At 39.5% G+C, this 144,179-nt stretch overlaps 4 protein-coding genes across 4 annotated transcripts; 3 read left to right on the top strand and 1 right to left on the bottom strand.

The window, feature by feature from the left end:
• Positions 1 to 3,706: 3,706 nt before the first annotated feature.
• Positions 3,707 to 5,188, top strand: LOC128738153 (dipeptidase 1-like). Its single transcript, XM_053833048.1, has 4 exons — positions 3,707 to 3,725; positions 3,807 to 3,951; positions 4,004 to 4,767; positions 4,830 to 5,188. The coding sequence occupies exons 1-4, from the start codon at positions 3,707 to 3,709 to the stop codon at positions 5,186 to 5,188; spliced, it is 1,287 nt and encodes a 428-aa protein (XP_053689023.1).
• Positions 5,189 to 21,295: 16,107 nt separating this feature from the next.
• LOC128737337 (ribosome biogenesis protein SPATA5L1) lies at positions 21,296 to 23,668 on the top strand. Its single transcript, XM_053831954.1, has 3 exons — positions 21,296 to 21,614; positions 21,676 to 23,442; positions 23,519 to 23,668. The coding sequence occupies exons 1-3, from the start codon at positions 21,312 to 21,314 to the stop codon at positions 23,666 to 23,668; spliced, it is 2,220 nt and encodes a 739-aa protein (XP_053687929.1). The 5' UTR covers positions 21,296 to 21,311.
• A 28,552-nt stretch (positions 23,669 to 52,220) lies between these two features.
• On the top strand, positions 52,221 to 85,965 carry LOC128735357 (phosphatidylinositol phosphatase PTPRQ). The gene is made up of 11 exons (XM_053829846.1): positions 52,221 to 52,296; positions 52,355 to 53,593; positions 66,993 to 68,198; positions 68,257 to 68,423; positions 68,488 to 68,647; positions 68,716 to 69,072; positions 69,132 to 69,473; positions 69,540 to 70,693; positions 85,325 to 85,473; positions 85,535 to 85,731; positions 85,796 to 85,965. Exons 1-11 carry the CDS (start codon positions 52,221 to 52,223, stop codon positions 85,963 to 85,965), a joined length of 5,217 nt encoding a protein of 1,738 aa, XP_053685821.1.
• A 217-nt stretch (positions 85,966 to 86,182) lies between these two features.
• LOC128734520 (tyrosine kinase receptor Cad96Ca) lies at positions 86,183 to 143,797 on the bottom strand. Its single transcript, XM_053828763.1, has 7 exons — positions 142,973 to 143,797; positions 104,978 to 105,900; positions 88,368 to 88,591; positions 87,509 to 88,306; positions 87,058 to 87,446; positions 86,895 to 87,000; positions 86,183 to 86,844 (listed from the first exon to the last, which is right to left on the bottom strand). The coding sequence occupies exons 2-7, from the start codon at positions 105,075 to 105,077 to the stop codon at positions 86,338 to 86,340; spliced, it is 2,124 nt and encodes a 707-aa protein (XP_053684738.1). The 5' UTR covers positions 105,078 to 105,900; positions 142,973 to 143,797; the 3' UTR covers positions 86,183 to 86,337.
• Between the last annotated feature and the right edge of the window lie 382 nt (positions 143,798 to 144,179).

Here is a 144,179-nt window from a genome sequence, read left to right as displayed (position 1 = left end):
TTTCGACCAACCGGCGTAATAGGTCCACACACGTCGGAGTGAACGACTTCTAACACTCGCGACGACCGTTTGCCTTCAAATTTCGAAAAAGGTTGACGCGTTTGTTTACCGACGATACAAGGTTCGCACACAATTACACTTTTGTCTTTCGCGGACTGGATTCCATCGACCAGCTGCTTGTTCAACATCAACTCTAGCTGCCGATTGTTCACATGACCCAGCCTACGGTGCCACAATTCAAGGCCCTTGGCGATTCGACCACAAGCTATCATCGACTTACTTTCACATTCTGCTTCAGTGTAAAAGTCAAGTGCATATAGCTTTCCACTACGCAAACCGGTTGCTACCAATCTCGAACCGTTCCAAATGTTTACTTTACCGTCGCTGAATACCACTTTCATGCCCTTACTCTCGACGTTCAACACGGAGAATAAATTGAAACGTAATCCAGGAACATAAAGAACATTATTTACAGAACAAGGAATACACTCACCGTTTACGATAGAAAACAGCTTTACCGTTCCACAGTGACTAGCCTCGATAGACTCGCCGTCCTTGGCAACCGATATTTTAATAGGCGTCTTCAGTGGTTCAAGCTTCTCGAAAAGATCTTTGTCGTTGACTAAATGGTCTGAACAACCAGAATCCACGAACCACAAAACTCGTCGTCGCTCGGATATTTCACCACCATCGATCAAAGTGACAAACGATACAGTTTCATCATTAGCTAGGTTCGCTTTTGTCCGCTGTTTTCCCTGGTTAGTATTCCGATTCTGCTGATGACTCTTCGGACACTCCGAAATTTTGTGCCCTTCTTGCTGGCAACCGTAGCACTTCAGCACCTTCTTTTTCTTTGGAGGCTTCTTTGATCCGACGAAAGCTGATAGATTTGCATCGGGGGGGACCAATTCGATACCTCTTCCGCGCTGTTTGATTTCCTCATCCAATAATCGACATTTCACGAAATCCATGTTCAGATTTTCTTCGGGCATCGTCTCCAGTGTTGTGACAACCGTTGCATAAGCCGTCCCCAGAGTAAGAAGAAGATGACAAATCACATCTAAATCATCCATGACCGCTCTCGTTCCACGATATTCCCGTACCAAACGATCGAACTTGAGAAAATGATCTTGAAGATTACCGGACTCGAATCGAAGTGACAACATTTGCCGCTTTATGTACATCCGGCTGGCAATACTCTTGCGCTCGAAAACACGGACTAAAGAATCCCAAATCGCTTTTGGAGTGGCTCGATCCTGCACGTATTCTAACTGGGAATCGTGGATCCGTGACACCAACAAGCATTTGCACCTTCTATCCTGCTTCACTCGCTTTTCACGGCTGGCCTTTTTCTGCCTGGTGACCTCCGCTGTATCACCCTCTTCCTCCTTCAGAGCATCCACATCATCGACGTCGTTCTCGATGCAATCTAGAAGCTCCCGTTCCTCCAGCAGTACACGCATTCGAAACTTCCACGCATTGAAGTTCGATCCGTCGAACAGAGGCAACATGAACCGATCATTTTTATCGTCTTCCATATTCGTGACACTTTTCAAAAACACGACGCGTTAACTGGGCACCGTAACCTAAAGTGTTGCTGCGATTCGGATAAACGTTTGCGGGAATAAAAGCACGAGAATACGGAACAATATATAACAACGTGTTTATTCGTTAAAGTTACAGTAGGTTTTGGAAAAACAAATTAGCGGGAACTGTCACCCGGTGCAAAAACAATAATCAAAGGCGCAGTCAAAGTACTGCAGAAGGAAGGTATGTAGTACGCAGTGGTTGCACTCTTAACAAGATGGCCTCAAGGTATGAGGTACGACGCTGACTGGTCTAACAAGCCGGTCGTCGTATGTTCGAATCTCGGCTGGAAAAGGTTGTTAAAGTCAGTAGGGTCGTATCACTATCCCCGCAATTTTCTTATACTCTAACAGCTGGGTGCGAAGTCTGTCGTATAAAAAACAGAAGGTCTAATTTCGGAAATGGAATGTAGCACCTAGGCTTTGCTTTGCTTTTTTCAACTTGCCGAAAGGTGAAGATGTTGTGGGCTATTTTTAGCGGAGTACAAACGGATAGCGGATCCGTTCTCTTCAAGCATCCCACTGGCATTTGATACAGAGGATTACAACGTGCTAGAAGGCTCGACCAGGTTGAAGTCGTGTGTTTCGTGCTCAACTGGCGCTCAATCGGCGACGAGTAGCCGAGAATCAAGTATAGAGGAGAGAAATTTTTGATACGTCGAAAGCCACCGCGGCTTTATGCTTGTTTAGTTTAATGGTTAAGTTTGTCTGTACAGTCGATCAGAAATTAGCCAGCTTTATCCTTGAACTGAGAATGTCGCTCGGTGCTAACACTACTATAAGGCGGCAAAAAAATTTCTATAAGTGAATCTGTCTATTAACAGGGGTCATTTCTCTCCCCTCTCTCTCTCTCCCCATTTCTCTCTTTGTTACGTTTACAAAACTTTAACAGTCCTCTCCAGTTGGTTCATGTACGATCAATCCTAATTTTTGTCGTGTTTGGAATCAGGCAATGATTGTTTTTATTGCAATTGACGGAGGCTGCTATCTGATCAAAACTAATTTATACTCGCGAACCACTCACTCACGAGCCGAGCATGATAGCCACCTGAACCAACCTACATCAAAGTCAACACCAGACAAATGCTAGGACAGGAATACTACCTCTAGATTTCATCATTCAGCACAATGCAAAATGATCTCGTGAGCCACTTCCTGTACAGCGAGTGCTTGTGCGAGTGTTGACCACCGTGCTCTGTTTGTCATTCCGGTTTGGTGCCTTCCGAACTTCATATTTATGTAGTCCAGAGGTATGTATAATTGTTTTTTACACAATGCAACCTTTTTTGGTAGGCATACCGTGAATCGAAATTTTGGATTAGTGCTTGAATTGGTTAACTGCCGAATCTATCGGTTGACGAAAAATTTGCTCCGAACTGGTGCAAGCTTCCATTAAGATCACTTGATCGATGTGACAAACAACTCCTTCCATCCACTCCTCCGATAGCGTCTTCTATTCTAACATCTTGGAAATTACCCTGTATAGTGCCGTTGCCAATGTCTATTACTCTGCCGTGTCGATTTGCAGGCTATGGGGCCCTATCACCGGTTATGCACTGCTTCTCTACCGACCTGGGCGTTCATATCCTCCATGACGATCTCGATGTCCCGTGGTAAATTGCTATCGTTTGGTTCTATCGGCGCCGCGATAGCCTACAATTGTCGAAGGAAATGATAAAAAAATACTGAAATTAAAGGCGTGAATAGTATCCCTAGGGTAGGACAAGACGTGAAGCGAAAAGTGCGCAAAAATAAGATGATAGCAGAATCATTTGTAGCACGCTGTAGATCGTTATATTTTGTCAAGCTAGGAGATCCGCTGGTTAGAAATGAAAGAACAATATTCCATAGGCCAACCATTGCAATGCGGTAGTCATTTGGTACGACGTCCATCATTATCAGCTTAGCTAAAAACAGACAACAGCCGTTTACACTAAGTGATTTGATTTATCGCCACAACGTCAGACTGTTTTATCTGAAATTCAATCAGTTATTATTGGTTGGATTACGACCGTCAAAGCAACAGCAATAAACTGTCGCTTATCGTATCGAAGGAACAAACCTTTCAAATGGGTAATCAATCATAACTCACACATTATAGATCTACCAAACAACATAAGATGACCGTCTTTCAATCCTGTAAGTTCGTTGAATGGTTCGAACAAAAAAAACACGCGTTTGTTCAAATTCGATTTTACATTCCTCCGTGATGTTCTTCAGTTTTAGGCAACAAAAAGTTAGTGATAGCATGTGCAGCCGCTGCTGTGATTACGATTTGTGCAATTGCGATTCCATTGATTGTGGTGTCATCCTATGATGAATTCGCTGGTCGGGATGTTTTAGACGAAGTTCCACTAATTGATGGGTAATTTTAAATGTAAAAGTTTACATTCTGTAATTAATACAGACATTTTCAGCCACAACGATCTTCCCTTCAACATCTACAAATATGAACGAAATCGATTAGCGAACTTCAATTTAGATTCAAACCTAAAACTGCATCCGGTGTGGGGTGAAGCGAACACCAGCCACACGGATCTTCCTCGCTTACGGCAGGGTAAGTTGAGCGCCCAGTTCTGGGTAGCGTACGTCCGGTGCAATGACACTCAATATCTGGACGCTGTCGCCAGAACTTTGGAACAGATCGATGTGGCAAAGCGACTGATCGCCAAATACCCAAACGATCTGAAATACGTTACCTCAGCCGATGGAATCATGGAAGCTTTTGAGGAGAAAAAGATTGCATCTTTGTTGGTGGTTGAGGGAGGACACTCGATCGATTCCAGACTGGCCGTGCTTCGAGTGTTCTACGAACTGGGTGTTCGCTATCTAACGTTGACACATTCGTGCAACACACCGTGGGCTGATGCTTCGCCTATCGACGAGATGACGGAACCGCAGCTGAATAATCTGTCCCCCTGGGGACGCAACGTAGTTTGGGAGATGAACCGTCTCGGAATGATGATCGATGTTTCGCACGTCAGTCACGGGGTAATGCGTGATGCCATCAAGTATAGTAAAGCTCCGGTAATTTTCAGCCATTCGTCTTCGCATGCCGTTTTTCAACACCATCGGAACGTACAGGACGATGTATTGCGAGAGCTGGTAGAGAATGAAGGCATTGTAATGGTTAATTTCTATCCAGCTTTTGTGGGTGGAAATTCTATAGATGATGTCGTTAGTAAGTAAATAGTAGTGGTTGGTATTAGTTTGACCTAAACTAATGAGTGTAACTTTTTATAGAGCATTTCAATCACATCAAATCGATTACGGGACCCGATTACATAGGAATTGGTGGAGATTATGATGGGGTTTCTGCAACTCCGCAGGGTTTGGAAGACGTATCTAAGTATCCAGATCTGTTTGATATGTTAGCAGCCGGTCGACTGAAATCTGGCGAATGGTTTAGACCGTGGACTAGGGAAGAGTTACGCAAACTGGCTGGTCTTAATTTATTACGTGTGTTTAGAGCCGTCGAGCAAGTTCGTGACAGTATGGCAGATGTTGCACCGTACGAAAATATCATACCATTTGAGGAATTTGAAAAGGCAGGTGTTGGCAATCAACCGTGCATGTCAAATATGGGAATACATAAGGAATGATGTCGAATTCGCTAATCGCCAATATAATCGTTCTTAAGTTCTTGAGCGGATTACAATGCTTTACACTTATATCGTTTTGCTTAGAATAGATTTTTCACAGCACGAAATTGTCCATGTGGCAGAAAATGAAACTTCTTAGTTCCACTTCCAAACGAACGTAGTAACGAGAATCATGAAGCATTACTACGGGTACTGCAAGTTTCATCTTTCTTGAGAATTCCGAAAATATTCAGAAAATTTATTTACTTGCTTATTGCTCCATGTGCACCGATTCACCAGAGCAAAGGGATGAACAGCCTTCAGTTCACAAATATAAACAAAATGTGGGGAACCCGAGCTTTTAGACGAATATTTTGGCCTAGAAAATCAAGTAATCATATTATTATTATTAATTATCACAAAAACCGGCCGATTATATTGAAAACTCCGGACTCTTGGGTGCAATTGGATTTACAATCAAAGTTAATATTGACTAGAAATTAGACCTGCAACTGGACTAGATATAAGAGTTGTAACTGGACTAGAAATCGAACTTGACACTAGGCATTAAATTAGACTTGAATTTAGACGAATTTGGGTTTGAAGCTTTACTTCAAATTAAACTGGCAATTGGACCTAAAATTGTGGTGATTTGGACTGGAAGTTTTACTTTGAATTAGATATCAAATCGGACTTACATAAAATAAAATTATAAGTTTTTACTTGAAACTGGACTTGAATTAGACATGAAATCGACTTGAAATATTTGACGCAAATTGGATTTAAATGGTATTTGAGGTTAGACTTGGCATTACATTTCAAATTAGACCTGAAATTGGAATTCAATTTGTGCTAGAAATTGGATTTGAAATCAGAGTTTAAATTTGATTTAAAATTGAATTTAAAATTGGAATTAAATTAGACTTTTTCTTCAAATTAGGGTTGGAGTCTATCGTCTTTTTCTCTTCTACATTTTATTTGTTTTTTTAGTTTCTTCTCTTTTTCAATCCCATTTTCCCACTTTTTTCCCTTTTTTCCTTTTCTGTATCGTTTTTTTTTCTTATTTTTGCTCTCACTTTTCTTCCTTTTCTTTCCGTTTTCCCCTTTTCTTTTCTTTATCGTTTGACTATTCCATATTTCCTATTTCATTGTTCCATTTTTCATCGTTTTGTGCCCAGTTTTTCTTCTTTTCAATCCTGTTTTTTACTCGCTTTCCATTATTCGTCTTTTTGTTTCCCTTTTCTCGTTTCTAGTGTTCGCTTTTTTCTAACTCTTTATCTCCTTTCTTTCTCGTTTTTCTTCTTTGTCTGTTTGTTTTTCCTCCTTTGGATCTCCCATTTTTCCTTCTTTGTCATCAGGCTTATTCTCTTTTTGGCTCCCTTTTTCCCTTTGCTTTCCGATTTTAATTTTGCTTTTTCTCTCCTGTTTTACCCTTTTCTTAGATTCTTTGAAATATTATTGTTTTTTCTTTTTCTTTCCTGTTCTGTATTATCCAACGTTTTGTTCCACCTTTCTCTTTTCAAATCTCGTTTGATCTCTTTTTCCTCAATCGGGTTTTTTCTCTTTTGGTTTCACTTGTTTTCTATTGACAAAGGAGAGAGTGCTGGTAGCACTGAAAGTTGACCTAGCTGTTCATCAGAGTTATGTGCTTTTAAAGGTGTTTTGGTGGGTTTTTTTTACCGAAGTAGAGTGTTAGTTACTGTGATTATTGAAGAATATTAAGTGTTTTTCCGGAGAGAAGTGAAGAACGCGCAGATAATTGAAAGGAAATGGCAGAAGATTCAGTTATATTTCTGTTCTCCTACAGGAGATAGTTTGACAGGCCGGCGAAAAATGCTATGATGCAACGAGGGATAAGTATCATTTCATTCCATTGCGTAATTGCGCAATACGCTCAATAAGATAATATTAATATCTCTTAAACAAATATCATTTGTCTATCACTAATGCCTTATATTTTATAATCTTACTTAGTTGATCTTATATCCTAAATGCTCTTGAATACCAATCACTGATTACTTGAAGTTGTATCATGCTACACTTTATTGTATTACATGTTTGCAATTTGAAAGTGAGTGCGCCCCTAGTTGTCAGCAGGAAACCGTTTTGCATGAACTTTCTGAAAGATGTTCTCTATTCTCTTGTCTCTTCACTGCTACATGAGAAAAAGATAGCATCACACCATGTATGCAGTACCCCTGAATTTTTTATACGTTGTGTCATTTGACTTTAAAAGATGCAATTTTGAATCAATTAATAGACTGCTGAGATTCGCTGGGAGGAGTTTCTTGTTGGATGCAGTACTGATGAAGCCGTATCATGTTTCTATGAGCGCATTTATAGTACACTTCGTGATGTTGTCCCTATGAAGCAACAATTCTGTCAGCGCGGTAGTAGACAACCGTGGTGGAACAACCAGCTACAGCGTCTGCGTAACCGTCTCCGTAAGGCAAGAAAAAAATATTTTCGCTGGAAAGATGATAGCCATAAAGCTGTGCTGCGTGACATTGAGAGCGAATACAACTCATTGCTTGCTCACTGCTTTCGTTGCTATATTCGTCGCATGGAAGACAACATTAAGCATGATCCTGCATCGTTTTGGACGTACGTGAAAAATCGCAAGCAACAAGGCGGAATCCCTCAACGTGTGCATTACAACGAAAATGTAGCTGAGTCCCCGTCGGAGTCGGCAAACTTGTTCTCATCTTTCTTTCGAAGTGTGCAAAGTAACAACTTACCACTTTCGTCTGAGGAGTATTTGAACAGATTGCCGTTGTTCGATTTGAGCATGCCGCTTTTTCATTTCTCGGATAGTGACGTAATGCGGAAGCTGCAATCAATCGACGAATCGAAAGGCGCCGGACCTGACAGCCTGCCACCGCTCCTCTTCAAAAACTGTGCTGCGACGCTCGCGATTCCTGCAAGGATTATTTTTAATCAATCCATGTCGGAAGGAACTTTCCCGAATGTGTGGAAAACTGCTGCTATTACACCTGTTCATAAAGCAGGTAGCACTCACGACGTTAAGAACTACCGCGGAATTTCGATTCTGAGTTGTTTGCCGAAGGTATTCGAGAGCCTTATCCACGATTCACTTTACCCGAAGGTACATCATGTCATTTCGGAATGGCAGCATGGATTCGTGAAAAAACGTTCGACAGTTACCAACTTGATGGCATATGTTTCTTCACTAACGAGTGCGCTTGAAAAACGTCAGCCAATTGATGCGGTTTATGTGGATTTTGCAAAAGCCTTTGATAGAGTGCCACACTCTTTGATGGTCACGAAACTGGAAAAAATGGGATTTCCTGAATGGTTGACACGGTGGGTACTATCATATCTCACCAGTCGCGTTGCAGTCGTACGTGTTAATGGAACGAAATCCCTACCATTTGAGATTCAATCCGGTCTGCCCCAAGGAAGTCACCTGGGCCCACTGTTGTTCATTCTCTTTGTAAACGACTTGTGCTCCACGATAAAATCGTCCAAGTATATGTTTGCCGACGATCTGAAGTTCTATCGGGTAGTCGCTTCCAGTGTTGACTGCTCTGCCATACAATCCGACATCGATTCGCTGTTAAGTTGGTGCAAACTCAACGGAATGGACGTGAACGTGCAGAAATGTAATGTCATCTCATTCTGCAGAAATAGGCATCTCACCTTGTTTGACTACAAAATGGATTCAGCTAGTATCACCCGAGTCGATTCCGTTAAAGATTTGGGCATTCTTCTAGATAACAAATTATGTTTCACTCAGCACATTACAGCCACTACTGCTAAGGCGTACGCTATTCTGGGCTTCATAAAAAGGAATACGCAGCAGTTTACCGACTCTTATTGCTTGAAGGCTCTCTACTGTGCGATTGTACGCAGTATCCTTGAGTATGGGGCGCTTGTATGGGCACCCTACCACGCTGTCCATATCAACCGGATCGAACGAATCCAGCGTCACTTCGTTCGGTATGCTCTGCGGTTGCTGCCCTGGGATGATCCAATTCGACTGCCTCCTTACGAACATCGATGCGCTTTGATACGTCTGCCAATGTTGGCGAATAGGAGAACTTTGCTGCAACGGCTATTCATCTTTGATCTTCTTGGAGGTAATATCGACAGCCCGGAGCTCCTAAGTCGAGTCCGATTTAACGTTCCACCAAGGCATACTCGACGAGCTGATTTCTTTAGGCTTCCAATGCACCGTACTCAATTCGCTCAAAACAATCCATTTGACGTATGTTGTCGTGTATTTAATACTGTTTCTGACGATTATGATTTTAATGTTACTCGGACCACTTTTAAACTTAGAATAAGTAATTACTAAGAACTGTCTGTACGAAATTTCGAAGACTAGTATAAATAAATAAATAAATAAATAAATAAATTGGTGTGGCGTGTCAGTGTTGGTGTTCATTTGTTTTCTCTTTGAAGCATTTGTAGCATGCGCCAAGGGATTCCAATTGGAAAGTATGAGTGATGGAAGAAGAGTTTTTATTTTTTTGACGTAGAACTACGTCTTACGGCAAGTTTTGAGATAGGGTGTCATTCCAAAAAATCGAAAAATGCGAGCGTCACGAAAAATGAAAGGTATTGAGCGCTAATAGCTCAGCGGTTTTCCGATCGATTTTCAATATTCTTACATCAATCGATCGGAAAATCTTCTAAGAATTGACCCAAATGAAGAAAAGTGTGGATTCTTGATGTTGAACTATTGAAAAATAGAAAATAATGAACCTGTGTTTTACCAGAATTCTCGCTTCGTGATTGGTTAGAAGATTCTTTATGATGATCTAAACCTATATCAATTTGATATCTGTGCTTGGGAAGTAATCCAAAACAAGTGACGAAGTTTCCTCATTTCAACAAGATTTCTTATCACCGCGGTTAAACCTAGACCATTTTGATGTCCTTGCTTGGGAAGTACGCCAGAAAGATTGTTAAAGCCCCCTCGTGCCAACAGATTTCTTGCGAACGCGATCAAACCTAGTCCAATTTGATGTCTGTGTTAGGGAAGTATGCCAGAAAAAACGACACAAGTTCACTGCCCCAACAGATTGCAAATTCTTTACTGCGAGACGATTAAACCTAGTCGAATTTGATATCTGTGTTGGAAAAATGTGCTACAGCTGTAGTGTTCGGTTACAATACGACTCTGTATGAATACGCATGCTTGCCGTTTCATTAGAAGTGTAGTGAAAAGATGTCCTGTTGATAAAATAGGAAAAGAGAGAAAGAAAAGAAAATAGGATTGAATTGGTAAAATCCCTTCAACGTGGGGAACCATGGGTAATAAAAACAATCTTTAATTTCAGTAAGTAGCAGGAAAGTAATAGTTTGTGTTCTTGATTTTATTAAGTGGTTTTCAAATGCACAATCTTTTGAGAATTGAACATATGCAATGTTACTACTTTGATAAATGTTACATACAACGTATGTAGCATGTATATATGTCGCATATAGTATGTATACAGGAAGAATCGAATGATTACAAGCATGAATACATGCTACTATCACTACAAAGAGACTTACGTAGTTCTGCGTCACCTATATATGCGGTCGTGTCTTGTACACAACCCCTCTGATTTTTATTTTCAAGCTCTATGATGCTAAATTCATATCAAATGAAATGAAATGTGTTTTTTAATTGATGGTTTTCGGACATGGCTGCCATACATAAACGTGTTATAATCTTATGATTGACTAAGGATTGTCATTAGTGATGTCCGATTACTTCTCGATTAATCGAACTAATCGATTATCCGCTAAAATAATCGATTAATTTTTAATCGATTGCTTTATGTTCCGATTATTAGATAATCGATTAACTGGCCGATCGATTATGCCGGATTATTTAAAATTTTATTGTTTGACAATTTCTAACAAACTTAATTATTACAGTGGCAGGCGCTTACCTTCTAAATTAACCACACGCAATCAGCCAGTTCGTTCGTTTCGAGGTACGATGCTGATCTAAGAAACCAGTAGTCGTATGTTCAAATCTCAGCTAGCCGGTGCTCCTAAATAGAGTCAGTAGGATTGTTGCAATAGCCCCGACAAGACAGTTATCTTGTCTGTCGTTAAAGATGGGTCAAATCTTAGAGAGGATGTTTAACCCCAAGGCTTTATTTTTATTCATCCACTTTGCACGCAGTAGGCCGGTTTAAATACCACGCTGAAGCCTAAAAACCAAACTAAACTTAATCTAGATATTAACCGTGCCACCGTCAAAAGATAATTCGAAATTTGTCTGTCTGTCAGACACGGAATTTTGTAAGGAATTTTTAGAAAACTGGGTACCATGCGGTATCGAAATCCGTACAGCTTCGAAATCCGTACACCTAATACAATTGGCTTGATTATATGTATTAAAAAGTCTAAATGCAAAATATTAATAATAGGCCTAGACCCGTGGTTTATTAGCATTACGTCAATGTCAAAATATAGGTAGTAGGCCATCACATACAAGTAATAAAAATTAAAACGTTAATGCCTATCAGATTTCCCTCTAAATTGGCTGTGTTGTTAGCAATTTGCTAAGAAAATAACTTCCAATAAAATGAAGTGTAAAGTGCACTTGAAGTGATTTTCCTATTTAAAATCCCGAAAATCAATTTGAACTAAAGGTGTTTATCGTTCTACAGCTTAATTTCATTCATTATGGCATTGAAATAATATTTATTCATCATAATTAGTACTGTACGGATTTTGATTCAGTTTTACTAGTTGAATCTAAATCCGTACACCTGTGCAGTATCCTTAGTGATCCAACTCTTTTCAATGTTTTGCCAAACAAAATGGAAATAACTAAAGCTAAATATATGTCGATAAACTGGAAGATGGCAATTACGATAATACATGGTGGATAATCCCTTAATAAAAGCATCGAGATAGTTTAAGTTCCGGTCACTACGATAAGAGCTACTATATTGAATTGGTACTCTCGAAATACCGGAGTCTTTTCTGCAATTTTTCAGCTTTCCATATAATTTGCAACAAAAATCAAGAAAAAATGTTATATATTGTTTATAAGTGAAGTTAATTTACTCTAAAATTTAAAAAAGTTTGTTTCTAAGCCTAATATTTCCTGAGGCATAAGGAAAAGAATGTAAGAACATTTAACACAAACGAGGTTTTGTTACAAGTGGGATGGATAGAGGCAATATTTAATCAGTACCAAACCTGATATTTTAACTTTCCGACCGAAAATGAACAATTACCCATAATTTGGCTTAAAAACAAAAAGATTGATTCCTTGTAGTGTTCCTACTGTGCGTGTGAACGACTCTTAGATGAGCAGGACTAAAATACAATGCGTCAATTATCGAGAAAAGCATATTTTATAAAGCAATTAGTCAAATAAAGAAAAATAATTTAGCCACAAACTTTAAACTCATTTCGATCAAGCTTACACGGATTTAGATTCAAAATTATGCGGACTTTGATTGATTTTTAACATGGTGTACGGATTTTGAGTCACAGGTGTACGGATTTTGAATCAGGCATAAAAAAGTGTACGGATTTTGAATCAAGAGATGCACATTTTGATCTCGTTTTTTTATAACTAGGATTAATTTTAGCTTCCTGTTATTCCATATAACGTTAAAATGAGCATTATACTGTCAAAAGAAAACATGACGAATTGCTTATTACAATATCATAATTTTATATTGACCATTTAAAATTGTCTAGCTCTTAGGTGTACGGATTTCGATACGGCACGGTAATACCCTTCGTCTTTTTCTATACAAAAACCAAAAAATGCGGTGTCCTCAATTTCTATGTAACTAGCCTAAGTCTGACTGCACATTCCAAAACACTAGTGGACAGTACTACGGGACGCAAAGTTATTTTTTGGTGTCGGGGACTGTAACGAGGTTACAAAATAAATAAGGTGACAAACCCTATTGTCCAATCCCACACACAACCTTCACTAAAAGCCTGTTCGCGTATCGCGTTACCTGCCGTTATCCCCGAAAAAAGGTTAGGGTACCGCGACAGTAAACAAACCCTGCTAATGCTCACCGGATGGAACCTGGCGAAATTAGCCGAAGCTGAATCGTCAGTCCCGTCGTAAAGTCATGTGCTTGACAGGCAAATTAGTCTGGGGAATGAGCGATTTTAAAGACAACCACCTAAGAGACGACACGCAAGATTGGAAAGAGCTAGAAGTTAGAAGACGCAAAGTGATACATGAGAAGACGAAAAGTGAAGTAAACTAGTATTCGGAAAAGATACAATAAGGAGAAGTAAAGTGGAAAACTAAACTAAAGCACTAAAGCGCCTAGTGGAACGAAGCAAAAGACCACCAGCGACCTCCTTCAAACGGAGGTCTTCCCTTAGGGCTTGAGAGCGCGACCATCGTCAGTCGGCCTCAACACGTGTCGGCGATGAGTGCGTGATCCGATTCTCCGAGCAACACACCGAGCGAGCAAGCAGTTGCTACCATCCGTACACCATCGATCGCCGAAGAGCCAACCGTATGCTATACCCGCCACATAAGCAATCGTTACTGTCCGTGGATTCACCACCGTTCGTACCGGCTACCGGATGTCGGACCCGGTCGAACTAAAACATTCGATTCACCATTTGCTACCCACCCCGTATCTGGTACGGCCTTTCTGTAAGCGGTCTACGAAGCCGCTAGTCTAGCACAGTCACCTGTTCATCAGAACATCAGAGACCCTTCGTCGACAAGAAGCAGCAGGCCGTAAGAAAAACTAAAGAAAACTAACCACTAGATTAAGCCAAACGTGTAAATGAAGATCTGTTAACCCTCGAAATGGTGTTTGCTACGATATGTGTCCTCGGAAAGTGTGAGTCCTCATATGTGCTCCTCCCCAGATCGGTTCGCGAGTTAGCCCCCGGTAGGTTAGTGTAGGACGCCTAGGGGACACTGCAGTAGCCGATGGTTGCTCTTGTCCCCCTGTTGAGTCGGCCGAACGGATTCAACCGATGTTAGGTTCGTCGGTATTTCGTTCGTAAGTTTATAGTTGAGCGTTCGATGGACCTGCTCTGAGGTATTCTAGCCGGACCGGGATTGTATCGCTAAACACGCTCCTTCACGGCAAGTTAATCCTTGCCTGGCGCTTAAGTGAACGTTGTCACTGCTCCCTGCCCCAAAGCCCATCCCGCCCCGTTGCAGGATGTAAAGGTTATAACCAATCGATTATTTCGATTAATCGATTATGCAGCGCCGATTAATCGATGTCGATTATTGGTCGCCTAAAAAGTAATCGATTATTAACTAATCGATTAACTGAAAAAATCGGACATCACTAATTGTCATCTGTTGGGCATTGGGATGTTACGAAGAATATTGATGTGGCGATCAGGGTGCATAAGGACCTTGATAGCGGTAAATAGATGATGCTGTGATGCATGGGGCCACTCAGATACCACGCAATTTTTATTTTTATTTATTATATGATCAATGGTTTATGCATTAATGATATTGTGCATTTACTTGACCGATGGATTCCGAGGGGAGTTCAGGTACTGTTTCAAACGTTCCAAAGGTAAAAAAATGACTAAATTGGCAACACAGTTCGTAATGTTTTATCGCCATAACTGGCAACACAGGCTCATTGCGTTTCTGTCGCAACCTTAATCGTGACTTCGTGTTAATCATACAAAAGCATTAAACAAATTGTTTTCGAATACGAACGTTATTGCTTTGTTATTGCTTGTTTGGATAATGAAGGATAAACTACGCTTTATTCACTATGAAATTTCGGCAAACCGGCGTTAAAAATACAAATTCATTTCATGCTGAATTTCATTCCGTTTCTTTTGATAGAACGGTAATTCCTAGGTTTATTTACTTTGCTCGATTGGTTCCAATAATGAAACAGCGATGATGACACAATTTGACATTTTATCTGTCAAAAGCTAAAAACGACCCTTTTTACGACCGTTCAGAAACACGACTGTTTCAATCGTCGTGTCCAGTAAGGGAATGCGCGCACAATACAACAGGCACAATTAAAGTTTCTATTTTTTTCATTTGTATACGTTAGAGTGACTATATACAGAGTGGCGACAAGTCATCCCAAATGTATGCAATGCGGGTTTTCCAAGGTTTTTCTTTCTCTTTCCTGCATGCGCGTTGGATAGGTCGTCTGCTCGATTGGAATGACACTGACAGATAATTATCATTCCAATTTTGACATTGTCGCCACTCTGTATATAGTCACTCTAGTATACGTGACCATTCTTTTTGTACTGCCTCCCTCTTTTCGGAAACAAGCGTGGACACTTCTATACCCCCCCACCTCCCTCATCTGAGCTGTCCGCGTGGTATATGGATGACCTTATAGTCTCGAGGCGTGTATCAGAATAAATCGATAACAGACAATACATTTGCAAGACTATTGCAAATTTTATTTTTGTTTCAAGGGAATTTCTTTTCTATCGGCCGGGTTACTGAAGTGATCGCGCCTTTATATTTGAAGGATATGTCGCGTATTAGAAAGTATAATTTTCATTATAGGTATAAAGAGTTAGACGGAAGAGTTATTAAGATTTCGAGTTTTTCTAGGGGCTACGTGACTTGCGAACTAGGTCCTGGTTCTCGACGGGATTGTACTCATTTCCGTTTGTAATCGGATTTTTTATGCAGTAAACAGTATAACTAAATAAACGATTAATGCAGAAACGTACTTTGCGCTCAAAAGAATACGCTATTTACGAAATAAATCAGGTGCGGTTATGAAAATATAGCAACCCTCTTTACGGTCGGCTGTCTGGAGTTCAATTTGCTATTAATAGAAATAATATATTAATCGACATGAAGACTCAACAAAATTTTGATTGCGGGTTTAAACAATACCTAGTTTCACTGTTCGTATATTGTTTTAAATAGGAATTTTTTGTCGGTCGGTTGAATGAGTAATACATGCCTAAAATTCTATTAATTCTAAAATAATACATTAACAACGATCACATCACTTATCAAGGTGAATCCCGATCCTACGAAACCTACACTACTAACAAGACATCTCCTTCCTATAATCTTTGTAAGGATGCAGAGGTTAACACGGTCCCTAAAACAACAAAGATTATACTAGCATTCCTTCCCCAATCCCACCTGATTGCAAGGACGTGGCCGGCGCAGTTATTGATCCTATAAATAAGAGTCACTGAATTTTGCACAGTGAGAATGATCGGTCACTCCCAACCCCATTCATTTGATTCATTGTGCAATTTCACTGACTCGGGTCAATCACTGTATGCAACCATTGATATGTGCAATCAGTCTAAGCTAAGCTAAGCTAAGCTTTTGGTTTCACTTGTTTTCTATTTATATTTCCTTTTCTTGTCTCGTTTTCCCTCTACTTGTCACGTTTATCCTCCTTTTTCTTTCATTTTCTTTTTTTCTGTCCGCCGTCTTCTCTATTTTTCGTTTGTTTTTCAATCCCGGTTTTCCCTTTGTTTTCCTCTTTTCTATGTCGTCATTTTCTGTTTTCCTTTTCCATTCCCTTTTGTGTTTCGTTTTCATTATCTCTCTCTTTTTCTGCTTTCTTTTCTTCTGCTACCGTAATTTATCTTTTTCTGTTCTTGCTTTTCTTTCTCCTTATCTGTCTATTTTCTTTCTCGTTTTCTTCATTGTTTTTCTTTCTTCCCCCTGAGTTCACCTCCTTTTTTCTGCGCAGTCTCCTCTTTTTTCTTCTCTTTTTTTATGTCCCCTTTTAACTCCCATTCTGTCGCGATTTTGCTTTCTTTTCTTTTCATTCCTTCTCTCTCTCTCTCTCTCTCTCTCTCTCTCTCTCTCTCTCTCTCTCTCTAGTTTTCTTCTTTTTATACCCCATTTGTCCAGATTTTGACATGTTTTTCTTCTAGCTCTTTTCCGTTTTTTCTATGTCTGCCTCATTCTGGAGAGTAGCTGATTGGTTCTTGTTGAGATATAAATTTTTGAATAGAGGAAAATCGAATTTCTCGGTCAAAACTCAGAAACAATAAATCAGGGATGGTTCGATGACTTTAACTCAATTTGGATTCATTTGACAGTACCGTCTTAACGGGGCCAAATATGACAAAGTTATATATGGGACATTTGTAGAACAGGTTATTATCTATAATTTTGCGGAATAAAGTTTTGCTGTATCTTGTGTAGTTACTGCGCTATAATGCTAGTATCTTATTAGTGACTAAATGAACGTTCATTTAGTCACTGATGAGTTACTAGCATTGTAGCACCGTAACTACAAAAGATACAGCAAAACTTTGTTCAGAAAAATTGTAGATTAGAACTAGTTCTACGAATGTCTCATACGTAACATTCTTATATTTGGCTCGGCTGTGACGGTACTGTCAAATGAATCAAAATTGAGCCAAAGTGATCGAACCATCCCTGCAATAAATGTTCTTCAAAAGTTAGAAATGTCATAGAGACGACAAGTAAAAACAGCAAAATTACAGCGCGCCGAAGGGCAACGAAAAAGCATCGAAAAGACGCTGTAAAGAGGATAAAAATACAATGAAAATACTCCGAAATGACGTCGCAAGGACGACGAAAAGAGATAATAGCACGAAATACAGGGATATAAGACAACCTCGTTATAAAACGACCTTGATATAAGACAATTCGATTTAAGACAATTTTTACCTCGATATAAGACCAATTCCTTTGACATAGTTGGTAACGACACCAGAGATAATTTTCTATTCCAAAAGTGGCACCATGAAGATTTTCACGGTATCATAAAAGTCCTGAAAATTGTAAAAAACTAATAGCTCCAACAATAATAAATAGCTCAAAAACGCAAACACACAATGCAGAGCAAAATTGGCGACTGCTAATGCATTTTTTTGAAAAAATTATGTTTCGATAGAAGACAATTTCGATGTAAGACAACTTTTTAAATTGAAATTATCTAAAAGTAACCCCCTACGATAAAATTGAACCCTGTCGTGGTGTAGGGCTTTTTAACTAATTAGTAAATGAACAGCGGCCATGTTTACTTCTGAATGTGGGTATATTTCAAAATACTTTTATGATTTCAAGTGGGACTCGGGGTAAAAATTTACCAAATGTGATTGTTGCGTTGTTCAGAAAGTGCTTTTATTCCGTTTAAGAATAAGGCCAGTATGGGGATCTCTGACAATAGATGAAGTTTTCTGGGATTCATCCCTATTTATCACAACTGTCACAAATATCTCCGAAAAATGTCAGATTGATTGTGTTGGTCGGGGGCTTAGGGTTAGTAAGGGATGTAAGCGGGATACCAGATCCGATTGGATGCCGAAGGACCACTCTGTAATGATTACGGGTAATAGCACTTCTTAGGTAGCAGATGGGAAAATTAGGTCAATTCGTGTCGCGTGTTCGAGTTTCGGCTAGGCGGTGCGGCTAGATAGAGTAGGATTTTTGCACTGGCCCCGTGGCTGTCCTGAGCTCTGATGGCCGCCCGCGGGCTCTGTCGATGGGAAGGGGTCGAGTCTTAAAGAGACGTTTAAGCCCAGAGCTTTACAGCACTTTGGTCTCGAGGGTTGGAAGGCGGGCGAGTCTCTATATTTTGAAGCTTCTGTCGACTACCGCGAACGTCCAGCTTGTGCTGCGCTCAATTTACTTTGTATCGTGGGAATGCACTGTGAATGCTAAGGGGATGAAAGATTAAATTTGCCCTGATAAGTTGATATCAGAAATTTGTCTTACCTATCAGGGATGCCACATATAATTCTGTGTTTTTTCTTGGAAAAATCTGACAATCTGTACGGCGAGGAAAGATATCTGTGCAAAAATCTGTCCAATGCAAAACAATGAGAGTGAAAGAGATAGAGGCCTTTTATCTGACTATTTCCGTCTCTTTCACTCTCATGTAAAAGCTCAAAAATCTGTTTAATCTGTGTAATTTGGCGAAAATCTGTATTCTATGCATACAGATTCTGTACAGGCGATTTCTTTCGAATATCTGTTAAACACAGAATAATCTGTGCATGTGGCAACCCTGTTACCTATTGGTTCATTTGTGGTTGTTTGTGTTGGAAAACTGAAAGCGGCCGCGTGGTTGAAGACCGGTGTCAGGCGGGGCTGACGAATCCTCCACTTCTTCACTATACCACATATTGCAACTCGAGTGGTACAAAAAGTCCAAAGCACATTTACAAATTCGATCTATTATTTTTCTTCTCATCATCATTATCATCATCATCGTCATCATCATCATTATATTTCAAATATGACATTCCGGCCTTTGGCAGAGAGATCTTAGAGTCAGTTCGTGGAGTCCGCGCAGGGCCGAAACGCCTCCGGCTGCGGGTATAGGCGTGACGGCTATGCTTGCGGCTCTACCTGTGTTTTAGTGGGCGACAGTGCCTGTCTCGTCAGGTAGAACTGATGTTTGACAGCACAAAAGGGCCTAGCGCAGAGTTTTATACGCTATTAAGCGACCAGTTGGATAACCCGAAAAAAAGGAAAAAAAGGAAATTATCTAAAAGTAACCAAACAAAAACACTTCCAAAGCAGATAAAAATAACAAAAAGAGGCTGAAACGAGATAAAAACAAAGAGTAAAAATGCCGAAAAACAGACTAAATAACGCTTAAAAACAAAAAAAAGCGTTGGAAAAAACAACCCCAAAACAGCAACGAAAAGGCAAAAAAAGACGACAAAAACGTCAGGGCACGCCAAAAAGCGACAAAACACATTAAAAAAATGCAGAAACACGGCGAAAAACCGCCAAAATATGACAGAAACAAACAGAAACAAGGAATAACACTAGAATGATAAGACGAAAAAAAGACACTTGAAAAGAACATCTAAAATGGCAAGAGAAGATGACACCAAAACGCTGTAAAATTAAGTTGAAATGACGACGGGAAAGACGTTCAAAAGTAGACGACAAGAGGTACCTGAAGGCATATCATGATATGATCACAGAACAGAAGTGGAAGTCCGAACGATTCGGCGATCAAAACTGGTAACAGAGTCTTTTTTGTTTTTATTTTTCTTTGGGAAGGTTATCGCATAGAAGCAAATAACAGCAATATAAGCAGAATGCTCGCTGCCAATCGCATAGCAGCTTTCACATGCTTTCGTGTACATTCGTATGCGTTCGTGTGTTTTCGAGGAAAAAAGTGACTCGCTACCGCCAGGTTCGCTAGTATCTGTAGAAAGTAGCATGTACGTGTTTGGATTTCTACTTCCACTTCTGTTTTGTGATATGATCCTTTTATTCTGTCGGACCAGCGGACATTGATCAATAAGACGGACCGGCAGATATTTATTTACATTCTTTAGTTTAGGTTAAGCTGCGAACATAAGTTTGCTTTCTGTTTAGCCTAAGCCTTTTCTAGTTGTTCTAGTCAAAATTACAAAGTGTTACTCGCGGCGATACCATGACGCATAATGTAAATCAGCAAAATCGTGGTCAAAATTAAAAGAAATGTAGCGAAATTGACTGAAAACGTGATAGTTGTAACAGAATCATGGTTAATTTAAATAAATTTTTAATGGTACTTTCGCATATAAGCATTTTAAGTAAAATGGTCATGATTGTATTATGGTTTTCGTTTTCATGTAAAGAATACTATTTTTCCTTAACTTGTGTTCTCTAACCGAGAATCAAAATAACTATTTATCTGCCAAAAATGAAATGGGTCGCAATCTGAATTGAATATGAGTATTTGAAGCAAAGTAACTACCAACTCGTCAAATTTCAATTAATAGTTATAAAAGATCAAATCAAATTTGAATAATAGCTATAGTTATTTTTATTTCTTTAGTATAATATATTGTCAAATGATTCGCTGCTTAAATATGTATATTGAACCAAGTATTGAACGGTAAACGGTGTTGCTAATCAGCCGTATTCTGTATTCCGATTGCGAAATTGGATCTTCAACAGAATTAAGATCCTTCGGAACGAAATATGTGCAGAATGACGATGAATATTTCGCCTGTTGTAAATGTACTTTGGACATTACAGCAACTTTCTGTTATGGATCACCCTGTTATTACTCCGCCACACGTTCTCACACTCACTGCCTGAACTGTCAGATTCACGTGCACTTATTATTGTTTACAATTCCATATTCCACTCGCGCGGTCGCTTGTATCCTTTGCATTGCATTTTATTCTGTAGCAAAAGAAAAGTGCTTCATTGCTTTTAGTATCGTTTTCATCAACCTGGGTGTTCTAATGCCTAAAAACAATGCTTGATTCAATTGCCATCAACCGTCACATTACACCCGACAGTGGCCAGTTATTCCGCGGAGCTCAGATATGTGAAATATCTTCCCATTGCATCGCTGAAACTAACGATGGTAGGCGACTGCGGCCGGGTGCTCCGGTTGTGTGTCGATTTTCCGAAAGCAACCGACGGTTCTTGTGTAGATGGTTTGCTCCTGCAGGTGAACGTTTGGGTAGAAAAGATCCGGTATGCTATGTTGACCGGTGTGTTCAACTGCTATGTGAAGATGCTGTTAGTGACTATCCAGAACATGCCATTCCATTGGTGAGCATTAATGGTTGAGTTAAAAATAGGTATATATTTTAACGCATACCTTTTTATTTAGGTTAGCGAACTACAGATGATTACGGAGGAGCTGTGCTACTTTCAGAAAATAGTTATCAGTGTTAAAGTCGATTGCATGCTGTTAAATTTGAATCTAGTCAAAGATCGTAATCAGCTGACGAGTCTGTTGAAGGATTCGTTACGTACATTTTACTTTTGCAAAGACTGCCTTATACGATTGAACGATGAGCCCGCTTGGAGTTTCGGTATCATTAGTGCATTGATAAGTGACACTTTGGGTTCGGGAAAATATGGTCAAATCAATGACGAGACGGTGGTAGAGTTGGCTTATGTTACGTTCAATTATTCCCTGCTTAGTAAACAACTTGGAGGATTGTCTGCCATAAAAGACAAGATTTATACTCTTTTACAAAGCGAGTCCACCGAACATATTTTGCTTGCGGGACCGCCTGGCTCAGGAAAAACTTCACTTATTAATCAACTAGCACAGGAACTAAATCTTCCGGTATTTTACGTGCGTGGATTAGATTTCATTAAATCATATCCCGGTGAGACGGAGCTAGAATTAAGAAAAATTTTCGATCGTGTTCGGCGGTTTAGAAAAGCATTTGTAAACAAGTCCAAGTCTATCCTACTTATTAAAGATATCGAAAATGTGTGCCCAAAACTAACCGGCAAGAAAGGCGACGATTTATCCAATATAAGCCGAATTTCCAGTCAATTCATTGCTTTGCTGGATAATTTTCAGCATAGCAACGATTTCGTCACGATAGCCACCACTACCCAAATAGAAAGTTTGGATTCAAGAGTTCGTCGTCCCGGCAGGCTTGGAGTTGAGGTTTTCATTCGAATGCCATCCGAACAGCAAAGGATAGATATAATAGAGGCAGTTTCAAAGCACTGTAACTTCCGTTTGGATGCGTCCTCACTGGATGAAATCGTATCACGAACATCTGGCTATGCGGGAGCAGATTTAGAGCTGCTTATCCATTCAATTCATCGATCGTTTTCTGGGAATCCTTTGAAAGGTATCGCATCTAACATAGACGAGGGCTTAAAACGGGTTCGGCCTAATTTATTGAGAGACTCTATTGGTCTAATCAGTGGACTCAGCGAAACATTAGACATCATCGGCGGAATGGATCAGTTGAAAAAATCGCTCAGAACTTCGGTACTGGGACCGTTGCAGCATCCGCAAGCGTTTCGAAGGTTCGGCTTGCACCCACTTAAAGGCATTTTACTTTACGGACCTCCTGGTTGTGCCAAAACAACTATCGCTCGCTGCTTGGCCGCAGAATCTCGGATGACTTTCGTGTCCGTATCCGCCGCAGAGATTTACTCGCCCTACGTAGGTGACGCAGAAAAGTTAATCACTCGCCTGTTCAACCAAGCCCGGTTCAGTGCGCCAGCTGTTATATTTCTAGACGAAATTGATTCCCTAGTTGGCAATCGCAGTTCGCAGGGCATTCGAGCTAATGACGTCCATGTGCGGGTTCTGTCGACGTTGCTTACCGAAATGGATGGCATGGGATTAAGTGTTCAGTCGGCGATCGGTAGCAGTGAGGATTCAAAAAACATTCTCGTTATAGCGGCTACTAACCGGCCGGACATGATCGATGATGCACTGTTGCGGCCGGGTCGCTTGACGAAGCTCATTCACGTTCCAGCACCGGATGAGCAGGGAAGGCTAGCAATATTGGAAAAGGTGACGGAAAAGATTCCTCTGGCGGACGATGTCTGCTTGCGGGAGTTGGCCAAACGGACGGTGCGCTACTCGGGGGCGGATTTACAGAATCTTTGCTCGCAGGTTTGTATTTAAGCTTCATAAAGTCCTGATTTATTAAACTAAAAGTAGAGAATTGTTAACATCACATTTTTTCCAGGCTGCTCTTCACGGTGCGGCATTGGACGAAAAAATACAGCAGGTAACAATGGAACATTTTCAACATGTTCTTCTTGAGAGTCGTCCATCGCTAACGACCGAACAGGTTGAATGGTATTTCCGGTATGAAGCAAGGCATAAAATTATATGAGTTCTTCAGTTCACTGTACGCTGTAATCGAAACTTTCTGAGCGATGACGTTCCATCTAAAGTCTGGGAACATCCATGTAAGAGTTGTCCACTAAAAAGGCGAAAGTTCAAGATCAAATTCTTGAATCTTGTTCTATCTTATCGAACCATGGTGAACACTGGTAGCCCAGAGAATTGCATCGGCGTTTTCAATGATATCATAAGGCTATCTTTAAACTGATAAGAATGGAATTTCATCAGCGATTTTAATTTTACATTTTCAAAGTTGAACGGTCCATTTCAACAATTAGAACTATTTCGAGAGAGTTCAGAAATATGAAAATTGATTATTTCTAAACATTTAGTCTTTTACCATCTGCCTTGACTTTGTTTAGTTTTCTCGGGACTTTAACATTAATGGCCATTAACCATTAAACTTATGAAATTTCAAAAAATCGCTAAGAGTGCGAAATCAACTTTTACAATATACATGAAAAATGCTTGATATTATGAGAAAAAAGAAGTCTGCGCCGAAAGTCAAGCAAAGAGGAATAGCCTGCTGTCCCAAGCATAGTTCTTCCAACCAGCATTTGGAATTTCCGTCGTTACTGGTCCATGACGGAGCCTAAAATTGGAATTAAATTAGACTTGAATTGGACATAAAATCGGACATGTAATCAAACTTAAAATTGAGCTTGACATTATATTGACATTATTCTAGATTTGAATTTGTACTAATTTGACACGAAGTTTTTTCTTAAAATTAAGATTGACATCCCAAGTAACAATTTCAATTTTAAGGTGCACTTGAAGAGGTTTCCAGCATTTGCTGCTTAAAACCAATCTCAAAACTTGTAATTCTACAAAACTGCGATAAAACAGCCATAAAACCCTTATAAGGCGAGGGAGGCCCACACTAAAGAAGGTTCTCAAGAAAATTTCGTAAGATCCTTTTAAAACTTGTAATTCTTATCGATATCTATTTATAAGGACTTCCAAGAGTCGCTTGAAACAAAAAGAAAACCGCCACAAGTGTTGATGATTTTATGGTTGCCTCTTCAAAGAACACTTGCAAGACATTATACACTTTTCACAGCCTTAAATGTTTTAAATTGACCAAGAGCTATAAGCTATAAGCATTCACAGATATTGCTATTTCGAAATGGGTATAAATGAAAATTGAAAATAAAAATGGTGATAAAAGCAGCTGCTTTGTTGCTCATAAATGAGAAATTTTTCATGCCACGCTCGGTTTGTCGATGTTTTGTGGCATAAAAGTTAGAAAATTTTAACGCGCCAGTTATTTTTGCTAGATTATTGAAAAATTAAATTAATAAAAAAAATTAATGATTTCATGAAGAAATTGATAGCTACCAAATTTTTAACTAATTGTGGCAAAAAGGCTTTTATATGTCTAAACATTTAATTAAAAAGATAAGATCACTCACGGTATTGCATAATACCATATTTATAAGCGCCCATATGCAATTGCCTACAATTTCAAAAGTAATCAAAATAGCCTTGTTCGCCATTTTTTCAATGGTTTTATCCAAATCAACCCGAAAGCGCTTATTAGACTCTTGCACAAGACAAAGAAATTTTTTCCAAGAGCGCGATAAGTTCATCAATACTTATTGTATTTTTGAAGAAGACACGTTGCGCTTGAATAAGAATTGTTTGAATTACTTGAGGGCACCAAGTTTTTGCAAGATAACCATTCTAGTATAAACAAAGAAAAGTATCGACGTAACGTGTTGTTTGTGCTGTTTGGACTGCACGTCAGTTCCAAGCGTTTAATTTACAATCGGTACAACTGTTTTTAAAAATAATGCTTCAACTGCTTCAGTGCCTTCAAACATTTTTCATACAAAGACATCTGACTCTATATTTAGTTTAAAAAATACGAAAAGCTCTAGAGGAAACCCGCACCGCCTCTGGCAAATGCATCATTACCGGCACTGTCCTTCCCCAGTTCAGTTAGTCCTGAGATCTTTATTGTTTTGTGACTTCGCTATCTGTTCATATGAAAGAGTTTTCAAAATATTACACAGATTTTCGCTCAATTTTCGTTTAAAAGATCTGTATTCTTCAATTTTCCCCAGGTTCAGACGCCCATTTTGACAGATTAGTTGTTTACGTTAGAATGTTCTTATTCAAGCGTATAATTTCTCTTTCAAGAATATACGATTTTAAGAGAGTTTTATTACAGTATTGTTAAGATAAACGAATCTTGCAGAAGAATGTCATAAGTTTTTGTCAAAACTATTGTTAAGTTTTAAGGAGCGTCGTTTTTAAGCATAAATGAAGTATCCTTTAAAACCCCTTATAAGGTGAATTACACTTATTGATAATTTAGTTTTATGGGTGATTCTTCAAGTCTGCTTCAGTCATACTTCAGAAATGTTAGTCAAATAAGATAAAATTCACTTGAGGAGGAACATTATAAAACCTAACAGACTTTGAAATGCTCTGATAAAACTACTATAAGAAATGAATAAGACCAATTTGCTATTGGATTGTTACTTGGGATATTTTGTCTTATTCTCGCACACGTTTGTCCACTTTTGGTTTCGTTTTTTCTCTTTATGTACCGTTTTCTTGGTTTTCGTTCTCACTTTTTTCCGTTTTTCCTCTCTTTCTCTCGTTTTCCTTTATTTTCTGTCGCATGTTACCTGTTTCATTGTTCCGTTTTGCCTCATTTCATGTCACATTATTTCTTATTATTTTATGTTTTAAATTCGTTTTTAGTTATTTTCTATCCGGGTTTCCGTCTTATCTCTTTTTCCTTTTTTTGCTTCAAGTTCATATCTTTTCCTAACTCTTTTTAACACTTTCCTTCTATTTTCGTCTTCGTTTGTTCCGTTTTTTTTCCTTTTCATGCCTTGTTTTTTCGTCTTTTCTGTGGCGTTTATTCTGTTTCTGGTTCCTTCTTCCCTTTTCATTTCCGGTTTTCCTTTTTAATTTTTCGTTTTACGTCTTTTTTTCTATCGTTTTACCTTTTCTTAGCTCGTTTTCCTTTTCATCTTTTTCTGTCTCAGTTTCCCGTTTTTTGTATTATCTTTCTCCACTTATATTCCGTTTGTCCTTCTTTTTTTTGGTTTCTCTTATTTTCTGTTCCGTATTCGTATTCTTGTCACGTTTGCTCTCTTTTTCTCTTTCTCGTTTTTGCTTTTTTCTGTTCGCTATTTCTTCTTTTTCTGTTTCACTTTCAACTCACGCGTGAGTTTTTCTGTTTTCATAGCAAGAAGCACAACACTCACACATATTTCTTCCCGCATGGTCACATCCTACATTGCTTGAAATGCTACCCGGAGCTATGCACATATACATTAAGAAAATGTCGATTCCCGTGTAGGAAAAATGTAAATTCCGCCAATATGTTTGCCGTCCTAATTCATGAATGTGTGCGGCATTTTTCGCTGCTGATGTTTTCTCTGGCGGTAGATTTTCTTTCGCTCTCTGGGAAGCTGTGGAAGAATTGAGCAAAATGCTCACAGCTGAATTTGGTTCAAACCGCATATCAACAGAGACATCGCGTATAATAGCGAGAGAAATTCATATGTGAGCTTGGCGCTTGTGATCAAGGTTGAAATTCCATGTGCTTGAAATCTCATTGAGTTTTTTGCTGCTATGAATTTATCAACACTGATTATGTCATGCTTTTCCATCCTTTCTGTCATGTTCTGTTTATCGTTTTATCTCTTTTGCCTTCCGTTTTGTTTTTCTTTTTCTGTCCCGTATTTCTCTTTTTCTGTTGTCGTTACTCCATTTCCCTGCTCCAGTATTTTCTTTTGCTTCTTGTCGATCCCGTATTTTGTCCGCTTTTGTTCCGTTTTTTCTCTTTTTCTGTTTATTTTATCCCTATTTTCGTTCTCATTTTCTTCGTTTTATTTATGCTTTTCCATCTTTTCCCGTTCTTTTTACCTTTGTTATACAATATAACAAAGGTTTAGGAATTGGTCGAAAAACACGAAGTCGATCTGAGGCCCGGAGGGCCGTGTCACATATACCAATCGATCAGGTTCGACGAATGAGCAATGTCTGTGTGTGTGTGTGTGTGTGTGTGTGTGTGTGTGTGTGTGTGTGTGTGTGTGTGTGTGTGTGTGTGTGTGTGTGTGTATGTGTGTATGTGTGTGCGCTTCAATTTTCAATCGCCTATTTCTCGGAGATGGCTGAACCGATTCGTCTGCTATAACTTTTATTTGAAAGGTATTTTTACCTAGTATATCACGATTGAATGGTTTCGTGGTCTGACTTTTAGTTTAAAAGTTATAAGCAAAAATGTGAAATTTACGTGACACGATTTTCTCCGGAACCACATAACCGATTTCATCGATCTTAGTACCAAATAAAAGCTCTTACTATTGCTAAACTTCACGCCAATTTTTATTGAAAACAAACAAGTGGTTTGAAAGTTATGCTTAAAAAACCAGTTTTGACAAGGTTCAAATGATCGCCTGTTTCTCAGAGATGGCCAAACCGATTTACGTGCTATTAGTTTCATTTGGCAGGTAATATAGCCGGATAGATCACTATTTAATGGTTTTTTGATTGGATGTTTAATTTGAAAGTTATGAGTAATTCAATACACCACACCAAAATTAACAATAATTTATAATGATTTTAACCAAGAAAAATAACCTAATTTCAATTATTTTAATATCAAACGAGAGGTTTCCACACTACGAATATATATGCAAAATTTCATAAGAATTGGTTTTGCCGGTCAAAAGATATTAACCCTTGAACATACGCGCCAACTTTTGTAACACGGTTACTTGCGCGCACAATAGCCCAAAACCAAAGAAAACGTGCGCACTAGAGTGTTGACTAGGAAAACTTGGTTTTAAGTTTATCGAACCTTTGGAAGAGTTTCTTGAAATTGAATGCTCTATCGTCTGGTAGAATTTGAATATTGATTAATCCCCCTAAAAGTGAAATAAAAAAATTATTTTCCTTCAGTTTCAATATAACACATTGATGTGTTCTGCAAAGTTTTAGAGCATATTATTACAAGAAATTTTGCTGAAGACAGTAACCTTCTATCTCTTCAATGAAGAGATCTTATTTATTGTATATGAATTTGAAAAATCAGTTTTTCTATTTTAGCTCTTTTTGTAATTGTTGTATGACTTTTTCATGTATTACAAAGTTGTATAAATAATAAAAATACACAACTTTGCTGAATATAGTATACCTCTATGTTTCCTTGTTTACAAACTGTAGAACTTTGATTATAAAAAATATCCTGATTTTGACCCCGAATTACTCGACTACCAACAGACGGATACATTTTAAACATTTTACATTTACTGGTAGTTTTGCTGCACACAGACACCATTTTCCATATGAAGAAACGAAAGAAAATTCCAGTTGGGATCAATTGCGGTACACCTCACATGCTACTTGCTTCGTTTCTGTGATGTCGGTTTATGCTAATCTATTTTCCTAACAATTTAAAGTAATAATGCATTGAATAATTCTGACATTTTGCTCATAACAAGTTTATTGAAGAATATACGTTAGTATATACGTAATATACGATTTGTAACTATATAACAATATGGCATTCAAAAACCTGCATATGGTGTACAAAATACAACAACGTGAGTAACCGAAGGTTCATAAAAATTGATGAAATTTATTCAAGAAAACTTTATTGTTGTGAATCAAATAGAATGGCGTTACAGGAAATTATGCATAGTTCAAAAACCTATTAACTAGACCTTTACTACGCAATGTATATGTTAAAGAATAATATTTCAGCTTACAACTTACTTTTACTTGCACTTACCCTCATCAGTAACAACTTCCCAAGGAACAATTTTTGCTTACTAAACGTTTAACCGACAGCTTTTATTCAGCACATGCTGTATAGCTGCTTTTCAAGTATGTCTAAACACCTCTGTTCAATGCTTATACAGTTGGTTTTGGAGAATTTAAACAGCACAGTGCTGAATATGGGCGTGGAAGATGCGTTTGTATGACTGTTATGCAACGTATAATAAAACGTTTATTCAGTACGTGTATATATGTTTATTAAACTTTTGCTGATGACACTTAAGCTACGTTTATTCCACAGCAGTTCAACATTTAGACAAGCAAAAAGAAAAAAAATATGCAGGAACTATTTTTATTTTATTTTGTGGGTTTCGTTATTTTCATGGCCATTTATTTTCGATTATTTTCGTTATTTGTATGCCTTTATTATAATTTATAATAAGAGACTTAGTAGGAAATCATTGGTTGACTCAAAATTCATCAAGCCTGCCATATACTTTTTTAATTCACCTGGGTTCGAACTTACATCCTGTCGGTCGGAAGCCGTCAACGAACACATCTGAGATAATCTGACATATGACAGGCGCCGAGTTTTTAGCCGATGTAGATTTACCAGCTTAAGTTTGTCAAGCGTGGAACAAAAATTGGTTAAAATGTATTTAAGCGCTGAAGAGTAGTTTCTTAAATCATGTTTGGCATCTGCTGTACAAGATTACTTTAGAAGTATTAATTCCGCACATGTTAAACATTTAATAAACTATTTATAATAAAATAAAGCATTTCGCTTGTACCACCAGCAACATAACACAGTCACAACGCAGAAGACTTTTTTCTTTTGAATATTGACGACGGTGAGCGGTGGTACTTAATAAAATCCACTGGAATCCAGAATGTTCGGCTAGTGATTGTTCATTTAGTTAGCAGTGATGTGATTAACAGCAGCAGTGATTCGTGCTAGTACCGCAGAGAACTTTTGTACTTTTGTCACCCCGTCCTTAGTTTACGCAGATAGTCCAGAGCTTATTGCTGCTTTAAGTCGCTCGCTGTCTGTGCACATATATTTGTCATCGGCTCTGATTTAGTTTTTTTCGTCCAAAAAACAAAAAAGAGCAGCGGATGGCACGAGAAGCAGTGGTGTTTTCGCGCACCGGCAGCGGGAGCTGGTCATCGCCACTATGCCACCCGATCATAACAATTCTGGCGGCTTTAGCCCGACGGAATTCATCTCGCTGTGCAAATCCATTATGAGTAACTCGCAAACCGTCAAGCAGCCAGCTGTCTTAGGATATAAGTTTATTTAATTTATCGGTACGACGAGGGATAACGACACGCCGAGGGAAAAGATACACACCGTACAGGCAACAACACATAAAAGGATTTCCACGACCAGCAAAGATTTGCGGCGGCTGTATAAAAAAAAATAAAGTGTTTAAAGCATAAATTATAAAGTGTAAAATATAAAGTGTCATTCAAGTTATTGGTGTTGTTGGCTGCCATCAAGCACCTTTTATTCCACACCTGCTCTTGTTGGTGCTACTGATATGTTTGTACGACGATTATTCGACACATATTCCACAACTCCTCTTAGCAATGCAGCTGATGCGTTTGGGCAACTTTCATTCCACTCTTATTCCACACTCGCTCTCAGCAATGCTGCTGATACGTTTGCGCAACGCTCATTCCACACTTATTCCACTTTTATTCCACACTTTCTCGCAGCAATGCTGCGCAACATTTATTCCACTGTTATTCCACACTTGCTCTCAGCAATTCTGCAAATTCGTTTGTACAACATTTATTCCACTTCTATTCTGCACTTGCTCTCAGCAATGCTGCTGATACGTTTGCGCAACGCTCATTCCACACTTATTCCACTATTATTCCACACTTGATCTTCGTAATGCTGTTGATACGTTTGCGCAATGCTCATTCCTCTCTTATTCCACTTTTACTCCACAATTGTTCTTGACTGACACGTTTGCACAACGTCCATTCGACATGCATTTTCATGGTAGCTTTTATGCGACCATTATTCCACACCTGCTCTTAGCCGTACTGCCGATACGTTTGCATAATGTTTATTCGACTCTTATTCCGCACTTATATAACAACGTATAGATGTTGATTAGAAGCTAGAAAAAATGTAGGGTATGACGTTTAAACAACAGACAATTCAGCAAATTCGCTTGTTCAGCACCGAATGCTACCACACAACTCTTATTCCACACCTGCTTGTTTAGGTGCTGCCGTTTTGTTCCTTGGGTTACTCAGCAATTTCATGAGAAAAGAAACTATCAAAATTTATAAGTGCTTCTATTTGCTTCAAATTTTGTAAACTTATTCAATTTCCAAAAATTTCATGTAAACCAAACGTGTCGATTTCTATCTCTAATTGCAAGTAAGACGGTATAACAAAGGTTCCTTTCACCACTAGGTGGATTAAATCAGGTTTTTCTTTTCTCTTCCGGTTTTCATCTTTTTCTGTCTAGCCTCCTCGTTTTTTGATTCGTTTTCCTCCCGTTTTCTACATTTTCACTTTTTTTATGTTCCGGTTTCGCTCGCATTCTGTTAGGTTTTTTCTTTTGTTTTCCCTTTTTTTCGCGCCAATTTTTCTTGATTTTATACAATGTACCCCCGCTGGAATGACCTTTAATCTGAATATTTTTAAACTGTACCCCGCTGGTATATGAATGCGTTCACATTAAAAATTGCTCAAGCGTCACACATAGTTCGCGACTACGAAAGTAAAAGAGATTTTTAAGCCTGTTCGCTCTTACAACGAAAACCCATGCCGAGCTGTCAGAACTTGCGTGAAAACAAAAGAAAAAATACTTGCTTCTCTTTTTTTCTCACACAAAAACCAAATCAGCAACTTCGTAGTCCCGAACTGACGGTTAATTTGATCGGGAAAATTGAAAAAAAAAAAGGAAAAAAGCTTCATGCGTTTCCTCTTGCTCGGCAACTTTGGCAATATAGTTCATATGCAACTTACCTCTCTTCAGCACCCAAAATAGACCGTTTTTGTTGAAACGGTTGAGCCAGCTTCCTCTGATATAATCCAGACGTTTAGGATTCGCGCACATTTGAAATGTTTTCAAAACGTTTGTTTTCGTCAAATCAAAACAACAAGATAATAGGGTGCGCGCCTTGCGCGTGTGAGAAAATGAATAGTTATTAAATATTCAGATTAAAAATGAATTCGCTTAATCTGAACGAGGTGTTTTTCATATTAGCGGGGGTTGAGTGTACTTGTTTTTTTTCTTTTTTATCCCGTTTGTCTAATTTTTGCTGGTAAGACTGCATACAATTTGAGTGAAGCCAAAACGTTTCGTACAGTAGTCCAAGTTGATATCCCAAGTAACGATTTCAGGCTGATCAAACGCTTTTATAGCTGATTTTATTCAACCTGTGGCTAAACTATGGTTTAGGTTTAGAAGCACAAACCTTTTTTTAGTACTTAAACATCTAAATCTGGTGATTTTATCAAGCTTCGAGCTTGTTAATAGCAGCTTTTAAAGCTACAAGGAAGCTTAATAGAGGATTTTGCGCACTTTTAAACAGCTAGTTTGCACAATGCTGTCAATTCTATTTTTAGAACGAGAAATAGTTATGCAATATGCTTTTCTAGTCGCTTAATCAACGTCTCATCAACCGTTATGCAGCCAAAAAGCAAGTTTTAAATTAAAAAAAAAAAAATGGAGCGCGATATTTTTATTTTACCATAAACATTGTCGAACGCGTTATTTTTACTTTCGGATAACTTTAATTCGTATTAGTAAGCTAATTAAAAATGCATGTGTTTTTTCGGGCATTGAACCCGCCACCCTCCGGTCCGTAATCACTCACCGTATGATCCGTCCCATTTGCATCTGGAGAACATCAGACAGTGGGAATATTTTTACACCTGAAAGCAGTCGATAATGTCGATAACTGACAAACTTTTGCTGTCAGCCGAATTGCGAGATTCTATGATCTGACACTATGTGTGCTGTGAACCGAATGAAAACTTGATAGTACAGTAATCCCCCCAATAAGGACGCTAATAGGGACCGCGTTAATTGAAACTGTGTTAATGAAGTCTACGTAGCATATGGGAATTGACTTAATTGGTTCCAACATGGAATAACTCGTGATCTTGACCGTATATAGCTTTGGTGTCTTCGACAACGTTGTTCAGCAGATAGAGGGCTTTTTGTTGGATTATAATAATTCGGAATTGCCTCACTACGTGGCGCTAGCGTATATGTAATATTTTTTATACATGCTGAATCTTGCGCTGCTGACTACTTAGAAAGTTGCGGTCTTCGGCAAGGTTGCTCAAATGACTGCCCCCTCAAGATAGTATCGAAAATAGTGCAGAACTGACTCACTACGGGGCGCTAGTGTATATGTAATTTGTTTATAGAGGCTGTATCTTGCGCTGCTGACTACTTAGAAAGTTGCGGTCTTCGGCAAGGTTGCTCAAATGACTGCCCCCTCAAGATAGTATCGAAAATAGTGCAGAACTGACTCACTACGGGGCGCTAGTGTATATGTAATTTGTTTATAGAGGCTGTATCTTGCGCTGCTGACTATCTAGAAAGTTGCGGTCTTCGGTCTTGCTCAAAGGACTGCCCCCTTCAAGATGGTATGGAAAATAGCGCAGAACTGACTCACTACGCGGCGCTAGTGTATATGTAATATGCTTAGACAGGCTGTATCTTGCGCTGCTGACTATCTAGAAAGTTGGAGTCTTCGGGAAGGTTACACAAATGACTGCCTCCTTCAAGATGGTATGGAAAATAGCGCAGAACTCACTCGTGGCGCGTATATGTAGTATTCTTAGACAGGCTGCATCTTGCGATGCTGAACGCTCAAAGCTCTATTTTATTCTCTAGCAACATTTACTGCCTGCAAAAAAATTTATCGTGCCATCTTCAAGGTGGTAGTTATTTGAGCAACCTTCCCGAATACCAAAACTTTCTAGATAGTCAGCAGCGCAAGATATAGCCTATATAAGAGTATTACATATACGCTAGCGCCACGTAGTGAGACAATTTCGCAATAATATAATTCAATGAAAACCCGTTGATGTACTGAACAACTTTGTCGAAGACACCTACCTTCTACACGGTCAGGAGCACGAGTTATTCTACGTAGACTCCAATAAGGACGTTCGAGACTGTCCTTATTGGAAACGTTCTTATTTGAAACCGCGTTATTGGGGGGACTGCTGTAGTTTGTAAAGCCACTTTAACACCTTTAAGCAGTCTTAAAGTAGGTAGTTTGAAAGCTGTGAGCCTAATGAAAGCCTCTACTCTACATTTTAACACCTTTAAGCAGCCGTAAAACGGTTTGATGTTTATGTTTGGAAGCGGATTGTTTAGCTGAAAAATCCGCTATTAAGCCTGTTTATTAGCCTTTGAGAGAGAGCTGGTTTGAAGAACTTAAAACAGTTTAAATATCGCTTGTTAAAAGTTCAACCACCATTTAAGTGCTTACTTTATGCAGCTTTGATCGCCTTAAAGCAGCCAGTAAACAGCAATTGCTCTTGCAATTCAGCTACCGTTGTTACTTGGGACACGCGGGCATGAGCGTCCCTTTAAAACTACCGCTCTTATTTTATCATGCAGTGCAACGAGTTTTTGCGCGTATGTGTTTACCTAACATCTACAGTTGTCGCTCGTCGTTCGTCGTTGCAGCCCGATCTACTGACGCCGATTACACGCGAGGGCTCGCGCTCCCGCCCGTGAGTAGAATCGAGGGCGAAGATGAAGAAGAAGAAGAAGAAGAAGAAGAAAAAGTAATGCAAAATTTGTATCCCAGTGCGCCGCATTTTATTCCTTGAGAGTTTTTTGCCTCAGGAATAAGCCATGCAGGAAGACGATGTGAGAATGAGCGTGTGTGAGTGTGTGGGTAACAAAATGTTTCACACAGCACGGACGGTTGTTTCTTTTAAGCCTGCGTGTGTTGAATGCTATTTTTCTCAAATTCTTCTCGCTCGATTCGCAACCCTGACCCTAGTAGGTAAAATAACAAAAAATAATATCAAAATCTTGCTCCTTTAACCCCCCATTACTCGCGCTGTTGTATTTTGTACAACACCTGTGAACCGTTAACTTTATCTCGGTATATCTCGGGATTCCAGCCTTTATACCGAGATAAAGTTAACGGTTCACAGGTGTTGTACAAAATACAATTTCCAGCAATAAAGACCAAGATCTTTCAAACGGTGGAAAAAGTTTCATAAGTTTTTCACCGAGTGTCATTAGAATTCGAGTGAATTCTGTAAGGTTTTATTATGCCTATAAATTGAAGTTGGCGCGTGTTGCGTGCGCAAACAGAATTCAATGCTCTATAGAAATTAATCATTTGTCGTTTTTGATCCACTTTTATCGGCATCGGCTCACCTATATAAGAGGAGCATCCTCACAATCAGTGTTACCATTTACCATATGCTACATGTTGAAGAAAAGTTTATCAATTTTATCAGTGGAAGCGAAATGGCACAAAAAATCGGGAGGTAAAGTTACAAAACCGAAATTACTGCGCATCAAAAATAAAATTCACGAAGCGTATGGATGATATTGAATGAACCATATTCTTCAAAAACATTAAAATGCTAATTTTTCTTCATGGAAGCATAATTATGAATCACAGATTTAGTAACAGATTTTTTTGGATAGTTTTACAGATTTTCACAGATTTTTAAACTATAAACACAGATTTCAAAATGGCAACCCTGCTCACAATTCACACACAGTCGAAATTACAATTTGCTACCGATAAGTCCACTATGATGGAATAAATAGTTTTAGTCGAGACGTATTGTTCCTTATTACACCGAAAAGCCAAGCAGCAGCCAGTGACGAATTGGTTTCTTATACAGTCCACAACCTTCAGTCAGTTTGGTTTATCTGACTATCGAAGAGAGTGTCCAGGCGCGGACAGCGCGAGTAATGAAAGGTTAAGGCCAAAAGAATAACATGACTGTATTCAGAGTTTAGAATAACATATTTTAGTATTATTACGGTCTTGAATAACAAATGCAGTAGCATATGAGATACAGTAATGACCCGATTTTGTCACCCCCATGATGAATTTAGGGGTGACAAAAACGGGACAGTGACAAAATCGGGTATTTTTTCAATTTTATATTTTTTGGCAGATAACTTAGAACGAACTACATATATTTCATTCTGATTACTTTTAGGACCTTTCGCACTTCCTTCTACCTATCTGTGGACATTTGTCACCTGTGCTGTGAGGTCCCACAGGTATGAAAACACGCGTTTATTAATTGCGCCGAAATGGTAGATTATACTGGTTAACTATGTTCATAGAAATTTCATAACGTGAAAAGCTCTTTCTTATGGTATGAACCATTCTTTGATTAATCCTCCTAAAAGTAAGATAGAAAATTTATTTTTCAAGCAGTAAGAGATAGAGCAAAACAATGTTCTACAAATTTTTTGAGAAGATTATTATAAAGAACTTTGCCGAAGAAAGTGACCTTCTAGCTATTATAGTTGTGGAGATAAGAAACAACTTTTGTGAAAACTCCACGATAATCAACACAGCTCTTTTCACAGTGTCTTAACACATTTGACATGTTTCAAAATGATTTTCAAACTAAGCTTTTGATAAACCAAAAGCGTGACAAAATCGGGTAAAAAACGTGACAAAATCGGGTCAAAAACGTGACAAAATCGGGGGTGACAAAATCGGGGAGTGACAAAATCGGGGAGTGACAAAATCGGGTTACCACTGTATTAACAAAAATTTTTATAAAATATTTATAATCTAAAATCTCTTCAATCAATAAAAAAAATATTTATGAAATATATCGAATGTCATTTCAAGGTCAAAATGAAATATAATAACAAAATCAGTTATTGCACTCATCTTACAACCACTGCTTTAAATATCTACTCGATAACAAAATGTGTTATCAATGTATCTCCATATCTATTCAAAATGCTCCATTATTTGCTTTACCCGAATTCGTCAACCTGTGGTACTGAAATGGTAGTGCACTCCAACGTGTCGACTAGATGAAGGATCTTGGCGTTAACTTGGACAATCAGTTATTGTTTAGACGGGACATTTCCTGCATTGTGGACAAAGCATCCAGAACTTCAGGATTCAGCTTCCGCAGCGCTAAGGGTTTCACCAACGTGTATTGACTCAAGGCATTATACTGCTCACTCATCCGTTCGGCTCTCGAATACGGTTCTATTGTCTGGCATCGGTATTACCAAAACGGGATGGTTAGTAATTTTACCATCATTAGGACAAATGCAATCTGTTCATGTTGACTTAATAAATTGATAAATCTAATGCACGAGGACAGTTTTTCGGACAAATCGACGCGGCTGGTCAAAGCTAGCCTGGAGCAAGTGATGTGCTACGTGCGTATTTTGTGGGAACTCTAAAGTCCGTTCGAATCGCGCAGAGGATAGCGGAAGGGAGATGTACTGTCATGTAGGTTATTTAACCTTCTATCTGTACAAAAAAATACTTACGTTGTCTGTACATTGGGGACAATTTGACCCCAAAATTCAAAATGCTATATCTCAGCGAAAAGTAAACGGATTTCCGAATTTTCAAGTGTTTTAGAAAGGCAGTTTAATTAACTAAATGATAAAATTATGAATGGCGACTTGGCGGGAGGACCCTATACAAGGAGGGGTTCTAGTAAAACTAAATCGGAAAATCGGATTTTTTCTGATTTGTGACGTTTATATTACGAAATCCTCACCACCTAGAACGATTAATTCGCAATATAAGCGCTCCTATTCTATAGTTCGAACGAGTTGGTTTTTCGAACGAAAGCGGATGGTAGTCTGCAATCCGCCAGCAAAATCAAATGGGCAAAACAACTCGTTCGAAACAAAGGTCCGTTCGAAATACAGAATATGGGTGAAAATTATTCACATTATTTCGCAATAATACATATCCAAGTAATGTACCGATTCAGGGGGGCTCCGTAGCCGCAAGGTTACCGAGTCTGCTTTGACAAGCGAGTGGTCGTGGGTTCGAATCTTAGTAGAATCAAGTCATTCGATGTCAAGTGAATTTGGCATGGGTTTATTCTCAGGTCCCTCCATTTACCTTTCCTTAATGCTGAATTCTATATATTTACCCACTGAAGCCTCCTGACAGTGCAAATGTCCCTCCTATAGTTAAGTGTACTGGCCAGAGGTACGAATGAGTCCTCGCCAGGGACGGCTATAATATGGCAGCAGGCATAAGTGGATAAAGTAGATCAAGTTTTGAAGGAAGGGTAAACCCCAATACACACAAGCAGGCATAAATTTAATAAGCATATCGCTCACTCAATAGCGATTATAGCAAAAAGAAATGCAGTGCAGGTCATACAGTAAACAGCCGGGCGATATTACAATAGATCAACTATTATACTGGTCGCAGTAATGAGTCCACACATGGAAAAAATGTACCGATTCAATCAGGATGTATGTTAAAACGATCCGCGAAAATTGAGTATAGTAGTACCGGAAGAAAATGAATATGTCACTAGCAGCACTACTTGGCGAGAAAATTCTGCATCAAAATATTTAGTATAGAATGGTCTCAATTAAATAATTATGCCGTAGACAACAAATCTTACATCTAGTCAGTATTCTAAGCTGCGATAAAAAAAATTAAAAACCAGTGGAGTACGATCAAATTCTGAACCACTATTTGCCATAGTTTTTATCTGACACAAGACCATGTTCACTGCAGGTCTTGTCTATCAGTTCAATCTTTCCGACAGCAAGAACGATATACTTGAAGAGAATACATAAATTTAAGACAAATAATGTTGATTAATCTCGCATTAACGCCACCTAGCGAGCAAATCCTGTAAAATACGACACCCAAGTTTGAAAGATCTCGTATTCGCGTATATTTTAGTAGAAGGAATCATCGTTCTAGGTGGTACGGATTTCGTGACAACGTCACAAATCAGAAAAAAATCTATTTTCCCGATTTATTTTTATTAAAGCCCCTCCTTGTAGAAGGTCCTCCTGCTATATCGCCATTCATAATTTCATCATTTAATCCATTAAATTATCTTTCTGAAATATCTAAAAATTCAAAAATCCGTCAAGTTTTCACCGAGCTGTAGCAGTTTGAATTTTGGGGTTAAATTGACTCCAATGTACAGACAACGTAAGTTTTTCAATAAAATGGTTGCAAAACGTAAATTTTCGAAATTCGAAATTGCAAGATCTCCTGTAGATTCACCTAGTCACGAAAGAAGTAGAAATAAAAAAGTTATAGCTTCTCAAAGTGGCCTGGGGTCAAATTGACATCACAAAGGGTTAATGATAAAATTTGTAAGATAACCGTTTTGTTATCTAAAAATGTCGGTCGTTCAGAAAAACTCGTTTTTCCCAATGGACTTTTCTGAAGTCACCACCTCCAAACATAGTATATTTCTATTACGATCTTGTGGGAGCCTAAATAGGTAGAATCTCCGCAATACGTAGCTATCTATTTTTCTCACCAACTTTTGTGTACCTAGAAAAATTCATCTCGTGACACAAATGGATCACATGGATCTTGGTTAGGTGTGACGAAAGGATCGGCAATCCTATGCAAGTGAAGACACTGTGAAAAGATGCAAACATTTCGTCTGTCAATATTCGCCAGCACATCATTTTGCTGGCTAATGACGAATGACTTGAGTTGTACAAGGCTGGTTGAGAGGGATATTTTTTTTAAGTTATCTGACTCGGTTCTGAGAAGCGACATCTCCAATTTCAATCACTTCAAGGTGAAATGAGTCATTGATTTTGTACATTTCAAAAGCAGTTTTTTCGTTTGAAACGAAAATGCTGTTCATGAAAATATATTCGCTGTATTCAGATTGGCAAGAAGAATGCGGTGAATACCTTTTTAAAAATAAAACCCCTATTTTATGCCCAAAAACTGCTTCCGAAATTGGGCTTCCCGACGAAAAGTTAATGACTCCCAATTTCCCATTAAAATGATTTCTGGTAAGATCGGCCAACATCGCTTTCGTTATTCCCTGATAGTCATCAATCGAAGCGTAAAAAAATATGCTGAATATTCTAAAAGATAAACTGGCCTATCGGGGTTTTTTGCTCAGTATACTGGCAATCGTGAAAGCGAGAAGTCGTTTCACGCTCGAGATTCATTCGGTCGACGGTGGTTGAAGTTATCGAAAGAATAGTGATAAGAGTGATTACAAACTTTGAGAGTAGAAAAAAATTGTCAGTTGTCGTACATGGACCCAATGATTGATTGTTTAGTGTTTCGGAGCAGCAGTTGATGTGACAGTAATGATTCATAAACAAAGAGTTTGCTGATGGTTGATTCGGTGGCCATTGATTTTGCAAGTACGCAAATATACCTACATAGTGCCAGAGCCAGGGCATGCTGGCAGCAAAGTGCTTTTCAAGTGCTGGACAAATTGTTCCAGATGCGAGCGAACGAACCGAACCGACCAACCGACCGATCGTCTGTTGTTGTTATCGTGCTGTTGTGAAAGGCTGTTATCAGAGCACGCGGTCGTCGTGGCTGGTCGTTCTCTTGTTGAGTGACATCGTGCGAATGATTACCAATCGATAGCGGGACACAAATTATGGATTAGTTTAATTGGAATAAGTTGGCCCGGACCGAAAAAAAAGAGAGGCACGGGGTGTTTGAGAAGGGAGTTGTTTGTTATACCAATATAATTGTGCTTTAGAAATTCCTTTCTTTCTAGATCTAACGAAATCATTTGATCGTCACATATAATGATGCAACAACAGGCTATTTAAATCAATGACAACTGACAAATTGGACGTTTCATTAAAGGACAAATGATGATACATAAAATGAATCATTTGTAAATTGTTGGAATAACTTGTAGGTATGAGTCGAGGGATTTATTCTGCTTACTGGATGGATGGATGGATGATTGACCTTCTATAATTATTCTTCAACTGTCAATATATCGCACTAGATTAAACCGCAGCTTCTTTTCATTGGAACTATCTTCAGTCTCCATCAGATCGATTTTTTACGTCTCCACAATAGTGAAGGGCTCTATTCATTTGATCCCGACAATCCTGCCCTTGCGATATAAGCTTTTGTATGAACAGGTGACTGAAGGGATCAATCACTGCATGGTTGAGTGATCACATGTTCGTAAAGTACAGTATTTATTTAGCTTATACGATATATTAGCAAAGGATTATTTTTGTGAAGTATCGGTCTGAGACTTTCAATAAACCGATAAAGTAATCATACTTGGTTTTACAGCAAAATTGATGTTTTATAGAGGACTATTGTTTCAGCCTCATTTCTTATCATAACCCATTGCTCGGACTTTCTCCCGAACACAGCCTACCGTCCTTTGGAGCAATTGCTTTCTCAGTGCTTACAGTTCCATCCTTACTCGTTACTGTGCTCTTTACATTCAGCCAGTATTTGTTCAGTTGGCACTTATTGCCAGTAATACCTTCGGGCAGAGTTGCTCTGCTCTTTATGCTCTGATTTTACTTGTTTTACGTTTTCGGTCGCACCACTTTAGCCAAAGCAAGTAACAAAACCTGGATGTTTCAAATGGTTCAAATGTTCATTTGGTTCTGCAATCCACTGCGGCTGGGGGAGAAGTTGGGTTCGAATCCGGTTATTGGCTCCCATTATAATCTGGTTAGATCCGTGGATCCCCCAGCTTAAGTAGGTAAAGAGGAACGTTATACCAACTTAATAAGCATTGCTTAAATAGCCCTACCTTGCCTAATTTTCCCCTCTTTCCCCTTCACGCCTCTTCTGATTCTGACGTAGTATAAAAGACCTTTGTTCCATTACTATCTTCTACCGTTCCCTCCGTCGATTGTTAACGTTATTATTTTTTTTGCTTAGTTAAGTCAACGAATTGGTCATGATTGTTCTTTCAGAACACGGAGGGGAGTAGTGATCGACATCGGACTGGGTAAAGTCCGCAAAGTCCGATCGAAACGAAATTTTAAAGTCCGATTTTTTACCGGACCGGAACCGGAACGAAGCGTTCCGGAACCGGACCGGACCGGGTATTGCTTTGAAAGCCCGGAAAAGTCCGGAACACTTTTGAGGGTAAAACTGGCAACGGTGGAAACGACGACTAGGACTTGCTTTGAATGATTAAAGCTGATTTCTTTTAACTACCTCAGTACCATAAAAAGGAAATAATTTCGCTAAAATAATCCGCTCTTTGTTTGAGAAAAATGAGCAGTCATTAACTTTTCGTCGGAAAGCCCAATTTCGGAAGCAGCTTTTGGGCCGGAAACAGGGTAGCTGTTTTAAAAAATGTATTCACTGCATTGTTCTTGCCAATCTGAACACAGAGAATATGTTTTCATGAGCATAAATTTTGAAATTTACAGAATCAATGACGGCTCATTTCTTCTTAAGTCTTCGAAACCCAAAGTACAGCAAATCAATTTAGTTTTAGAATAAAATTGAATCATTTGATATTTGACTTAAAATCAGAGATTAAATTTGACTGGAAATTGGACCTAAAATTAGACATGAAATTGGATTTAAAATCTGACATGCAATTGAACTTGTATCTGAACTTGACATTGAACAGTAAACTAGAGTTGAATTTGAACTAATTTGGACTTGAAATTTCACCTCAAACTGACCATGAACACGAAATTAGACTGGAATTTTTACTTTACCATTTATCGGCTTATTCTCGCACGTTTTACCAGTTTTCTGTTCCGTTTTCTTGATTTTTACTCTCATTTTTTTTTTGTTTTTCCTCGTTTTTCTTGTTTTCATTTTTTTCTGTCCTTTATTTCCTGTTTTTTCGTTTTTTGGTACCATTTTTTCTTGTCTTTAGTCCCGGTTTTCCCATGCTTTCCGCATGTTTTTTATTATTTTCTATCCCATTTTCAGTCATTCTTTCCCTTTTTCTCGTATCCAGCTTTTTCGTCTTCGTCTGTGCCATTTTCCTTATTTTTTGAAGCCTCGTTCTTCCGTCTTTTCCGTTATTTTATTCGGTTTTTAGCCATGCTTTCTCTTTCCACTCCAGTTTTCCTTTTTACCATCCACTTTCCGTCTTTTGTTCTTCTGTTTTATCTTTTTCCTTAGTCTGTTTTTCATTTTCTTCTTTTTCTGTCTCATCTTCCCGCTTTTTGTCCCATATTTCTCCTTTTATGTCTCGTTTTGCCTATTCCCTTTTTTCTTGTTTCCTATCGGTTTTCTTTTTTCTACTTTTTATGAGGGAGTGAATCTCGGGTACTTTTTCATTTCAACGTATCGGCAAATGGAAAAAATTTCAAAACATTTGGCTAGCCAGTGACTCCGGCAACCGATTTATGCAAAGCTGATGTGTCAAAATGCATTAGTATCGCCGTAAACAGCGGAAGAGACGAGACACGAGGTGAATCTCTCATTTGCAGATACGTCGAAATGAAAAAGTACCCGAGAAATGTGTTTTTTGTGAAGAACAAACATTGGAAGAACTGGGAAATGATATGCAAACCGTGAAAAATAAACTCCCAGTTCTTCCAATGTTTGTTCTCCACCCCTAACACATTTACTCCCTCATAAGAGGCACACCCAAAATTTTTTTTTTCACGGATTTTTTTACACGGACTTTTTTTGTACGACTTTTTTTCACGAGGCACGAGGTTTTTCGAAATAACACGGATTATTTTTGCACGGTTTTTTTTACAAGACCTGTTTCCCTTTTTTTGTCTCGTTATTTGTCATTTTCTTTCCTATTTCGACCTTTGTCTTCTTCTATTTCGGTTTTGTCTATTTTCGCTTTCTAACTCCTTTTCTATCCCCTTTTAGTTCGTTCGTCGTTCATCTGCTCCGTTCCTCCTCTTTTCCTCCTTTTCGGTGATGTTCTGTTTTTCTATTCATTTTCATCCCTTTTGTCTTCTGTTTTTATTTTTTCCCCATTTTATTTTCTTTTTTGTCCCATTTTTCCCCATTTATTGTTTTCGTTACTCAATTGAGCTTGTAGGGCGCTATATCTCTGCATATTAGCGTAAGTGGGAGGAAATGCTTTTGAACTTAAGGACAATAATATTGGCTTGTTTCATTATGCCTGATTTTAGTTTTCAGGTATAATAACTTCAAGTCGTCATACGGTTTTCGAGCCGTAAATCTCACATGTGCATAGTAGTTTTAGATATAAATTAATAAATTATGGTTGTTTATAAGTAGCATTACCATTATATTAGATTTATAAAAAAAGTGTATTTTTGAGCTTAATTTTCGTAACTATACTAGCTTTACAAAAAAAATTTTCGAATATCCAGGTTAGCCTCATACATACTGAGTACTGTTTCGTATGATAATTTAGTATCGTTTGTTTTCGTGTCTCGCTCGTTGTATTTTTCTCCGGCAGCAGATGCTTTTGATGGTCATTTTGAATTCATTTGAGCACATTTAGCAATGGCGCGTTTACAAACCGGAACTTTTTTTGAAGCATTATAAACGTGCATTTGAGTCGTGAAATCGGTTACCTAGGAACATCGCGGTTAACTTCTTTCATATGATAATCGAATATCAAAAACTGAATAGCTTCAACAGCTCCCTAATAAAATAGTAGGAGTTTTCAAGTAAGTTTTATGATTGAAGGATGCGAAAAGGTATCTCGTGCAGTCATATAGCAATAAATCGGCTATTAACTGCCCGCGGGCGATTTCGAAGAACATAATTTTTGATGCGGTAAACTGATTTCTCATAGCTTTTTCTTATATCGGTATGTCGGATCTCCACTACCTGTTTCGCAATGGCCACGTAACCAAAGACTTCCTCAAATCGTACGCGAGCTCGGATGACAGTGATCGCACCACCTGCCTCGGTGGATCCAGTTCAATTCCTTTCTACTAGCATTAACTCCTTCCTGTGATACTTGTGGATGATGCAGAGGATTCCTCGGTCTCTAGTAGCAGCAAGTGTCAGACTAACATTCCTTTCCATACCAAATTGACTTGCATGGGCGTAACCAACTTTGCTATTGATCATCACAAAGAATTAGATCACCAGAAAATGCACACTGAGAATGATCTGCTACTCTCAAGCATCATTCTGATGGTCCTTTGTGCAATCTTAGCTGATCTAGATCAATCGCGGGCAACTCACGGGCAGTCAAAGTATGCTATGCTATGTTATGTTTTTTTTTATCACTTATTTCAAAAGTTTATAACATTTAAACCAAGCATTGCAGAACAAAATTTTAATTTAAATATTTTTATGAAACGCTATGAAATTTTCTCAGCAACCCACGAAAAATATCACTTATAGCAAGTTTTTAACAAAATTTTTATGACCGTGGAGTATTTTAAGGAAATGTCGGAAACCCCATATTCTAACTCTTAGGACAATGATCCTTTTTTGGTATTTTCCATTACGGGTAACTTGCGAAGCACCAGCATTTTTCAATTTTTTTAAATAATCGGTTTCAAGGAACCAGAGACCTTTAAGGGTAGGAGAAGAAGCTTACAATTTATAAGCTACAGATTACTAGTTCCACACATTCAAAACTTTGACGTTGTCCTACTTTTTTTAAAACCGGTAAATAGGGAAAACCGAGCAGACCAAAGCGAAAAACGGAATATAAAAGGAGTTAAAAACTGAAAAAAATCGTAAACCGGGACCGTAAAAAAGAACTCGAAATAAGACAGAAAAAGAGCCAGAGAGAGGGGGGGTACGAAGAAACGAGGAAAACGGGAAAAAAGTCTAACGCGTTATAAAATGAGAACTATAGAACAAAAAGCAGGAAAAACGGACTATAAAAATTTGATTTAATGTATAAATTTGAATTTAATAATTTTAACAAAAGAGAAAAAGGGAAAAATGGGAAACAGAAAAGAAAAACCGGAGAGGAAAGGGAAAAAAGGGAACCAAAACTAGAACCTACCTGACAGAAAAGACGGAAAAACGGGATATCAAAAAGAGGAAAACTGGGAACGAAAAAAGGAAAACAGTGAAGAGAAGACGGAGAACGGGAATGAACATAACAAAAAACGAGTGAATAACATGAGGAAAAACAGGACTGAAAATAGGAAAAAAATGGGACAGTAAACGAAGAAAACGGAGCAATGAAGCAAGAAATACGAGACAGAAAGAAAGAATGCGACAGGAAAAAGGGAAAACGGAAGGAGAGTAGAGCAAACTGAGCGAACTGCTTATTATCCGTGCTTTTGGTGTGTTTTTCACCCCTTTTTCCCTCTACGCTTCTTACTACTTTTCAACCAATCTAGCTCTAGAGCCGGGAAGTGCGGAGACTAGTTATAATTTGTCCTTGGACAAGAGGCTTCATTCGCACCTCGAGCAAGTATCATTCTTATAACCAGCCCCGGCTAAAGGCTTCATGGTCGGTAAAGCAGAGTTCAGCACAGAGTGAGGGTGTGTTTTGTGTGTATGTATGTGTTCCTTACTACTACTTATGCATTACCAATCTCGTTCCTAGAACCAGGAAGTGGAACAAGCTATAATTTGCCCATGAACAAGAGGCTTCATTCGCACCTCAAGCAAGTACCACTCTTATAACTTGCCCTGGCAAGAAGCTTTCATTGTTAGTTAATGCAGAATGCAGTAGGAAGGATGTGGAGGGGCGAGAATAAACCCATGCTAAAGTCACTTGACAGCGAATGGCCTGATTCTACTAAGATTCGAACCCACGACCACTCGCTTGTCAAGGCAGATTCGGTAACCTTGCGGCTACAGGGCCCCCCTGTCTATTTGTATTTATTAACTGTCCGCGGGCGATGTTGAAAGAACATAATTTTCGGTGCGGTAAACTGATTTCTCATAGCTTTTTCTTATATCGGTATGTCGGATCTCCACTACCTGTTTCGCAATGGCCACGTAACCAAAGACGACCTCAAATCGTACGCGAGCTCGGATGACAGTGATTGCACCACCTGCCTCGGTGGATCCAGATTAATTCCTTTTTACAAACATCAACTCCTTCCTGTGATACTTGTGGATAATGCAGAGGATTCCTCGGTCTCTAGTAGCAGCAAGTTTCGGACTAACATTTCTTTCCTTCCCAAATTGGCTTGCATGGGCGTGGCCAACTTTGCTATTGATCATCACAAAGAATTAGATCACCAGAAAATGCACACTGAGAATGATCTGCTACTCTCAAGCATCATTCTGATGGTCCTTGTTATGCCAGTGTTATGCTTTTTCTATCTCTTATTTTAAATGCTTATAACATTTAAACCAAGCATTGTAATACAAAATTTTAATTTAAATATTTTTATGAAACGCTATGAAATTTTCTCAGCAATCCACGAAAAATATCACTTATAGCAAGTTTTTCATAAAATTTTTTATGACGGTGGAGTATTTTAAGGAAATGTCGGAAAACCCATATTCTAACTCTTAGGACAATGATCCTTTTTTGGTATTTTCCATTATGGGTAACTTGCGAAGCACCAGCATTTTTCAATTTTTTTAAATAATCGGTTTCAAGGAGCCAGAGACCTGTAAGTGTAGGAGAAGAAGCTTACAATTTATAAGCTACAGATTACAAGTTCCACACATTCAAAACTTTGACGTTGTCCTACTTTTTTTAAAACCGGTAAATAAGAGCGAAAACCGAGCAGACCAAAGCGAAAAACGGAATATAAAAGGAGTTAAAAACTGAAAAAATTCGTAAACCGGAACCGTAAAAAAGAAGTCGAGAAAAGACAGAAAAAGAGCCAGAGAGAGACGGGTTATGAAATGAGAACTATAGGACAAAAAGCAGGAAAAATGGACTACAAAAATTTGATTTAATATATAAATTTATATTTAATAATTTTTACAAAAGAGAAAAAGGGAACAATGGGAAACAGAAAAGAAAAACCGGAGAGGAAAGGGAAAAAAGGGAACCAAAAATAGAATCTACCTGACAGAAAAGATGGAAAAACGGGGCATCAAAAAGAGGAAATCGGAACAGATGAAGATGAAAAACGAGCAGAAAGGAGATAAAAAGAGTTAGAAAAACCGAAAACTGGGAACGAAAAAAGGGAAAAAGTGAAGAGAAGGCGGAGAACGGGAATGAACTTAACAAAAAACGAGTGAATAACATGAGGAAAAACAGGACTGAAAATAAGAAAAAAATGGGACAGTAAACGAAGAAAACGGAGCAATGAAGCAAGAAATACGAGACAGAAAGAAAGAATGCGACAGGAAAAAGGGAAAACGGAAGGAGAGTAGAGCAAACGCCGACAAAAAGGTGCGCACAGATAGATAAAACGAGCAAAAGGTGGAAAAACGGTGCAAAAAAAAGAATGGAACAGAACAGAGTTAGAACGTGTGAGAGAATAAGAAAACATCGTGTCTAATTTCGTGTCCATGCCCGGTTCAAGTTCAAATTAGTCCAAATTCTAATCTAATTTATTTCCAATGTCAAGTAAAATTTGAATTCCAATTTTAAGTCTAATTTCAAATACAGTACTAACCTCATTCTTAAGTCCAATTTAAATACAATTTAAGTATGTCCTATTTCAAATAAAATTTGAGTTTCAATTTCAATTCAAATTTCAGCTTTAATTTGAAATCCATTTTTAAGTTTAATTCAATTCCAATTTCAAATAAAATTACAAGTCTAATTTCAAATCAAAGATTCAAAATCTGTTTAAGTCCTTCTTCTTCTTATTCAGCCGAGAGCCGGGGTGGCTCTTGCCGTATCAAGAATTCCTCTCCATTGTACTCGGTCCTGAGCTACTCGTCGCCAATTCGTTGCGCGTCTCGACGCACGCAAGTCGGCTTCATCCTGGTAGAGCCATCGTGCACGTTGAGCCCCTCTCTTCCTGGTGCCGGTAGGATTCTTGAAGAGAAAGGATTTCATTACATAGTCGTCCGGCATCCTTGCGACGTGGCCGGCCCACGGTGTACGACGGGAATCTCTCCAAGCAGTGCCTGTAGCTCGTGATTCATACGTCTCCGCCACTCTCCGCAATCGGTTTGTACTCCGCCAAAAATAGTCCGCAACACCTTTCGTTCAAAAACGGCAAGTGCACGTATGTCTTCCGTAAGCAAAGTTACTGTTTCAAGTCCGTAGAGGACTACCGGTCTTATTAGCGTTTTGTACATCGTCAGCTTTGTGCGGCGGCGCACCGTGGGATGAAACCCAAATCTAGGTGGACAAAAGTAATTACGCTTAAACCGTTAGCTCTAGGTATAAAGTATCTTCGGAGAAAATCTGTTATTTCAATTTCCGCATATTTTGCTGTATATGGCATTATGGTGACCATCATAGTAGGCATGTGCGAAATATAAACTTATTTATGGTTGAAGTTAGTTGAATAAAATGTTCTGCAATGTTAAAGAACATTAAATTTTGAGTAACTTTGCTGAAAAAATAAAAGCCCTACCTTTTATGGTTGATGGACTGGGGCAATTTAAAATTTTTTGGTCGGGGTGAACCTAAAAAATCCGTTTTTCCTTAATATCTCCTTTCGTATTCATTTCTCACAAATTATGCCTTCTGAGCACATTCACATCCATAGAAAACGCACATTTTGTTTGAAGGAATCAGGTCGCTATCTCCTTCGGTTCTGAAGCTACAGAGAGTTTTTCTAAAAAAATATGCTTTTTTCAAATGTCAATAACGTAAAAACATTTTATTCAGCCAACTTCAACCATAAATAAGTTTACATTTTGCATTTGCCTACTATGATGGTCACCCTAATGCCATATACAACAAAAAATGCGGAAGTTGAAATAACAAATTTTCTCCGAAGATACTTTATACCTAGAGCTAACGGTTTAAGCGTAATTACTTTTGTCCACCTAGATTTGGGTTTCATCCCACAGTGCGGCGTATGCTCCTAGATCGAAACGTCTTACGGAGGGAAAAGTAGGCTCGATTTCCAGCTTGAATGCGTCGTTGGATCTCCTTACTCGTATTATTGTCGGCGGTGACCAGAGATCCCAAATATACGAACTCATCAACCACTTCCAGTTCATCGCCGTCAATAGTCACTGTCCGTGGGAGGCAAACGTTACTTTCTCGGGAGCCTCTTCCTACCATATATTTGGTTTTCGACGCATTGATTTGTAACCCTATTCTCTTAGCCTCTGTTTTTAGTCTGGCGTAGATTGCCTCCGCCGTCCCACGCCGTCGAAAGGACTTGAGAGTGTCCCCGAAACGCGGCGCACGTAGCACATCACTCGTTCCAGAGTAGCTTTGATCAGCTGCGTCTGTTTCAGTCCGGAAAACTGTACTCGTGCATTATCTGCCATAGCTGTTCGCGTTCAACGGTATCGTATGCTGCTCTGAAATCCACGAAAATATGATGCGTGAGCACGTTGTACTCTCGACATTTCTGGAGGATTTGTCGGAGAGTAAAAAAAGTCCTAAGTTTTAGTCCTATTTCATGTTTAACTCCAAGTAAAACTTCCAGTCCAAGTTACTCTAAATTTAAGTTCAATTTCAAAGCCGATTTTAAGTCCAATTCTCAGTTGAATATTAAGTAAAACTTGAAGCTTAAAATATCCCACATTCGAGTCGAATTTGATGTCCTGTGTTAAGTCCCGTTTCAAGTCCAATTTGAACTCCAATTCCTAGTCCAGTTTGAAGTCTGATTTTTAGTCCAATTTTAACTTTGATTTTAAATCCAATTGCACCCAAAAGTAATTTGGTAATTTAGAACTCTTGAAGTAAGTTAGTAAAATGTATAAAAGTGTATCCGGCTTTTTTCGTATTAAATCTTTATGAGGCTTTATCAATTGAGCATAAGAAAAATCCATTCCGAGGCAGTACCTTGTTAATATAATAGGTACAACGGATCGCTCATTATCAATTCCCCAAGTTCCGACTACCTAATTGTTTTTAAATCGAGCTTTATTGTGTCTTTCTTCCGACGAATTGTACCTGGAGAATACTGTTATTGTTTGGTAAACAACACCTTCCTTATCTATCAGCCAATTGGCTCGATACCAGTAGCTGCTATCAGACTTGGTGCGGCTTTGTCACACAAATTGACTGTTAACTGAATATTTGAACTTTTTGTTTACCTCAATACTGCAGAAAGTGTTCCATTGATAGAATGGTTTCCCACCCATTAGGTGACCATCGGTTACTTCATCTTCATTGGAATGAATTTTTAAATGTAAATTGTTGGAATGACCCGCCCAGCGCCATATGACTATGGACGACCAGGAAAAAGCCACTTAAAAGGGTAGGTACACTGCTGGGTTGTTCGATTTGTGCTTATCTTGATGTCTGCCGATTCGCTGTAAATAATCGGCATTATTATCAGTGCTAATTTTTTGATAGACACACTACCAGACCGGTAACGGAGTGTTTCAACTTGAAATCATAAACGTGAGAGTTTGTTTGTCGAATGTGAAACTGATTGATGGTAAATTGCTTTATGGTCATGAGCGATTTTAAAGGCACACACAGCAGGGCAGCAGTGAAATTATGGTTGCCGTTGTAAAATGAGTTGACACTGTTAAACGTAAAACAAAAGCTATAGACCATTTTATTGCTGGTCTGTGTGCACGCGAGATAATTCGCCTACGGGTTTATTGGGGGGACTTTTTCTATCGATTGGTACGATCAATTACCACCGTTGACTTTGCTGATAACAACTCTGCCACACCGTTGGTTGCGTCGCTCGGTCGGTTATTCACTTTGGACCCGGGCCCTTTTGATAACAGTCGGAAATGAAGAGTGCGAAGCAATTTGACTTGGAAGCAATCATTAGAATAACATAAGAGTGATGCGTTCTGTTGGAAGAAGAAAGTTTCGCCTATTGATATTGGTAGCATTTTTGAAGTTGCTGGTGGTCAAGGGAACTGAAGGCCTCCCTAAAGATGTGACACAGGATTCGTCGCTCTTCTCAACAATGTTCATTGGAACTGTTTCGGATGTCGAAGGAACAACAGTTGCTGGTTTGGACAGATCGAACCGTTGTTCAACAGGTACTAGTTATTAGTCTACAACTTTCAAGTTCGAAAGATAACCTTTTCTCTTTTACAGCCACAGTAGAAAACCTAAGCACGCAGCTGGTGGCCAAGGATTCCGTAGAACTAAATTGGACCGTGCCAGACGACGTTCTGTCATGTGTGAAAATTATCGAAATTTTCGTTGGTCGTCAGAAAATTGCGATCAGTAAAGAGTCAACTTCATATACATTCAAGGATCTCAAGCAGTGCCAACCTTTCGAGTTGGATGTGCGAATCGTATCCGTTGACGGGACCGTAGGTCCCGCAAAGGAAGCTAAGTTTCCTGTCATGAACACAAGTGTTACTTTTTTATCCACAACCGAAGTGAATATCAGTTGGAACTTATTACCGGAAGCGGTTGAGTGTTTGCAAAGTATCACAGTGGTTGGTGAACAGTTCGAACGAACGGTGGAGCTGAATGAAAATGTTACTGTGTATGATTTAAAGACGTGTCATATCTATCATTTTGATGTAATAGCCAAGTTCAAGAACGGCAGATCTTACAAAATAGCTGTTGACGTAGATAATCGAGATCAGTTGAGTGCCAACATGTCAATTTCGTCGGACCTCGTTCTTTGGACGTTCCCACGGGAAGCTTTCGATTGTTTGGAAAGTTTTCTGATTCGACAGGCGATTCCGTTAAAACGGTTGATATCCGAAAATAATTACTTGTTAACAAACGAAAGCACATCCGGAGAATTTTCCTATCAGCTCATCGATCAGGATGAAAAGTGTGCGGCACGTATTATTACTATCACACCTCAGTATCGGTTAGGAATTAGTGGCAGGCCAACGAGGAATACTTTTAAACTAGCAGAAATTGGTCCGTTGAAGTACGAAGATGTGACAGTCGAAAATGTGCAGGGGAGAAAAGTGATGGTATCCTGGAAGAAACCCACCCTAAACGGTGAATGTGCCAAGCAATACAGAATATCCTATTTGGATCAGACAGTTTGGGTGGATGCTAACGAAAGTAATACAACGATTAGTGGCTTAAATGCATGTCAAGCGTATCTGTTTACCGTCGAGCTGTTCGACGTGGAAGGGGAGATAAAGTCGCGAGTGGTGAGAAGCGTAACCATTCAAGAAGAAGTGATTGGCAGTGTAACGAGCTTGCAGATAATCGAAAATAACGCGGGCATCCTGTGGTTGCGATGGGAAGTTCCCGATGAATGGGTGTATTGTGTAGGTTCTTATCACGTGGAAGAGCGATACTATGACGCTACAAAACGAGGGGAGATGTGGAACAGCATTGAACTTACAGAACCGAACGGTAAGGCACATTATTTTTTTTGGATCAATAGTAGTAGTTTGACTTCTCGTAAACTAGGATATATCCTAGGATCCTCCATAATGTCCGCCAATGCCTAGCACTTCAAATCACACCTTTCATGAGAGAGGCCATTTAAGTCATAACAAAATATAACCAAAAGCGATTTTTTACTACATTCTAGACAATTTCAGATGATTTAAAAAAAAAGCGTTGGACATGATGTTTTAAAACAAATCAAATTTAAGATAAGATTCCACTCTGTTAATGGGAGGGGTTTTCAAAATCATATTTTTCCTTTGCCTGAAGGCTTACAATACACATTATGAACACTTTTGGGTAAACCGGTAGGAATTTTCGGTTAATTTATGACAGTAGTTTGATGTTATACATTAAAAAGCGCCACAAAAAAGGCCAACAATACACGGGCGTAGTATCGAATAGCCCCTTCTAGTGCAATGTTGAACAGCAAACTCGATGGCCTGTTACCTTGGCCTGTTTGTTGGAAACCCCCGTTCTTGCATAAACCGCTACTACTCATTTAATTGAATAAATGAGTGAATAAATGGTTAGTCTGCTAGTTCAATTTTCGGAATTTGTCGAAGATCTGTCGCAAGGTGAACATTTGGTCAATTTGAGAGTTCTCTCTCATCGTTATTCGCAAACAAAGGCTTCCTGCAACGGATTTGCTACATTCGAGTTTGTGGATAGGGCATATGAGACCCTCCAACAAATTTCCTGGTAGTTTCTGGTCGGTCCATACGCACAGAGAATAGACGAACAACAGGTACAGGCAAGCCGCCCAGTTAGCTTCGAGGTACGACGCTGGTCTAACAAGCCAGTCGTCGTATGTTCGAATCTCGGCTAGGCGGTGCTTGCTAGTTAGAGTCAGTAGGATTGTTGCACTGGCCCCGTAATTTTCCTGTACTCTAACAGCCGGCTGCGAAGTCTGTCGATAAAGAAGGGTAATGTCTAAAGACGGTATAAACCCATGGCTTTGCTTTTTAGGTACAAAGGAAGTCGCAAATCGCTTTCGACCTGGTCGAGCCATCGTGCACGTTGGGCCCCCTGTTCCTGGTGCCGGTGGGGTTGTTGGAGAGGACTATTTTCGTCGCACTGGCGTCCGGCATCCTTACGATGTGTCCGGCCCACCGTAGCCTGCTAACTTTCGCTAGATGTCATACGCCTACGCCATTCTCCGCTTTCAGTTTGCATATCGTCCGCAGCACTTTCCGCTCGAACACGGCAAGGGCGCGTATGTCCTCCGTGAGCAGCATCACGGCTTCAAGCCCATAAAGAACTACCGGTCTAATAAGGGTTTGGTACATTGTTCGCTTCGTGCGGCGGCGTATGCTTCCTGATCGTAGCGTTTTACGAAGGGCAAAGCAGGCCCGATTTCCCGCTTGGATGCGCCGACATATGGCTTTTATAGAGCTTATTATTGTCTACCAAAATGCTGAGTTAAGTATTGGTCCATCTTTTGTTTTTACGGCGCACTCTTGGTTTACACCCGTTGCTGCACGAAGAGCACCTCATTAGCTGAGGCGATACAATCAAAAGAGTGATACGAATCAAACCGCCAACCCTGAGTCTGAGTCCATTGATCATCCAACAAGGACTGTAGTACATTACTCAACCGTTGCTTTGCTGTGAGTTTTCCATGTACTGAATTCAACTACCTTGACATTGGAAAAAAGCAACAAGGTTTCCCCGTCCAATAGGTGAAGATTTATTCGTTTCGATTAAAGCTAGGGCAAGTTGATGTCCTGAAAGTAGTTAAATAGAGTTATGAAAGTTTAAAACTACCCCTTCTTTTCAGTCAATTTTATAGTTTGAACATTAAAGCTAGACCAAATTGATGTCCTTAACGTAAAATGAGCTCGTACAAATGTACAACCATCCCTTCTCCCCAGCTGATTTTATCGATAATTCTAATTCTATGAATATTCTCGAAACTGACGTCTTGTATGAAAACGGGGTAGGATGCGAGAAATATTCATGCAAGAATCAAAGAATCGCTCAAAGATCTGCGTCAGTTAGTTGCGAATGAAACGTTTAAAACCATTCTCGGATAAGAGAGTCGCTGATTTTCGTCGCTTTGAGAATTGCTGCGTTACGTCATATGCACACATATCCCTTTGGCTCTGTTTCCGTGTAAGACAACAGGAACGTTCAATATCATTCTCGTATAAGAGATTCACTGATTTTCCTCGTGGCGTCCCAGGCAGAGGCTCATCAGCAACGCCGTGTTCACGAAGCACTTCCTGGTCTTGTTGGAACTTTGCAATTCTGCGATTATTTGCTGCTTTCTTAACAAGTTTGCGAAGAGTTCAGTTTGGGAGCTGGTTAATTAACTTTTTTGAAACGGTGGTTTTACAATTGATGAAGGGACATTAGGGGAAAGTAATGAATTTTTGAATGGAGGGGAAAGGTGAGGGGAGGGGGGGGGGGTAGGGAGGGGGGGGGGGGTAGGGATGGGAACTATCATTAAAAATCGTTACTGATAACTATCAGTAGTTTCAGTACGATACTGATAACTATCAGTAAATATCAGTAATTTTACCCATCACGGCATTGTAGCAAAAAAATAGGCAATTGTAATAACTGCATTATTCATTGTAATTTTGCATTGTAATTTATCAGGTGGACTTCGTGGGGGCTCGCGCAACTACCGACCAGTTTTTTTCCATCCGACAGATCTTGCAGAAATGTTGAGGGTACATCGTGTCCTCGGATCACATCTTTATTGATTTCAAAGCAACATACGATACAGTCCATCGCGACCAGCTATGGTACATAATGCACGAAACCGGTTTGCCGGATAAACTGACCCGACTAATCAGAGCTACATTGGAATGAGTGATGTGCTTCGCACGTCCGCGGGACACACTCGAGTCTCTTCGAGACTCGTCGAGGGTTGGGATAAGGTGACAGGTTATCCAGTATGCTGTTCAACATTACTCTTGAGGCGGTGTTCCGATCAGCGAGTATCGAAACGAGAGGCATGTTTTTCATCAAGGGTAGAAGTATATAATCACGACATACTTTCACTGCTTGAGAATCCCAGAGACTCCCATCTACATCTGATGAAAGTCGATAGGCTACGGTGGGCCGGGCACGTCGTAAGGATGCCGAACGACAAAGCAACGACAACAGTTCTTTTCAACAACCCCACCAGCACCGGAAACACGAAGACTCAACATGCAAGATGGCTTGACCAAGTCGAAAGTGATTTGTGACTTTTGAGACGATTGGGAAACTTGCGACGAATTGCCCAAGCTCGAGTTAAATAGAGACGACTGCTTGAAACAGCACGAGCCACCCGGGCTCTAGGCTGCTGACGACAACGACGATATATTGTGTCACTCTCGTCTATCGTACGCAACTACCTACCATTAACTTTAATCCAACTGAATTTTCTAACGGGACGACGTAACTGTATCAGTAAGCATCAATAACTGCGAAACCTTACTGATACTTAGTGATATTATTGCTTGCTGATAACTATCAGTAATTAATGATAGTTTTCCCATCCCTAGGGGGGGTTATTGGTAGCTACGCTTAACAAGTTGTCGTTGTGACTCCTATCTTTTATTCAATGCTGGAAGGTGCATGGGTCGAACCTAGATTATCTGAGATTATAACCGGATTCGAACCCACAAAAGATGGGAAAACTATCATTAACTACTGATAGTTATCAGTAAGCAATAATATCACTAAGTATCAGGAAGGTTTCGCTATTATTGATATTTCCTGATATAGTTACGTTGTCCTTGTTAGAAAAATTAGTTAGATTAAACTTATTGGTCGGTAGTTGCGTACGATAAACGTGGTCGTGGATGACACACACACAATATATCACAGTCAACGTCAGTAGCCTACAGCCGGAGTAGCTTGTGCTGATTCAAGCAGTCGCCTCCATTTAACTCGAACTTTAGCCACTCGTCGCCAATTTTCCAGTCATCTCAAAAGTCACAAATCGCTTTCGACGTGATCGTGCCATCTTGCACGTTAAGCCCCCTGTTCCTGGTGGCAGTGAGGTTGTTGAAGACAACTGTTTCCGTCGCACTAACGTCCGGCATTCTTACGACTTGTCTGACCCACCATAGCCTACTGACTTTCGCCAAATGTACGATGGGATTCTCTCCAAACAATACCTGTAGCTCGTGATTCATACGTCTCCACCACTCTTCGCTTTCAGTTTGTACTCCGCCAAATATCCGCATTGCTGGTCTTGATCGACTGGTTCGTGTGATGCGTAGGCACGATGTGCTCCCAACATATCTGCTGGGTGGTAAAAATCTGGTCCGTAGTTGCGCGAGCCTCCATAAAGCCCGCTTGGTAAATTACAAAGTAAACTTACAATGAAGAACGCAGTTATAATATTACAATTTCCTATTTTTTACTTCAAAGCCCTGATGAGTAAAATTACTGATACTTACTGATAGTTATCCGTAACGTATTGAAATTACTGATACAGGGTGGCAACTACCTGGAAAAACCTGGAAAACCTGGAATTGTCAGGGAATTTGAAATTCCCTGGAAAAACCTAGAATAATCAGGGAATTTTTAACAAAATCAGGGAATTTTTCAAACAACCCCAATGATCGATTCATTGAGTAGTCAAGAACACGTAGAAATAGATAAAGAAGTACGGCACACAAGCGATAGATTGGGTTATCGATAATTAGCTCAGTGTTTTGCAAAGGGCCTTATTCTGCGAGGCAAGTGAAGTGATATAACAAATTTAGTTTGCACTCACTTTGCGCGTTGCGTTTGGAGTTAGTCAAGTCGAATCGAATAAAATTGAAGTTTCAGGACGGACATTTTGCGGCATGTTACACAATTCGCAGAACATCGAAATAAATGCCAGTGGCACCGCAGCGAAATTCGGTTTTCGAGAAAAATGTTGGAGAAATTCCACTGACTCACGGCAGTACATAAACTTGCCATACTGTTGTAACAAATTGAAACCGAAATGCGGGTGTAGCGACCCTACCTTCCACGTTACGAATCCCGATCAATCCAAAGTCCAAATCCAAAGTGAAATAAGCTGCGTTGGTCAGAAAGTAGAACCGCCACCAGTGGTAAAGCGAAATAAATTAGCTCAATTAAACTGCTTTTTTGCATGGCTTATGGCTTGAAGAACGAAAATTAAACATACGAACATTTCCGCGTGGCTGGCAGGAAAAGCACCACGGCGGGTTCGAGAGCTAGCCGCAATGGGCACTAAAACTCCGCTTGCGCCTGAGTTTGCGAATAAACTTCCGCGGAAAAAAGAACAGATGAGGAACTCACGGGAGGAGTGTAATTTACTGGTCGGCAGAATAAGAGAAAGTGATTGGAGAATTCGCCTAGGGAAATAGAGTAGGTGGGGAAATTTTTCTCAATACCTCGTAGATTGATAAACAATTCAAATATCAATGATCGAAACACATTTTCAGTTAAAATTATATCGCAATATGAAACCTAGAATTTTATTAAACACCTGGAAAAATCAGGGAATTTGGTTTTTCGTATCCAGTTGCCACCCTGTGATAGTTATCAGTAACGATTTTTAATGATAGTTCCCATCCCTACACAAAACCCGCTAGGTCACAATGACCAACTTAAACCATTTTGATGTACTTGCTTGGGAAGTACTCCAGAAAGAGTGACAGAGCTTTTTCGTGCCAACAAATTTCTTACGAATGCGATTAAACCTAGTTCAATTTGATGTTTGTGTTAGGGAAGTGCGCCAGAAAAATTACAAAAGTTACTTGCCCCAACAGATCGCAAATTCTTTACGGCGAGACGATTAAACCTAAGTGAATTTTATATCTGTTTCGAAAAAGTACGCTTCAGCTGTAGTGTACGGTTATACACTCAAGGCGCTCTACAGCCTAAAACACTCGAAAAATGAGTGTACGAGTGGAGTTAACGCTTCTAACACGAGACAGAAAAGGAAATTGTGCGATGGAATTTCCGAAAATCGGCAAAAAAAAATTTCTTTCATTTTTTTCTTTCTTTTTATTAGTTTTAATAACTTGTATATAAAAAGAAAGAATTAATTTGGTTTTCACGCTTAAATCTTAAGTAAAAATGCTTAAAACGCATATTTTTTATACTCGATTAAAAAAATCTCGTTTTTTTCGACCTCCCCCCCCTTCAGTGGCCCAACACCGGAAGGACAAAAATAAAGTTACAAAATATTTGTAATGGCCTTATGGTTGAACGAAAAAAAAACGTAGTTCTACGTTAAAACTTCTAAATTCGGCTCAATTCGATAAGTGAATTGTTGCCGAAAAAGTAAAGTAAGTAAGATTCGGAGTTTGTAGGTCAAGTTTTGGTAGTTGACTAGAATAGTCCAGGGAACGGCAAAGTAGTTGACTAAAAATAACTCATCTATGCCAGTAATTGTGGAGACTAGGGACAAAAAAAATCGAATGAAGACCATAGCAATAGAAACGATTAAATGGAGATTCATTGACATCACTGTTTATAAGCGACAAATACCGGCTTTGTCGCTATCTGTCCAGATTATGGAAAATCTGATAACAGATCATGTTCACTGCTAGATCACGTTAAGAAATGTAACAAATACAGATGATTGGTTGTGTGCTGTTTGCGATTCTCAATACAAACAACGTGAGTACCCTTTTTCGCAGCTAGGTAAAATATAACGCTGTGATCGACTATTGATAGTTGTTAAGGGAACAAAATCTTGTGGTTAAAACTAAAGACTCACTGTTTGTTATGAACTGTGCAGGTTTCAAATACAGTCGCAATTGGCTCCCGTTCTAATCTGGTTTATCCCGTGGCTCTCCTAGCGCTGCTATGTGTCAGGTGTATGTGTTGATTCAATAGCCCTCCCTTTGTCAAATTTTTCGCCCTTTTTTCTTCACGGCTTGTCCCACACTAGGGATACTATAAAACGCCTTTATTCATCTGTTGGAAAGACTAACGTTGCAAAAATTATTCGAATAATGCCCAACTCTATGATAAGTCAAGATGAAAATACGAAGTTAATTTGGACTTGGCCTACATTCTATATCTGGACCACATTTTGGTCCACATGTTTTATCAGATTTCGGAACAGATTTTGGACTTCATTTTTGATCAGATTTTTTGGGCCTCAGTCTTTTGATCAGATTTCAAATATACCTTTGTTTCGGATTTTGGAACAGAATAAGGTTAGTTTCTGGATCAAATTTTGAACCACATTTTCGATCAGTTTTTTGATTAGATAGGCCTGGTCTGCACCTGCATCAGACTCTGGGCCAGATTTTGGTCCACATCTTTATGAGATTTGGACCAGATTTTGAATTAGATTGTGGACCCTGGTTCGATTCTGGACCACATTTTAGAGGACCTAAAGCAATCTTGCATCAGATTCTAGATCAAGTTTTGGACCACATTTGTAGCAGATTTAGCAAGATTTTAGATAATATTTCGGACCACGTTTTTAACAAATTTTGAAGCAGATTCTGGACCTGGACCAGATTATGGACCTAGCCTCGATTCTGGACCACATTTTTTATCAGATTTTGGACCAGAATATAAATCAGATTTTGAACCATATTTTTGATCAAATTTTAAACCACCAACATTATTACGGATAAGGATTTTAACCAGATTCTTAGCCTGGATTAGATTGCGAACTACATTTTTGATCAAGTTTGTAACAAATTTAGAAATAGTTTTGAACTAGCTTTTGGACTACATTTTTATTAGATTTCGGGCATATTTTGAACCTGAATCAGGTGCTGAACCTCCATCAGATTCTGGGCCAAATTTTAGACCAGGCTTTGGTTATTTTGAACCACATTTTTTAGATTTTGGATCAGATGTGTTTCCAGATTCTGTACCTGGACTAGATTTTGAGTCAGATATTGGACCATGTTCTGGGGGCTCTGTAGCCGCAAGGTTACCGAGTCTGCTTTGACAAGCGAATGGTCGTGGGTTCGAATTTTAGTAGAATCAGGCCATTCGATGTCAAAGTGACTTTAGCATGGGTTTATTCTCTGGCCCCTCATCACCCTTCCTTCATGCTGAGTTCTACATTATCCCGAAGACGCTTCTTATGGTTAGTATACTGGTATGAGCACCTAATGAGGTAATGGTTTTGAACCTCAGGAGGACTCACCAGTGCTAACTATAACGAGGCGAAACAGGTTTGGTATAGTAGGACATGCATCGAAGCATGGGTAAAACCCTCAACACATAAGCACGCATAAAAAAAATGTAAGCTTATCGTTTACTCAATAACGATAAAGCACAGAAATGCAGTGCAGAATACAGCATACACCCGGGCAACATTACAATAGATCAATAATGTTGTGGTCAAAGTGATAAGCCCATACAAAAAAAAATGTTCTGGAATAAACCAGATTTTGGATCGAGACCAAATTCTAGACCCCATTTTCGATCACATTTTTATTGGATTTCGGACCAGATTTTGGATCAAATTTTGGACCAGATTCTGGAACTGGAGCAGGTTATAAACCAGATTTTGAACTAAACTTTGGTCAAGTTTTGACGTAGGACTACGTCTTACGGCAAGTTTTGACATAGGGTGTCATTCCAAAAAATCGAAAAATGCGAGCGTCACGAAAAATGAAAGGTTTTGAGCGCTAATAGCTCAGCGGTTTTCCGATCGATTTTCAATATTCTTACACCAATCGATCGGAAAATCTTCTAAGAATTGACCCAAATGAAGAAAAGTATGGATTCTTGATGTTGAACTATTGAAAAATTGAAAATAATGATCCCATGTTTTACCAGAATTCTCGCTTCATGATTGGTTGGAAGATTCTTTACGGTTATCTAAACCTATACCAATTTGATATCTGTGCTTGGGAAGTAAGCCAAAACAAGTGACGAAGTTGCCTCATTTCAACAATATTTCTTAACACCGCGGTTAAACCTAGACCATTTTGATGTCCTTGCTTGGGAAATACGCCAGAAAGAGTGACAAAGCCCCCTCGTGCCAACAGATTTCTTACGAACGCGATTAAACCTAGTCCAATTTGATGTCTGTGTTAGGGAAGTGTGCCAGAAAAAATGACACAAGTCCGTTGTCCCAACAGATCGCAAATTCTTTACTGCGAAACGATTAAACCTCGCCGAATTTGATATCTGTGTTGGAAAAATGTGCTACAGCTGTAGTGTACAGTTATAATAAGACTCTGTATGAATACGCATGCTTGCCGTTTCATTAGAAGTGTAGTGAAAAGATGTGCTGTTGATAAAATAGGATTGAATTGGTAAAATCCCTTCAACGCACAATAGTCGGAAAATTGCGATTTTTGGCCAAAATTATTTTTTAGTTTCAAATTGATTCTAGATTATATTTGTAACAAAAGAAATGATTTAAACATATAAGAACTCATATTTAGGGTGATTTGGGGAAAATTGATCAAATGTTACCGATATAAATATTTGCTTGACAAAAAAAATTTGTCTTTCTCGCGGGGATTCTCCCATTTTGTCATTGAAACTCTCTTCAGATACTAAATAAATTTAGTAACAAAGATAATCAAATTTGTTGAAAGAGTACTTAAAATTTCAAAGACTTGCTAAAAATATGACAATTTTAAAATTATTTTTTTTCGGAAAACGTCAAATTATAGCAAACTTTCAATTCATGTTTTGATACAACATACTTCGAGCTTTCAGACGCACTGTTAGAAACTGCGGCGACAAGAGGCGACAAGAGTTGTTTTTTTGATTAAAGTTTGTGAAAATTTCATTTCTATTATAAGTAGCCTATGGCGCACCACATTGAGTTTAAATTTGTTTTCATTTCATTTTTTAATAGGCTAAAATATCAGTTTTAAAATGATATATAACAATAATATTTACATCCGCGATAACTATTTAATTTTTTGACTTTTTCAAAATGACTCATTTTTCAAACTTTTGAAATGGGCAACTTTGACGGCTTATTTCTACATGACATTTTTTTTCTTTCAAAATTTTATTCACGAATCATAAAAATATAGACAATTTACTACAAAACCGCGTTTAAGCATGTGCTAAAATGTGAAATTTTACATTCGGCAATTTTGGCCGCTACTTTATATGGAGCCCTTCTTATGTGCAACGTGGGGAACCATGGGTAATAAAAACAATCTTTAATTTCTGTAAGGTAGCAGGCAAGCAATAGTTTGTGTTCTTGATTTTGTTAAATTGTTTTCAAATGCACAATGTTTTGAGAATTGAACGTATACAATGTTACTACTTTGATAAATGTTACATACAACGCATGTAGCATGTATAATGTTGCATATACCGTGTACCCCCGCTGGAATGACCTTCCTTAATCTGAACATTTTTAATCTGAACCCCGTTGGTATGAATGCGTTCACATTAAAAACTGATCACACGTCATACACAATTGACGGTTAAGTTGACCGGGCAAATTGAAAAAAAAAAGCAAAAAACAAAACACGTTTCCTCTTGCTCAGCAGCTTTGGCAATATAGTTCATTTGCAACTTATTTCTCTCCAGCACTCAAAATAGACTATTTTAGTTGATACTGTCGAGCCAATTTCCACTTCTTCAATCTGGATGTTCAGAATTCGAGCATATTCGACATGTTTTCAAAACGTTTGTTTTCGTCAAATCAAAACAACAAGGTCATAGGGTGAGCGCCTTGCGCGTATGTGAAAATGAATAGAGTTACCCAATATTCAGATTAAAAATGAATTCGCCTGATCTGAACGAGGTGTTTTTCATATGAGCGGGGGTTGAGTGTAGCATGTATACATGAAGAAACGAGTGATTACAAGCATGAATACATGCTACTATCACTACAAAGAGACTTACGTAGTCCTGCGTCACCTATATATGCGGTCGTGTCTTGTACACAACCCCTCTGATTTTTTTGAGCCCCAGTTTTTTTGATAACTTTTTTTCAACTTTTTTTCAGATTTTGAAACAGATTTAGGTTAGATTCTGGACCAAATTTTGAACCCCCTTTTAGACCAGTTTTTGGACCCAGATGCTTAATCTGGTCTGGACCACCTCCTGGATCAGATTCTAGACCACATTTTAGACCACAGTTTTTATTAAATTTTGGACTGGATACTGGATCTAAACCACAGTTTTTATCAGATTTTTTTAGTCCCGGTTTTCAAATTTAAATCAGATTCTGGAATTGAATTTAATTTCTGGGCCAAATTTTGAACCAAATTTTTGACCAGACTTTGAATCACATTTTGGATCAGATTTTGGAATGGACTCAGTTTGAAGACCTGTGTTGGACCATTTTCTGGACCTGAGTCTGGACCCACGGGGTAACAAACTGACAGCTCCCATATATAAAAAACGTACCTCGAAATGCTGGTTCCTGGTTCCGCTACTAACCTTTGAGTGTGGTGAATAACTCGAAATGATAACATTGAATGAATTTGCATGCAATACGCGTGTAAATTTTGTCTTTCAGTATACTATTTAGAAACTATTGCTTCACTCAAGACCGTGAAAAAATGTCGGCATGGACCGACAATTCCAAAATCATCGTCGTAAATGCTTATTGCATCAAAGTTGATCTACCTTTTCATTCTACTTTTTTCGTTGAAACAGAATCCAGAACTTATTTGAATTTTTGAGTCACCGGTCACTTATGTGTGCAATTTAAAATTGATATTTTTCGGTGAAAAATTTTCACCGAAAAATATCAATTTTAAATTGCACACAGAATACAAAACTGCGTAAACAGATACAGAACGTTTTAAGCATGAACCTACAAAAAGGCATTTGTGCAAACGAAAACCAAAACAAGTAAAAGATTGTTTTTCTACATATGCTGGTTGGTACTGCAAAAAATTTCCACTCGGTTTGTTTACGTTTGTATATTTGCCGTGTGATGGATTGAGTAAATCTTATTTGCTTACGACTTTCATCTTAATTACATAATTATAAACAAATACAACCATTGGCGTAACTAGGGGGGGGCTAGGGGGGGCTAAGCCCCCCCTAGGAGACATTTAGCCCCCCCTAGAAAAATTAGGCTAGATTTTTAAATTTAAGAAAAAACTATAGTTAGATAACTTTACATAATAAAAACTTGAGAGTAATTTTTATATGCATCACATTTTAAAGTTCTCATGCATCAATGTGCATTTAATATAAATATGCCAAGGAAATAAAATGGTCGAAAAAATGCCGGGGGCTATAGCCCCCCCTAGAAATGAGCGCTAGTTCCGCCAATGAATACAACAAAGAAGAAAAGCTATCGATTTACAATCAGCAAAATAAATGTGCAATTTTGTAATACGCGCATTTCAAATGTAACGCAAGATGAGCTTTTGCTTCCATAAGTGATGCTACAAAAGTGAATGTTTTCCTATAGAAATAATGCATCACTTATTACGGACGGCCTAAAAATGCGATTGCAGCGCTGCTCACAACACTGGTAACAGTTACGGGAAACATGCTCTGAACTGTCATTATAATAGGGGGTAGGTCTGGACCGAATTTCAGCCCACATTTTTGTCAAATTGTAGTAGTGTAGATAATATTAGGAACCACATTTTTTATCATTTTTTGGAAAAAATGTGTGACAAATTTTTGATCAAATTTTGGACCAGATTGTGAACCTTGCCCCGATTCTGGACCACATTTTTTATCAGTTTTTGGACCAGAGTTTGAGCCAAATTTGGGTCCAGATTCTGGAATTGGACTAGAATATAAACCAGATTTTGAACCACATTCTGGGCCTAGATAAGATTTTGGGTCTGGACTGGATCCTGGACCGCATTTTTTATCAGATTTTGGTCCAGATTATAAACCAGATTTTGGACCACATTTTGGATTAGATCTTGGACTTGGAGCACATACTGGGTCACATTTTTAATCAGATTTTATTCCAGATTTTGGAACAGATTTAGACTAGGCTGTGTACCATATTTTGGTCCACTTTTTTTTTTATAAAATATTGGACCTAGATTCTAGACATGGTCCTAGTAGCGAGACAATGTAGCGGCCCTGGCGAATGTCCGATTGGGTGCCCTTTCTTAAGTCAGTGTTCCTTCGAAGTTAATTATTTTTTTAAATTAGACTGTCATACTCATACATCAGTGGTGCCCAGGCATAGGCAAGGTGCGGGCCAAATCAGATCGCCCATAAATGCTGCGGGCCGCAAAAATCTCTGGCTATTCGTGTGCATAACACAGGCCCGCGGGCCGCATTTTGGCCATCACTGTCATACATTATTCGTACAACTCCCTATAACTAGTATTTCCTTACACTCGAGAGTAACTTACTGAGGTTCAGGTCGTTTTTGGCACCCCTTAAAGCCAGTGCCCTTGGCGGGGGCCAATCTGCCCAACTGTACGTTACGGCGCTGCATAATCGTCACACGCAATTTACTCGATGTACCTATTAGTGATAGTTTTCCTTTCGCATTTTCTTTCAGCAACTGCCATCCAGCTTAAAACCCCTCACATTTGTCTACTAACGAATGTCAGCGTCACACCGGTTTCGAAAACCAACATTTCGGGAGCAACTTCCTACATCGACCTTCGAGGTCCGGTTCAGCGGCTAGAAGTTCGGCAAAATGCTTCCGATTCAGTAACGATCAGCTGGGAACCGCCACAGTTTGTATCGAAATGCATTACCCACTACTTGGTCTTCAGGAATGGCCTTTCGGATCCTATTGTAAATACTACATCCAGTCAAGTTTTAATATCTGATCTGAAATTATGCAAGAAGTATGTGTTTCAAGTTGTGCCCGTTAGTGAGAGTCAAACTACACATTCGAGTTCGGAAGTTGGTGTCCTACTAGAAGAGCATATCTCCGCAGTTCGTTCAGTGTCGACTACATTCAACCTTATTCAATGGGAGCCACCTAGTGAAGGAGCTGGGTGTGTCGCGCAATACTTGATTACCCAAACCGACCCGGATTCCGGCAGGCTGTTGGTTAATCGAACTGTCGATACAAGACTGTACGATTTATCAGAATTGGACACCAGGAAAGCAACTGACACATGTACGGTGCCAACTAACGTTCGTATAACTCCGATATCAAAAAGCGGAATACTGGGTGAATCACGAGAACTGGCGCCAAGGCTAGGTCCAGTCCGAAATGTTACAATCGATGATAGCGTTGAGCGACAGATCGAACTCCGCTGGGAGCCACCGAGATTATGCGCACAATTTGTCAAAGCATATCGGATTACATATCTCGAGAAGGAAATCATAAAGGATTCAACCGAAGAAACTTCCGTAACGGTTTTCGGGTTGGATGCATGTGTAAAATATGATTTTATGATTACCGCGATCAATTGCGATGACGTGGACGGAAAGGAACGGAATGTTTCGGCTACCGTTAAGGAAGAAAAACCGAGCATCGTAGAGGATCTGGAAGCTTACGAGATAGAACCGAGGTCATTGTCTGCCAAATGGAAACCACCATTTGAGAATGGAACACATTGCGTCCTCTACTATCGCGTTGTGGCGTGGGTTGGTGATAATAGGCACGTGTTCGACAACAATACCACCGATTTGCATGTAACACTGGGTGAGGTGATGGCGTGTGCAACCTATACTGTACAAGTGATTCCGGTCTCCAAAACCATGGATGGACTAAATACTGCCGTTGATATCTTAACTAAAGAAAGAGGTGAATGTTTGCGTTTGATCATTGATTGATTTTTTTGATAGAAAATATTTTTTTCCAGTCATCATGAAGTACCACATTCAAGCAGTTCGTTCGACAAATCAAACGGCACGTAGTTTGGAGCTGCAAACCAGTCTGACCAGTGAGAACAATAATCTGTGCACTCTGGTGATGGTACGGTTCATCTGTCGAACTAATGTCGTACCAGAGGGAGAAGAACCCAAAGTGGTAAGTCTTATTACTTATTACTAGATTTGGGTTGAGAACCTAACCTCCAACCCTGCCGTTATAGTTCTGGGGTGACTCGCAGATCTCGGATCCGAATGCGACGTACACAGCTGTCGTGGAATCACTGGAACCATTCACCGAGTATAATTGCACCGCAAGCATCGAAAACAATGCCGGCTATTCGGAGGAATCGACTGCAATTGAGTTTCGAACGGATGAAGATTGTAGGTAGCGCAGTAGGTTTCGAAACGGTTAGGCGGCTTGAAATTGCGTAATTTTTGTTCCGATGTAGTTCCAGAATATCCTCGCATATTGAATTTGATCGGTGGATATCGCCATATGAACGTCAGTTGGGAAGCTCCTTTGGTGAAGAATGGTGTCATCACTCGGTATCGGATCCACATCCGTTCGAGTGGTGCCGACTATCCGAGGCCCAGTTACTGCGCATTGCTGGACGATTTTGATGAAACAATCGATTATCATCTCGATGAAAACATATCCGCAGTCACGGACTCGACCGAGCGGAACTTGATTCATACTGTATTGAACTTGAGGCCCTTTGAAAATTATGTGGTACAGGTAGCGGCGGCAACTAAAGCCGGTCTCGGTCCATACTCAGAAATGGTAGGGCAGCGAACTCTACCAGCGCGTAAGTATAATAGAAAGGTTTATAAAATACGTTAATTATTCTAATTGGTGTTTTTCCAGAACCTGATTCTGTGTATGAGATTTCCGAATACAATGTCACCCTGCCATCGGTGGATGAACCCTACAATTCGTCCGTATTCGTTTCATGGCTTCTACCATGTCACCTAAACGGAAATCTGCGCAGTTTTATTGGTCAGTTTATCGGTTTCAGAGCAGGTTTAGAGCATACGCTTGACTGGAGTCTGACGATAGCGGATGGCGATGTTGTAAGCGAAAAGTACACTTTCGTGGAGCATCGGCTCGAACCGGAGTTTCGCTACAATGTTTCCATTGTGGTGTTCGTCAACGACGTAGCCAATCACAGCGATCCGAAATTCCTTTCGTTTGATTCCCCTGCCGGAAGTAAGTAGGAAATAGGTAATTGTGCAACAGAAGCTTCAAAAAACTGTTTTGTTTTTAATTTTTCAGTACCCGTCATCAAAGACGACGTAAACTGGGGCACTGTCGACGTTATGGAGGCCCCTAATCCGACCCAAACGGCTAAGATAATTTTATCGCACAGCATTTTCGATTCGCACGTCGGAAACATTCGGCATGTTGCCCTCCTGCTGGCGGAGCGCCACTGCCAGGAGGATCCGGTTCCGTGTCGGAATCTGTCCACAGGCTGGCCTGACCTACGGTCCTGGTCCGATGTGGCCGGCATGCGGTGTATTGCTCAGTATCAAACGACTCCGCAGGAATGGAGTCCTGTGCAGGTAGCTGGCGCGGATCTTCAGGGCCGTGAACAAGATCCGGTGGTCTACGTTATTGGTAATGAGACATGCGACGAACGGGTAGGCTACTGTAATGGACCATTGAAACCCGGCACGGAGTATGCATTGATTGTGAGAGTTTTCACTCAGAGCGGGTTTAGCGATTCGCCGATACAATTTTTTCGAACAGACTCATTAATTCAGCTCACCGTTATTGTTAGCATAATTTTCGTTTGCCTGTTGGTGGCGTTTATTCTTGGGATTGTGGTTCTGTGGCGCAGCCACAAACTGGTTGCAGCTGCGCAAGCCGCCGTTCGTTCGCCAAATGACGAACCGTCCGATATTCCTCTGAAGAGTTTCTCCGGAATCTACGAGGAGTTGATACAGTCGAACAGGGAAAAAATTACGAAGGAGTACCAGTCAATCAACTATTTTTCGGACCAATTGCTCAACGAGACGGTTACGTTTTTCGTTGGGAAAGAAAATGAAAAGAAGAATCGATACCTGGGAATTATACCGTACGATGGCAACCGTGTGCTGCTGGACTACGACGACATTGTGGGCGACGAAGATGAGGAGGTGAACGATTACATTAACGCATCGTTTATCGATGGGTACAAGTACCAGCGGGAGTACATTGCGACGCAGGGACCGAAGAAGGAGACGAGTTTCGATTTTTGGCGTATGATTTTGCAGTACGAAGTTGAATCGATAGTGATGCTGACGCAAACGGTGGAAAACGATAAGATTAAATGCTATCAGTATTTTCCGCGCTACAGCCAACAGGCGAGCTTCCGGGATATAACGATCAAGTGCACGCAGGAGATGAATTTGACCTTCTATCAGAAGCGTTTGCTAATGGTTACGAGGGTGAGTAATTGCGTATTTATGTTTTTTGTCATATTTTAAGCTTGAGTTTTGTCAACTTTCGAAACATGTCTTCATGGTATGTTTTTGAACTTAATGTTCTCTCCACGGCCAAAGATTCCACTAATTATTTGTAGGTTATGTCGAATTCGACGATATTTATTTGCCTGGTTTATTTAGGCTTACATAAATGTTGTCAAAGTACTTTTATAACGGGTATCCAGTTCGATTCCTTTTACTCCTTGCCATAACACAATACTCCATTTTCACTACTCTTCCAATAAATTGGCAAACATGCGCATACATAGATATAAACATATAGGATCAGATTCAACCGAACGGAACAGCTGTAGCAGCCCAGTACCCCAACACGGATACCCAATTGGTCTATGTTTAATCGTTGTAAAGAATCTTCAACGTTGGGATGGGGAGATTTTGTCACTTTTTCTGGTGAACTTTTCCAACAAAGACATCAAATTCGTCTAGGTTTAATCGCCGTACAAAAAAAATCGTTAATTTGTTGGAACATGGAGACCTCATCACTTTTTCTGGCATACTTCCCAAGCACAGCTATCAAATTGGTACAGGTTTACGTTTCCTTTCGGAAGGATTAACGGGTCCAAGCAATTGATAATCGATGTCAAGCAAAAAAATATAACACGATATGATTCATTTAATTTTCGAACGCGAAGCATGTCTCGCACGAAACCGTGAATTTACATAAAGTCGCATAAAAACGAGTCGAATTTATATTTATTCCCTACCAGTTGAAACTGAACTTCGTCTCCAAGATGCGGATATTTCTTAAGAAGTTTAACAATATTCCGTTGGTTGCTAAGCCAGTTCTGCCGATCGGGAAAAGTGATTTTCCAATATTCCAAGACACTATTACAGGGTAATCGATTCAACTGAAGAAGCCACGGCAGACCATTCGAAACATCTAAGCAATTTTTCTCCTCGGGAACTGGTGATTTGCGATAGTCTGCTTCCTTGAATCAAATCATCAAAGTTTGTAATGAAAAATCATAACACCGTCGTTCGAAATTGTCGAAAGCAATGTCAGTTTTTGTTTTTTCTTTCATTTCTGATGAAATCAATTTTATAATCATAGAAACGCTAATTTCCGCATCCAGTATGTTATGTCGGTTTATGTGATCACACTTTAATCCATCTTCGATCGGGTAAAGAATATTAGGACAAATTGTCGGCTAAAACATACAAGGGTACGTTTCATACAGTAAGCCTCTGAACAAATGTTTTTTATGTAATCGTTGATATCAATCGGGATGATGATTTTCGTTACCTCCCTGATAAAATCGCTTGGAACAAAATTGATAGCATAATTATCACTAGAAGTTAAATCAAGTTCTTTCACCTTTTCCGGATGCTTCATGATAATATGCCGTTTCAAATATTTGAAAACTTTTTCAGAGTCAACGCACAGTTCACTATGGACGCCATTTTTCTCTACTTTCATCTTCGCAAATCCGCTTTCTCGATGTCGATAAATAAAGGTCAAGTTTTTAGGGACATTTATACTCATGGCCAGCGTTGCCAACCTTCCAGATTTGTCTGGATTTTCCAGACTTTTTGATGCCTAATCAGACAAAAAAAGACGTTTTTCAAACGTTGTCTTCCATTAGGCCAAATGGCAGCCAGATTTTTCCAGACATCTTTATTCTCGTTTTCCAGATTTTCGTAAAAACCGGTTGGTAACGCTGCTCATGGCTTTGCTTTCGGATCGTAAAATTGCAGATATTATGCATCTCATTTCCAAAAATTAAAGAAAAGAAGAACACTTTTTTTAAATTAAATTCTACTATTAATAGTGCAAAAATTACTAGTAGAATTTAATTTGGAAAAAGTTTTCTTCTTTTCTTTAATTTTCTGTTTCGTATTCTACTAAGAAGACGTTCCAAAAACTTCAGTCAACTCGTTTCCAGTCGGCGAGCATCAACTAAATAATTCATTCAAATCAGCTCTTTATAACGTTTTTCTGGAACTTTCTTTAACGAGGTGCGAAAAAATTCGGCGCAAACAAGCGATCATGGCTTGCGAAATTATATCTTTCAAAACCAACACTCCATCTTGATGAAGCTAAACATTTATTTGAAAAAGAATTTAATATTCCTTTATCCGCTACCACGATTTGCCGCATTTTGCATGCCGAAGGATTTTCCTGGATAGCTCTCGAGACCTCAATGGGATTATCATAATCTTATTGCTTGATGAGGTCAGTTTTGATAATCGAAGTATGCTATGAACTCTAGACTTGGGAGTTCGTGGCCAAAAGCTGACCAGTCGTGAAGTTTTTCGGAAGCCGAGAATTTCTCTATTGTGTTTTATTGGTCAAATCGTAATGGAAGACGTTTTTAACGTAGGACTACGTCTTACGGCAAGGTTTGGCTAGATAGAGTGCCATTCCAAAAAATCTTTCTCGAAAAGTGGTCCGGTTTTGAACGCTAACAGCGGTTTCCCGATCAACTTTCAATATTTTTGTACTAATCGATCGGTACATGTTCTACGCGTTGGCCCAAACAAAAAACGCTATTAATTCATAAGTGTACACTATTGAAAAATTTAAAATAATGAAGCATTGTCCAACTAGAAATCCTCGCATTACGGTTGATTGGAAAAGGCGTCCTGACAGTTTGAACGTGTTTTTTGCAAAAAAGTAATAGAAACTCCCCGTCCAAACAAATCTTCGACTTGTTGGGACGGGGAGTTCCTATCACTTTACGACGTTTTATCTTTACGACGTTTAAACCCATACCAATTTGATACCTGTGCTTGGGAAGTACGCCAGAGTGCAAAACCACCCCTCTTGTTTAACTGATTTTATCCTTTGACGTCCTGAAAGTAAACTATTTTGTTAAAGTACCGTCAAACAGGGTAACTTGCAACAGTTCTCAATTATGAGTGCAAGTAAAAACTTATCTGTAGTACATTTGAGGACTTTTAATTAATACAAAGTTATTAGGTCTAGGATAGAACAATTTCACATATTGAGAAAAATACCCGATCAATATTGGCTGTTGTAGAATTTTTTAACTAATTTGTTACTAGTAACCCCTTAAACGGGGTAACTTGCAACAAGCAATATTTTTTGGAAATTGAACGAATTTAATGATTTGTATGATTTTCTTTTGACTTGAATATGCAAATAATTGCTATGCTTTTGCTATGCTATGCTTTTGCTATGAATATACGCATAAATGTCCTATGTCACGCTGCTAAAAATAATTTATAAGCCCTGTAACGGACATTAAGAATTAAACTTTTTATATTATTCATGCAGTTGATATTCCTTGTCTGAATCCGATATAGCTGCCTTTTTTAAGGACCAATCACATATTACGTAACACAATTAGTGGAGCGGGAGTTATGCAACAACGCATTTCACGTTTATGTAAAATCGCGTCACGAAGTGTAGCGCGGGAGTTAAAAATCATCGATATCTTGATTACGTAATATATGAATGTTCACTACGTTTCAGGTGATCGTAATTAAACACTATCATATTACTGGTCGATTTCTTTCACAAAGAATATTTTCTTTTTGGCCTCTTCGATGCCCATTTTCAGTATATCCGGAGAAAAACTGGCATATTTCCGACTTACCGAAAGTATCTTACACTCTTCAGGTGTGCTTTAGTTTTGCTTGATGCAAAATTAAATGAAAACTTGCCTCGTGAAGTTAACGGAACACAGCTTTTTATATCTACCAACTGTTGCAAGTTACCCCGTTGAAGTACTTGTTTTACGAATAATGTAACAAGCAGGATAAACAAAACTAGTCATCATAACTCAATTATTTTGTTTTCTTATTATTCATTTTACTATAAAAAATGTATGGTAGGTTTCTTTTATTTGAAATGCTTGTGGGCGACATAAACGTTTTACAGACGAAAAATTGACGATGAATTTGACACCATCTTGTGGGATTTTTTAAAAATCACCGAAACAGCTAAAAATCAACACAACAGTATCTAAGGCTTCTTTGAACTGTTAACAACAAGATTCAGTGACTGATATAGATTAAAAATTGAAATAACAAATCAAAAAGTACAATAAATAGGATCGATATAGCGTTGTTGCATGTTACCCCGCTGTTGCAAGTTACCCCGTTTGACGGTATAAAACCACCCCTTTTCTTCAACAGATTTTATCTTTAAATATTGAATCTAGTCCAATTTGATGTCCTGAAAGTGAAAGTTCAGCAGTCATGCTTTCCTTTTGGCAGATTGCATCCATATACTATAAGATTATTGCAAGAATTGCAAGAGCAATTCTCAAAGCAACGAAAATCAGCAACTCTCTTATCCCAGGACAGTTTTTGAGCGTTTCAGTTGCAACTATGCGTCAGTTAGTTGCTTGCAATTCTTTACATAGTTTCAATTGTATTTCTGTGAAGTATGCAAATGACTGTAAAGTTGAGTTTTGGAAGGAACTAATAAAATGCAGAGGACGTTCTGCTAATTGTTATTTTAACTGGTTGTCCACATGTTAGTTGTAAGACAATTACTCTTCAAGTCAATCTATCACAATGAAGGGTGCTATCAACAATTTCGTGGAAATTAACGAATGCGAATCAATGTTGTGAGTGGTAAATTAGAAGAGTTTTAGCTCTTAGTGGAACTACAAACTCTAACAAACTGATAAAAATGATTTACAAAATACAGACATTTGGAACATTTAATTTTAACTTCATTTAACAAATGTATATAAATGTTTTAGTGTATTTATTACAATGCAGTAAATTATAAATTTGCGTAACAAACTGCTGAACATTTTCAAATTCTCAAACATTATCGAATTGTACCCGCATTCGTAGTTCTACGTGAACCTTTCGTTCGTTCCCCTAGGCACAGACCTCCATACTATTGTATTCCAGATGTCAGAAGGCTCTAGGATTCCCTTTCCGAGGATATACGCAGTCTGCGTTGTATCGCAGAGTAGGTGTTCCGAAGTCCCACTCTCAAGATTACAGAAGCGGCAAATCTCCTCAATGAGCTTACCTATCTTCGTGAGATGATATTTGCTCGGGCAGTGATACTCAGATGATCGTTTTTGAAATGTAAGTTGAATGCAAAAAGCGTACGCATTCACACAGTCACAGTCAACTTACGATCCCTTTTCAAGCCCTGTCTGGTACCAACCGGATTCGAGGTGAACACCATTTGTGGGGGGTTGCTGTCTGGCATTCTTACAACATGTCCCACCCATTCTAGCTCTCCAGCTTTAGCAACTTTCTGGATATTGGGTTCGCCGAAAAGCCGCGCCAGCTCGTGGTTCATCGTTTTCCTGCAAACACCGTGCTCACATACACCGCCAAAGATTGTCCTGAGCACATGACGTTCATATTGGCCAGTGTTTTCATGTCCCCGTCGAGCATTGTCCACGTTTCGTGTCCGTAGAGGACTACCGGTCTTAGCGTTTGGACATGGTACATTTTTACGGGGATGAAGCTTCTTCTCTTCTTCTCCTCTGTTGGGTACTCTTACCACTGCGTCCATTATTTTGAACTATTGTGGTATGCCCCGTTTTATTATTTTACTATACGCTTTAAGCTTACCTATCACTTATTGAGGAAGTGAGGAAGGCTGGTAGCTGAAGCGAGACATGTGCCAATCAGGGATGACTAGGTTTATGAACCTAGTATCCTGATCGGCGACGCCAACCAGATCTTCCATTTTTGAGATACTGCAGTCCGCATACTATTTGTGCTCCACGATTGCAGAGCAAGTGTTCCGAGGTTAAATATCATCTTGTACGAAACTGAGATTCCGAAGATGATATTTACTCGGACATCGTCCTGTCGCAAGACCGGTAAGCTTGCTCTCTCTTATTGAAACTCAGCAACTTTTGAGTAACCCAGGGGTGGATACTCGACGTTATATATTTTTTTAGATTGTTTGAGCGATTATACAGCCATCCTACCGCCCATAACTGTTCGGCTCTCCTTTTGTTTCAGTCCACCCTTGTTTCGACCTGTGAGTAGAGAGTTGGAGGCACATCTTCGTTTGTTGACTCACAACGAGTCGGCATGTTGAGGATAGACGAGAATCAGGACTGAATCTCTGCTAGCGCATCGTTCAAGTCCTGCTCCTCCCCTACTCTCCTCTCCACCTCATTCGTTTCTTTGTTTTTCGACAGAGAGAGCTCGCACGGTAAGAAATCGTCCACTGCATCAGGACCGGCTTGATGCAGCAAAGAAAAATTGCTGTGGATGGCACCCTGGTACTCCACAGGCTCCGTTGCGGCGAGAGAATTTAATGAACCCCCTCCACCATTCATCCCTCGGCACGGGTCGCGTCACACCTTGGATTAGGGGTTTATCCATTCAAGTTTTTACATAATAGCCATGGGTAACAGCTATCACAACCATCTCCTTTAGGGGCTTTGGACCCTCTTCTTTGGTTCCTGGGAGTCAAGAGAACCGTCCTGCAGGCGGAGAGTTTACACTTCAGCCTTCGCATGAGTGCCCCCTTCTCTGTCCGCATACGACCTTCGTTTCCACCGGTTGTCCGATTTCCACTAAGGAACGTATCGCGGATGGTACCACGAGGAGGTAGAGATAGGAGTTGCTGAATAAGAGGCTGTGGAACCTCCTGGTGGTTCTGGAGCGCATTATTCAACCATTTACCATCCAGGATGAAGCTTAGACATCAGGGTCTTGTAAAGTCCGTAATAAGCACGATTTTTGGCAAGAATACGTCTGCGTCTTTCACAGCTGCAGTTACTTTATCAGCGACCCGCGGTATACGAACTCGTCCCCGTCGGCTACCACACTATTGCTTATGCGAGCTCGATTACGCTGGGTTCGTCCTGCTAACAGGTACTTGGTTTTAGACGTATTTATCACTAATCAAACCTTCTTTTCCTCACGTTTCAGCTTGGTATACTGCTTCTTCCTTCTCCTTCTAGCAACCGCTTGGAACGTCCTTCCGACAATGTCCACGTCGTCAGCGAAACCAATAAAAAAAATCTTTCTCGCGAGATCTTTACACAATACTGTACACCATATGTCGTGGACTTACTCAGTTTTGTCAGCTTCTCGGGAAACCCGTTTTCGCCCATAATTTTCCACAGCTCTTCATGGTCGAATCCCACGTATATACTTGCTAGCGGTGACAGACGGCGAAAGATGATCTGAAAAAACACCTTATAGGCGGCGTTGAGAATGGTGATCGCTCAATGGTTCTCATACTCCAACTTATTAGGGTATATCGGGCAGATTACTCCCTCCTTCCTCTCCTCCGGTAGCCGTTCTGTTTCTTAGATCCTGACTATCGGCCGGTACAGACAGATAGCCAACCTATCCGGGCCCATCCTGTTAAGCTCTACTGCGGTGCCATCTGTGCCAGCTGCCTTGTTGTTTTTGAGCTCACCCATTCTGGGAGTCGGAACATTATCATCATCCGCCGTACTGAAGTAGTCTTTACCCCTGCTGTATTGGAATTTTGTCTCCGTACAATTCATGTGCTCATTGCAGTGCACTGCAGTTGTTCCTCGTTTCAATCAGCTCACGTTCATCCGACAAGATCCCTCCACTTTTATCCTGACATGTGTCGGTCCGTGACACAAAGTGCTTGCGGGATACATTCTTTTGATAACGATACAGCTGTTATATGTCCTCGCACTACAAATCTTTCAGGCGGCGCTTTTTATTTATTCCGGAAAAACTGGATTAGCTACCTTTGTTTCTGTCTATGTCGTTCCAGATTTTGGGGGGTCGCTTGCTGCAGTATCGACGTCCGCGCTGCATTCTTCTTGTCTAACATCCTCTAGCATTCCTCGTGGAAACAGTCGTTTAGTCGACTTCTGCTGCGCTGGTTATAGCTGCTTTAACGCTTTCCTAGGAGTCCTCGAAAGGGGCTTCGTTTAGCTTTCCCTCACCCGGCAGCGCAGCCTCAAGGCACGACGCGTATTTAGTAGCGACTTCAGGTAACTTGAGTCGTTCCAGATTGTACCGCGGCGGGCGACGATACCAAATGTTGGTAACAACGGAAAGTTTATGACGCACTTTAACCATCAAAGGGTAGTGGCCGGAATCGATGTTTGCGCCATGATAGGTTCTAAGAAGTGCCTTCCATCAATCAAAATTCAAAACTTGGTCGATTTGCGAATCCATCTGTTGTGGTGTTCTCTAGGTGTATTAATATGGGAAGCTGTGCCGGAAGTAGGTACTTCGTATGGCAATATTTTTGGAGGCAGCGAAGTCAATGAGTCGTAAGCGGATGTACGGTGAACTTTCCAATAACCGGTCTGAAATCCTTCTGCTGGTCAACCTGAGCATTGGGGTCTCCGAAAATGATTTTGACGTCATGTCTTGGGCAGCTCGCGTGTGTTGCCGTAGCCCTGGTAAACGGTGCATCCCTTTCTATACGAATAGGTTGTCTTAATCAATGTCGATACCACCCAAAAGTGCTCAGTTCTTGCTGTAGACGAATCTCTAAAAGGCCTGAATCCCAGTCACCCAGCCCTCTGTCTCATTGACGTATGATAAACCTTTCCGGTACGAAGAAGCTGACTGCATCAATGAACTTGACTTCAACAGGACAGATTTTGATGCTCGCAATTTTGTACTTGCCAATATCGATTGGAGCCCTCTCGAATGTACAAAACGTCGACGGCGCTGTTGAACTGTTTGTCAGTACTCTCAACCAGTTATTTTGTGACTACGTCCCAGCTCCTCTTCCTCGAAGAAAACCCCCAAGGTCCAATTTCTTTTTACGGATACTGAAACGTCGCAAAGCCAAGGCCTTAAAACACTACGCTAACATGAGGACTCCTATCTTAAAACAAACATTCAACATCGCTAGCCGCAGATACAAGTCGTACAACAAATTGCTCTATGTAAGGTACACAAAGCGTATCGAATCAAATCTCAAGCGATACCCACAAGGTTTTTGGTCATTCATAAATCAGAAGAGAAAGGATAATGGTTTACCAACAACTTTCTTCCTCAGCATGTTTTTCTCCAGGAGTCGATTCCCACTCGCCTGATTGATAATGCTTTGGTGGATGTCCCTCGTGATGGCTTGGACATTGGTAACTTCAGATTCTCGCAACGAGAAATCTTGTCGGCAATCAAGAAAATGAAATCGTCTACTGCTGTAGGTCCAGATGGCATTCCGTCTCTGATCCTAATAAAATGCGCTGAATCACTGAGTGCGCCACTCACCGTTATCTACAATCGTTCTATAGAAGAGTCTACATTCCCTACACAATGGAAAGAATCGTTCATGTTCCGCGTCCATAAAAAAGGAGACAAACGTAACGTGGCCAACTATCGCGGGATCACCTCGCTTTGAGCAGGTTCCAAACTACTCGAAATTCTCGTTGGAGATGTCCTGTTTTGTGCTTCCAAATCATATATAACCACGGATCAACATTGCCTGACAAATATTGAAAACGATAATCAAATAGACACAGTATACACTGATTTAAAGGCAGCTTTCGACCGTGTAGACCATCGAATACTGATTGCGAAAATGAACCAACTAGGTGCTCCACCTTTCCTCACACGTTGGCTGGAGTCATACCTGATAAATCGTCGTCTTTGCGTCAAGCTCGCTATCGTGCAACCTGATTATTTCAAAAACAGTTCGGGAGTTCCTCAAGGGAGTAACCTCGGACCACTATTATTCTCAATATTCTTTAACGACATATACTGTTTGCTTCCATTTGGACTACGCCTGGTGTATGCTGACGATCTGAAGATATACATCACTATACGGAGTATTGAGGACTGCAAGGAACTTCAGCGGATGATTGATTATTTTCAAGACTGGTGCCTGAGAAATGACATGACTATTAGCGCTCAAAAATCTATACCTATAAAGAAGGATTTCTGTCTGTCTGTCTGTCTGTCCGTATGTTCCTTATAGAATCGAAAACTACTGAACCATCTCCTCTTTAAAAGGGGGGGCTTCCATACAAATTTCCTCATAACTCGAGAACTAATCAAGCAAATGGAACCAAATTTGGCATGTGAAGGTTTTCGAGGGCAAGAATATTTTCTATAGTAAATTAGGACCCCTCCCCACTTTAAGAGGGGGGAGCTCCTGTACCAAAGAAACACAATTTTCCTCATAACTCGAGAACTAATCAAGCAAATGGAACCAAATTTGACACGTGGGTGTTTTTGGAGGCAAAATTTTTTTCTATGATGAACTGGGACCCCTCCTCACTTTAGGAAGGGGGGCTCCTATATAAATGAAATACAAATTTCCTCATAACTCGAGAGCTAATCAAGCAAATGGAACCAAATTTGGCATGTGAAAGTTTTCGAGGGCAAGAATATTATCTATGGTGAATTAGGACCCCTCCCAACTTTAAGAGGGGGGGCTCCTATACAAACGAAATACAAATTTCATCATAACTCGAGAACTAATCAAGCAAATGGAACAAAATTTTGCACGTGGGTGTTTTTGGAGACAAAATTTTTTTCTATGATGAATTGTGACCCCTCCCCACTTTAGGAAGGGGGGCTCCTATACAAATGAAATGCAAATTTCCTCATAACTCGAGAATTAATCAAGCAAATGGAACCAAATTTGGCATGTGAAAGTTTTCTAGGGCATGAATATTTTCTATGGTGAATTAGAACCCCTCTCCACTTTAAGAGGGGGGGCTCCTATACAAACGAAATACAAATTTCCTCATAACTCGAGAACTAATCAAGCAAATGGAACCAAATTTGACACGTGCGTGTTTATGGAGACAAACATTTTTTCTATGATGAACTGGGACCCCTCACTTTAGGAGGGGGGGCTCCTATACAAATGAAATACAAATTTCCTCATAACTCGAGAGCTAATCTGCCCATAAATGGAAGACAGTCACATCTGCAAAAACGTGCAACTACGAAAAACGCTGTTGAAGTCACGACAATTTTTCTTTAATATTAAATCGATTTTGGAGACAAATCGTCCAAATCGTCATAAAATCACTTGAGTGTACATAACAGAATACTTTTACAAGCAATTTGTTCACAAGTGATCTCAAATTTGTTCCAAAACTTAGAAAAACTGCCGAAGTTATTGATATGCGTTTATTTGTGCTTGAATAAGCAAGAATAAACGCATAACAGTCACAGGCACAGCATGCCTTGATCCTTGAGTTGTCGGTGATTCTGCAGCATTTTCAAGACCACGTGTCGTTGTTGTTTTAATAATTCACATGCTCGTTCAATTCAATTGTTCAAAATGTCCTTTTTGACTCAAATCTCATCCTGGCATTTTCTCTTTTTTATTGTAATTTGTTATCTTGAGTTTATAGTGAGGTCGCATGATGGGGTTTGTTTGACTCAAAAGCTGGTCCTGTGTACTTTTCTGTGTGTCCGGAACACTCTCAGAACATGTCCGAGTATGACCAATGTGATCCTGGACACTATATGTGACAACAAATGAACTATTTCAAACTAGTTTTGCAATTTCGAGTACCGACTTAGAGATGTCACCTGTTGTATTTTAGTTAAATTCAGAAACTGATCCCCGTAGAGGTATCTGGAACATTCATGGACATGTTTAGATGTGGCCAATGACGTCTTGAACACTTTATACGACTACCAATAGTTTAGATTTGCAAATCCGTGTATTTATAGGTGTCACATGATGAGTTTGTTGTGACTCAAGATGTTTCTATGTTCAAGTCCCATATATTCCGGAACTTGTTTCCACTGTAACTTCGGAATCGTACATCCGATCCAAATTCTCCTTGATAGTGTTCTTCTAGGCCATAAAATCTACCGTTTGGTAGTTGCTGCAGTCGAATCGGTCCAGGCATTTCCAAAAAACAGATGCTTATTGATATAGTTTTACTACTGTGACTGTTTTGCGTTTATTTGTAATATGGGACTGACATAGTTTGATATTTTTTTCAACATCTTGCGAACAAACATAACTTTTTTGTTTGAAATATTGAAAGAACAGTTAATTTAAAGATGATTCCCGGGTTTATCTCAAAAGTGGTGAAAAGTCAGATGGGACTGTTATGCATTTATTTACTGCCCATAAATGCAAGCAAATGAAACCAAATTTGGCATGTGAAAGTTTTCGAGGGCAAGAATATTTTCTATGGTGAATTAGGACCCCTCCCAACTTTAAGAGGGGGGCTCCAATACAAACGAAATACAAATTTACTCATAACTCGAGAACTAATTAAGCAAATGGAACCAAATTTGGCACGTGGGTGTTTTTGGAGACAAAAATTTTTTCTATGATGAATTGGGACCCCTACCCACTTTAGGAGGGGGGGCTCCTATACAAATGAAATACAAATTTCCTCATAACTCGAGAACTAATCAAGCAAATGGAACCAAATTTGACATGTAAGTGGTTTTGGACGCAAGATTTTTTTCTATGGTGAATTGAGACCCCTCTCTTCTTTAGAAAGCGAGTTATGGTTCATCTCCCCTTTAATAGGGTGGGCTTTCATACAAATGAAATGCAAATTTCCTCTTATCTCGAGAACTAATCAATCAAATGGAACCAAATTTGGCATGTGGGAGTTTTAGATGGCAGAATTTTTTTCTATGGTGAATTACGACCCCTTCCCCTTTTAAGAGGGGAGCTCCCATACAAATGAAATTCAAATTTCCTTATAACTTGAGAACTAATCAAGCAAATGGAACCAAATTTGGCATGTGGGAGATTTTGGAGTCTTGAATTCATTTTACGATAGTTAGAGACCTCTCACCCCTGTGGTAGAGGGATATGGACTCTCATACAAATAAAACAGAAATTTTTGCGAAACTCAAAAACTAATCGAACTCGAGAAATTCGAGACTCTTCCATAAAACATTAGTCAATACAAGACCACAAAAACTATCTATAGTAACACTAGATCATTCAGGACGAGACGGTCGCGAGTGTTGCCGGTGACCCGCCGTCGGAAGCGCCGCCCACTGGGGGCTTGCAAAACTCGAGATAGTGACAAAGATCATCCGAGATTCATGATTTATGTACAACACAGGTTAATTTGTGGCAATACGAAGTTTGTCGGGTCAGCTAGTGTTCTAAAAATTCGTTTAGCCGTAAAACCGCAGCGATCATATGGAATTACCACATCTGCGATACTCAGCTAGAGCGTGTAGATACTGTGAAGAATCTGGGAGTCATCTTGGATACGAGTCTCACTTTTCGTTGTATGATTGTAAAAGCAAATCCCAATCTAGGAGTCATCATGCGGACAACGAAAGACTTCACGGATTCACGCAGCTTGCGATCATTATATTTCTCGCTTGTGCGATCATCCCTCTGGAGACTGGATGTCTAATATGGAGTCCCTATATGGACATATAGATTGCCCGAATTGAAGCTGTCCAGAAGAAGTTCACAAGATTCGCCCTCAGATTGCTTCCGTGGAATAATGTAGCTAACATGCCTTCATTCGACTTCCGGTGTAGAGTGCTGGGATTAGTTACTCCACGAAGCAGACGTGACGCCATCAGAGCAATATTTGCCGGAAAACTGTTGTTGGGCGCCATTGCTGCACCTAATATTCTAAACAAATTAAATATCAATGTGCCATCAATCTTTCTGCGCCGGAGAGACCTGCTGAGACTGGAGTTCCGGAGACTGGACTACGGACGCAACAAACCGATTATCTCGATATCTCGGCAATTCAACGAAGTATACGATCTTTTCGATTACACTATCCCGGCATCGGTTTTCAAAAACAAATTGAAACGACGCTTTTTAGAATCTTCAGTTAGGAGTGGATAGCAGCTCAAGATTGAAGGACGCATATTTATTTTATGAACTTTGATGTATATCTGTTATATTAATGTCTTCCGTAAATTTTGTATTGTTATGTGTAAAGATATGGGGTTTTTACGCATTGTATACGAGCCTGTTGCCAGGTTTATATACAAAGGCTTTTCCCCATCGTTCTCTCATCAAGACAGCAATGTCAGATGAGGTCGAAAAAAGAAAGAAATAAAGAAATATAAAGAATGTACCGTAGACCTCTTCAGACATGAAAACATACGTGCACTTGTCGTATTTGAACGAAAGGTGTTGCAGACTATTTTTGGTAGAGTATAAACGGAAAGCGAAGAGTGGCGGAGGCGTACGAACCACGAGCTGTAGGCACTATTTGGAGAGATTCCCAACGTACATTTGGCGATAGTCAGGAGGCTGTGGTGGGCCGGCCTCGTCGCAAAATGCCGGATGACTCTTCCATAACCCCACCAGGAGTAGAGGGGCACAAACGTGCTGGATGGCTCGACCTGGTTGTTGAGACGTTTAACGAATTGGCGACGAGTAGCGCAGAACCGGGCACAGCGGAAAAAATTCTTGGCAACCGGAATTGGAAGTTCAATGAAGCTCAATAATTTTAGTTTGACTTTAATTTTAATTTTAATTTAAATTGTTGTGAAAAAATTTAGCTGACCTATTTTTTGGCCAACCTCTATAGTTTTATAATTTATATTTTTCAACTGGACATCGACCCGAAGCACATTGCAAATAAAACTACTGCTTTTTTAAGGCTGTTTACCCAAGTATGCTCCGCATGATGCTCTGAAGATTAGAATCTGTTCGATCGAGATATTTTGAGCAAAGTTATGAAAATTTAAAAAAATAATTATTTTGATTGAGGTGCATTTTATTTAACTGTTTTTCAGGGAAACATTCGTAGAGCAGTCTTCCATTATCACTTCCTCGTGTGGCCGGACCACGGGTGCCCCGCCAGTCCGACGGATTTGATTAAATTCATAAAAATTGTACGATCAGAGAGAAAGAACCTCGCCCTACCGGTCGTTGTTCACTGCAGGTTTGTCCCCAATCAATCGTCAATTATTAAGTTAGGATACTCATACTTTTTTATTTGACAGTGCCGGAGTGGGTCGAACAGGGACACTGATTGCACTGGACATCATCATCCAGCGGATACAGCAGGAGAAAAAAATCAACATCTACGACACGGTGAAACAGTTGCGCCGGCAGCGGGTGAAAATGGTACAGACTTGTGAACAATATGCATTTTTGTACCAAAGTTGTTTAGAATATACGACAAGAAATGGCAGAAAGAGTAAGTATTTGAATTACAAAATGAAGATAGATCTGATTGAAATATTTTTTTGTCTTTTGGATAGAACCAAAGACCAGTAATGAAGAGATTAGTACCAGAAGCAGTTTGAGCAGCAGCGTACCGAACGGAAGTTTTCGGAAACCAAGGATCAACATTAAATTTCCAAAATATGTTCAGAGCGGAATTGCCAATGTCAAAACCTATGTACCGGACGACATTGAGACCCGTTCCTAGATCATGATCTTAAAAGTGATGATCATTAAAATCTGAATCAGTATGAACCCCGAAAAGTGATAACCGTAAGACTATACTATTGGATTTGATAGGTTTTACTAACTTGATGTCTGTGAATAAATACACTTGCTAGTCATTTGGAAGGAAAAACATAGTGGTAACGCACAATTGAAAATCCAATTTTATTAGCATTCTATGTACAATTTGAAATACGTTTACTAGAAGGAAAACATACAATGTACACACTTTCCAGAAAGTTTTCCAATACCTAGCGGATATGTCAGGTAAATATAAATAGTTCACTAGATGCCAAACTTATCACAATTTTATGATTATTTACATCGTCTCGTTTCGGAAAATAATCTCGGCTGGTTACAGCTTTTCGCCACTCATGTTCAGCATGTTGTAGTAGTTGTGATCGGGAAACCGTTCCAGCTCGATGTAATCCGTCTCAGTCTGCAGCAGTCGGTCCAGCATTTCCACGACCTCCGGGAAATCGGGCCGCTCGTTCGGATCTTTGGCCCAGCAGTAGAACATGATATTGTACAGCTCGCGGCGACAGTGTTCCGGCTTTTCCAGCCGGTATCCGTCGCGCACCTTTCGCATCACATCCGCAGCGGCGATGCCCGGATAGGGCGTGGAACCGAGCGTGACAATCTCCCACATCAGAATACCGAAGCTCCAGATGTCCGACTTGACGGTGAAGATGTTGTCGTACAGCGACTCGGTTGCCATCCACCGTATCGGCAGTCGGCCCTCGCTCTTCCGTTCGTACACCTTCGAGGTGACGATGTCTCGAGCGAAGCCGAAATCGGCCACCTTGCAGGTGTGATCCTCCGTAATTAGGATATTACGTGCCGCCAAGTCACGGTGGATGATCTAAAATGAAAATTTTAGTGAGAATAGGTAACGCCGCTTAAAAAACTTACCCCTCGTGAGGTTAAGAAATCCATTCCTCTCGCAACTTGGTACATAAATGAAGTCAAATCTCCCGACGTTAGGATTTTCGACTTTCCGTGAGTATTTCCGTAGTGTCTAAAATGAGAGAGGGTAAATTTCCATGGAGGTCAAATTTCAAACAAATAAACTCACTTTTCGACACGCGAGTTCCGCAGGAACGTTTGTAGTTTACCCATGTTGACGTATTCCAGTATCACGAAAATCGGATCCTTCTCGGTGCAGCAGCCAAGCAGCCGCACCACGTTGATGTGCGGCTCGAGCGACTTCAGCACCTGGAGCTCCGACAGCAGATCGTTCCGTTCCGCTTCGCTGGCGTTTTCTTTCAGTGTCTTAACGGCTGTAACGGTGATGCCTTCTTTGCCGTCGATGTCAATGGCCTCGCAGCGCCACACCTGACCGAAGGCACCCTCCCCGAGGATGTTGAACACTTTTAACCGGTGCCGAGGGAATTCCCACCGATCCTTCAAGCAACCGTTCATACCGGAGTTGTTCGAACTGGCCGACGAAAGCTGGGAGGTGACCTAGAGAAATACCAGTTTTAAAAAGTTTGTAACTTTGGACACACACCGACAAAAATGCTCACCTGCATATGTGCATTCTGGTCCCGATCCCAGGGTGACGTGTAGCGATTGCTGAACGCTATGGGGCCACTCCAGTGGTTCATGCCGATGGAATTCCGGCTATCCTCTGCCGTCGTGCTCGAGGTGATATTGCTACTGAGATTGCTTTGGTTTGACTTTTTGGCTTTGTCGATTTTGTTCTTTTTCTTCAGTGTTTTACTGATGGCGCACAGATACTTGCGGAAAATGCACATCGCTATCAGACCGGCAGTTAGGAAGATGGCTACAACTGAGATGATCACCGGAACGATCGATGTCAGTTGGTGACTCTCGTTGCCACTGCCCGTGGGTTTACCACGGATTGGATTTACCGTACTACTACTGACTTTGGTGGCTGTCGTAGTTGAATGAGACACCGGCGGTACTAAACTGGGCGAGCCAGTAGACACTGGAGTGAGTTTGGTGATGGTTCCATTGCCGGACACTGCTGACGATGCTTCCGTCGTGGAATCCGGTCTGTCCGGATAGGTCTTTGTTTGTTTGGTTGTCGATGAAAACGACGATTGCTGGTTGACGTCCAACGGTTGCGTTGGCCTTGGTGGAAACGGTGGAGGTGGTGGCGGTGCCTGCGGAATAGAACTAATTCCTGGCAAGTGTATTCCAGGTGGCAGAATCCTCCGGATGCTGTTGATGTCCGGTGTGAAACCGCGTGTGTTGTACACACCGGTGGCATTCTTACTCAGGATGTTCACGTAGACCTCGTTTTTCGATGTGACCAGACCGTCAGTGACCGTTACGTACACGAAAAAGTTTTGTCCAGCCTAAAAAATTGGAAATTATTTTTACAGTTTACTATATTTTTAAGGTAAGCAATCAACTCACTTTTCCCTCAAGACTTTCATTTAAATAAACGTAACCGGTTTGTGGGTCGATCACAAACGGCTGCAGCTGGCCACTGCCCAGTGGGTCGAGGCCAAACTCTAGCTCATCGTTGTCGCTGTCCTCAGCTCCGACTTGTTTGATCATCGAGCCTACGGTGGTGTTCTCCCGTATCCGCCAGTTTCGGTCAACCAGTATCACGGGAGGTGTGTTCAGTTCTTGAGATTCTGCAAGAAGAGTAATAAAAAGAGCTTAGTGAATAACAATAAGTTCAGATTGGCCGCATTCAAATTAATAAGGATTTATTGAAAATTTAAAAAGAAAGTCAGCATTTTATGATATTCTGCCACGGCTGAAGATTATTTATGGATCTATTATTCAAAAGAACTTGTATTTAAGTTCGAAACATTTGATGAAATTAACGAAATTAACTGTGTGAGGAAGGAAAGCTACATTGACAAAAATTATAAAGAATAGGAGATCTTTTTGGAATCTTGTCTTTCTCGTACTGAACGTCGGGAAAAGATTTTACTACAAACAGAAGGTCTATCATAATTCGATTAATCTAATACTGCAGGATCGTTTTGCAAGGGACCACTAAAACTAGCTGTTCAAATTCGTTGAAACTAACTACAGATTTTTCCTTGCCACAATTCGTTGGAAACTGCCAAGAGCCAGCCTATAGGAAATGGATGTTTATTGATTTTGTCTGCCAGTAATATCCAGCTTCAATGTAATATTTTTACCAGAAAGCTCATTAAAATTATTTTAATTGACTCACCCAACGTCGCACGAATCAGCTTAACTAAGTTCATCGGAAACCCATTTTGGGCATTATATGCAACAGCTCATTTCGTTTAACTGAATCGTACGCCGCCTTAAAGTCCACAAACAGATAATGAGTTAGCAATTTGTACTGTCACAACTTGTCTAATAACTGATGCAGGGTAAACATCTGATCCAACATGGTTCCTCACAAAACCCAGCTTGGTACTCGCCGACGAAAGACTGCGGTAACAGTCTAATTCTACGGAACAGCATATCGGAAAGCAACGTGCCTGACAAAATTGAACAACGTTCAATCCAACCATTCCTCTGGCATTTGTTCTTCCGTCTAGATTCTAACAATGGATTGCCGGCATGGACAATGAACCTGACAATTGGAGTCGGAAAATTATATTCTGTCACATGAAAATTTTTTGAAATATTTTTTTGAAAGAGTGTGTCTTTTGATGATTACATTTGCATACCAACATTTTTTGTTGTTGGCTGAAAAATTGAGGCTGAAAAATTCGTTTTTTGGAATATTTATCTAATTCAAACGTTTAAGCAGTTTATTATAAAATTGTAAGTAAATCGGATTACCGATAGATCTAGAGGTAGTCTGTTTCGTGTTGCTCCTGGAGAAAAAAACGGAAAAGGGCACGAGGGAAAACGTGGCAAATATTGGACAAACAGAATAAAAAACTGGCATGAAAAATCGTGATACAGTGGGCACAAACGAGCTCGTAATTTCAATTAATTGAAGCTTTTAGTTTGAAATCGTCAAAAATTATGGAAGAGCCAATTAGGAAAACTGTGGGTAAAACCGACACCCTAACAATTTTCACAGAAATTCCATATTTGTACGTAAAACATTGTCCAACAAACCTCCCAGAATCTTAGTTTAACTCCTTCATTCCACGAGGTCTGTTTGATACATATTTTGAATGGTTTTGATATGCAATGAAAATAGTTCTCAGGGAAAGTGTCTATAGTATGCCTATCGACAGCGAGGAAGAATCAACCCCGTCCCCTCCTTCCCCCGTGATTTTTCATTTATCCTTGAATTCATCTTTTCTAATTCAACGGTCAATAGTACTTTTGACATTTTTTACTTGTTTTTCAGCCCAGACTCTCAGTTTTGTACCAAAACATAAAAATAAACGCATTAAACTTAAAACACATACTAGCTAGAAGTACAAAGCCTGTGCCGGTTTTATCCTTTTTTGCCTTTTTTTCGGGTTATCCAACTGGTCGCTTAATAGCGTATAAAACTCTGCGCTGGGCCCTTTTGTGATGTCAACAAAGTATCAGGGAGACCTCAAACATCAGTTCTACCAGACGAGACAGGCAATGTCGCCCACTAAAAGACAGGCAGTGCCCCAATCATATCCGTCACGCCTACGCCCGCAGGCTGAGGCGTTCCGGCCCTGCGTGGACTCTACGAACTGACTCTAAGATCTCTCTGCCAAAGGCCGGAATGTCATATTTTAAATATAATGATGATGAGAAGAAAAATGAGAACTCGAATTTGTAAATGTGCTTTGGACTTTTTGTACTACTTGAGTTGCAAAATGTAATATAGTGAAGAAGTGGAGGATTCGTCAGCCTCGCCTGACACCGGTCCTCAACCGCGCACCCGCCATCAATTTTCCAACACTAGCAACCACAAATGAACTAATAAGAAAGACAAATTTCGGAGTATTATTGGTTAACAACTTATCAGGGCAAATTTAATCTTTCGTCCCCCTAGCAGTCCCAAGATACAAAGTAAATTGAGCGCAGCACAAGCTGGGCGTTCGCGGTAGTCGACAGAAGCTTCAAAATATAGAGACGCACCCGCCTTCCAACCCTCGAGACCAAAGAGCTAGTGCAGTAAAGCTGTGGTTTAAACGTCTCTCTAAGACTCGACCCCTCCCCATCGACAGACCCCGCGGCTATCATAGCACAGGACAGCCACGGGGCCAGTGCAAAAATCCTACTGACTCTATCTAGCAGCATCGCCCAGCCGAGACTCGAACACATGACATGAATTGACCTAATTTTCCCATCTAATTTTCTAATCTACCTACCTAAGCACTTCTATTATTACCCGTAATCAGTATAGTGGTCCTTAGGCATGCAATCGGATCTGGTATCCTGCTTATATCCCCTTAAAACCCTTAGCCCCTGACCGACTCAATCAATCCGACTTTTTCGGAGATATTTGTGACAGCTGTGATAAATAGAGATGAATCCCAGAAACATTCATATATTAATTATCAGAGATCCCCATACTGGCCTTATTCTTAAACGGAATAAAAGCACTTTCTGAACAACGCAACAATCACATTTGGTAAATTTTTACCCCGAGTCCCACTTGAAATCACAAAAGTATTTTGACATATACCCACATTCAGAAGTAAACGTGACCGCTGTTCATTTACTGATTAGTTAAAAAGCCGTACCTACACCACGATAAGGTTCGTAGGGACAAAGCCTGTGCCGGTTTTATCCTGACTAAAAGAGTCGATTTTACCCCGAATTGACTCAAAATTTCAGAACAATGGTTTAGAGCAGCAATAAACGAAAAAATCACCTGTATTTTTTTTACAAAGTAGACTGAAGAATAATAGCTGATGATAAATCAAGGATTTAAAAAGCATCGAATTTTACAAATTTTTCCTATTAAGACATTTAAATTCTACTTGCAAAATGTTACCAGGACTGTTTCTTCACTGCTTACCGGTCTTGTGCTGTTTGTTTTTGACAGTTATGGAACTTCGGCGGTGGTAAGATGAACTCGAAATGTAAGAAATAACTTATGTTAACAGGGTGCATTAGACGATTTGCAAAAAAAAGCTTATAATTTAAAAAATCGAGAGATGTCGGTTTTACTCGGATTTGATTCTTCTGACGTTTTGATAATATTAGGAAGCTATTTTAAGTTTTTATACTGGTTAATTTGCTTTTACCATAATTTTTGAGTATAATGGGGCAAGGTCTACACAAAATGGGACCAATCGATTCCTTGTATTTTGACGTACGACTACGTCTTTGTTTACTATACTGGGACTGAGTAGCACTTTGTGAAAACGAAAAAAGAAGTGTAACGTTTGAATGAAAGATTTCAAATGGTAATAACTACTAAACTACTGAACGAAACTGAACAATTTGTATGTCGTTGGATAGATAAAATGACCAGCAATTTTATGGAGGGAGTAAGAGAGCAATTATATAGAAGGGGGGGCTCCTATATAAATGAAACACAAATTTCTTCTAACTATTAGTTCTAGAAACTCTAGAACTAATCAAGCAAATGGAACTAAACTTGGCATGTGGGGCATTCAGAAGGCAAGAATTTTTTCTATGGTGAATTGAGACCTCTCCCCTCTGTAGGAGGGGGGGCTCCCATACAAATAAAATAGAAATTTCCTCATAACTCGAAAAATAATCAAGCAAAAGGAACCTAATTTGGCATGAGGGGGTTTTTGGAGGCAAAATTTTTTTCTAGGGTAAATTGAGACCCCTCCCCTCTTTGGAAAGGGAATTATGATCCCTCTCCCCTTTAAGAGGGACGGGGGGCTTCCATACAAATGAACTACAAATTTCCTCTTATCTCGAGAACTAATCAAGCAAATAAAACCAAATTTGGCATGTGGGGTTTTTGGAGGCAGAAATTTTTTCTATTGTGAATTATGACCCCTCCCCCTTTAAGAGGGGGGGGGGGGGCAATACAAATGAAAGACAAATTTCCACATAACTTGAGAACTGATCACTCGAATGGCACGTCATATTTACGATGAATGTGCTTTGGCTTTAATGTTATTTGGAACCAATGGCCCTTTTAAAGGCCACAAGCGAGTTAAAGTAAGATTATTGAAAAGGCTGGTCATTTATTACTATTTCAACCTTTATGATGCACACAAGTGATTTTTAAAAGCAATCTATATGTCTCAATTCAAAGCCACCATTGTATTCAATGAAGAATTGAATGTGAATATTTCGAATATTTCACTTAAACAATGGCACTCGCAGATTCTTATAAACATACATATGCCAGAAATGCAGTTTAAATTGGGTCCTAAAATTCGTGATAAAAAGATGATTTTTTTAGAAGGAACGATAAAGCTTCCCATTATGACTACCAGAGTATAGTTTTTTCTTTTTTAAAAAGATGCAGAGCACTAAAAAATTAAAAAACAAAAATATTGTAATTTATTCTCCCTTGACATTAGAGATCTTCCTTGACATAACGAAAATAACACGTTTCTGGCAACAATGATAACTTTTTCTCACTGGCAACTCTGGTGTGACATTAGAGCAGCTGATCGTTTTGACAGTTACAGCTTCGCAGTTGTCTCTTGTGCTTGTCTGCGTTTTGCTGGTCGTGAGGAAGTGGGACATCAAATTTGTACTATATCGGATAAAAGTTTTGATTCGGGCAATGTATTCCAATCCATCGATTCACGGTGCTAGACTTTGTCCAAATCTAGTTTGCGCTAAGAATGACTAAACGATGTCAAACTGATGGCCAACAGTATAATCTCGGTACAATGACCCCGCAGAACAGTATGAAAAAAAAAAGCCAACCGAAACTGGCACCGTATTATCAATCAGATTGGTATGTTCTGCTACTCCGATGTGAATCAGTAGTAGGGCGAACGGCAGACCAAAAATTTCTGTGCGTTTCTAACTAAACACGGTCGCATCTCGATGGCGGGTGTTGCATCCGAAAACTGAAGCCATCCACGCTGTGGCCAAGTGCAGTCACTACGCTTATTGCTGATTTTGATAAAGGCCTTAATTAAACTGAGATGACCGGAACCGGAAAATGAGCTGTAAACTCAGAAAATGTTTTAGGTCGCGATTGCCAAGCCATTTCCTGACTTTGCAACTTTTGACTTTTTGACACACATGAGCGTGAAGGTAAACAAAAAGTTTTCCGTGACATTTCAAGACATACTATGGTTTCTTTTTATAATTCGTGTTGTCTAGACACCGCTTGACACAACCATGCACAACTATAGTTTGTCTATATAAGGTTGCCCAAATGTTTATTTTTTGTTCAAAATTTCACAAAATTAAAAAAAAAAGGTTTTTAACGGCAATAGCCTAAAAATATAAAATTGAATATCAAAATATGTGTTCCTAACCCTAACCTCATCGATTCAAGCTAAAAACGACATAGGGCTTTAGGACCCAATTAGTCTTTGATCTAGTGATCTGATATAGTCCTACGTCACCCTTTCGTTCAACCCTTAGGGGTGTATACCTTGTAGTTTTTTTTATAAATAGAAATAGGTATCTCGTAAGATTCCAAACTAGCGCACAGAGGAGTATTTGGACCAAAAAGCTGGTCAAAATGAGGAAAGTTGAAACTCGTTCAACCCCCTCCAATTAAACCTCGCTGTCTTCCCAGATACCTATCACACAATGTAACGTTAATTTTGAAACCATTTGTCTTGTTTACATCTTGCATAGAGCTGTCAAACTCCGAGTAAAAATGGGCCATATATTTTCGCTCATGTAGGTAAGGATGTTGCCTTTCAAATTTCTAAAGCTAAATATATCGGTCTCACCTCTCTCTCTATCTTACCTCTCTCTCTCATATATATCTCTCCCTTTATTCACACAATTTATAAAAAGTTTCCTTTCTTCAATTATCAGTAAAAGCAATATCAGAAAAGTTGTGCTACACTACTAGGTAGATACAAACAAAATTCCATAAAAAAATGCTTCATAGATCTAATGATACTATTTTTCACTCATTACCGCTTGTTTACTCTACTAAAAATGATTAGCAATACTTTTGACCAACTTTTCGGCTCAAATACTCCTATGTGTAGCGGGTTCAATTAATTGGGATTATGAGCTTGTTTTTGCCCGTTGTACAATGGGAGGGAAAACGGAACGAAAAAAGAGAAAAAAGTGGGAACGAAATAAACAGGAGTAAAAAGAAAAATAATAGAAAAAAGAAAAACGATAAATAAAACGACGAAAACGTGAGAGAAAATGAAAACAAACTGGACAGAAGAGAAGAAAAATCGGGACAAACAAGGAGCAAGCAGAACGTGATCGAAAAGAGAAACAGCAGGACACAATGAGAGGAAGAATGAGACAGATAAAACAAAAGAAATAGAAAATAGAAAAAGAATCATTGGGACAAAAAAGCAAAAGACAAAAAGACAAGACTGGAATAGGGGAAAAAACGGGCCTGAAAATGGATAAAGAAATATGATATACAGAACAGAAATATTCAATATCGCTATTGAAGGTGTGATCCGGCGAGCGGGCATCGAAACAAGAGAAACGATCTTCAGCAAGAGTAGCCAACTCCTAGCCTTCGCAGGCGACCTCGACATCATTACTAGAAACCTTGGAACGGCGGAGGCAATCTACGTCAGACTAAAAACGAAGGCTAGGAGCAGGGATGGTTCGATCACTTTGACTCAATTTTGATTCATTTGACAGTAGCGTCTCAGCCGAGCAAAATTTGACAAATTGATGTATGGGACATTTGTAGATAATAACTAGATCTACAATTTTGCTAAATAAAGTGTTGCTGTAACTTTTGTTGTTACGGCGCTACAATGCTAGTACCTCTTTAGTAACTAAATGAACGTTCATTTAGTTACTAATGAGGTACTAGCGTTGTAGCACCGTAACTATAAAAGATACAGCAACACTTTATTCAGCAAAATTGTAGATCTAGTTATTATCTACAAATGTCCCATATCTCAATTTGTCAAATTTTGCTCGGTTAGGACGCTACTGTCAAATGAATCAAAATTGAGTCAAAGTGATCGAACCATCCCTGGCTAGGAGGATAGGTTACAAATCAATGCGGCGAAAACCAAATATATGGTAGGAAGAGGCTTAAGAGAAAGCAACGCTTGCCTCCTACGGACAGTGACTATTGATGTTGATGAATTGGAAGTGGTTGATGAGTTCGTATATTTAAAATCTCCGATCACCGCCGACAACAATACGAGTAAGGAGATCCAACGGCGCATTCAAGCTGGAAATCTAGCCTACTTTTCCCTCCGCAAGATGCTTACTTCTGGGAGCATACGCCGCCGCACAAAGCTGACGATGTACAAAACGCTAATCAGACCGGCAGTCCTCTACGAATTTGAGACAGTAACTTTGCTTACGGAGGACATACGTGTACTAGCCGTATTTGAACGGAAGGTGTTGCAGATTATTTTTGGCGGAGTACAAACGGAGAACGGAGAGTGGCGAAGGCGTATGAATCACGAGCTACAGGCACTGCTTGCGGAGATTCCCATCGTACACCTGGCGAAAGTTGGGAGACTACGGTGGACCGGCCACGTCGCAAGGATGCCGGACTACTGTGCAGTGAAATCCGTTCTCTTCAAGAACCCCACCGGCCGGCACCAGGAATAGAGGGGCCCAACGTGCTAGATGGCTCGACCAGGTTGAAGTCGACTTGCGTGAGTCAAGACGCGCAACGAATTGGCGACGTGTAATCCAGGATCGAGTACAATGGAGAGGAATTCTTGATACGGCAAGAGCCACCCCGGCTCTCGGCTGCTCAAGTAAGTAAGTAACAGAAAAGAAAAAAGAAAAACAAGAGTAAAATCAGGACTGAAAAAGATGAAAAATGGGTCAAGGAAAAATGCAAAATGAAACAAGAGAAACCAAAAAAGAAAAAGAGCATGGCGAGTGAGAACAAAAAACCGATGGAGGAAACGGTGAAAACGAGTAAAAGAGCTGAAGCAATTAAAGTAATTTTAGATGACTGAGCATTTGCATTTTGGGAATCTACAATAACAGATGTAGAAGAGACTGAGAGGCAAAAAGAAGGCCCGAATAAGATCACGCACTCAGCTAGTTCTTGATAAATGGACAGAAATTTTCATTTGAGGCTAATATTCTTTCAAAATAGAAAGGTAACTTATTCACGACGAGCAAACAATGCCGTAAACACAAAAAGAACAAAACGCTAAAACGGTACTTTGATGTACGCACTATCTAATGGAAATCAATTTCCCATTAAAACGATTTCCACACATTTTCTCTCACTTGCACGAGTGCAACATAACTGTATCGCACACACTCTCTTTCTCCAGATCGGTTTGATTGATGTGCAAAACAGCAGCATTATCGGCTAAACACGATCATAAACGTTTTCCATTTTCAACTTTCCTCTTGTGCAAAGATCGCCAAAGAAAAAGCCAAACTGAGATGTGTGTAGAAACCAGCCTACATGGCAACGAATAAATCATTGCACTTCGGTGCGTGCTTTATCATGACCCCTGCGGGTAGTGGAATTGCTATAAAGTTTTTTAGAAATATTTCTTTCCACTGGTATTTTTATTTTACATTTAATTGGAGAGTAGTCTATATCACGAGCTTACATTCCTTTGCTATACTTTTTTTTCAAATAAATCATTTTCTCGGACACCGCATTATCTAAGCAATATTCATTATGGACGCTCAATAACTGTCACTGCTGCGTGTCCATATGGGACACACGTTATCACTTCAAGAATTTCAATTTCAATTTAAGATGCTGCTGCTCTCGAGAAAGTTAATGTTTTCACTCATTTATAGCCATAGTGTCTAGTTTGTAACGAACGAACGAACGATATAATATCGGTTGAAGAAATCCAGTTCCCAGCACAGCACCCGCCGCCAGGCCACACCGACAGCGGGCCGGCAAACTGTTGAATGTTTGGATAACCATCGAGCAAAACTAGTTTACCTTGCCGAGCGTGACTAGTCACTACACTAGGTACTGCAAACGACACATTCGTCACATTGCGAGTTGCGAAGCGGTTGCGGTGGCGTGCCATACAGAGCTTCCATAATGGAGAAAAACGATTTTTTCCCGCAACACACGTCTCTGTCTGTGCGAAAGTTGCTACATTTCATCGCCATCGGAATGGCTGCCATCGCCGTAATGGTGAAGAAGATGATTAAGTAGAAATGTGACTGATGATTTTACTGCTTTCGATATTCAACGATTTTTAAGAGTATCAGAGTATCAGAGTATTAAAAATATTCCTCTTTTTTGCCTCTTTTGCAGAACAGTATTCACATATTTATTTATTTATTTGCCAACAGATATATTGTTGTCCTAATGATAATTAGTCTTACGAAGAATTTTTAAAAAGTTTTGACGAATAGTCCTACGATTAAGGTGAAGGTCGAACCCAGTTGACACTTGGCAAAAAATTCGTCGTAGCCCCCGTCGTCGTCGTAGCGACGATGGCCCCGTTTGCTGCATAATTTGTCCTTCGAAACGGTATTTGGAGGAACATTCTGCTACGAAGAGGTCGTGGTTGAGCTCGTAGACTAATATGGTTGAGAAGCCATGGACAATCGGTCCTCGCCATAGCTGATATCCAGCTACAAGGATTGCTCGGCACAGATTTCTCCTGGTTGCTAGGGTGGCCAGTCCAATTAGCATCAGGTGCGCTACTTATCTTGGTAACTGGATCGGGTTGTTCCAAGGCAGGCGACAACTAACCGATCGACGCCGTTGAGATAATGGGGATTGCAGACCGCCGAGCAATATTCCAGCGTCGAACGGACAAGCGCGCAGTACAAGTTCTTCTAGCAATGTATATCGGTGAAGCTTCCCGCAGTTCTCATGATTAGGCCAAGACTGTGAGATTCTTTGGCAACGATGTAGCTAATGTGCTGCTTGTAGGTCAGCTGTGAGTCAAGGAGGACTTCCAGGTCCGTTTTTTCCTGGACAACGTCACCACTGAACGCTTGCTAATGTTGAGTACCAGTCTATTTTCGTTGCATGATCTAGAGCTGCTGTTGCAAAAACATGGCGTCTTCAACGTTTTTGACCTCGAGATAGATCTTAAGATCATCAGCAAAGGAAAGCCTGGGTCCTTGTAGCGAAAAGTTTACATCGTTGAAATATATCACGAAGATGAGCGGTCCTAGATGATTGCCTTGTGGAATACCGGACGTAGCAAAAAACTCGCTGGATGGTGATTCTCCGATTTTAACAGCCTGATGCGGATCAGCCAAATAGGACTTTAGCCACCAAGTCCCATCTTATCGAGTTTGGCAATCGCAATTTCATGCTTCAACTTATCAAAAGCAGCAGAGTGGTCGGTGTAAATGGCGTCCGTTTGGAAACGCCTCGACATGGTATCCGTAGCATAAGTAGTAAATGAGAGGAGATTCGTCGTGGTTGATGGGCGTGGCATGAATCCATGTTGAGAATCGTCGTTGCTTACAATGGTAAAACACTGGTTCCAAAATTACTTTTTCGAACAGCTTGGATGCCGCACTCAAAGCGGCGATACCTCGATAATTATCGATGTCCTTTTTATCGCCTTTCTTATGAACCGGAAACATAAACGCCGTTTTCCATAGCGTCGGAATGTCGTTGAAGTACAAGGGTAAAAGCAAAGATCCCAAGTTACTGCCTTGTGGGACACCTGAAGTACTTCTGAATGCGTGAAACTGTGGAATCCAGCTTGACACGTGTAAAGTACGGTTTGTAAGACATGAGCTTAAACATGAAGGCAGTTTGTCAGATACACCCAGTTTAGAGAGCTTGTGCAAAAGTATTTGCTGATCTACTGTGTCTAACGCGGCCTTAATATCGATAAAGCTTTGATTCAACAGAAAGACTTGTAATGCCTCTGTATTTCCTTACGTCTCGCTTTCCTCCCTTTTTGACTACCGGAAACATATAGGACTGTTTCCACAGCGTAGGAAGCTTCCACTTCTCAAACCATTTGTTTAAAATTCAACTGAAGGGCAGAAAAAGAGCAGTAGCGCAACGATGGAAAATAATAGCTGGAACACCATCGGGACCAAGTGAGTAGGAGCTCTTCAATTTCTTGGCACCAGTAATAAGCATTTCTGGAGTGATGTCAAGATATATCCAGATAAACAGCGCCATCAGGGACATCCAACACAACTGTTTCAGCATCGGATTTTGCAGTTAAGCCACTAGCGAACGTAGTAGAAAAATGATCGGCAAGCAATTCACAAGATTCGGTAATTGTCGCGGATTCGGTTCCGCTTAGGAACACACTAGAAGGATCGAAATAGCTGTTCTTCTTGGAGTTTACGAATGTTCAAAAGCTGTTGGGAGTATTTCGAAAACCAAATTGCACCCGCAGTACATAGGATTTGTAGAGAAAAATATTCAGCCTACGGTAAGCATCACTAGAATCTTTCAAAGTACGATTCCAGTCCAGCAGCCCAAGAAAGAAAGGTAATCATCAAGTGCTTCAAAGTTTGTACGACGATCATTTGAAGGTGCCATTCCAATGTTGGTAGCTGGAGTGTCAACGGGATGTACCACTATAGGCAAAAATAAATCCAGTGGAGGATGGTGACGATCGACGAGAAACAGTGGAGATATTGCGTTAATCACAGAGATCTCTTGATCAGGAAGGCAGTAAACGAGGTTGAGTGTTCGTCTATGATAATTACTTAGTAGATTTGCTTTTCTTAATTTCAAGAATTCGAATCCATCAACCACAGTTGCACTAGCAGCAAAAAGCAGGAGGTATTTGTCATATTGTACTCCATCCTCCCCATTAAACCAGGAAATTTTCGGTTGGTTGTAATCACCGCAAACGAGTATTCTGTGGTTCGAAGCCCTTTCTCACGTAATTCACGGATCGAGAGGATATGCTCGTCTATGAACCTAACTACCTTGCTTTTATCGGGAAGGATGTAGACTGCTCAAGTAAAAACTTCGTACCTCCGATAAGAGCAGAAACACAGACTTGTTCGAGACAACTTCCATGGTTTATGTCGACTAGTGAACTAGAGAACTGTGATTACATCATAGCTGCAGCCATTAGATGCAAGGAATAGGTCGCCTACTTTAGTTCTTAAACCTCGCGCATTCTGAAAGTACGCTCTTACGTTATCCATGTCATTGGTCTGCTAGACGCGGGCCGGAACTCGAGGGCTTCTATTATGTAACCTTCAATGCGCCCCATATGACCTTCAGGTTATGATTGTCCAGTAGATAGTTGAGACGAGCTTAAAGCGATCGAAAGATCAGGAGGAGTCATGTTCGAAACGGCACAGTACTCGCCTGAGAGTGGCTGTCGGGAGATCCCGTCACCAACCACGACCGAAGGATCAGAAAGAATCTGTTGGCAGGAACTATCTCGATGTCACAAACCGATACAAACAGAAGCGGTGCACAGTGGGACCATTCTGGAAAAAGGCGGTCAAAAGTATTTTCTCGCTTTTCCTGACGTTTTGAGCTTAGGTGCCTTCGAAGAAGTTCCTTAAAAAATATGTCGCATCTGTTTCATATAATTATATATTTTGGGGATAACACATTTGAAAAAATTAACTCTTTATAGGAACTAGATGGTATGTTTATGTGTTCGGCCAAGTTGTAGATCTTTGAATTTCATTAAACTTTGCCGAAGATACTAAGTATCTGCATCATATGGTTTGCGAGATATAATTGACTTTCTGTCATGACTCCCTTTTTTTGTATGCCAGAAGGGCATTGGGTTAAAAGGCTTGATATGTTCTACAAACTTTTTGATACTATCAAAATACATAACTTTCTAGAAGGCGTAAATATCGTATGTTGCTTTATTTACTTTAAAAATTGATTTGAAGCATAAATTTTACCGTTTTCACAAGTATTTTTTCCGTAAATAGGCATCTACTGGCAGCTAAAGTTAGCATCGCTTGAACCGCCATAGAATATAATATAAGTGTGCCAAAAATCACGAACGGGTCTGCTCGGGCATTTTGATTATTTGAATTATGAATTACATAAATATATGCTGGTTTTAGTAAGTTATCAGGGTTTTATTATTCCAATATGTTCATAATAAATTCACAGGACCTCGTCCACGTCTGTTTCACTATCTGTTGCAGAATTACTTTCGTTTTGGGACTTTTGTAAAAGTTTGTATGTTGCTACCGCATTGATTTTGTTACTGTTGGTCTTCTTAAAATTGAAACCAACGGATCCGACGTCATTAACAATCTTCTGAAAACATCTTCGTTGTCGATATTCTGTTCAGAAATTAGATTACTTAAATAATTACATACAGTCATGATTCATTACTGTTAACATACCTTGAACATTTACGTGCTCGCTTTTCTCTAAAAAGTATTATATTTTTGTTACGGCACTCTTGCGGTTCTTCCGAAAGACGATCGACCAGTAGAACAGCTGCATCTATTATTTTTGCACCGTGAATTAAAATTCGACGTACCGATTGTGGCATATAATGCCAACCGCATAGTTGAACATATTTCATGGCTGTATCATAGCAATAAATTCTAAAACAGGCAACATCGGCAACATTCTACTGGATTTAATGTAATCAGACGCGATGACAGTCGTGTTTCTGGCACTTGCTGTACTCTGAATGCAATAGGATATCCAAGCGAACTGAAAGCTCGGTCCAATTATATTTTCAAATAAATCCGGTAAACTCATATGTAAATTCATAATTGAAATAACCAAAACGAATAAAGCAAAACTCAAAATGCCCGAGCAGACCCGGCCGTGATTTTTGGCACACTTATGCTATATTCTATGGCGGTTCAAGCAAAGTTAACTTTAGCTGCCAGTAGGTGCCTATTTACGGAGAAATTTACTTGTAAAAACGGTAAAATTTATGCTTCAAATCAATTTTTAAGGCAAATAAAGCAACATACGATGTTTAGACCTTCTAGAAAGTTACGTATTTTGATAGTATCAAACAGTTTGTAGAACATGTCAAACCTGTTAGATGAGTTTTTGTGTGCAAAAAGTTTAATAAACTGATTTTAAGGGGGTCATGACAGAAAGTCAATTATATCTCGCAAACCATATGATGCAGATACTTAGTATCTTAGGCAAAGTTTAATGAAATTCATAGATCTATAACTTTGCCGAACACATGAACATGCTATCTAGTTCCTATAAAAAGTTATTTTTTTCAAATGTGATATCCCCTTAATATCTAATTATATGAAAATGTCAACAGATGCAGAATATTTTTTTAGAAAACTTCTCCGAAGACAGCTAAGCTCAAAAACGTCAGGAAAAGCGAGAAAAGACTTTTGACCGCCTTTTTCCAGAATGGTCCCACTGTGCGGTAGTAGTATTCTACGAAAAGCGGCACCACCATGAGGAGAAGGAGTGCGAGGAACTCGAGCAGCTGTACCGTTTTCACGGTACACGGAAGTTCTATCAAAGACACATTACAAGTTCTATCAAAGACACATACAAGAAAGGCGATAAGCTGGATTGTGATAATTGTAGAGCGACTGTCAACGGACCAAATCATCACCATGCGGCAGATCCTTCAAAAGTGACGCGAATTTAAATCCCCACGCATCGCCTGTTCAATGATTTTAACGCCGCATATGATAGTGTAAATTGCAATCAGCTATGGGAAATTGTCGTGGAGATGGTCTTTTCTCTCTGCTATTCAACATTGCAGTCTGTGCGTCTCAACTGTGCGTCTGACAACTATCCTGCAAAAAATGGTTTTCGAATCGAATCCGGAACGAACCAGATGAACAGGGACACAGCGATCAAGGATACAAGACCAGGTGAAGCGAGGTCTGGCGAGCACTGGGTACCCGCTGAACTGGAGACCAGCCTCGAACTAAGTTAGATGCAGATGGAGAAATTACGTTATGCAGTGACAAGGCCTGCATGTGCGGCCAACTAAAGTAAGTAAGTAAGTAAGTAAGTATACTCGTACGAACCACATCGGATGGGTTTTATTTTATTGAATTTCGTACCTCAGAAAACGTACACCTTGTCAGCTGCATCAACACAGAATCTTGTTCGTTACGTAAAAACTACCTTTGATTCTGTGTGCGTCTATCAAGTTGTGAAGTGTTTACCGCATCCGATCGTAAACTCGAGAAAGGATGAACAAAAAAATGAAAGTGGCAATTAACCTGCCAGATCAACCTACGCCACCAGGTAGGTAACTGAAGTGGCTTAAATCACACTGAATTACATTTCTATACCTAGTGTATTTATTAAAGCTACAGATGCTGCAATCGTTGAGTGAAGTAATGGTGCAGATCATCGTATTAAAGCAGAGTGAAATCTGAAAACTGTCAACAAACGCGACGGAACCTTTCGCGCTCATGATCACATTAGGTAAATATAAATTCCGTCGTGAAGTATAATGCCTGTCGATTCATTAGCGATTGTGATCAAGCAAAGTTGTTCGACTGGATACCCACACATACATGCATGCGTGCATGCCTACAACACCCGGCGGATAAAATAGATACACTTAAGATTGATGGTACTTTAGGATGCTGGCTAGAGGAGGCATATTTGTTAACGCCAACAAAGTGCTTTAGGTACACATTTATTTGCATGCAACTACTGTTGAATATTCAATTCGCCAGGTTCTCTCGACCGACGGGAAGCGACGCGACGGTATCTTATCTAGTTGGCTGTGAATTAACTTCGAAGACGCTGTCACTGGAACCGTGGCCGGTGGCAGGTTTAATTAAGCCGAACGATTGATTAGCAATCTGCATGCAACCTGTAGGGAATGGCCATTTGGAAGTGGGGGTGTGCCGCGTGCCGCAAGCCCGCGCACGTCCGGCGTATAAACGCACTTGAACCCAAGGCAATCGGTGAGTGTCCTTTCCACGAACGATAAGGTTGAATCGATACGAATAAATTGATCAGATCGATGGCATATCGGAAACCGGTTATCCAACGAATGGCATGTGTGTGGAGGCGAACTAAAATGTGAAGGTCGTTTTTGTTCGATCGCGGAACGCGAAGGTAGTTTTCGTTTGGATTTTTTAGCTAACAAGTAGGAATGCAATGTACGCAACAATTTTGGTTGGGACTCAAATACCTACGAATCAAATAAATCATCTAAAATATAGCTATGGGTTCTTACCTGCGACCGGTGCCAGTATGAAGCCTATCCACAGGAACACCGAAATCCAGTGGGGGCTGCCGACGGCGAACGCGTGGTTGACGACGCATGATGACGTCATTTTTGTTGCTCCTTTCGGGGGAAGTGTCTGTCTCGTTCACCACCGCGAGTTGGTCTGGTGAATGGGACACTCTGCGTCTTTGAATTCGAACGACGACGGTGGGTGGGTGATGATCGCAACGCACACACGCGCATATGCTGTGCTGCCGCCGTTCGCTGAGATCATATGGTTGTTGAGAGTTAACCAAAAACCACTGCTTCACTGTAAACATTCACGACGTTTTCGATCGAATTGGGGGAACTTTGAATGTATTTTTTGCACGAATATTTTTCGATCATTGACTTGAGTTACGCACTCACGAATTCATTAGTATTGGAGACACACTAACTTTTACTTCTTCTTCTTCCTGTTGTCGATCGTTTGGTCAAACACTTAACACCGTGTAAATTGAATTGGCTTGTTGTTACGAAATTGTGTCCTCGTTTACAGCAAAAAAAGGCCACACTCACGGGGCGTACTCGAAAAGAAATGCAAAAATATAATTTCACACCTGACGCAATAAAACGAGTTTCGTTTCTTCTTGTACTTATTTGCGCTCACTTTATAACAATTCCATACGCCTTACGTCTTCTTGGGGCAAACTTTTCGGATTTTGCTCAGTGCCAATTTAACAAACAGCGCATCGAACCGCGCTTACGTAATCGCGAAGAGGTTGAGTTTGACCACGTTTCGGTGACTGTTCTCACTTTTCGGGTTACGACAAATGATGCAATTTTTCCTCATTTTCATTTGGTTTGTTCGTATCACGATCACTTCGTCAGTGGTAGGATATGTTGTTGCCTCAGCGGGAGCTTTTGAGGTCAAGTGATCATCGGGATAGCCACTGAAATTCATAAAAAAGAAATAAAAATGAATTATTTTTGGGAAGCATTAAGGGGCGAACACGAAATTATTGCAACACATTAAATTGACTATTAATTCTCTGGCATTTATCGGAGTCAAACCAAATTTGTCGGACAGTTTTATACATGTAAGTAAGTTTAAGTTGCATAAATTTGATTAACTATTAGAGATTACTTAGTGGGCGCAGAGGTTCAGTTCATTATCAACATGATTTGAAGTTTTTACAAAACGGTGAGGTGCACGAAGGCCTTCTAGACGCTGTCAAATGTATAGGTAAACACAGAGTTGAATACTTTAAGGTGGCGTACGATTCAGTCAAACGATATGAGTTGTGACAGGTAATGCTAGAACATGGTTTTCCGACGAAACTAGCTACGCTGATTCGTGCGACGTTGGATGGGTCCAAATCATGCGTCAGAATACTCACAAAACTCGCTGCTTGGGCACTCTAACCTGCTATTCAACATTGCCTAGGAAGACACAATACGAATCGCAAGCGTGGAAGGGAATGGGGCTATCATCACGAAATCACACATGCTTCTTGTTTTTACGAATGACGACGAAGAGTAGTGGAAGACGTCTTTAGGCCTTTTACGATATGAAGTAGTGGAGGATTGGATATACTTTGGTACGCTCGTAACATGCGATAACGATGGAAGCCGCGAATCTGGCGTTCTAAGAATTACGTGGCCAGCTGAAATCTCGTAGTTTGGAAATGTGCACTCTACAGAACATTAATCTTCCCGGTGAATCTTTACGGACATGGATCATAGACGCTAAAGGAAATTCTGCGATCAATAATTGGTGGCAAAATGGAAAACAGAGTGTGGCGCAGACGCATAAACCACGAGCTGTATCAAGTATACAAATATGCTGATATAATAACGGGAGCAGAATGTGGCAGGCTACGGTGGGCTGAACACGTGGCCAGAATCCCCAACGAAAGAGTATCCAAAACTGTTTTCATTAGAGAACCGGGAAGAAGCCGTAGACTTCAGGGTAGATTTCGCACTTAAAGCAATGAAATTAAGGTGTTTATAGTTTCTAAACAGGGTAGGACAAAACGGGAATGGGAAAGAGAGGAAAATTAGGTAAGAGAGGGTCATTCAAGCAACTCTTAAGTACATAGTTATGAGACCGTCCCTCTTAACTAAGAAATGAAGGATGTCTACGATGTATGTAGCTTTCAGTAACATGTTTTTGCAGTTGACAACCTAATTTATATGGAATTACTGAACTGGGTAATCCAGTGGATTCAATACCATGTAACCGAACGCTCCTTTTCGCGATACCATCTGGTGTACCTCAAGGCAGGCATCTCGATCCATTGATATTTGTTCTATTCTTCACGAACTGTGCTCTCTTTTACTATGCTGTATCATAAAAGGCATGAGCCTGGGCACGAAACGTTGTGACGTATCCTTTATCAGTTTGGAATTATCATTTATGCTATAGCTAGATTCTCTACGAATACAGATAAAGCTTTCGCTTGTTTGCCATGGAACAATGCAAAAAATTCACTAACCTATGAGGAATATTACAGACTTATTGATTTGGTTTCGTTGGCTGTCAGAAATAAACTACTTAATAGCTCTTTCTTTTTGGACTATCCAGCGAAGATGCCGATGTCTTCCGAAGGCAACCCCAAAACTATAGCGATTAGCAAATGATGCAATGGATGTGTTCCTAAACAAATTAATTCAGATTATGAATGTGTTCCTAAATGGAGATAGGACCAGTAGTGGTGGCACTTGAATAAACTACGCCCTTTATGAACGAAAATGTATCGAGGTCCTCGATGTTCATGGCATATTTGCTGAGCTGCGTGGATACCTCATGCGAGAGGATAGTCCTTCTACTTCAAAACCAGAACAACGCCTTCTCTTCAAAATCGCATTTATCGTCGCAACATGACAGAAAACGTCCTCAAACTGGCTTTGGAGACAGACCCACAGTCTGCCCTACAAATCATCAATTAGAGTTTCTTCCTGTACTAGGCAAAGCTCGCATGCCTCAGGTTGGCCAGACAATCCCCGATGGTGTTTTGATTTTCTCCCACCTGCAGCCGTCGAGTCCCTCTGATTTTGGTGAGGAGGCTATTCAAGTCTTTGAGTCTAACGACTCTGCCAAAAACACCAAACCTCAATAATAATGGACAGCTTTCGTTGCGTACAAGCGAGTCTACGGTTTTTATGCAAAAGCCTTGGTATCATGACAAGAGAATTCACAGCCTTGGCAATTACGGTAAGTTAATTTACTGTAACGTGCAGTCCAAATCGAGAACTGCAATTCTGTCCACAAACGAAAAAAATTGAAATTTTCTTACCAGTTTTCAATACACAAAAAAGGTGATAAAGGCGACATCACTAAATATCGTGGGATCACGTTCTTGTGCGCTTGTTCAAAACTGTTCGAGATTATTGTTAACGTCGCTTTATTTGTTTGTTTGTTTGTTGTAAATTCTACATTGATATTGATCAGCATGGATTTTTTTCGTAAAAGATCGCTCACCACTAATCCGATGCAGTTTGTTTCTCACTGTACGCAATGTTTGAACTCTAGCTTTCAAATCGATGCTACTGATTTAGACCTGAAAGCTGCTTTCGACCATGTAGACCACGGAATACTGTTTGCCAAAATAAAGCGACTAGATGTTTCGACGAGCGCCACCTGCTGGTTTAGATCTTACGTGACTAATCGAAGCTTGTGTGTCAAACTAGGATCTACTTTTTCTAATTGGTTCTCGAATCGATCTGGAGCTCCGCAAGGTAACAACCTGGGCCCGCTTCTTTTCTTAATTTTTATTAAGGACTTTTGCGTTTACCATTACTTGGCTGCCGATTGTTCTATGCTGATGATACTAAAATCTTTAAGGCCATTACTTGAATATTGGTGTAAACTTGTGAGCAAGTGCAATATATTTTTTGTAGAAGTATATGCCAATCGAATATAACTGCACTATTTTCGGCCACGGTCTCCTCCGTGTACAGCGCATCAAAGATCTTGGAGTCCTGTTAGATAATGAACCGATACTCAAGAACCACTGTTACTTTATTCATAAGACTGTAAGTCAGATGAATTTTAAATAAACAAATAAACAATTTATAAAATTAGCATTAAATTCCGCCATCTTATTATCGAAGAATCTACACTACTGAATCTAGTAGTTTCTAAGGTTTAGCACAGTAATCCCAATATTATTCTATCTGACGTAAACAAAGCCTAAATCTAACCCCAATGCACAAAAAAACGTTTAGCATCCGCCAAGCTTAACATGGCACTCTCCAACGAAACACGGTAAAATCCTTGCACCGTTAAAGTTTTGACGTAGGACTACGTCTTTCTGGGAGGTAGCTGATACAGCGGATTATCCCAAAAATTCTATCTCGAAAAGTGGTTAGGTTTTGAACGCCAATAATTTTGCGGTTTTCAGATCGATTTTCAATATTTTTGCACCAATCGATCGGAAAATCTTCTACGCATCGATATAAATATAGAGAGATATTGAATGTCCTCGTACCAACAGTTCGAACATTTTTTGTTGTACGACTATTAAACCTAGGCCAATTTGATATCTGTATTTAAGAAGTGCGCTACAGCTGTAGTGTTCGGTTGTAATACACTTCTTCTTCTTCTTCTTCTTCTTCAGCATAAAGCCGGGGTGACTCGTGCTGTTCAACCACTCGTCTCCATTCAACTCGGTCTTGGGCCACTCGTCGCCAATGTCCTAGTCGTGTCAGAAGTCGCAAATCGCTTTCGACCTGGTCGAGCCATCGTGCACGTTGGCCCCCCCTGTTCCTGGTGCCGGCGGGGTTGTTGAAGAGGATTATTTTCGTCGCACTGTCGTCCGGCATCCTTACGACGTATCCGGCCCACCGTAGCCTGCTAACTTTCGCTAGATGTTCGATGGGAGTCTCCCCAAGCAGTGCCTGTAGCTCGTGATTCATACGCCTCCGTCACTCTTCGCTTTCAGTTTGTACTCCGCCAAATATCGTCCACAGCACTTTCCAGTCGTACATGGCAATGGCGCGTATTTCCTCCGTGAACAGCGTCACGGATTCAAGTCCATAAAGAACTACCGGTCTAATAAGGGTTTTGTACATTGTCAGCTTCGTATGGTGACGTATGCTTCCTGATCGTAGGGTTTTACGAAGGGCAAAGTAGGCCCAATTTCCCGTTTGGATGCGCCGCTGTATCTCCTTACTAGTGTTCTTGTCCGCGGTCACCAGCGATTCCAAATACACGAACTCCTCCACCACGTCTTGTTCGTCGCCGTCAACGGTTACCGTCCGTGGGAGACGCGCGTTTATTTCCTTTGAGCCTCTTCCTTTCATGTAGTCTTAACCGCATTTATTTTTAGCCCAATTCTCCTAAACTCCGCTTTCAGTCTGGCGTAGATTGCCTCCGCCATCGCAAAGTTCCTGGCTATGATATAGAAATCATCTGCAAAGCCTATAAGTTGGCAACTCTTGGTAAAAATCGTGCTTCTCGTTTCGATGCCCGCTCGTCGGATCACCCCCTCAAGTTGCAGCAGTCTAGCCGATCACCCTTTTTGTAGATGGGACAAACCACTCTTTCCATTCATTCATCCGGTAGGTTTTCCTCCTCCCAAATCCTCGAAATAACACAGTGTATAGCTTTTGCAAGCGTTTCTCCGCCATGTTTATAAAGCTCTGCCGGTAGGCGGTCCTTCCCAGCGGCTTTATTGGTCTTCAGCAGCCCGATTTCTCGTTTGACTTCTTGCAGATGAAGTACTAGGACATTACTATCTTCCATGGGCGCTCTCAGGTTAATATCCGTTCCGCCTCCGTCTGCGACTTCGCCATTGAGGTGTTAATCGAAGAACTGCTTCCATCTGTCGACCACCTCGCGCTCGTTTGTGATTAGATTTCCTCCCTCGTCCCTAAACATGTTAGGTTTCGGTGTGTAGTCCTTCCGAGTTTTGTTCACCTTCTCATAAAACTTGCGCGTATGGGAATCGAAAGCCAAAGTATCGATATTTGGTATCGCAATATATCGGACCGATCCGATACTGAGTAATGAGCATATCGCAACCAAAATATCGATACTTCGATATTCACCGATATTGGAATCCGAAATATTCAGAAAGTTTTCCGATACGATCCGGCACGGGCTTGCGATGCGGCCACCTGCCTCGTTTATGTTACCGGCATCTCCGCACCTCCAAGATACCGTATACGTTCCACTCGACAGTGTGATCAGTGGCATCAGATTTATCGGTCAGGCGGGCGCTTTTTAACTGGAAGCCAGCGGGGTGCTATCCCTATCTTAACGAACGGTGTTTGACAGTCGACTTAACGAAGGGCGCTATTGCAGGAAAAGCGCCCGTCTGACAGGTAAATTTGCTGCCAACCTTGTCGAGATGTGCTGAGATGTTGGCAACAAAAACATGGCACCCATCGCAAGCCCCTGCTGGAAGCAGCAGGACTAAAACTAGTCAGTTTCAAACAATTTTTTGTTCAATATTGTCAATTGCAAGAAAAATTTTCCAATCAATACGTGCGCAATCGCTCATAAAAGTGCTATTTCAGCTTAAATCGTTTCGGTCTCTTCGGCGCACTTATTGCTTGGAAGATAACGAAAAAGTGCGCCGAAGATACTGAAACGATTTAATGCAAAATAGCACTTTTATTAGCAATATCGCACTTGGATGGTACAATTTTTCTTGCAATTGACAATAGATTGGTCTAAATTGCAACAAAATATCCTGGCAAGACTTTGTTGAAAAACCCGGTGATTTGCTGCATAGTTTGTTATATTTCAACAGAAGCAGCATAAATGCTTACATTAACTCCTATAATCAGAAAAGTGTTAGATGTAATTTAGATTCGCATAAGTTAACCTTCTCACATTATTTATTCACATTGTGTTATTCTAGGGGGGAAAATATTAAAGATAATCTACATCTGAAGAAATGAAATTCAAAATTAGAATCAGAAACACCGAACGTAGCGTATACGGTCGTTACCATTTCCTAAAACGACGCAACCAAGTTCATCTCTTTTTCAAACAAACACGAATTGTGGCTAGCAATTTATCGTTGGTGTTGAATTTGTAATACTTCTAGCGCCAGTTTTCAATGCACCCGGTTCACACATTTCCGGAAACATCTAATAAACTGATGTTAAAAAAAAAGTTTTTCGATTTTTTGAAGTATTTTGAGTGACACAAGGCATGGCTGGATTTATGAGATACGCATTTTTAGGCAGAGAATACATAATTAATCAGGAGCAGGATCGGTTTAAAGCAAGCAATCATACGTAACTCGCTTCACAGTTCAGAGTATGAATGGTTCTTGCAAATCAATCAGCGCTTGCAGCGATACGATGTTCGGTGGCGGCTTTAGGAAACAATTAACCCAACAGTCCGATGATATCAGCATCCACCGTATTCAAGAGTATTCTCAAGTTTGCAAAAACACACCTGGAGGCGCTTCATATTCATTTCAGTTGGCCGTGTGAGTGAATGAAATAGATAAGGGAATACGAAAACCTAACGCTAGCAAAGAGACACACATCCAGCATAGGGTACTGTAGGGTATTTTCAGCAGGTTTCTAAATTCAGCATATTTACCTTTTCTTTCGCCAATATGTTTTAATATGTTATAACTTTTTTCTCAAGACTGTAAGTAATCTACTATTTTTTATTCAAAGAACGTCAAAATCACCTGTTCTTGCACTATAACTAGGCCATAGGCCGAAAAAATAGATGCCATCGCTTAATGGGCTGAAAATACCCTCCTGTGCCCTATATCCGAGGATCTGTTACGAAGCTAGCACACGCAATCCTGAGTGTTACCGAAGTGTTAAAAATCGAAGTCTGTAAAACAACGGTTGCGGTTGCTTTTTTGAGCGTGCAGTTTATTTCATCAGGCACGGCAGCAGCGTATCGACTCAAATTTTTAAATGCGGCATGCAGTATGGTTCAGCTTTTAGACATGCCTGTTTGGAATGCTTGAGAATCACCCCAACGACATCTCTAACAAGCTGTAGTGAACGTCAGCGACAGCATGTCCTGGGCTCAAAATTTGACAGCGGGCCCAAATCAGACTGCTGGCAGTTGAGTGAAGCGCAGTGCTGACATGCTATCTCATTTTCGCACACACGAGATGTTGGCGGCGAAAACATGGTTGCCTGCCGATGGGGTAAGTTGAGAACTGAAAAACGTGAGTTTGATGATTTGGCAAAAAGTTATGCGTGAAGAGCCGGCATTTTTGCAGCTTTCGATACCTATAATATCGGATGAAAAGGTATCGATACCCGATAATATCGCAAGGCAAAATATCGATGCCGGATACTCGACATATCGAACGAAAATATCGATACCTCCGGTATCGATAAAATATCGCACATCCCTATGCGCGTGTCATTAGCTCGGAATAGTTGCTCTAATTCTTCACGATCTCTGTCCTCCTTTTGGTGCTTTTTGCTCCTCAGAATCAGGGTCAACTGGTTCCTAGCTCGTCGGTATTTGGCCAGGTTCTCTCTAGCGGCAATACTTAAGTAGATAATTTTTCCAAGCAGTTTTCCCCTTCACCGCTTGTTGGCATTCTCCATCAAACAAATCACTTTGTGTACTCCGAGGCTCAATACCTAGAGGTTTGAAACATCTAACTCCTCGGAAGAAGGCAGTGCCTCATTCAGTATTCGCGCGTAGTTCTCGGCAGCTTGCGGGTTATCTAGCTGCCTGATGTTCAGCCGAGGACTTTGACGTGTCCGGTATACGGTGGACAGCTTTGAGCGCACATGTACTGCTACTAGGTAATGGTCAGAATCAATCTTCGCATCCCGCCGGGAGCGTACGTTCGTGATGTTAGAGAAAACCCGGCCCTCTATGAGAACGTGGTCAATTTGGTTCATTGTACGTTGGTCAGGTGATCTCAAGGTGGCTTTGTGGATATCCTTACGCGGGAAAAAGGTGCTTCGGATCACCAGGGCTCGGGATGCTGCGAAGTTTATACATCGTTGGCCGTTATCGTTCGTGTCGGTGTGCAGCCTATGGGTCCTACCACCGGTCTATACATTTTTTCACTACCGACGTTGGCGTTCATATCCCCGATGACGATCTAGATGTTCCGTGACGAGCAGCTATCGTACGTTACCTCCAGCCTCGCGTAGATCGCTTCTTTCTCATCGTCGGGTCTACCTTCGTGCACGGGCGGGCAGTGCACGTTAATAATGCTATAATTGAAGAAACGGCCCTTTATCCTCAATACACACGTTCTCTCGTTGATCGCCTTCCAATCTATCACGTGATCCTGCATTCCGCCCAACACTACAAAGCCCGGTCCCAGTTCATTGGTAATGCCACCGCTCTGGTAAAACTGGGCCTTTCCGCCACGGATCTTCCATACCTTCTCTCCTTTGCGACAGATTTCCTGCAGACCTACGATGCCGAGTTTGCGGGGTTCACAGTTCCAAGTACCGAGTCTCCACTCGTCGTCCTTATTCCGTCACCTAGGTCGATGCCGAATATTTCGCTCCGAATTTGCTTGAATTTTGTAAGTGTGATTTAATTTAGATATGTAGCCGTACTGGGGCAACACTACCGAGTCTCGCGATGGGGCTGCCATCTTATAGTGCCGAGACTCACTATACCTCCTTCCCGGTTAGTATACGACCTTAGTTTCCACCGGGGTTGGTTACCCGATCTCCGCTAAGGTTTCTCGTATGCCACCTGGTACCACGAGAAGGTCGGGATCGGAGTTGCTGGATAAGAGGCCAAGGACCACTATGGGGTCTATATTCCGCATTATCCAGCCGTTTACCAGTAATACACTAGAATCTCTTTTTCGGTCCATTTATTTTACGTGATTTCGTTTTTCCCTTTTTACACCGGAAATTTGAATGAACGTCCTCTCATTTTACGTCCGAAAGTTGAATGAACGTCCTCTCGTTTGACGTCCAGAATTTGAATTAACGTCGTCGTTAAAGATCATTAGGCAGTTTTAGAAAATAACGAGTGCTGTACATTTTTTTCTGTTAACTTTTTCAATTAGTAGCGCGAATCTTGTTTGTTAATTAACTCGTAGCTCTATGTTATTTATTAAGTGTTGACTAGGCAAATCGCTGAAAGCTTCGCAGATCTATATCGCTGTTTCAAGACTAGTATTAAAACTGTAAATCTGTAATATAACTGTACTGTAACTGTAAATCTATCAAAATTAGGTAATAATTGGAAAGCCACAAGTTAGACCGTCTTAAGCCATGAAACCAGATTTAACGCAGGGCCAATTGTGTTCCGTTATTTAAAATATTTAAAGAGTGGAATTTATTGTTGTTGTATTTATTGTTGTAGATAATGAGATCCTGAGACAGAGACCCTTCTACTTTTTTCTACTTCTCTTTTACACTTCAGTATATTTTTTCTGAAGAACAAAAGGTTTATTTGGATGGATTTACGGGCAATTGCTGCGATCTACCAAAGGATCCAGAGTAGTTACTTCTCTACTCGCAATTTCGGTGGGGAATCTTTTATAGCGTCGACTGGGTTTTGTGCGCTTGGAAAGCTTAATTTGTCATTTGAGTACATTTAGCAACATGGAAACTTTCGTCAGATTATATTGAGGTTCTAAGCAGCTGCTGGGTTCCGTTCAAAGCAAAATGCCGACACAAAAAAATTGTGCTCCAGCACGATAACGCTATAGTGTCCACACCAGTTAAGCTATAAAATCCTGACTTTTAGTTTAGTGTTGGTAAAAAAACAAAAGAGTTATTACAGCAAACATTCTATTCCATTGTAGAAGTTTTATTCTTAACGTATTGTAGTTTGTCGTGCGACCCTTTTTCATGGTTAAAAGAAAACAAAAGAATTTGTACAGCAAATATTTCTTTCCATTATATAGAAGTTAACTTTTATTACTAATGTAGATTTAACTTTAACAACTGTTTGAATAGATAAATTTGATTTCTGAGCTGATGTTCTTAAAAATTAGAAATTAAATGAACAAAGCGAGTCGGTTAAGCAACAATCTGCGGAGTTACGGGAAATTATCGATCAACTGTGCGCGATAATGATTATGAGTGGGAAAATTGCGTTTCAGCCGTTTGTTTCATACAGCGATAGAACAGATTCCGTCGTCCAAGTGCCGGCTGTAAAGGTTCTAGAGAGGTAGCTAACAATAGCTCTAAAATTCCGCGACCGCGCTTGGTGGCCACGGTGTAGAGTATACATACAGTTTGCGATTTGCGAATGTTCAAATATCAACATTGTTTGTTTGTTTCTCGGCTGTTTTTTCTTAATTGGTTTTGTGTTAGTGCTCTTGACCCATGTTGAAACGAACTGTGTGCGCTAGAGTAGCAAGAAATGCTTATTACGAGGCAACTGTTTATTAGAGGGGCGAGAGTAAAAAAAAAATTTAGCAAAGCAGTTAAATGTTTTGTAAATTTTGCGCATACCTTTACCACAGACAAACAGACATAACTCTTGGAAGCAAAATCAACAAAACTTATCGTACCTCACATTTAGCCTGAACACTAGCACCATCTATGAACGACATTCCCAAATATCAAACAACAACATGAGTATCCCTCCAAGTAGCAAGTATTGTTTATGGGGAATTCCCCTTCTTTCGTCAAAAAGCGCCACTTTGACCAAAACGGAGACATTCCCGACTAAGAACAAATTTGAAATTACGGTTTAATCGGTACGAAGAATGGAAAGCGAGTGTTATGTCTGTTTGTCTGTGCCTTTACCTAACTTCTATTATGGTAGATACTGTTAGCCGTTCGAAAGTGAAGAACACGTTTTCTGTTGGACGCCACGATTGGTGCAAGGTGTATTATTTTCCTGCTAGTAGCGTCACCTTTGCAAAAGTGAAGGGGTTTTGTCCAAACAATAATTAGCTTGAAAGAGGCGTAATTTCGTTCCCCCTAATTATTTTAGTTTTGTTGTAAAGGCGGAAATAAAGTAAAATAACATTTTAATTACCGTAAGGTAATTTCAATTTTCCTGATCAGATGAATATTTAATTTGATTTGCTTTTGTACCATCGCTTAAAATAGTAAAATTCTAGTAAGTTATAATGATTGTACAGATGGAATTATTTGACCTTTAATTAACTTACAAGTATATACAGTCAGTCCACAATCATGGGTCACACACAATTGTGGGTCATTTTAGCTCTAGCTGCTGATTAGCGTTTAAATATCACCTAATTATTGATCAAATTATTAGTGCTACTTATGAATAACAATTTTAGCAATCACTTCACATAATATTCACGCATTATTCAGCAGAAAAAGCTAAAATGACCCATAATTGTGTGTGACCCATGATTATATAGTGCAAACGGACATGAAAAATTATCAAATTATCCTAAATTAAAAAGCAGAACACACTACTTCTGTGAGCTCTCCCTGCAAATCTTTAACGAAATTGAAAATTACACCGCTTGGTGGCATGACCGAGTTTGCAGGTTACCACCATCCATCGCGATCGGTTGTTTGCAGGGCGGTTGCGCGATGGCTGTGTACTAATTAAAATGTCATGTGAAAGGAAGTGGACCACTTGACGCGTTGGTACCCAGCTTTTTTCTTCTTTTTTGGATTCGCTTCATTATCCACCGAAGGGTATGTCTGATCCATTGTGAAACTAGAAAAACTACAATGGATGCCGACCGACCGACCGACCGACCGTGTGGAAAGCGAGAACAAATGAAATGTCACGGAAACGCGATGTGAATGTGTTTTGCGCAATGCTTTTTTTTGCTGCTGGCTTTCTTATGAGCTGTGCATCGAGCAGAAGCAGACAAAAACGGGTCACCTTTCGCGTTGCACTTTTTTATTGTTTTGTTTAAAAACTGTGTAACCTAAACCTGAATCGTGGTTTAGATTTAATAATATTGCAGGACAAAGTCGATCAAAAGTGCAAAAGGTTTCATCTAAAAGGAAGTAAGACAATTCATTTGACCTGCTGTACAACCCTGAAACCCTGAAATTTCAGTGAAGGGCTCTTGCTTTTGCTTTATACTGTATAAAGTTCGAATGTATAACAGATGAATGGAACATGTATTTAAAACGAAGTTTCTTAAATTTATCTTATAATTGAAGTAACAGAATCTCAACTCAAAAGTTAAACAAACATCCAGCTTAAATATAAACTTTGCCCTCCATCTAGCGCAATGCTAAAGCCAGCCTGCGTTATACTACATGTATCGCATGATCCCCTCAACAAATTCAGCCACCCAAAAACTACGATTCCGATCGTGGCGCGCTGACCGCCCGTCCGTTTCCGTCATGCTCCAATTTCCCGCTGTTCGCTGTTCGCTGCACTCTCTTCACCGACCGTTCCATATCGGTTAGAAAAGAAAAGAAAAACCTATAAATTCCCGTTTCCTCATCCGGAACAAGCTGCGGCTAAGCCAACGGCAGCTGTCGGCTAGTTGGATTAATTAGCGAGCAGTTATTGGTATAGTTACATTAACTATATAATTAATGGTGGAATGTGAGTGAGTGAGTGAGTTGCTTGACCGGCGGTTGTAGCAAATGTGAAACATCACCATTCACTAGTGTGCACAGGAAGGGCTACACTGGGGCTACACGTTCCTCATTTTCTGTTTAAGGTATGATGTCGTACACAATGATTTTTTATTTAACAACAGATTTGTCTAATAATGGGTTAAACTAAATTTTATTTCTGGTGACTCGCTTTTCTTCAAAGCCTGCGAAGGGGGAACGGGTGACCATTTACAAGGGTGGAGGTTCAAGTAAAAAAAATAAACTTTGTTACTCTTTCTTTATAGGAACTTTCCGAAAGAAAACACTTGTACTAGTACAGCTAGCTGGGGAACAAAAGGTCGGAACTGACAAGGGAGGACAAACGCCCAAAAAGGAAAAAGGGTTTTGTTTCATGCATTATAGGATCTTTCTTTACGATGTTACCGTTCGTCGGTAACTTTATTTTGTGTGGCAATGTAGGGCCCTAATTATGTACAGATAGCTTAATATCGGATTGCATTGGGTGGTGAATACGGCACGTTCGGCATTTGCAGAGGGCGCGGCAGTGAGCCATTCCACTGAACTGTTGAATTGAGCCAGGAAGTCGGCTGTGTGGAGAGTTTTACCGAAAAGCCGATGGCGAGCTGGCGAACGGAGGCTCAGCTCGGGAGTGCTGATCGAGACATCGAAGCGAACGCACCTTTTTCGCTTGGGCGAGACGTTATTAGGTGAGTGGCTTGGCCACGTTAAAACGAGTTCGGGTTCTTCAAGTTTCTTCGACGAGCCGGAACGTCATCACTGAACCACCGGGACGGGACTATTTCCCCTGGAGCGGACAACCAGTCCATTGAAACGGGATCGCGGTAGACGTTACCTAAGCCGCTAATCTCATCCTCGTCACGCATGCACCAGCGATTCGGGGATTGACCAGCGTCGTGGACTATCCGGTCCATAACGACAGCAGTTTGGGACCCCTGGGCCGCAGGTACTCCCCTTATTCAACACCGTACACACCGATTTCGTGGAAACGGGATCACGGTGAGCGTTATCCAGTCAGCAGCTTTAAACAGAACCTCACCGAACCTCAGCGAAGCGTCGAGTGACCCGCTTTGCGGCACACTAGACGTAACCAGACAATCGTAAAATCTGGCCACGCCAAATACGACCAATCAACGTGTAGCCAACGGCAACCACCCCCTCCGTTTACGTCGAATAAACTAACCAGAAAAGGTACGTTTTGTGATAGGTCAGTCCACACATCCGAAATCTCCTCCGTAACCACAACGCCCTGGGACTCGGAAGCAAAAGAGGCCTTCCGTGCTCACTCCACGACTCCCAGACCAGGAGTCGGAGCTTTGGCGGCTTCCCCTTCTGGGTTGCTGCGCCTTTCCGAGGTAAGAGCTTATAACGATAACGGATGTGCAAGTGGCTGCGAGACAAAGAAGTCCCGAGTAGGATCGGGCCCTCAGCTAGTCTAAATTACAAATTAAAACAGCAGATATCAAGATGGCTTGACAATATAATTTTTTTTAAAACTTTTATCACCAATATTTAGTGGTTAATTTGTGGCTTCGAAATCCAATTTGTGGTAATTTGTGGTTACGTAGTTTCTGAGATTTTTTTAAAAATATAGGTCAAGCCATCTTTGAAATTGATTTCACGATAAACACATCGGATTACGATGTTTTATATCTAAATCGAAAGCTTTTTATTTGTGGTTCACGAATATATAGTTTTTAATGTTGTTATTGTAAGTATAAGCGCAAAAATCCGCTTTTGAAAATTTACAATAAAACGTAAACATATCTGCTGTTGATGACGTTACTTGAGCTATTAGTAATGCTGCTATCTGTCGATAATGGCGCTAGCCGTATGTGACGCTCAGTAAAGCCCTTTAAATGTGAATTGAGTTTGCAGGACTGCCATCAAATAGTAGTTCAAATCGAACTATTAAAATTCGTTCCAATCGAAATGGGACAATGTTTAACGTTTCTTTAAAGCTCACCCAACCAAAAGTATCGTTATTTATTGTATAAAATATGAAAATTTACATTTTAAAAACTAAATCTCGCTTACGGTGATGATTTGCAGCATGTGCGAGGCCAATTAAAATAAAATTAAGGGCTGAAAATTTCCTGCTAGCGATAGGACTGTAAAACTTTTTAACCAATATTTAGTGGTTAATTTGTGGCTTCGAAATCCAATTTGTGGTAATTTGTAGTTACGCACTTTCCGAGATTTTTCCGAAAAACTAAGTCAAGGCAAGTTTTCCAAAGAAAAATTAAGTCAACCTAGCTTTGACAATATTTTTTTTTCGTTAAACTTTTTCACCAATATTTAGTGGTTAACTTGTGGCTTCGAAATCTACTTTGTGGTAATTTGTGGTTACGTACTTTCCAAGATTTTTCCGAAAAACTAAGTCATGCCAAAAAATAAGGCACACTACGGCTGCAAGGGAGTAAATCCGATGTGTTTATTGCGAAATCAATTTCAAAGATGGCTTGACTTGGTTTTTTGAAAAAATCTCAGAAAATACGTAACCACAAATTGGATTTCTAAGCCACAAATTAACCACTAAATATTGGTGAAAAAGTTTTACAAAAAATATATTGTCAAAGCTGGCTTGACTTAATTTTTCTTTGAAAAGCTTGGCTTGAGACTTAGTTTTTCGGAAAAATCTCGGAAAGTGCGTAACCACAAATTACCACAAATTAGATTCCGAAGTCACAAATTAACCACTAAATCTTGGTGAAAAAGTTTTACAAAAAAAATTGTCAGAGCTTGCTTGACTTAATTTTTCTTTGGAAAACTTGGCTTGACTTAGTTTTTCGGAAAAATCTCGGAAAGTGCGTAACCACAAATCACCACAAATTGGATTTCGAAGCCACAAATTAACCACTAAATATCGGTGTAAAATTTTTACAGTCCTATCGCTAGCAGGAAATTTTCCGCCCTTAATTTCATTTTAATTGGCTTCGCACATGCTGCAAATCATCACCGTAAGCGAGATTTAGTTTTTAAAATGTAAATTTTCATATTTTATACAATAAGTAACGATACTTTTTGTTGGGTGAGCTTTTAAGTCCCATTTCGATTGGAACGAATTTTAATAGTTCGATTTGAACTACTATTTGATGGCAGTCGTGCAAACTCAATTTACATTTAAAGGGCTTTACTGAGCGTCACATACAGCTAGCGCCATTATCGACAGATGGCAGCATTACTAATAGCTCAAGTAACGTCATCAACAGCAGATATGTTTACGTTTTATTGTAAATTTTCAAAATCGGATTTTCGCGCTTATACTTACAATAACAACATTAAAAACTATATATTCGTGAACCATAAAAAGCTTTCGATTTAGATATAAAACATCGTAATCCGATTTGTTTATCGTGAAATCAATTTCAAAGATGGCTTGACTTAGTTTTTTGAAAAAATCTCAGAAACTACGTAACCACAAATTACCACAAATTGGATTTCGAAGCCACAAATTAACCACTAAATATTGGTGATAAAAGTTTAAAAAAAATTATATTGTCAAGCCATCTTGATATCTGCATTAAAACATCGTAATGTAATAGCAAAAATGACCCATAAACGGTAACAAAATGATGGCGTGATACTAAAATATTACAAAAATAACACAAATAATGATAGAAAAGTTACTCATAAATTATATATAAATTTGATACAGAAATGATACAAAAATATAGATAACAGAAACCACACATATACAAGAATGGCTAAAAAACATATTTATGATGATGAAAATGATACAAAAATGACATAAATACGATACAAATTGCTTCAAATATAAAGTGAGATTTCGATTTTGACAAAAAAATTATCCGTTTTTGGCAACAAAAGTATCCGTTTTTGACAAAACAAAATCTTTTACTTCCAAAAATATGCTTAAATATCAGTCAATTTCCGCATACATACTTTAAATGACAAAAAAATATTGCCATAAGTGAGTTCATGAAAAAAGTATGCGGTTATAGAATGTTACTAAAACGGCAAAAAAATACCACGAAAAGATACAAAAATGATTCAAAAATCAAAACTTAAAAATGCAACTTAAAACAACACAGAAATTACTACAAAACGACAGAAATGCACTGAAAATAAAGCAAAAAGTGCAATAAAATGGCACAAAAAAGGTACAAAAATGATAGAATAAATTAACTAGATTGCCTCAAAAAATACACAAAATAAACTGAGTTAAAAATATTACAAAAATCACATAAAAATGTTGCAAAAGTATACCAAAAGGGCACCAAGAATATATGAAATAAAAAAATAAAAAAAATAATACAACAAGTAAACAAAAATGATTAAAAACAAAGCACACAATAAACGTTACAAGAAAAAAATCTTGGATAAAAATGATACAAAAATGACGGTAAAATAATTGTAACAAAAATAGCAAAAGATGCCACAAAAACATATCGGAGTGATTCTCGCTGAAACGGGGCCACTACTGACACGAGGTCTTCAACTATGGTTGAAAATGGTTAAAAAATAAGAATTACACTTTTGATACCTCGAAATAGTGGACCCCTCGTTCATCAAGGGGCCTAACAGTATCAAAAAAAGCTAAATTTACAGCAAGCCTTGAGATTTATATCATGTGATATTTCATAAATATGCCATAAAACAACTAACAAATGGCTCGGCGGCTTTCAAATGGAGTGAAAATTTTTTTGGCGGTTATCTTGGATGCAAACGACACGGTCTTGTAAAGAGGAGAGATAGGGCTTTTAAACGAAGTGAAAAAAAAAATTTGCGGCCATCTTGTATTTGGCCGCCATGTTGGATTTTGTCAAAAAATCGCCGTTTTCGCCATGATTCCCCAAACCGGTTTTAATTTTAAGACCACCATCGGAAAGCTGAGAAAAAATGCAATAAAAATCATTCGCCAGGTTAGGTGTGCAATGGCATTAAGACCATTACAAATATTTTAAAAAGTTTTTGTCCCTCCGGTGTTGGGCCACTGAAGGGGGGGGGGGGGGGCGAAAAAAAACAAAGAGAATTTTTTTAATCGAGCAAAAAAAAATATGGATTTTAGGCATTTTTATTTTAAGTTTAAGCGAGAAAACCAAATCTATTCTTGCTTTTAATATATACGTTGTTAATTTCCATGCAAAAATCTACGAAAAAAGACAAAAACGAAAGAAAAATTTTTTGGCCGATGTTCGAAAATTCCGCTGTTTGAATTTTCATTTCTATTTCATGCTAGAAGCGTTAACTCAACTCGTACACTCATTTTTCAAGTTTTTCAGGCTGTAGAGCCCACAGACACTTGATTTTATAAAAAAAAATTTAACTCATATCCTACAAATTATTTTTTTGCCCCCCCCCCCCCGATTTTTCAAGCCAATTTCCAAGGGGGAGGGGGGTGACAAAAACTTTTGAAATGATTTGCAATGGTCTAACTAAATAAAGCAATTAATTTTCTGTAGCAAGATATTCCATTATATGCGCGTTGTAAACCTTGATACAGATAATTAATTGTTTCGTTTATTTAATGCAACTACACATATAATTTGATGAATTTTCCTTATAGCATTTTTTCTCAGCTTCCCGATGGTGGTCTTGAAATTAAAATTGGTTGGGGGGGATCATGGCGAAAACGGCGATTTTTTTATAAAATCCAACATGTCGGCCAAAGCCAAGATGGCCGCCAATTTTTTTTCACTTCGTCTATAAGCCCTATCTCTCCTCTTTACAAAATCATGTCGTTTGTAATTTGTTTTATAGCAAATTTTGGAAATATCCCAATAATTACATGAAAATTGTGAACCTTGCTACAATAACTGGTAGTTTTAAAATAAAAATCGGTTGGGGGGCTCATGGTGAAAACGGTCATTTTTTGATAAAATCCAATATAGCGACCAAATCCAAGATAACCGCCACTAAAATTTTTACTCCATTTGAAAGCCCTGTTCTTGTTCTTTACAGAACCGAGCCATTTGTTAGTTGTTTTATGGCAAATTTATGATGTATCACATGATATAAATCTCAAGGTTTGCTCGAAATTCAACTTTTTTTGAAACTGTTAGGCCCCTTGGCGAATGAGGGGTCCACTATTTCGAGGTATCAAAAGTGTAATTCTTATTTTTTAACCATTTTCAACCAATTAAGCGCAAAAGTTCCAATATTTGGAGACCTCGTGTCAGTAGTGGCCCCTTTTCAGCGAGAATCACTCTCATTTGCTTGATTAGTTCTGGAGTTATGAGAAAATTTGTATTTCATTTCTATAGGAGCCCCCCCCGCCTCCTAAAGTGGGGAGGGGTCCTAATTCACCATAAAAAAATCTTGCCTCAAAAATCTTCACATTCCAAATTTTGTTCCATTTACTTGATTAGTTCTCGAGTTATGCAGAAAGTTGTGTTTCATTTGTATGGGAGCCCCCCCCCCGTAGAATGGAGAGGGGTCTCTAACCATCAAAAGAACCTTCCCCGGCCCCGAAAATCGCTACATGCAAATTTTCACGCCGATCGCTTTAGTAGTTTTCGATTCTATAAGGAACATACGTACATACAGACAGACAGACAGACAGATATACAGAAATCCATTTTTACAGGTATAGATAAAAATTACACAAAACTGACAAAAACGGCTTGGCATCACGATACACAATAACATAAAAATACACATCATACAAAAATAATTTAAAAAGGACTTAAAAATATAAAAGGTCATAAAAAAGATCATTAAAACTCAAAAATCATACGAAAAAATTGTAAGAATATTCCAAAAACTAAATAAAAAATGATACAAAAAGATACTAAATAAGTGATAAAAAGGATATCACAGATGATAGAAAAATGACCTAAACTTGGCTTAAACCAAAAAACACGAACAGGTCTATAAATATAAGCAATTTTAACATTGTTGGATCTCACCGTTCAAGTAGAACTAAGAGTCGTGGAGGAGGAGTTGCATTCTATCCAAATAAATCAGTGAAACACTCTATTATTGCAAAATCTCAAACAGGTAGTGAGGTAGACTATCTTTTCATTAAACTGAATAGTCTCAAAACTGTTTGTGGAATAATATACAAGCCACCTGACATTCCTATTCCCAGCTTGAATGACATCTTCGAAACAATTGCTGAAATATCTTCACGGGAGTCCAACATGTTGATCATGGGGGATTTCAATGTGAATTTGCTAAAACCTTCCGATCCATCCACGAGAGGCCTTATAAATCAGCTTGATACGGTGACATTTAAAATCGTACCATCTCTACCCACGTGTCACCGTCCCAACTACCCGGAATCTTGGATTAATTTACTGGCAGGAAACTGTACCTTCAATATAAAAAATTTATATCAGTCTTCTTTTGGGGGCATTAGTGACCACGACCTAATATGCTTTGACTACAGGGTAAAAAATGAGTATTTAAATCCCGGATACTACTGGACTCGTGAATATGGCAGAATAAACTACCGATTGTTTATTGAAGACCTAGCCAATGCCGGTCTGTCTGCTATGCAACAATGCAGCAATGCGGATGACAAACTAACAATCTTGAATAGCACGCTTTTGTCCATCATTGAACATCACGCTCCCTTGAAAAAGAAAATAAACATCGACCCAATCTGCCCTTGGATCACTCAGAATTTGAGAGTGTTATTCAAAAATCGATCGGATGCGTACAATTGCTGGAAAAAGACAAGCAATGTGCAAGCAACTGGAACAATTTTACGCGATTAAGAAATATTGCTAATCGTGAAGTGAAAAGATCTAAGCAAGAATTTTTCGCTTCAAATCTCAGTCCTCAACTTCCTGCAAATAAACTCTGGAGGAATATCAAACGGCTACGTCTCAAAGAAGTGCCCTGTAAAACTGGTTGCAGTGATACGAGTGCATCATCGCTTAACTCATACTTTGTTTCTCATTTCAATCAAACCAATCTACACGACTTTACAACAGAAATAACCAATGATAATTTTTCTTTTTGAGGTGTGACCGAAGATGAAGTGCCCAGATATCCTTCCTCTGCATTTGCAACAATGCAATCCAACACGATTTTCTCATCGTCATTTGAACACGCATCCTGAATGTTCCTTCGATCACCTACATAACTCGAATTCACCTTATCTTCATGCATAGTTTTTGGAATTCCAAATATTTTTATGGTTCCATGAATCGAGACTCCTCCTCGTACCACACATTCTGCCTGGCTAAACGGGTCTTCTTGCATTTTCTAAGAAAAACATTAAGTAGTTTACCGTCAATAGTGAAGTATGTCCGGATTTAAAAACATGGGTTTGAATCCGAGTAGCGTAATTATTCATTAAAATACACTTTATTCCAACACTTTAATGAATAACACTGTCACAGTTAATTAAAACTCACATTCTTTATTGATGCGAAGCTTAAAAAGTTGATCTCTTTGTAATAATTTGTCCCCAAAACCTTAAAGTTTGAAAGCACTACTTTTCAGTACTCTGAAAAAAAATCACAGAAAACAAACACTGTTTGACATCAACGTTATGTTTGGATTTATTTAAGTTATTTCGCGCAGCCTACTTAACCACCGATTATGTTTAAACGATCTTAGTTATATTTGCAAAGTTATCTACATAGCTACACCTCATAAATTGCATATTTTATTGCTTAATAAGGATAAATTAATGAAGGTGTCCGGATATTGGTACCGTCCGGATTTTGATGCAGCATGGTACTGGAGTCAAAATCCGACATGAAATTGCAAGCAAATTGAACTTGAAACCGGATCCGCAAACGGACTTCAAATAGAAAGGGAAATTGTATTTGAAATTAAAATGTTTAAAATTGGATTTTAAATCAGACGTTGAATTCGTCTTCAAATTGGACATGAAGTTAAAATTTAACTTGGACTTAAGATGGGCTTATTATTGGAGCTGAAATTGGACTTATACTGTAAGGGGATTTGATATTAGATTTGAAAGTAAACTCAAAATTAAACTTGAAATTGGACATGAAATTAGACTTGAATTCGGAATTGAAACTGGACTTAAATCTTAGCTTCAAATTTGAGTTAAAATTGGACATCAAATAGAACGTAAAATTGCGCTTGAAATTGGACATGAAATTGAAATTGAATTTGGATTAATTTGAGAGTATAACTTCTAGTTAAACTGAAATTATCATTCAGTGTGAAATTGGATTTGCAATCGGGCTTGAAAATAAACTTGAAATTGGAGTTTGAAACTCGATCTATCTTCATGCTATTGATTTATCGCAACAGTACCGGGTAAGTAAATTAAAAACTCCGAACTTCTAGGTTACGTTTTGATGAATTATTTTGTTTTACTTTAAAGTCTATAAGTAGAAAAGTTGGAGCCCGTGCCCAAGAGTATCTCGGCCTGGGCACGCCCGTAAACATTAGTTTAGCCCATGATTAGATCAATCCATATCACTCTGGTTGGAGAGAAAAAGATTTCGTTCACACGATGCACCCGATTGCGGGGGTTGTTGCTTGCATCAAAACGAGTTTGTCGCTGGAAAGCATTGAAATTCCCTATGCAAATCGAACCGAATAGCGTAACCTTTCGACGCTGGTCCGATTACATCTTTGTCATATGTATTACATACTTAAATTAACGACGTAAAAACAAACGCCCCGGTCATTCGGACCTTTCGACCGGCAGGCAGAGGTAAGCGATCTTCTCCATCATCGCAGCTGCCGCTTGATGTGAAGTCTGAAGTGAAAGTCGTTGTTCGCCGATTGCCATTCGTATTTACGTCTCAGAGACAAGAGCCGAGCAGCAAATGATTCAAACGAAAGTGAGTGGTAGTGTGGCTGACGACTGGTGGTGATGGTGATTTGATCTTCCAGCATCGGCACTGTCATTTAGTGAGCCAGGCACACGGTCTGTTGGTTGGTTGGTTGTTGAAACCCGCAAACGTCGCGAGGTTAGAGACCCGTTTTTGGGGCTTGGCAGTGTCCAAAACAAAGCGATGTTTTATGGTGGTGATTCATTCCGATTCGGAAGCTGTTGTTGGTGTGTGGCCATTCTGACTACATTTGAATCGGTTTTCGAGTCTGTGAAAATCATGTTCTAAGCTTAATAATATTCATTTTGAAAAATTACAAACAGAAAAAGATTGTGAGGTTGGTCAATTGTACTGATCTCGTCGTGATGGCTACTGAATTGAATGAGTGACTAATTGTGGACTAGCGTGTGGTGGGTAATTTCCAACGCATGAAGGCTAACCTCTTCTCTTCGGGAACTGGTGACGGTCGAAGTTTGGGAGGGAGAATTGGAGGGAACTGAATGGTTAACGCGTCAGCAGTATTCAAGGCAAAACGCCGTTGTTGGTCTAGCAGCAAGAAGCAGATAGAACGGCCGAGTCGGGAGACAAACGTAGAGAAGCTGAATGGTGGAGGCCATTAATCCGGTTTACAGCGCGATGAGTTTATACGAAGGGGAGGGGCAAGGGAGCATTTGATCCGGCATGGCCGGCGAACCCGGAAGACTATTATTGGTTTTTCGGCTAAGTGAGAAGCTGGTTTATTTTTCTCTGCTCGGTAAAATGTTGGATGCTATTCGCAGCGATCCCGTGAACGGATAATTTGGCCGCTGCTCTGGCGGTATAATTTGCTGGCGAATTAATGTGCTCCGTGATGGGGAGATACGTAGAAAAAGAGGAAAAATTGTTCGTACCTAATGGAGGTATTAATGGCTAAGCAGGGAACCGTGATGAGCCGTGGCGATGGGAAACGGTTCGGTTTTGCTACGTGATCATGTCTAACGAACAGATAATCTAGCAGCAGTTTTTCGACCTTTGCAACGTTTTCCATTTTCGGCCGTACGGTCTGCGTTGCATGCAGCAGAAGCGGTGGCATCAATTTGTATTGAAATTTTCTTTCGTTTAACCACCAGTTTACAACCATTTATAATCAATAAACCATTGTTGATATTTTATTGACATATTATCTCTAGCTTTCAGGAATTTAGCTCTTTTCTTTTCGAGCTGTCGAAGAAATTTGTCTGAATTGAATTTTAAAAACAAGACCAGATGAAGACATAAGTGAAGGCAAAAGCAGAGTCAATTATATCTATTCGAAAGATAACACTTTTCATGGAAAATTTTTTTTTGTTCTTATTTTACATAGCTAATTTACTTCCGCTATAGCATCCGTAAATATTTCCAGTAAATTACCTCCGGTCGGAGTAAATCGTAAAAATGGTTTCCCTCTAGTTTTGCTCAATAAAAGGCGTTCGTTGCATGCTGAATTATTTCAAACTTGTAAAAAACGTTGCATTGTCAAGAATGGCACAATGCAGTAGCAATTAGTCTGAGGAAACAAAAAAAAAGAGAAAGCAAAACACTTATCCAGTAAAGCTGTCGTTAATAAAAGTTAATAAAAGAAATTAATGTGCGGAATACAATAACTTAGTTGGTTTTGGAATGGCCAGGGTGTCTACTCAGTTTCGAAAAAAGAATTTCCTGAGTTTTTCCGATTTTTTTTTGCGGGATTAAAGGAAAAATCCAGGTTACTCAAATAACGTTTAAATTAGGTTATTCAATTGAAAGCAGACGTAATGGAAGTTAACCTAGGAGTGCCAATGGCAGATAGAAAGCCACTGGGAAGGACAGCCATGACCGAGAAACGACTGACGACGGCTCTACATTGCGTTATTTCTAAGATTTGGGAAAAGGAGAAGCTACCGGAGGAATGGCTGGAAGGAGTGGTCTGTTCCATCTACAAAAATGGTGATCGGCACGACTGCTGTAACTATCACGGCATAAAGCTGACAAACGCCGCCTACAAGGTACTCTCCCAGATCCTGTTATGTCAGCTGTCACCGATAGCAGAAGGTTTCGTAGGGAATTACCAAGCGGGTTTCATGGGGGTTCGTGGAACTACCACCCACACATCACATCCTTATTGATTTCAAAGCAGCATACAATACAGTCGATCGAGACTAGCTATTGCAGATCATGCACGAGCATGGTTTTCCGGATAAACTGGCGCGACTGTTCAGACCCACATTGGACACTCTCGAATCCCTTCGAGGTGACAGGGTAACGACTTATCCTGTATGCTGTTTAACATCGCTCTTGACGATCAGTGATGAGCGAGTATCGAAACTGGAGGCAAGATTTTCACTAAGACATGAACTTAGCAGATGACTATCGTGTCATATCCAGGAACTTTGGAAGAGGTTCAAGCAAACAAACGCGTGCCTTCCACGGATGATACCCGTTGACGGCAACGAACTAGAAGTAGTAGATGAGTTCGTGTATTTGGGATCTCTGTTGAACGCGGGTAACAATAAGACTAGTCAGGAGATCCAGAGGCGCATTCAAACGGACAATCGGGCCTGTTTTGCCTTTCGCAAAACACTACGATCAAGAAGCATACGCCACCGTACGAAGCTGGCAGTGTTCAAAAACCTTATTTGACCGGTTGTCCTTCGTTTCTTTGAGAAGGGAAAAGCCAGTAGGGGTGGAACAGCTGTAACGTTCTTTTTCCAGTAGGATTAACACCAAATGATACGTCGCCCTAGTTTTAAAACTAAAAACAAGGAACATATAGTTTCCTCCTTATACAACTTACGAAAACTAGATATATACAAAAAAATAGAAAAAAATATTGGGAATTACTTTTTCTTCATGTCTTTCCCATATTAGACTTCCTATTTGAGATATATCCGTAGTGCCTGCTTCATAATAGCACAGTATTTTTCGATGGGCCTTAGTTCCGGTGCATTGCCGGGGTTTGTGTCCCCGTTGGCTTCATACCACTCCACAGTCGTCCAAAAGGGCGAAAAGCGGAACTTTTTGACGTAGGACTACGTCTTACTTTAATAGGGTGGCACGTTCGAGAAGCAAAAATGACCGCGACACGACAAAGTGGTAGATTTTGAACGCTCATAACTCAGCCAATTCTGAATATATTTTTATGGTTCGCATACCATTCGAATCACAAAATATCTGCCTTTTGTATAGTTTTTATTAGAAGATTGTATTTTGCAAGTAATTCTTGGAATTTCCACGTAAAGTTGAACAGTTTTTCCAAATTCCCTACAGTATTCATTCAGTCGTCGCCATAGTTACCATATGAAATTGTTATTAATAACATACAATCAATTTAAGTGAGAAGTGAGTGGTTTTGTGCAACTGATTTTACAATGTCTCAATTGCTTCAACCAAAATATATGCATAAATACCGCAAGCGAGTCCGTGAGCAGGCATTATTAACTGTAGGTACCAGCTAAGAGGCCAGCGTTGACGGTGGCAGAGCACTGTAAACTCTACCGTTTGAAAAGAAAAGGAAATCGTAGTGATTCAGTAGAAGCCGATAAGATGTAAAGATGTAGGGTACGGGATCAGTCATCAAACATTTCCGGCTTGTTAATATATTTGGTTTGCATTATATTTTACAAAATCAAACAGTGCCGAGTGATTGGAAATTTATGGATATACCATTCCATGCTTTCAACTATATTTCAACCGATGCGGTTCTCAGACAGGCAGATATCCTTGCGCTCAGCGAAACATGATGGACATGGATGGACAGTAAGGAAGTTATTTCCGTATCGACGTTAGTGCCAGGAGCTTTTCCTTATCAACCGGTAAGGAGATGATACCATGTACCTGATTTTAACGGTTAGTAAGTTTCTGATTAGCCAAATCAATTTTATTAATAATTGTTACTCTGGAGTGTTAATCCATGACTATCTTAACCAGAGGCAATGTGATTTCTTCCCTTCAACCCTTTAAACAAACCAGTTGACCAAACTCGTGTTTTTAGTCTTTGACCTTGAAATGCGGTCAGGCATTAATATTAATAGACTAATCTCAAGTTTATAGTCTTGACCTTGAAATAATATTAATATTTTTTAGAAACGGTGGTTCTACAATTGATGGAGGGACGACCCATGCACCTTCCAGCATTGGACAAAAGGTAGGAGTCATAACGACTACTTGTTAAACGTAGCAACCAATCCCCCCCTCCTCACCTTCCCGCTCTTTCCCTTCCACTCCAAAAAAATTGCATTACTTTCCCCTACCGTCCCTCCATCAATTGTAGAACCACCGTTTCTAAAAAAATATTAAACCAGTTGAAATATTCGGACAAGCGACATGAACTCGATAGCGTTGCCATCGGAAATCAGATGTATAAGAAAAAGAATATCATTTATGATTATACCATACATTACTTTAATTCACAGTGTCCAAACAGATAACTTAAATAATCAGCATTATCATGATGTCTGATTTCGACCTCATGCTGATCTAAATAACGGTTTAGCATGTGCCAGATTGCTTGTAATTTACACGATGCGAAGTTGTGCAATTTGTAATGTATTGTAATAATCTGATCTGCAAATTCATAAAATCAATTATCATTTCTATTTCACAGTGTCTTTGACCAATGTAATACGCAGTTACGGTTACTTCTTTCAAATATTAAGACAAACATTTTGATCAAACGTCTTTTACGTAGTGGAGTCACTGGATAGTCACTTTCAGTACACTGTTAAATGATTATACCTGTAAATAGGACGGATTTAGTTAAAGCTAGGTTAGAACTACTCAAAATGCCCTTAAAGTGTACAAACTCAGATTTTGAGTAGGTTTTCAACCAAAAAATTGGTAGTTGTGTAGTTTTTCAACCAAAAAATTAAAAGTGCGTTATTTGTCATAGAGAATAATTCAACTATCGGTAGCAAGTAGCCAAAATTGGTTGAAATTTTTACCCAAAGTTTGAGTTTGTATACTTTAAGGGCATTTTGAGTAGTTTCAACCTAGTTTTAACTAAATCCGGCCTATTTACAGGTAGAATCATTTAAGAGTGTATAATGTAAGAATTATACTTTTATATCTGATAACACTATGCTTTTTCTCTACAGCACAAAGTAGCCAATCAAATCGTTCCAGCCAATTTTAAACTTTCAAAATGGTTCTTTTCAGAACCATCATAACTGTCAATGAAGAGTATTATGATTTCCACTAGCAATCAATTTTCTCATAAGTGTTTTTAGTAAGGTGTGTCTAGATTGGCAACTAGTATAGCATGCAAGTTGTTCCTAACTGTTGCTGATGTTTCCAAGTAACTATGGCGACGTACAAATGTGCAGATGGCGACAGAAGCAACATTGAGCAATAACTAGCCACATATCGCATTCCATATGTACCCAAAATTGCCCATTCTAAACGCACCTTTACATTAACTTTGCGTAGGACGTTGAATATGCGGTCGTGTCTTGTACACAACCCCTCAGATTTTTTCCTAGTGTATTTTGCTTTCATTTTGTCATTTATGGTCTTCAGCACTTTTGTGCATACGAATATCCTCCTTAATCTAAAGCTGTCAAAAGTTAGTCATTGCTTACCTCAAAAAAATCAGCACGTCAAGTTTACGTGAAAACATAGGTAATTCTCATCCATCACACTTTTCATGTAACATTCACGTGAATTGTTGGTAACTCGCACTCATACTAACCAGTTTACGTGCAATCCCGGTAAATTTTATCAATTTTCCCATTAACTAGTACATGAAGTTCACGTAAGTTGCTGTACAGAATTTTATATGATTTTTCACGTGGATGCGACATGTCGATTTTTTTGAGTGTACTATAATGAAAGTAAAAAAAAAATTTTTTTTGTGTTAGGAAATATAGACATAGTTTCTTCAGAAAAGTTGTAAATATTGTAAAAAACAAGCAACTTTGCTGAAGACATAAAATTTCTATCTTTATCGGTTGCTGAACTATAGGGCATATTCTTTGAAAATTCTTTAAAAATTAGTTTTCTATACTTAGCTTTTGTTAGTTGCATTTTACAAGAATATAATGTTCTAGACAAGCGGTTTCCAACCTATTTTGGTTCGAGAACCACCTAGTAAAATTCCCTACACTATTCTGTAGCGAACTAAATTTTTGACGAACCTCGGGGGTTTGCGAGCCCCCATTTGGGAAACGCTGTTCTAGGCAATTATCGAAGCTCGCAAAACACACGTTTTGCAGAAGACCGCAAATATCTGGGACTTTTACTTTCTAAGTTATCATATATTCAAGCTTTAAATTTCCGTAGCTTCCCGAGCCTATGGATTAAAATGGGGCAAGCGGATTTATCAAATTAGTGCTTCATCCTAAAGCTTAAGTAGAGTACTATAAACTTGTATGGGTTCCGCTTGTCCCCAACCACCCAAATGAGAGTACGGCAAGCATACGTTTTAAGTGTTACGCATTCGCTAAAGGCACGACACACGTCCATTTTTTTGTGTTAGTACATAGACACATGGTTTCGGCAAAGTTATGGAAAAAATAAAGGCAAACAGCTTTCAAGTTTTTAATACTTAGCTTATGTTAGTTGCATTTTACAGGAATATATGGTTCTAGGCGGTTATTGAAGGACTCAAAACACACGTTTTTGCAGAAGATTGCAAATTTCTAGGACCTTTGCTTACAAAGTTATCGCTCTTGGCTCATGCAATAAAGAAAAAATATAGGTTCAATAAGCGATAACTTTGTAAGGAAAGATTCTAGAGATTTGCAACCGTCTGCAAAAACATGTGTTTTGAGTCTTTCAACAATCGCCTCGAACCATATACTCTTGTAAAATGCAACTAACAAAAGCCAAATATGAAAAACTTATTTTTAAAGAATTTCCAACGAAAATGTTCTATAGCTCTGCACTCGATAGAGATAGAAATGTCATTTCTTTAGCAAAATTGTTTACCTTTATATTTTCTATAACTTTACCGAAGAAACCATGTGTCTATCTACGTACACAAAAAAATGGACGTGTATCGAGCCTTTAGCGAATGCGAAACACATAAAACGCATGCTTGCCGTACGCTCATCTGGGTGGTTGGGGACAAGCGGAACCCACACAAGTTTATAGTACACGAGTAAAGCTTTAAGATGAAACGCTGATTTCATAAATCGGCTTGGAAATTTGAAGCTTGAATACGCGATAACTCAGTAAGTGAAAGTCCAAGGGATATGCGGTCTTCTGCAAAAACGTGTATTTTGAGAGTTTGATTTTGAGAGTTTCGATAATTGCCTGGAGCATTGTATTCTTGTAAAATGCAACTAACAAAAGCTAAGTATGAAAAACCAATTTTTAAAGAAGTTTTAAGGAATATGCCCTATAGTCGAGCACTCGATAAAGATAGAAATTTTATGTCTTCGGCAAAGTTGCTTGTTTTTACAATATTTACAACTTTGCCGAAGAAATTATATCTATGTTTCCTAACACAAAAAAGTTATTTTTTTATTTCCATTATAGTAAGCGCTGACTAACTTTTGACAGTTTTAGATTAAGGGGGATATTCATAAGAACAAAAGTGCTGAAGACCATAAATGATAAAATGAAAACAAAAGACACTAGGAAAAAAGTTCCACTCTTCGCCCTTTTGGACTACTGTGCACTCCAGGACATCCTTTGAATAGTGGCAAGTAGGGCCCTTGTGCTGCTTCCACAGAGGAAGCAGACGCTTCTGTAGAGACTCCTTGAGGCAGTTTGCAGCCCCGGTAGTCACAAACGGCGCACTCCGCTTGCCACATGAGCAGATCTTGGCCGGCGTTTAGCCCGGCAAACCCGTGCGGTCTCACAGAGCCTCGCGCTTGGTGAAGACTAGAGAAAATGTTAAAAATTGTAGCGGATAATCCTTGACTTTATGCAACACAATTGGCTGTTCAGAAATGTATGTTTGCATGATTTCCATTATTTCCTTTCTTCTTTTATTGAAATGCAGAGTGTAAAGTGTCAAGAAAAAATCGACGAAATCAGGCCTCGCTGTTTTAGAAAGTTTTGTTACATAATAATTGCCAAACAACTCAACTCTGCTTGAACACTTATTTGAGCACTCGATCAAATGGGCACTTAGCCAATCCGGATGGTATTCTACCCACTTTCTTACAAAAAATGGATAGCGTTACAATTTTCGAGCTCATTAACATTTTTCGCGCCGGTTTCAATTTGGGACATATCTCGGAAAATTGTCGGAAAGCTGGTAATACTTAAAGGTACACCTATAGCAGATAAAGAGAAAGAGAACATCATGCTTAAATCTTTCAGACCAATAAGTCTGCCATCAACACTTCCCATGTTGATGGAGAAAATCACGGATAACAATAACCACAGTTAGTTTTTAAAAAACTCTCCGTTTCCTGGAAATCAACATGCATACCAACACGGTAAATCTCCGGAAACCGCATTGTACTGCGTTGTGACGTTAAACGAAAAATTGCTCAAATAACAAGAGACGGTATTTTGTGTTTTCCTTGATATTGAAGGCGCTTTCGATAACACGCCTTTCAGTTTAGCTTGTGCGGCTATAGTGTAAACATGTGTGGCTCTCTTTCAAAATCAAATTGACCAAACTATCAATGAGCTAGATTCTAAAAATGCTTCCGAGGAGACAAATCATAGAATCATTGGGATAGACGTCGCTCACGATTTTGGCCATGGATGGAAGTTAGGAAGTAGTTCTCTGCTTCTTGCTTTGGTCACTGGTGGCCGACGCATTCCTTCACAAGATATCGCAGCTTGGTTATGAGACTAATGCTTACGCCGCCTAAGGAAAGTTTGACGCAGTACAGCTAGGAGCTACAAACTCCACGATGTTATGACGTTTACAAGAGTGGCTTAATGTAAACCCCACAAAAATAATCACAGTTAAATAGTGAACTACGCACAATCAGGGCACTTCTAATTGGACACAGTCCTGCTCTTTATCATTTAAATAATATTGGATGCTATCGACACCTGCCATTTTTGTAACTCTGAACATGAAAATTCAGCGCATCTGCTCTGAATTGCGGAGCTCTTGCTTTATCTAGGCATAACTTCTTTAGAAGTTTACTTCTCACTCCATGCTGAGTAAACAAAAAGCAAAGCAAATTCAAGGTGCTACATTCCGTTATCGAAACTTGACCTTCTGTTTTTATACAACAGACTACGCAGCCAGCTGTTAGAGTACAGGACAATTGCAGGACCAATTGCTACGATCATATTGAATCTAACAGTCTCTCCCACACGAAATTCGAACATACGATGACTGACTGATTAGGCCAGTATCTTACCTCGACGCCAACTGGGAGGTAACACCAGTTAGAGTGTATAACCCAAATCCCAAAAGGTCATTCATTTTATTAGCCATTTTAAGCCAATGCTCTTCTGGCATACAAAAAATACAAAAAAGGCCTTGCTGCTCAATCTGCACAGGACATCGCGCGTTGTAACGCCGGCTCTGCCTCCGGAACATCAAACTTGTGCTGGGCGGTGAAGAACAGTAGCCCCGGAAGTTACAGTGTACAGTTTCCATGATTTTCCTACCGTATTTTGCCGTTCGTCACGATTTGGAGTGCGGGGACTCTGTGCGTGTGCAGTCCCACCCAGTACTTGGTTCTCTGAGCGAAAGACTTGGACAAATTAGATTTGTTGGGCACATTCCTAACCAAAACATTAGGATTTCTCTTAAACGCTTTCACGGCACGCTTGTGATCCTGATCACTAATAGAACATCCATTTTGACTGCACTTCTTCTTCCGTTCGATGCTCAGGGTTTGATAGTAACTTCTAATCAAACGACTAAGTCTTTTACGCGTGTTTCCCGGTTTAGAACAACATTAGATACCGTTCTGATTCAAACTTAGAACGGACCTAAACTTCGAACACTTAGAATAAAATGCTCGTTAGTATCGCTAATAATATTAGCCTAATATGATAAAATATTATGCTTATTGTATACCACCGTGTACGTTAGAATGTCCTCTATCCCATGGTATACAATAAGCTTAATATTCTATCAAATTAGCAATACCAACGAGCATTTTATTCTAAGTGTTTGAAGTTAGAGACAGTTCTAAATTTTAATCAGAACGGTATTTTATAATCAAATTTTACAAGCGATCACTTGCGTGTAAAAGAGATGCAAGAGCACTTGGAAGCCTTTAACAGCAACCTATTGATATTACGCCAGCCCGTCCAGTTAGCTCCGAGGTACGATGTTGGCCTAATAAGCCAGTCGTCGTATGTTCTGTCCGCTGCGTCAATAGAGTCAATAGGTCAATCTTTGTCAGCAAAACTACTCAGCTGCGATTGTAAAAATTGTGAGTCCGACGTATTCTTAATTACGAACAAGAGCTTGAAATCGTCGGCATACGATAATTTCACGCATTTAAGAGTGAGAGAACATCATCGAGGTACAGCAGAAAAATATATGGACCTAGATAGCTGCCTTGAGGTACGCCAGATGTGACCGAAAAGGGCAAAGAGAGTGTATTTCCAGTTTTGACCGACATAGTTCTACCGCCAAGGTACGATTTAAATTATTTCAGGATATTGCCGCATAATCGAAGCCTCTGAAGTTTCGAGATAGCAATTTGATGATTTATTTTGTCAAAGGCGAGTTATGAAAAATGTGTAGGAAACCAGGTTAGTATAAATTAACCGTTTGGATACGAAATCATGCTGGTTTTCCGAAATATAACTAGAAATCTAGCAGCTAAGAAATTCCAGAACAATGAGCTCAAGTAGCTTTGAAACTTTGGAATTTATGTAAAATATCTCATGCATATGAAAAAAAAAGTTTTTTTGCAGACCTGTGTTATTTTATCATCATCAACGAACCGCCCACGTGGTCGATTGTGAGGTAAAATATTGAGACATCTAAAATGGGGATTCTCTGATAATGACGCTATAACAATTTAAAAGCACTTATTAGTAGCTATATAAACATTTAAAACAACTGTTTTAATGTGCTTAATATAGACTTGAGTACAATATAAAGCTGGAAACCGAATGTATTGAAATCGGCTGACCACTTGCAGCTGGTCGTCGTGTTTAGATTTCCGCTCGCTGTGTAGCAGTGTTGCCGGTTACTAGCATCTCATTGTGTCGTCGAGAGAAACCTGGGGAATGACACTGGCATATTTAACCAGGTGGAATGGTTTAGAACTGTAATTAACTAACTTAACTAATGATACTGTAACAGAAATTAAACCAATTAAACCTGAATAATGAAAGCTCTTTTGTTAATCAATTGTTCCACAATATAAATTGTAGCAGGACATTTTTCTTTTATAAGAACCATTTTTGGCATAATTTCTTCTTTAATTGTTGATATAAAATAAATTCCTATTTCTGAGCGAACGGATGGGTGGAAGCATAAAAGTTTAGATTGCACACTATGTCTGCATAGTTCACTCTTTGCGCAACAATGTCATTTATAAAAGCTATCATTGCAAATTCTCTTCGTTTTCTAAGCACATTTAAATTAATTAATGAACATCGTTCATCATAAGAGGGTAACGGTGAATACGAAAATGAATAAAATTTATGTACACCATTCTACAATACTTATTCAGCCAAAATTGGAGAACTTATACAACCTATTTCGTTTGAGGCAGAAAAAACACTTGTTAAGCAGTTATATCGCCGCTGTGCGCCTTGCTTCCAGGTTTGCGCAAATTGGTTATTTAAAAACGCACAAAAGCCTCTATTAAGCTACATTACAGCTTCAAAGCAGCTATTAGCAAGCCCGAAGCTTGACTTAGATGTTTAAGAGCTAAAAAAAACCTTTTTATTTCTAAAACTGTACCATAGTTCAGCCACAGGTTGAAAAAATTCAGCTAGAAAACGTTTGATCAGCCTGAAATTGTTTGAAATTGTAACCAATTTGCGCAATGCTGTCAATTCTATTCTTAGAACGAGAAATAGTTTTGCAATGCTTTTTCAGTCGCTTAAACGTTTCATCAACCTTTATGCAGACAAAAAATAATCTATTTTTAAAATAAAAAAAAAATAGAAAGCGTCATATTTCTTTTGCTATGGCCTCGTATGCTATATTTTAAATTTCGAATAATTTGAGTTCGTATATACAAGCTAATTATAAATGCATGTCGTCATATTTCGGGAATTGAACCGCCATCTTCTGATCCATAAGCACTCACCGTATGATTCGCCCCATCTACAAAAAAAATCTGTACACTTGAAGCAGTCGATAATGTCGTTGACTGACATATATTTTTGCTGCCAGTCGAATTGCGAAATTCTATGATCTGACAGTATGTGTGCTGTGAACCGAATGAAAGCTTGGTATTAGTTTGTAAAGCCACTTTGACACCCTTAAGCAGTTTTAAAATAGTTTGAAAGCAGTGAGCCTAGTGAAAGCCTCTACTGGTTTATAAAGCCGCTTTAACACCTTTAAGCAACCGTAAAATGGTTTGATGTTTATGACTGTTTAGAAGCGGATTGTTTAGCAGAAAAAACCGCTTTTAAGCTTGTTTATCAGCTTTGGATGAAAGCTGGTTTGAAAAAACTTAAAGTAGCTTAAACATAGCTTGATCAAACACCATTTGAGTGCTTTCTTTATGCACCTTGAATCCAAGGTGCATAAACCAAGGTTTAAGGAGATTCAGTGTGCAAGATTTTTCGAAAACAGACACTGATGAAGCCTGCAAGTCGTAGGCGAAATACGTATCTGTCACGAATAAATATGAATGGTAGAATTTATATTTTGAATGCTTGGAAAGTTTTCAATTTCAGAAGATGGCGGTTCAATTCCCGAAAGATGACGACATGCATTGTTAATTAGCTTGCATAGACGAATTCAAGTTATTCGAAATTTAAAATATAGCATACGGCGCCAGAGCAAAATAAATAGGACGCTCTCTATTTTTTTTTAAATTTAAAAATAGATTATTTTTTGGCTGCATAAAGGTTGAAGACGTGGATTAAGCGACTGAAAAAGCATTGCAAAACTATTTCTCGTTCTCGTTCGTTTTTTAAAAACACGCAAAAGCCTTTATTATCTCCATTGCAGCTTTAAAAGCAGCTACCCAAGTAACAATTTCTGGCTGATCAAACGCTTTTATAGCTGATTTTTTCTCAACCTGTGGCTGAACTATGGTTTGATTTTAGAGATACAAACCTTTTATCAGTTCTTAAACATCTAAACTTGGTGATTTTATCAAGCTTCGGGTTTGCTAGTAGCTGCTTTCGAAGCTGCAATGGAGCTGAACAGAGGCTTTTGCGCGTTTTTAAATAACCAATTTGCGCATAGCTGGAAACAAAACAAAGGTGATATAATTGCTAAACAAGTGTTTTTTCTGCCTCAAACGAAATAGATTGTATAAGTTCTCCAATTTTGACTGAATAAGTATTGTAGAATGGTTTACATAAATTTTATTTAATGCATATTGAGCTATGGCTGAATAATAATGACTGCTAAAATGTTTAATCAGCGCATAAATGTTTCTTGGGAGAGCCTTTTTATTAAAATGACAAATCGTTTATTCAGCTAGTATAGCACAATTATTGAGAATATTGACGGGCTGTACAGCGGTTGAAAATGCGCCTAATCTGCTTGTGATACTATTATGTGAAGCAGCTGATTTACAGCGCATTCGTTGGCTGCTTAAACAGTTATAGAATACAGATACAGAAATTTATTGAGCGTCTACCACCTGTATTCAGAGTTAAATTAGCTGTAACCAAATCAGAAGTATTTTAATTCCGCTTCGGTGTTTTTTGGGATACGCGCGTTTTGATTGTATACGGATCATTTAAATGTAAACTAAATGCTTGCTTCATATATAATATTGTTGTAATAATGATCAGCAAAAGTTAATTTAGAGTCGAGTATAACGCTAAAGTTATAACTTGATGGTGTTTTGCAACTATTTTATGGTCAATAGTTATTTTCTCTTGCCTAGCACATAAAAATGTTTTCTACATCATTAGCAAAGATGAACAGTAGTGGATAGTAGAATATGAACAGTAGTGGACCAAGACGGAATGCTTGGGGTACACCATATGTAACATTCACTACTGATGATAAGCGTCATTCAAATTTTACTTCTTGCGTTCTTTCAGTCTATAGTATTATAATTGAACCCATTACAATAGTTTATGATTGAAGTCCATCTTAGATAATTTAAAAAGCAAAAGAGGGATATCAACCCGAGCAGGGCTTTAGAGTAAATTGAAAACAAAATTTGATATCTTGATGTAACGGATTTTGAATATTCGGTGTGATTTCATTTTGGTCGACTTAGCGGTTAAAATATCAAAATTGATTGCAAAAATTCCATGCCATGAAATTAAATTGAATACTACTTTTGCTATCAAAAATATCAAACGGAATACTAATCTTGCTGTCACACAATATTAATAGGAAAGCAGACTTAGTTATCATTTTGCTATCATAATATAATTTGAACCAACCATTTTACTAGAGAAAAATTTAAGTGAAAATAGATTAATTTAAATATTGAAGGTTTATTTACATCATATAAAAAATCTGCCAACACAGTTTCTTTCAATAAAAATGAAAGCAAAATGATAGCAAACTCTGATACATCATAAGTGCCATTTTGAGTTGGTAATAAAACATGTTTTCTAGTTGATATCAACAGCAAAATATGTAATAATTTTGATATACTTTTGTTGTCAATCCTTGCTCGGGAACTCTATCAAATGCCTTACTAAAGTCGGTATATAATGCTTCAACATAATTTTCATTATCCTTTGCGTTAAAATAGTATTTAATAGTGCAGAGGTATCTGTCCAACTATGTATTTTCAATCATTAGTAGTAATAATGATCAAGCCAAAAACATTATACATACTTATTCCACTGTTTTCAGATGTCATGATTTCCAACGAACTAACAGCAACCGGCAGACGTTTTTATATTTTCACCAATTTCACAGACGATAAACTGCACTGCTCGTTCAGTAGTTTCCGTTTGGTTTAATAGAAAATAATTCAAATAAATTGAAATCACCTTCCCAAAAGCAGCACCTGTTTTCTGTCTTCCCGTTACGGTGCGATGCGTAGATCACCCAGTAGATTAACTTCACAACCGACAAACTGAACTTCACAACACAGCTTCATTGGTATTCATGTTCCGCCGCCGCTGTTTCAACAGCTGCCTTCGGGCCAATACCACGTATCGATATCTGCATCAGCCAGCGGTTCGTTGTTTGTGGCATTTTCCATTTTCGTGCCAGCCAACTTTCTGCAACTAAACACTTTCCAATTCGCAGACAATCTCTTCATATTGCAAAATTACAAACAAAAAAAAAACGATTCGTAAAAATTTCCTCGTTCCATTCGCTTACTTATTTTTCACCATCACCACCATGGCTGTTCTCAGCTCGTCATCATCGAACGTGACAATTGCGGAACATTATCTACCACTTAATTACGCCATTGTTGTTTTTCGCTCACGCACAGCTCCCAAGATCTGGCGAGCGAACAAACGAACGAACGAACGAACCCGGGTGCATCGCGAAACTTACGGTATATGGTTTCCACTGCTGGCAAGCACTCCCTTTTTCCGTCTAACACTACGGCATTCGCAGTTCCACCGTGGGCTCCCGGATCTCTGTGTGGTGGGAAGCCCTTCGGTATCACACTTCGATACAAGTTCACGACGCGACGACGACGACCAGATTGCCAACTCGAAACTCACCCAACCGAACGCGATCACCTCCGAACGTAAACTGGCTGGCCCGGGTGAGCTCGCCAGCCAAGCAGGGCCGGGTTTCTCGTCTACTCGCGATGGTTCCCGTTGAGTTCTTTGCGATGTGTTTGTGGCACTGGAGTGAGTCGATCAGTTGTTGTTCGGCGCAGTTCGCCCGTTTGTGGGTTGTGTTGATGAGGAGTTGAGTTACTGTTTGCGGAGTGGGATTTCGGTACACTGCTTGTTTATTAGATTTATTAGAGTACTCAATTATTTTCATATTAATTATTTTTACAATTATTAAAATCACCTAAAATTTGGTTTTGAGCGTCTTAATAGAGTAGAAATAGTAGAATAGTAGAATAATT

This window comes from Sabethes cyaneus, chromosome 2, assembly GCF_943734655.1.
Source record: "Sabethes cyaneus chromosome 2, idSabCyanKW18_F2, whole genome shotgun sequence".
NCBI classification, from domain to species: domain Eukaryota; kingdom Metazoa; phylum Arthropoda; class Insecta; order Diptera; family Culicidae; genus Sabethes; species Sabethes cyaneus.
Note: the sequence above shows the minus strand (reverse complement) of the source record. Positions and strands in the feature narration are given on the sequence as shown.

Excerpts from the sequence above, each read along its gene's own strand:
- LOC128734520 (XM_053828763.1), bottom strand. The coding sequence starts at position 105,077 with ATGACGTCATCATGCGTCGTCAACCACGCGTTCGCCGTCGGCAGCCCC. Across the intron at positions 88,592-104,977 it reads CATACTGGCACCGGTCGCAG|AATCTCAAGAACTGAACACA; the intron begins GTAAGAACCCAT and ends CTCTTCTTGCAG. Across the intron at positions 86,845-86,894 it reads ATTTCTTAACCTCACGAGGG|ATCATCCACCGTGACTTGGC; the intron begins GTAAGTTTTTTA and ends TTTTCATTTTAG.
- LOC128738153 (XM_053833048.1), top strand. Across the intron at positions 3,952-4,003 it reads GAAGTTCCACTAATTGATGG|CCACAACGATCTTCCCTTCA; the intron begins GTAATTTTAAAT and ends AGACATTTTCAG. Across the intron at positions 4,768-4,829 it reads TTCTATAGATGATGTCGTTA|AGCATTTCAATCACATCAAA; the intron begins GTAAGTAAATAG and ends AACTTTTTATAG.
- LOC128737337 (XM_053831954.1), top strand. The coding sequence starts at position 21,312 with ATGCTTGATTCAATTGCCATCAACCGTCACATTACACCCGACAGTGGC. Across the intron at positions 21,615-21,675 it reads CAGAACATGCCATTCCATTG|GTTAGCGAACTACAGATGAT; the intron begins GTGAGCATTAAT and ends CTTTTTATTTAG. Across the intron at positions 23,443-23,518 it reads TACAGAATCTTTGCTCGCAG|GCTGCTCTTCACGGTGCGGC; the intron begins GTTTGTATTTAA and ends CATTTTTTCCAG.
- LOC128735357 (XM_053829846.1), top strand. The coding sequence starts at position 52,221 with ATGTTCATTGGAACTGTTTCGGATGTCGAAGGAACAACAGTTGCTGGT. Across the intron at positions 68,199-68,256 it reads TATCTTAACTAAAGAAAGAG|TCATCATGAAGTACCACATT; the intron begins GTGAATGTTTGC and ends ATTTTTTTCCAG. Across the intron at positions 85,732-85,795 it reads GACAAGAAATGGCAGAAAGA|AACCAAAGACCAGTAATGAA; the intron begins GTAAGTATTTGA and ends TCTTTTGGATAG.